Genomic DNA, 144,179 nt, shown 5'->3' with positions numbered 1-144,179 from the left:
GTCTTTTCGGAATGCAAGATTAACGATGCAGCTGGGGCTCGTTAGTGGGGTTTTGGGGAAAAAAGGACGGATGGTGCCACGCCCTAGTTGCAGGAATCAACGTTCCTTGGTTTGTTCAACATTGATTGATGATCCGTTGTGGTTTATGTAAGATACACTTGGATAAGTGCTTTGTTTTCTGTAACCCTGATTCGTAGAGACTTTGGGAGAAGTGCATTGCTTGTAAAAGTTTTGTTTTGTATTCTGTTATCTAGTCAGAGACTGTATTTATTTATTTTTGGGCTCAAAGCCAGTCTGAGCCAAGAACTGATAAAGAAAGTTCCTTTTAAGTTTGTCTGCCTGCCGTCTGTTAACGGGCGGAGAAGGGGGGACAGAACATTAATATATGTATTCTCCTTGTATTCTGTATTACTATCTGTATTTCCCCAACTCCGTGTATGATCATCGAATGGCATGCTATAGAAAATTTGGCTACAGAGTTAGAAACGATGGAAAGGGTTTTCTCAGATTCCATTTTTAGTATCTCTGGGAACTTCAAATCCAGTGTATCTTCTTTAGGATAGCAAAAAGATTTCCTAGATTACTTCCCCAGAAGGGGATCTCAAGCTAAAAAAAGGGGGAAATCTTTGGTGAACATCAAAGTTCAATGCCAGCTATTATGTGTACAGGACACAAATTTGGGTCAGTCTGCAGGAACGTATAAGTCTATTACAAATACTAGAATATAGATTATATTTGGTTCTCTTCCCAATTACTACAGGACATTTTATAGTACAGAGAAGAAAGCAATTATCTTGTTTACTTAATTTTTGGCACTGTTATCAGCCATTAGACCACGAACTGAGAAATGTTATGTACTTGGGAGAAGATAGAATTAAATATCTATGAAGGCAAATTGTTTGCTAGATATAGTTTTGAATAATAATCATATTTTGGTATTAAGTCAGTAAGCAATTTCATCCAATGTAAATAATATAGTTTGTTATAATCAAGTTGTATTCAGTTTGAAACCAATATATTCATGTGAGTCCTTAGAAACAAAAATATTGCACAACACATGATTCAATCTGCAGACGAATAAGAAAGGATGTACTGCACAAATTCTGTAACCAGTGATCCAAGAAATACTTATGACTCATTTATAAAGCTTTTTAAAATAAAATAAAAATGCTTACTATGGGGAAAACTGTATTGTGCGATTCCAAAAGAAGAGAATATATGTACCATCCAAACTCAGAGAGCATCAACATCAACCCTGAGCTATAGATAGTATATTCCCTTCTATGGAACCACATCAGAGGTGGGTTCCTACCAGTTCGCACCTATTCGGTAGAACCAGTTCATCAAATCTACCGAACTGGTTAGAAGAGGTTCCACCAATGGACCTGGAAAGCAGGCCACACCTACAGAAGAGGTTCCAAAATTGTTTGAAACCCACCACTGACTTGCATGCTTCAATGCCAGAGTTTCTGAGCCAACATGACTGGAGGAGGAATTCTGGGAGTTGAAGTCCACAAGTCTTAAAGCTGTCAGGTTTGAAGACCCCTAGTTTTTTTTTCTTAAAGGGTTAGGGGTGCAAGGATCTTGTAACTTGACAGTTTTAAGACCTGCATGCTTCAATGCCAGAGTTTCTGAATAGCTACTTGGACCGACCTAAGTACTAATTCATAATTTCATATCCAGTCACATGGGCGGCAAGCCACTCCCATCCGGTCACATGGGTGGCAAGCCACTCCCACAAAGGAGGCCACACCCACAGAGTAGGTTCGAACAATTTTTGAAACCCAGCACTGAACCACATATGGTTATCAAATACTTCAGAAAACATACAAATGGAGGAAAGATGCATGTAGCCAAACCTACATCAAGGACCAACTATTTTTTTCTGCATAAATGCCTATAATAATATGACATGCCCACCAGTTATTGTGCAGTATCAGATCAGGAGACATGTTCTAAGAACTGGTCACATATGGAGAGTAATTATAGACATCCCATTGTAGCAAGATTCCATTGGAGATCCAGACTTGGTATTTCAACTACAGGTGTCCTCAAATTACAACAGTTCATTCAAAGTTACAATGGCACTAAAAAAAGTGCCTTATGGCTATTCTTCTCACTAATCACATGGTCATGCGATCAAAATTCAGATGATTGGAAACTGGTTCATATTTATGACAGGGTCATGGGATTCCCTTTTGCAACCTTCTGATAAGCAAAGTCAGTGGAGAAGCCAGATTCAATTAACAACCATGTTACTAATTTAACAGGTGCACAACTGTGGCAAGAAATGTTGCAAAATGGGGCAAAATTCACTTAACAATTGTCTCACTTAATAACACAAATTTTGGGCTCAATTCAGAGGTGGGTTCCTACCAGTTCGCACCTATTCGGTAGAACCGGTTCGTCAAATCTACCGAACCGGTTAGAAGAGGTTCCACCAGTGGACCCGGAAAGCAGGCCACACCTACAGAAGAGGTTCCAACATTTTTTGAAACCCACCACTGGTCCTTGGATATGATTATTCTACACTATCATGCTCCTATTTATAAAACTCAGTGCCTCTGTGAAAGGTAAGGATGACTACTGCGTTTGTGGTGCAATCAGAACATTGCATGTGTTGAAGTTGTTTTAACGCAAACCAAAGATGCCTTTTAAAAAGCAAGTTTACATCCTATTCTTATGCATGCCAGTGCTGTGTGTGAGGTAATTTAAGGTGGTTCTGACAAGTGTCGTCGGCATCTTCATATCCGGTCACATGGGCGGCAAGCCACTCCCATCCGGTCACATGGGCGGCAAGCCACTCCCACAAAGGAGGCCACACCCACAGAGTAGGTTTGAACAATTTTTGGAACCCACCACTGGCTCAATTGTAGTTGTAAGTCAAAGACTACATGTACACCTTTGGTAAAATCTTTAAAGTGAGTGAGCCCCTAACCATGCTGTTTACATCAAGGCAAATTTTGGCAACTATTGTCAAAATTTGTTGTCTTTGATCTTTAATAATGCCCTTGGTGAAGATATTCTCTGAGTAAAAGTGTATGAATGCTATGCCATTTGGTAGCCATCTCTGCCTGTTAAACCTGCTCCTATTAACAAATTTGTTGTTGTTGGAACTTCAACCATAGAAAAATGCTATTATGGCTGAAATTCAGTTTTCCTATTATGTCTATTTATTGTAGCTTTTGCCAAATAATATGTTATTCTGGTATGAAATTATGCATTCTCAGAACTGATAATAGTTGAATGTGATTAAACTTGAAAAATAGCCAGTTACGTGTTAAGACTTCCCTGTTCTTACTCCTGTAGGACAGTCACATTATTTGAACTTGCCCTTATGTTTAATTAAAATTCAAGTAATGCCTGAACTTTAGGTTAATCCCCTTAAGATGGCATTAATTAGTAGGAATTTAATTTGCAATCTAGTTTGCAATAAATATTGTCACTGTAGAACCCAAAGCTTGATGTCCAGGTTTTTTTTAAAGAAAGTCCATATTTATAAAATCACTGTTGGAGATTTTTTGTTGTTGTTGCAAAACAGTTACAGAACGAATAATATATTTCAAACACGATAAGACAGCATGCAATCGAATGGGAAGCAAATAATCTGTTTTATATTATCCTTATATTAACTGATATTATCCATTTTATTCAAATTCTTTGTGAGGGAGGATGCTGCCCTCTAGAATCCATCAAGAATACAATATACGAAACTAGATATATTCTTTATAAAACCTCCACCATGAGGTAAAATGCAAGGATGGCTAATCCTACGCATATTTATTTAGTTATTTAGCAGTAATAAGCCTTTTGAATGTCAAGGCTAAATTCTGAGGCTTATGAAGTAATCAGCTATAATAATTGTAATTTTTAGTAATTGCTACAATTTTTCCATATCCTTCATTTGCTTTTAAGCTTTGGTTAAGTATTCATTACAATCATTCATAATGTAATGGAAAGGAATATTTACTTATCATCCATAGTTCACAGTCATATGCCAAAGGAGGAGCATTGCTCCACAACTATTTTTCATTAACACTGATACGTACCTCTGACATTCAATCTGCATTGTAAACCAATCATCATGATTTTTTACATCTAGCTAAATGTATATCTTAATGTATGTTCAGCATAGCAACCTTTTCTTTCCTCTTTGGCGCTAAGCAACATCATAAGTGCTAGGTGATGTTTCTTAGTTTGGTAATGAAACATCTGCAAGAAAACAACTAAGCTCAGAGAGCATCAGTGACCCCACGTTTCATTCCTGAGCCACAAATATTCTCATCTGTCTGTTCTCTCGTCTTTGTCAAATAAGATGAAAAACTCAAGTAATTGCTTCCAGAACTAAGGTACAATCTCTAAAGTAACCTAACCTGTCTTTTTCAGTTCCATTGATTGTTTTGATTGATTGATTGATTTTATTATATTTATATGCCGCCCTTTTCCCCCGAAGGGGACTCAGGGCGCCTCACAAATCAGGGAAGGGAGGGTACAGACAAAAAATAAAAAACGAAACATAACAATACATAATTTAAAAACACACAACAGTCATACCATTCGAGACGGGGGCAACAGCTCTTTAGCCTCAGGCCTGTCGGAACAGCCAGGTTTTAACGGCTTTGCGGAAGGCCTGGAGGGTAGTGAGGGTTCGAATCTCCATGGGGAGTTCGTTCCAAAGGGTCGGAGCAGCCACAGAGAAGGCTCTCTTCCGGGTAGTCGCCAGTCGACACTGGCCGGCGGATGGAATTTGGAGGAGGCCTAATCGGTCTAGTGGAGGTGATTGGCAGCAGGCGGTCTCTCCATGTGATCCTGGAAAATATTCTTAACCTTCAATGTCAATTTTAAACTTCTATTTACATTCTGTAATTCAGACACTTTAAAGTTCTAATTTTAAATCCTTGATTTATTCTTCCTAATAGGGGCAATAGACAATGTACTGCTTTCTTTACATCAGTAGTACTACAATTCTTTCCTTTTTTCCCCGTGGCATCAAGAAATCTTGGGCAACTTGCGAGGAAGGAAGACTTACCATAAATTCTACAACGTCAAAAGTCTTATCAAAAGAAATATTAATTACAAGTGGCAGATAATTGAACACGTTAATAGCAGTTAGACTTATATACCGCTTCATAGGGCTTTCAGCCCTCTCTAAGCGGTTTAGAGAGTCAGCATATCGCCCCCACAGTCTGGGTCCTCATTTCACCCACCTCGGAAGGATGGAAGGCTGAGTCAACCTTGAGCCGGTGAGATTTGAACCACTGAACTGCAGATAACAGTCAGCTGAAATGGCCTGCAGTACTGCCCTCTAACCACTGCGCCAGCTCGGTTCTTAATGTCTAAATGAGGAACAAATGAGGCAATACAAATACCTGGGCATACTATTTCAGGACATAAGCTCACAGATCAGGCTATAGAAAATGGCCAGAGGTCATTTTAAGCTTTTTCTATTAAATGGAAAGCCGAACTATACCCTTGGTCTCTCGGGCTTTTCAATGAAAAACAATTTACAGTTTTCATATGCAGGTTTCTACCTGTAAAGATTTCTATCATTTTGAGAGGGTTTTCTGGGAAGGACCTTGCTGTGTACCAGATATTGTTCTATGTAATGAATCTGGTCTGATTTCCATAGAAGACCCGTTTTGGTAAAGTAGACCTGTACATTGATTAAATCTGTTATAGTGCTCTTGTTTCAGCCCTTAACCTTGTTGATAAGCTCTCTGGAAACAAAACTAATGGGACATTGATTCTCACTGTCTCACTGGCATCTAAACATCAAATAAGGTATATAATTGTGTTTGGGTCTTTGATAAATGTTGTGGCCCGGCAGGAGCCGTTGGAGCTGCCACCAGACTCTGACAGCGAGGGGTCTTATGAGTCGGCCCTGGAGGAGGTGGAGGACCCTGGACAGGGTTCCGACTCCGAGCAGGGCGAGGAGAGACTGGATGGCCAGGTGGCACCTGAGCCTTGGATCAGTGGGGAGGAGACAAGAATGAGTGATCCAGAAAACACCTATGAGTTGTTCCAGGATGCACGCTGTCGAAGGGCTACTTAGCGTCAAGAACAACGGCGTAATTACAAGAGGTGATTACGCTCAGCTGATGCTCATTAAGATCCTCTCCTGATTATGAAAGAGACTCCTTGGGCCACGCCCTTCTGTAGAAGTCAATGTTAAGGATTAACAAGAAACAAACTTGGCAGGCTGGATTGCTGCCAGAGTTTGTTTGCATTGCTGCCAAGTTTTGTAGGACTTGCTGCCAGAGTGCTTATCTCCTTGTTTATGTGGCTTGCAGCCAACGAGAGTCTGGACTGATTAAAAGAAACATTCTCATTTATGTTGGTTTCGGCTTTCGTTCCTGGACGGAGGAGGGGGGTCAGAACAGATAAATAAAACAATTTTAGCAAAATAGCCTAGTTCCATGTGGTGGGAAAGTTATCAAAATTTCTGCTCTGGTTTTTTATCTTTTCAAAGACTTCCCTCCAATATACCAATGTGTAGTTTTACTAGCCAAGCTAAATGTTGTATTTTCTGCAATTATGTTAAAGAAGAGTTTTAAATATCACCTCTTCAGAAGGGCTATACTCTTGTCTCCCAAGATCTGTTGAATCAGCGATGCACATTTTATGAGTTTGCTCCTTCTGTAAAGATTCCCAACATCTAGTAATAACATCTCTTTTAAGTAACTTCCCAGGCAGATCTAATCCATTTTATGTCTGTTTTAAAAAACAAACAAAACGTTAAATCCAAACATTATTTACAAAGTAGCAAAATTGGTTTCTGGAGCTATGCTTACTATGAACCAGATGGTATCACAGATGAAGAAGATTGATCCATAAATTTGAGTCAAAACATACTGTGTTTTAAATTGCACCATTTTCTTCCATAGCCGATCTCCAGAATTGGGACCCATTAATGTTGTTTTCTCTCAACAGGGGGTGTCAGCCATTTCTCAACCTCCAACAACAACTCAGGACCCCAAAACTAGGGTCACCCACCCACCCTGAATTCACTCCAACACATTCTAATAAAATTTAGTACTCAGATCTTTCCAAATAAAACCGCTGAGCCACAGCATGCCAAAACACTCTTTTGCAAAATGCCTCTTCCTCATTCATGATTTAATGTTGTAGGAAGGAGTAGACCTCGCATGTATTTCTGAGGCAAAAATGAGAGGGGAGAATAGCATTCCCCTCTTGGAAATTTGCCCAACTAGATTTTGAGTTTAGTTCCAGCTATGCTTTCTGGATAGAGGAGAGGGGATGTCATCATCTGCCGGCATTCAGAAGGGCTACCCTCTAAGTAGCAAGATATATTATTTATACATTTGGACTTGATTGTTGGATTGTGGTGGGCCTTCCCTGAATGATGTACTGGGGGACTTCATCCTGCTTTCGCTTGAGCAGAAGATATTAAAGATCCTCATGACAACTGTGGACCTGTTCCAATTTTTGGAGGGGCCAACTCAATTGAAAAGTGATGCAGTAGATTTGTTCTCAGTTTGAGAACAGATGGAACATCATCCAAAAGCAGTGGGCATTGAATTTCACCCTTTGTCAGGTCTTGTCATACCACTCTCTGATTGCGATGGAATTTGGCTGAGTGAAGCTTTCACTGAATCCAGCAATCTTATACAATTTTGGAACTGTCTCTCGCCATCTGTTTTTAGGAAAGACTGTGGAGAAACTGAATCAGAGAGCTCTAGAGGAAGTAGATTATTTGAACTGTTGGGAATCAGGGTTCAAGCCAGAAAATTGCATTTGCTGTGCTTGTTGATGATCTGTGGAGAATGGGGGAGTGGATCCGTCCGAATCCTCCTTGATCTCTTTGTGGCTTTTGATACTATTAAATATAATATCCTTCTGGATTGCCTCTGAGGGATTGAGTGGAGAGCACTGATAGATTTGTTGGAATGGAAGTTAATTTGCATGAGACTAAAACTCTGATATTAGGAATGTATGTCTCAAATAAAGATAAAGTACTGATATATAAAAGACTTGTTGCGAGAATAATGGCTTTTTCATATGAACATTGGTATTTGATTGGGGATTGAAATGAAGTGATCGTCTGGAAAAACATTAAAACATTTTAAAATATTGAACTTGATACAGTTAATCCACTTAAACAGTAATCTTTCCACAATATTTTCTGAGAAAAATATTACAATATGAAAAGTTTTCTTTGATTTGATGGACAATTTATGGCTTCTTGATAAGTGGAGACAGAAAAAAAAATTGCAGTTCAAGAGATTTCCTGTATTTTTCTCAAAGACATATATTCTTTTCAAGAATAGATTTGATTTCAAATAATTTAGCTACTAAGTTTTCTAAAGTAGACTTTATTACCAAAGACTTTTTTCAATCATGATCCTGTGAGTTTCACTTATAAAAGGAAATGAAATATTTGTTGAAAAAAAGAAGCAGTAGTGGATGATTGTAAAAAGAAATTAAATTTTTTTTTTGAAAATAATGTAAATAAAGATCCTGTTTTAAGAATAGTTTGGAACACAAGTAAAGCTTTTATTAGAGGTTATTTCATGCAAAACAATAGTGAATTTAAAAAAGAAGAATCAAGAGAAAATACAAACTACTGTGGATAAGATAAAAGAGAAAGAAAGAAAAGTTTTTAGAGAAGTATTTCTCAACAAATTAAGCTTCTACAACGGCAGTTATCTATGTTAAGAGTAAAAAGAAAGGAAATAAAAATGAACTATGTAAAGTAAAAACCTTTGAATTTGCAAACAAGCCAGGGAAGTGCTTGGCATATAATATTATGAAAAGGAAAATAAAATAAAATGATATTGAAATTGCAAGAGGCAGGTAGTCTGTTAACAGTGTGGCTATGCAAAAAGCATTTTATCAACATTATTCCAATTTGTATAAAGGAAGTGACATCTCTCTAGAGAAAATAGATGAATACCTAAGGAAATAAAACTTACCAAGGATTACAGAGGAACAGAAAAAGATTATAAATAAACCTAAACCAATAAGGGAAGCTATAAAAAAAAAATTAAACTTGGAAAAGTGCCTGGACCAGGTGGATTATCAGGTTTCTATTATAAATGTTATAAGGATGAATTTTTCTAACCTTTATAAAATATAATGAACTTTATTTTACAGGGAAGATGCCAGAGTTGGAAAAAGGCCAATATAGCACTAATATGTAAAGAGGGACAAGATTTGACTTTAACAAGACTACAGATCAATATCATTATTGAATACTGCAAGTTGTTTACAACAATTCTAGAAGATAGGCTAAAAATAATTTTGCAAGAATTTATTCATAATAATCTGTTCTTCCCCCCTCCCCCTTCACGGCTCATTAACAAACGCAGGCAGGCAACTTAAAAGGAAGTCTTTCTTTATCAGTTCTCAGTTCAAACTGGCTTTGAGCCCAAAAATAACATAAATACAAGTCTCCGACAAGAATGCAAAACAAAAACTCTTACAAGCACTGTACTTCGTCCACCATCTCCACAGATCAGGTTTACATGAAACACCAAAGCACTTATCCAAGTGTTACAAGCATAAATCACGATTAATACTCAAGCAATGTTGTGCCAAACAAGGCACGCACGAAGGAACGTTGACTCCAGCGACTAGGGCATGGCCGCATCCGTCCTTTTATCTCCAAACTTGCCTCTAACCAGCCCCAGCTGCATAATGAATCTTGATCCCGAAAAGACTCACAGCAGACATCTGCTGAGTCACAACAATAATCTATGTGGGTTTTTACCTAAAGGGCAGTTAAGAACAATATTAGAAATGTTTTGGACATTTTGGAATATTTTGAGCAACATAATGAAAAGCAAGCGGCATTGATTTTCTCAAATGCAGAAACCTTTGACAATTTGAACTGGACTTTTTTGTTCAAAGTTTTGGATGAATTTTGAAGAGAATTTTATAAAATGAAGTTGATTTATACACAGAAAGTACAAATAATAGTTAATCGAGAAAAGCCCTTTGAGGTACAACAAGGAATGCTCATTGTCTACTTTATTGCTTATTTTGGTTCCTGAAATACTGAATAAACCTATAAGGGAAGATAACAGGATTGTAGGAATATTTTTTAAAAAAACAAAGTCATAGGTTAAGTGCTCTTGTGGATGACTTCATGTTGGTTTTGGAGTTACTTAGCAGCAGCAAATTAGCAGAAGAAAAAGATGTTAACATAACATAAAAATAGAGGATCAGACAGAACTACTAAATAAAATGGGTTTTAAGATTGAAAAGAATGTTGTAAAATGGATGGCCAATAAATTTTAAAAATAAATAAACTTTATACAAATAAATAAATAAACCAAGTATCACTCTGATAAATATGAATTATATGTTGTTTCAAAAGGACTATGTTAAGACATAGGATGAAGTAAAAATGACATGATAAGATGGGAGAAACTATAGTTGTCACTGCTGGGAAGAATTTCTGTGACAAAATAAAATGCCTTGCCTCAAATGATGGTTTTGTTTCAGATAATACCTGTTTTGTCAAGTGATGTACCATTTAAACAGTGGCAAAAGAATATTCTAAGTTCGCGTGGCAGGGAAGAAAAACTACAAGTTAAATATAAGGTGTTACAAGAGGAAAGGAAAGATGAGGATTGTGTTTACCTAATTTGATCCTTTATATAGAATTTAGGTTTTAAAAATTATCTGTTGTTAGCTGCCTAGATCTCGGGAACTGTGTGGCATAGAACTAGAGGAAGCCTTTATTTATGATGCAATTATGTAAGGTCATTCATCAAATGATTCTGAGTAGCAAACAAGTAGAAAAAAGTAATATCTACATAAAAACAATATAAAAACAAAGATGCTGACTAAAAAAACTGTTAACTAAGACAAGACACAAACTAAACCCCATTAACATCCTGACCTTAAGGCATTTGAGGAAAGCTAGATTTTTAGACTTTCAGGAAAACCAGCATTGGCAGATCATCTGAATTTTAAAGAGAAGGTTGTTCCACAGGATAGGCATTGTGGCAGGAAAAATAAATAAATCATCTTATACTCATGCTTAATATAGTTCATTAAATTTCTGAGAAATTTGGAATTAATTTGAAAATAATTGTCTTCATCCTTAATAACCTGTTGTGACTCAGCAGAAGTTTGCTGTGAGTTGAGTTGGGATGCAGGATTAACAATGCAGCTGGGGCTCGTTAGTGTGGTCTTCTGGAGATAAAAGGACGGATGCCCTGGTTGCAGACGTCAACGTTCATTGATCATCGGTCGTGGTTTGTTTGTGAGAGACACTTGGAGAAGTGATTTGCTTTCTGTAACCCTGATTCGAAGAGACACTTGGAGAAGTGCTTTGCTTTCTTTTTGTACACCTGGTTTTGCCGTAAGAGATCTTTGTTTTGCATTCTGTTATCTTCTTGCCAGAGACTTTATTTATGTTCATTTTGGGCCCCCAGCCAGTCTGAGCCAAGGACTGATAAAGTTATTTCCTTTTAAGTCTGTCTGCCTGTCTTCTTTGAATGAGTGAAGAAGGGGGGGGACAGAACAATAACCCATGTGGTTTTTAAGATCATCTTCAGATGCTCTCTTCAGTTATCAAGTATCAGGATCAGGAATTTTTCAGTGATGGCCCCATACTTTCTATGAATATTGCCTAATCCAAGAACTCCTCTTAGTCACTTTTGTTTTTCAAATGAAACAGAAGACTTCTGCTTTTTTCCTCTTTGTTCCTTTGCCTTCTTTTATCTATTCCAGTTTTCTTAACTAGTGATTAAGCAACCATTGGACTTCTGGCAATAAAAAATTGAATAAATTAATTATGACTTTTGCTTTCCTGGAAAATGTGAAATGATAATATTTTGTCATTTCCATTTCATTAAAAATACAAGTTCTGAGATTTCTTCCAAATGCAAGGGTAGAAAGCAATAAGCAATAATGAATATGTAAAAAAATGTAAATTCATAGCTTTTTAAACATGTAAAAGAAAGGAAAATTCTTAACCATTCTGTTACTATAATAGTACTTGCTTATTACTTGACACAATAAAAATATTATGAGATACGGACAATTGAAAATAATGATTCCAGGTAATTCTAAGAAAGATCTGCAATAAAAATAGTTATGCCTTCCAACCTAAATTTGTTATAAAGTATTGGAGTTCTTCCCAAGATTAGAATTTTGAAGTGTTAGCAAACATTAATGAGATACTAGTATTTTTGGCATATTTAAAATTGTCTTTTAGTAGTAAATTTATGTAAAGTTAGGTTCCATTTACATTAGCAAAAAATAAAAGCAGAAGCAAAAGAAATGAGTAAAGACTCAAATGACATTAAAATATCCATAGTTGGATACTGGTAGTCTTTAGTAAATCATTTTGAAAATGTTAGCTTGTGTAGAAAGCTACAATAGATCTGTAATTCATGACAAATCACTCACTTTACTAGATTTATCAGTGCTCAAAGAGTATACAATAGGAATGTGATGTTATTAAATTAAAAAGATATATTCATCTTCAATTTTATTTTATGTGCATACATAAAATTATGGAGAGCCGAGGTGGCGCAGTGGTTAGGGTGCAGTACTGCAGGCCACTTCAGCTGACTGTTATCTGCAGTTCAACGGTTCATATCTCACCGGCTCAAGGTTGACTCAGCCTTCCATCCTTCCGAGGTGGATAAAATGAGGACCCGGATTGTTGTTGGGGGCAATATGCTGACTCTGTAAACCGCTTAGAGAGGGCTGAAAGCCCTATGAAGCGCTATATAAGTTTAACTGCTATTGCTATTGCTATACCTTCGAATGATTCCTTATTCCTGGACTAAAGGACTAGGGGAGACATGATAGCAGTCTTCCAATATCTCAGGGGCTGCCACAAAGAAGAGGGAGTCAAACTATTCTCCAAGGCACCTGAGGGTAGAACAAGAAGCAATGGGTGGAAACTAATCAAGCAGAGAAGCAACTTAGAACTGAGGAGAAATTTCCTGACAGTGAGAACAATTAATCAGTGGAACAGCTTGCCTCCAGAAGTTGTGAATGCCCCAACACTGGAAGCCTTTAAGAAGATGTTGGACAGCCATTTGTCTGAAACTGTATAGGGTTTCCTGCCTAGGCAGGAGGTTGGACTTGAAGACCTCCAAGGTCCCTTCTAACTCTACTATTGTATGTATGTATGTAGTCCATGCATTTATTTTTCTTGGCAATGTATTCGAAAGTGGTTTGACCTTGTCTTCGTAAGGCTAAGAAAAAATGACTGGTTAGAATCATCCAGTGCTCTTCAAATCTAAGGTAGTTGTAGAGCTTTTGAGTCTCCTGGTTTCAAGACTGGAATTTTTAACCATTACACCAGGCTAGTTGCCTTTACTTGTAATTATCAAATGTGTTATCATAAAATCATTGCAGGGAGACATTAACTGCCCATTGCAAACCCACTATTATTTCTCAAGGGCTAATTTTGTTACTTTCTGTCCATAAAACTTGATGTGTCTTGAGTGGTATCCCAACAATTAAAATGCAGGCAATAAATGAAGTAGTTTATAGTCCGCCAACAATTATAGCATAATTAATTTGTTAATTGCTAATGCGCCACAAGACTCTTTACTATTTGAGTGATTACAATACTCTTAATGGAGATAGACATTGTGGTTGGACACCATTTTGAAAATGGTTGCGAACTGGTCCGCCCCCATCTTAAGCCAGAATTTCTTAGACTTTCAATTATGGAGTAGTGAATAAATATTTGGAAAAAGTAACCAATAAAACATGTGAACTTGAAGAACCTGAAAATTCACTTTTTGGGTGTGTGTGTGTATGTGTGCATGTGCATGCGTGCATCGGCCTTCAAATCAGTTGAGGGGGAAATGCCTATAAAATGCAGAATAATGAAGAAGATTCTACATTTTACGTTCTGTGTTGGCTCATTCTGTAGGGTCCCACTTTACACAGCATGATACTCCGTCTGTCCCCGTTTCTCAGAAATCTATGAAAGACTAAGAGAGTCTGCACATAGTAAGACACCCCAAAGATCTTAGCAAATTTTTCTTCTGTTCTATTTCTCCCCTTTTCTTTAGACTAGGATGTTGAACTTCATAGTTTATCAATTTATCAATTCTGTAACCTTTTTTCTTTTCTCCCAATTTTTATCTTCCCCTCTTTGGGTTTGTGCGCCGCCCTGAGTCCCCCGGGGAATAGGGCGGCATATAAATAAAATGAACCTTGAACCTTATTCCTTCTTTCTCTCTCTCTTTTCCTCTCTGAGTTTAGTCTGTATTTGCTTTTACTATTCTAGTACATTTTTAAAATAAATATATTTAAAAATAAAGAATGAAGTCAAATCAGTTCAAAGTGCTGCGAATATTAGTCAAAACTGATATTCATCCATCTATACACTTACTGTATGATGAATGTTAATTTACTGGTAGATATCCCAACATCTTTTCATAAAGCTTTTAACTCTAAACATTGAAATTCAGTTGATATTTCACTGAAAAATGTAGATATAATTAGTCCTACTCCATGATAGAATGCCTGTCATTTAAATTAAAATATAGAAGTTAGTAACAAATCCATAAATCTGTGGGCACTTGGCTAAAAATTAGAAGCCAAATGGTTCTTTTATTGTTTGGTTATCTGCATTCTGTATCCTGAAGGTGAATTTGAGGACAAAGTTAAAAACTTGTAATCCAAATACATCTTAGTATCGGGCAACAATGGTATCATTTCAAAAATATTTTGCTAGAGAAACTAAAACTGTCAGCTCAGCCACAAGGACATTTAGAAGGTTAAGGAATGCTGATAAACTGGGAACATATACTGGGAAGAGAAACAAAGGATTTCCCTAGAAATAAACAACATTCTTTATCTCATAGTTACATCTAATGGCCTGGGTAGCTAACAAGCAGAAAAACAGTAATATCCATATAAAAATAATAGAAAAAATGTGCCAAATACAAAATCTCAGTCTAGGCTCATAAAGTACAATAGAGGCGCCATGGCTCAGTGGCTTAATGAAGCTGGAGATGATCTCTGCCCCAACGGTTCAAGTTCTCACACTACTTGTCACTCACCTCAATTTCTGTCCACCTAACCCTTCGAAAGCATGTTCTTTGCAAGTAGATAAATAGCTACCACTAATGTGGGGAGCAGAGGAAAAAGAGCTACTGTATCTATTTTATATATATCGTATTTTTGGGAGTATAAGATGCACTCCGCCCCCCCCCCCCCCGAGGTGGGTTCCTACCAGTTCGCACCAGTTCGGTAGAACCGGTTTGTCAAATCTACCTAACCGGTTAGAAGAGGTTCGACCAGTGGACCCGGAAAGCAGGCCACACCTACAGAAGAGGTTCCAAATTTTTTTGAAACCCACCACTGACACACACACACACATACAGACAGACAGACTTACACAGAAAGAGAAAGAGAAAGAGAAAGAGAAAGAGAAAGAGAAAGAGAAAGGAAGGAAGAAAGAAAGAAATAAAAAAGAAAAAAGAAAGAAAACATGAGAGATGAAAGAAAAAAAGGAAAATGGGACAGAGAGACAAAAGGAAGGAAAGAGAGAGAGAGAGAAAGAAAGAAAACACATGGCCGCCAAGCCACTCCCACCAGGTCACATGGCTGGCAAACCACTCCCACAAAGGAGGCCACACCCACAGAGTAGGCTCAAAATTTTTTTGAAACCCACCACTGTTGTGGAGGTGATTTGGTGTTCCATGCAGGCAGGCAGATTCCTGCCAGCTCTGAACCGTCCTGGTTGTGGCGCCCATTTATGAAGCGGCTCCGGGGAAGGGAGGATGATGCTTCAGGATGGTGCAAAGCCAGCTTGCCCTTCTGAGGTGCACCTTGAGAAGTGCCCAAGTGTGTCTAACAACAGAACTGGTGAAGTAGCAGCTGACCTACTACTATGCGATAAGCATTGCGGTCTCTTGCCTAATATAACAACGCCATGCGCTAATAACAATAGTAATGTACTATATTCCATGAAATGCCTGGCTGCTCTATTCAAGCACATGAATATTCTAATTTGCATAAATCTATAAAAAGGGGCGGTAACCCTTCCCCGTCTTACGGGAATATGTCTCGGTTTCCAGTTCAAACAAATCTCTTTGACGGAAATATTTTCTATTCCATTTCAATACAAATTAAGTTAATGTGTGTTTGCAGTAAAGAGTGATCTAATGACTAAGAATTAGGTATAGTCAATTTCTAAAGTTTAATTTAATAAATCTGATAAGAGATTTAGGCTTTGAATGTGTTTTTCTATGAAATATTTCACAAGGAAGTCTCAAAAAACTGTGGCACTGTTATATTTAGGGGATGTAAATATAGTCCTGAACATTCATAAATACCTTTTATTTTGCATCTGTTATTGCTCTTGCATCTGATCAGAAAACAGCTGATCCCCTAAACCATGTTTTGAATGTTATTTGTTGTTATATTTCCTTTCCTTTCCATTCCCTTCCCCTCCTGAGTGACTTCAAGAAATTAATTAGGGCATCTTTCGGAAACCTGACAATATCTTTATTCGGATAAATAGAATAAATTTCCAAAAATATGCTCAACAAAGATCTGCAATAATTTAGAGATGATTGAAGAGTTGGTCTGCATTCGACAGTAAATTAACTGGGTTCACACTTGAAAGTGCATTTATATAAGGTCACCAAGCTTCGAATTACGTGATAATCATTCTCAGTACGAGTGTATTATGGTGGGCATTATGAAAAAAATATTTTAAAAATAGAACTTGACATTCTTAAAAAAAAAATAGATTGGCATGAAACTCAATGAAAAGGGTTTATGAATTAATTTCTGTGAAATTGAAAATAAATTGCCCTATACAATCTAATTTAGACTCAGTTGTGTTCTATATGTTAATGGGGTTATAGCTTGGATTGGTCCTTTCTGGATTACTAGCTCCCCAATATTTACACCTCCCTTCTTAAGTTCTGTGTAGAAGAGAAGCTAATTACATTATAAATAGTCCGTGTCTTTATATGATGGTAGCTACTGACTTCATCAGCTTTGTGTGTGTGTGTTTGTGTGTCTGTGTGCATTTGTGCTTGCATATGAGAGAGAATACACAATTGTGAGGGTTTTTTGTTGCTAAGCAACAGGTTTCTGGCTTCTTGAATAAAATAGCGTGGCTGCCTAGCCTACTCTGTCCATAGACAGACTACATAAACATTTTCACTACTTTTATTTATTTTGATTATATTTGCAGATAATGTACCAGATATGATTTTGTATTTGCTGCTTCCATTATTATTTTATGAATCTGGTCTCCTGTATTGTGTTTTGTGTCTACATATAAATACATATACAAAAGTGATGACTTTTTTTCACCAAGAGAATGAAAATACAATTTGCTATTTAAGCTTTAAGGCTAAATTTTTCTGCCCTCTTTAAATCTAAATGTAAAATTCAATTTATTAAAAAAAAAGTTACAAGTCATCTGCTGAAATTAATGATAGGCACAACACCTGCTTACTATATATTTTCCTACCACACAACTGTGGTTTGTTTATATTTATAAAATCAATTTATAATTGTGTGTTGCATGTTGAACGCGAAATTCAGAGTGTTGTTGTGAGGAACATAGCAGGAGCAAGGAGTATTAGGTATATTCATCATCTTGAGTTACTTGTAAAAATTGCATAAATAAATACAAGTAAGTAGCTTGCAAAGAAAAAAATCACATAACAGTTCTGTCGTGTGAATAAGGTTCACCGTCAAATGCACGCTGGACAAAAGCACGCCAATGAAACCGCGGGGAAAAAAATGCGAGTTCAAAATCGCGCTGACGAATGAGCGCAGAAGCGCGCCGACAGAAGTGCACTCTAAACCTAACCCTAAAGGTAACCCTAAACCTAACCCTGAACCTAATCCTAACCCTAACCCTAAACCTAACCCTAAACCTAACCCTAAACCTAACCCTGAACCTAACCCTAACCCTTATCTTTACCCTAACCCTTACCTTAACCGTAATCGTGCTTCTGTCACCGCTCTTTTGTCAGCATGCCTTTGTGGGCGCGCTGTCGACGTCGTGGTTTTATTGCCGCGGTTTTGTCAGCGCGTTGTTGTCGGGCGCGCATTTGTCAGGTCACGGTGAATAATTATATGTTATATATTTAATAACTCACTCCATCATTCATTCATTTGCTTGGATTTGAGACCTAAGCACTGCGCAGTAAGGTGAGCTCCCATTCCTACCCCAGCTCCTGACTACCAGTTCGAAAGCATGCAAATGCGAGTAGATTAAAAGGTACCATTTCAGTGGGAAGGTAACAGCATTCTGTGCACCTTTGAAATATAATGATGCTGGCCACATGACCATGGAAAATGTCTTCAGACAACACTGTCTGCCTCAACCAAGAAACGGAGATGAGCACTGCCCCCCGCCCCCCAGAGTCAGAAACTATTGGACCTTTACATGCAGTGGTGGGTTTCAAAAAAATTTCGAATCTACTCTGTGGGTGTGGCCTCCTTTGTGGGAGTGGCTTGCCGGCCATGTGACCTGGTGGGAGTGGCTTGCCGGCCATGTGTTTTCTTTCTTTCTTTCTTTCTTTCTTTCTTTCTTTCTTTCTTTCTTTCTTTCTTTCTTTCTTCTCTCTCTCTCTCTCTTTCCTTCCTTTTGTCTCTCTGTCCCTTTTTTCTTTTTTTCTTTCATCTCTCTCTCACTCTTTTTCTTTCTTTTTTATTTATTTCTTCCTTTCTTCCTTTCTTTCTCTTTCTCTATCTCTCTGTGTCTGTGTGTGTGTGTGTGTGTGTTTGTGGCAGTGGTGGGTTTCAAAAAATGTTGGAACCTCTTCTGTAGGTGTGGCCTGCTTTCCGGGTCCACTGGTGGAACCTCTTCTAACTGGTTCAGTAGATTTGATGTACTGGTTCTACTGAATAGCTGCGAACTGGTAGGAAACCCACATCTGTTTACATGGCAGCACTCAGTACTGTCTTAATATTTGCAGTAGTGGCGAATATCTGTAGCTCAGGTGTAGGATGAGGGAGAAGGTTCGTTCTCTGAGCTTCTGGGTTGGTTTCTGTACATTTCGTTACCAAGCTAGATAGCATCTTCAGAAAATGTTACCTAGCCTGATAATAAAACATTTGGAAACTAGTCCACAAACTCAGAGAAAAAACCTTCACCTTCCTTGTCTTAATATGTTTGTGTGGGATAGCAGTCTGTAATAGATCACCATAATGTATCCTATTCTGCATGTCTTTGGGCCCAAACTCGTCTCTGCAGCTGTATTCACTTTTACTTAAAAAATATTTTTGGAATCTAAAATGGATATAAATCAGTGCAGAAGGCAATCTTTGTTTGCATTGCCCTTTATTTCAAAGTAGCCTAAGGAATACTTTCCTAGTAGCAAAATCAGAACATAATTACTTTTTTTAATTTTTTAATGTAACACTGAATTTAGCAACGCAGAGCTCTGTACAAGAAACAGGGTAGCAAAAGTGTTGTGGCCCGGCAGGAGCCGTTGGAGCTGCCGCCAGACTCCGACAGCGAGGGGTCTTATGAGTCGGCCTTGGAGGAGAGGGAGGACCCTGGACAGGGTGTCGACTCCGAGCAGGGCGAGGAGAGACTGGTTGGCCACCAGGTGGCGGCAGAGCATTGGATCAAAGGGAATGTTCAGGAAAACATTTGGGAGTTGTATCAGGATGCATGCAGGCACAGGGCTACTCAGCGTAAAGAACAACGGAGTAACTACAGGAGGTGATTACGAACAGCTGATGCTGATCAAGATCCCCTCCTGCTGATAAAAGAGACTGCTGGTGCCATGCCCTGGTGGCAGAAGTCAATGTTCCATTCCTGTTCTAGTGATTGTTCTTGTTCACATTTACAAACCGAGAGAAGCCAACTTGGATAAGTGGTTTGAGATAAGAGAAGCCGGGTTTGCATTTTGTTATGAGTTATAGGACTTTTGCCAGAGATATTATCTTTGTTTATTTGGGCTTGCAGCCAACAAGAGCTTGGACTGATTAAAAGAAACCTTTTTAGTTACGTGGCTTTTGGCTTTCGTTCCTGGACGGAGAAGGGGGCGGGTCAGAACACAAAAGTATGTTAGGAAAATGTCTGTGCACACAAAACCATATCTCATGGAAGCATTTTTTTTTCCAAAAACAGTAGAGAATATGGTTGGAAAACTGCATTCTTGAACAAATATTAATTTTATGTCAGTTTCTTCAAAAGACATATATAAACTCATGTGCAAATGGGAAGCTTTTGTCTGAAAAGAATGTATTTTATAGTAAACTAAACAGACTTATTCAACCTTAAAATCTTTTTCCTCATATACATTTTCTTCTTTTAAAAGGTGCTTCCAGAATGACAGAAATAGGAGAAACAACTGGTGACAAAAGGAATAAGCATTGTTCCTTGTTTCCCTTGTTTATTGCATTCTGTTCCTGAAATAAACAAAAGGCAACAAAGCTTATATATATATATATATATATATATATATATATATATATATATATATATATATATATATATATATATATATAAAATCTATCTATCTATCTATCTATCTATCTATCTATCTATCTATCTATCTATCTATCTAATTTGTAATTTGACTTCTTCATCCCTATTTGCTATGCTAGAGAATTACTAAATTTTGCCACTGAACAAGCAAGCTATTTCTTCCTTGAAAACCAATATGCTCCAAGTTAGATTTAATTTTTAGGTTAATCCAGATTACACTATTTTCTGAATAATTTAAGGAATGAGTAAAAAAGGAGCAGTAGCAACATTAAGAATTACAACCATGAAAAATAAATGCTTATTTTGACTAGGTACTTTAGAATTTATAATAAATTGCTCATTGTTAAACTATATATTATAGGGTTTCTAAAGAAGCATTCATCTTAGTAAATAAAGAGGATTGCTTTATGTGCAAAACTGTGCTAAAAGTTGTGTCATATTCTAGTGAGTTCTAGAATGAAACAAAATTTGAGCCAGATATTTCCGTATTTAAAGCTCATGTTTCATTGCTTCTTTCTTATTTCAAAAATAGTAAGAGAGAAAAATGCATTGAAGAGGAATACCAATCCCAACTTTGAGAAAGAGTTGCACCCCTAATTCTAGATGGCAAAACGGAGGCAAGAAATCCCCTTTTCAGGTTTTTGTTAACCACTACCTTGTTTAGAGATTTAGAGATTTAGAGATTTTATTAATATTTGTAGGCCGCCCTTTTCCCTGAGGGGACTCAGGGCGGCTCACATAAAATCAGGGAGGGGGAATACAGACATTGACATAGAGACATATAATAAAATAGTAAGCAACATACATTCATCATTCGGGAGGGGCGGCTATCCTTATCCCCAGGCCTGACAGGCTAGCCAGTTCTTAAGGGCTGTGCGGAAGGCCTGGACAGTGGAGAGGGTACGAATCTCCACGGGGAGCTCGTTCCAAAGGGTCGGGGCTACTACTGAGAAGGCCCTCCTCCTTGTAGTTGCCAGCCGGCATTGGCTGGCCGATGGAATACGGAGGAGGCCTAATCTATGTGATCTTATTGGTCGCAGGGAGGTAATTGGCAGAAGGCGGTCTCTCAAGTATCCAGATCCACTACCATGTAGGGCTTTATGGGTGACTAGTAACACCTTGAAGCGCATCCGGAGATCAACAGGTAGCCAGCGCAGCTCGCGGAGGATAGGTGTTATGTGGGTGAACCGAGGTGCACCCACAATCACTCGCGCGCCCGCGTTCTGTACTAGCTGAAGTCGCCGGATGCTCTTCAAGGGCAGCCCCATGTTTAGCGGATTCGCAGCTGAAATTGGAGCATCATCAGTCGGCTGTGACCAGGGGGGCTTTTGCCCAAGTTCATCTGGTGCACCAATTGCAGCCCTATTTGGATCGGGATGCGCTTCTAACAGTCACTCATGCCCTTGTCACCTCGAGGCTGGATTATTGTAATGCACTCTACATGGGGCTACCCTTGAAAAGCGTTTGGAGACTGCAGTTAGTTCAGAATGCGGCTGTGTGGGTGATAGTGGGTGTGCCGAGGTACACCCACGTTACACCTATCCTCCGTGAGCTGCACTGGCTACCTATTGGTCTCCAGACTCAATTCAAGGTGTTGGTTATCACCTTTAAAGCCCTACATGGCTTAGGGCCAAGATACCTTCGAGACCGCCTGCTGACACATACCTCCCAGCGACCAGTAAGATCCCATAGATTGGGCCTCCTTCGGGTGCCATCGGCCAAACAATGTCGGCTGGCGGGCCCTTGGAGGAGAGCCTTCTCGGTGGCTGCTCCGACTCTTTGGAACCAGCTCCCCCCAGAAATCCAGATCATATCCACTCTGATGGCCTTCAGGAAAGCCGTAAAAACTTGGCTGTTCCAGCAGGCCTGGGGCTGTTGACCTCACTGTTGAGGTCCGGCCCTGACTAGAATGAATTTATGAGGGATGACTGTTGTTTTAAATTGTATTGTTGTTATGCTTTTTATATTTTCTTTGTAAGCCGCCCAGAGTCCTTTGGGATTGGGCGGCATATAAAAGCTTTAAATAAATAAATAAATAATAAAATAGTGATGAAACAGTAACTGTGCAACCAGTCTTCAAATTTATGATCTTTGCAGATCTGTTAAGCAAAGGATATCTGAAATAGGTTCCATTTTCTTAGCCAACTAGCAAATGATCTTCATTAATGCATACTGAAACCTGTTCATAGGGCTATTTACATAATCAGTGTGGGACTTTGTGCTATCTACAACCAACAAGTCTGTAGTATTATTCACTATTTGAAGCTTTAGAATACTTTTCAAAGGCAAGTCTATGTGGAAACACCTTAAGGGAGCTTAAATGGAAAGTAAAGCACTGATCACTATCATTACTTACTGTCAGGGCAGCCTCCCTCAGTAACCAAGAAAGAAACCACTCAACTCCATTTTGCAGAATTAAGAGTACTTTTGCTGGCCATGAGTAGATAGCAGCTAAGCAAAGCAAGATCTGGGGCAAAAGACTGGACTACTGCAATGCGCTCTACATGGGGCAGCCCTTGAAGAGTATTCGGAGACTTCAGCTCATCCAGAATGCAGCCACACGAGCGATCGTGGGTGCACCTCGGTACACCCACGTTACACCTATCCTCCGCGAGCTGCACTGGTTACCGATTGGTCTCCGGATACGCTTCAAGGTGCTAGTTGTCACTTGTAAAGCCCTTCATGGTATTGGACCTGGGTACTTGAGAGACCGCCTGCTGCCAATTACCTCCCAAAGACCCATTAGATCACACAGGTCAGGCCTCCTCCGGGTTCCGTCTACCAGCCAATGTCATCTGGCTACTACCCGGGGGAGGGCCTTCTCTGTGGCAGCTCCGGCCCTTTGGAACGAGCTCCCCGCAGAGATTCGGACCCTCACCTCTCTCCAGGCCTTCCGAAAAGCCGTTAAAACCTGGCTGTGTCGGGAGGCCTGGGGTTGATGAGTTCCCTTCCCCTCTCGATTGGTGTGTCTGTTGGTTATTTTAAAATACTTGTATTTGTAGTTTTTGTGTTTCCCTTCCCCCCCCCTGGGTTTGTGCGCCGCCCTGAGTCCCGCAGGGAATAGGGCGGCATATAAATAAAATGAAACTTAACCTAACCTAAAACCTAAACCTAAAGCGCGCGTAATCATAGATATCAATATGTGACCCAACTCCATCCCCCTGGTAACCCCATCCCATAGTCCAATCCGCACATCCTTCAGGTGTCATGTGGGAGACGTCTCCAAAAAGCATCATCAAGTTGGTATGCCGGACAGTTGGCCTCGGTGGCAAATCCACTATCTGCAGCACGCGTAGTAGATGGTGAGAACAACTCCCTTTTTACAATCACTCCTGCACTGAACACTTCCCCACCCAAATACTATGCCCCCCCCTCCCTGTTTCAATGGCAGCTGAAAGAAGTAGCCAAGCAGAGGCTGCCATGCAATTTTTTATATAATTATTTGGAAATAATGGCATTTAATCCTAAATATTGATAAAATTATACGGCATTACATTAATTTATGAGATAACCTTAATCTACTAATTAATTCAACTAATACGTTAATCTACTGAATGTTTTGGTCCTGACCTGAAGGAAAAGATAAGTCAGATATTGGATCCGTTTCAATTTTATTTCCATACTCGCAGGATCATCTGCTTTAAAAGTTTCCTGACATAAATCAACACAAAATGGTTGTTCCTTGTTGTTCAGGGTCGAATGGTATCACAAGTGTCATGGTAACATGTAAACATTCCATCTTCTGTTAGGCTTTGAGGACAATTTCTGGCATTGTAGTAGAAGAGTAAAAAATAATTTTGCCTGCTTAGAAAGATTAAGGTTTTTAACAGTGAACTCAGCTTCCTTTGAGCGCACAATTTATTTTGTTTGGCACCTAAATCTTTACTGAAATCTGATCCATGACATTTGTTTATGGTAAGACTTTTTGTTTATGTTGTTTTCTTGTTTATCTTATGTAGAAGACATATGATGAGCCGAGGTGGCGCAGTGGTTAGGGTGCAGCACTGCAGGCCACTTCAGCTGACACCTAATCTGCAGTTCAGCGGTTCAAATCTCACCGGCTCAAGGTCGACTCAGCCTTCCATCCTTCCGAGGTGGGTGAAATGAGGACCCAGACTGTGGGGGCAAGTTGCTGACTCAATTTGCTAAAAATTTGTAAATCACTTAGAGAGGGCTGAAAGCCCTATGAAGCGGTATATAAGTCTAAATAATAAATAAATAAATATAAACCAGTAATGTCCATGGAGGATAGGGTCAAAAAATATTGGTCAGATCACACAGAAACATACACATATGTACATGCCTGCAACCTTGTTGCTGACACAAACTGTTTAAAATTACATTACAGTCCCAAAAATAAATGTTATATCTCGGAGTGTTGGCCACTATCCTTAAATACTTGCAGTTTCAAGACAGTAAATAACCTGGTTTGGGAGAATGATGACAAAAAAAAGAGGTGAATTGTGTTTAGCTTTTTGTACTTTGGAGAAAATGTAAGAAGTGTTATAAACATGTGTAGCATCACTTTCCATGGTAATTTTCTTATACTTTTAATTTAATTTATTTTTAAATGTAATCCATATCTCATTTTTAAAAGGAATGTATTTATTTAATAAGAGAAGTAATTTTATTTTACACAAACAAAGTCTTGCGAACTGGTCGGATAGCTGATAAGTATATAGAAGATGCTATTGAGGACAGCTGAATAAGATAGCCCACCTCAACTGAAAAAGGTGGATCCCTCTGCTGCTTGAAGACTATGTGAATTTTGACCCTTTCTGTAATGCTTAAGCACAGCTTCTCCCCTTCCTTTTATTATGCCTATTGACATGGTGTGATGATTGCCACTTTTGACTTTAATATCTGGGATGGGTAAGATTTAAAATCTGAAAGCTGCAACTGATTATCCTGACCTTACAAAAGGCTGCAGGAGGCCATTGGTTATGCTATCAGAGACTGGTTGTTGCTGAATTTCTTTCACTTAAGTTTTAACAGGTTTTAAAGATAGGAATGTGAGTTGAAGGTTTCCCAAGGTTAAAGTGCTCTCATTTATCCCAGGAAACTCAGAATAATTTGATAGAAGCACATTTGCTTTTATTTCTAATTATTGTATAAGTAAACAAAGATAATATTTAATGTTTTAGGCCCTGGCATCTTTAATAGTGGTTCTTTGATGTATATAAGCGAACTTTATTTTACTGCATGATCATCTGATTGAAAGTAACCTTTTATTTATTACCTTTTCCTCTAGAGATAAGAGAAAATTGCTATGGTGTTAAAAATGGGAGAAAATGCAAAGCTATTCAATTTAGTAAAGCAACGAATAAAGAATCAACTTTGACCCAGGTACAAAACGCTGTTTCAATTCAATCTTCTAATCAGTAAATGGTATAGAAAAATATTTTGAAAATGGATATTTACATGTCTTTAGCATGTTGCTCTTTGCTTTGTGCTTATTCAAAATTCACTTAATTAGCAGAAAAGTCATATAAAGTGATGGCTAAGATATTGCTATTGTTTGCAATGTATCTGTTAATACATACACTTGGAAAAGTCTTATGCATCTTTAAAGAAAAATGCCTTTGTGAAAAGCATTCTTGGTCCAAGGTTAGATGTTTCCCCCACCCCCCCAGAATATGGATTACATGTCATAAAACGTAAGTCCATTGGGCTTACCATATTTCATAGAAGTTGCTATAGTTCACCTGATAAATGCCAAATATTTTATTTGACCTTAGAATGTTACTAACTTCTCAAGGCTTTTTGGGATGTAATTTTAAAGCGGAGTCCCATGGCCAAGAATCTCTATTATGCAGGATAAAACACTATGTCATTATACACTATAGTGGCCTATAGGATACTATATAATGTAATAAAACTCCTATAACAGTATAATAAAAAGTGCATAAAATCCACCTGGTGGAATTAGGCCTCTCCTCTCCCCACAGAGTAATAAGAACCAACAGAATCAGTGAAACAACAGAGAAGGAACAAACTGCTTCTTCATGTGTAGATGGTTTTTTTCCTCCTTTCATAGAGGAACCCCAAAGGTGCTTTTTCAGGGAGCAACTCAGGGGTGGGTTTCAACCGGTTCGCGGAGGTCCCTGCGAACCAGTTGGTCGCCGAACCCGGAAGTAAGTAACTTCTGGGAACGGCGAAGCCCCCCCCTGTGCCCGCGCACGCCCATGCGCCCGCACCCGCTCCTTACCCGGTTTTGACGAATTCTGCGCTTCCACGCATGCGCAGGACGCATACAGGAGCAGCTGGAGCATCGCACAGACGCTAGTACACATGCGTGCGCTGCACGCATGCGCAAGGACGCCGCCGGCCTCGTTCCAACCAAACCGGTTGGAATGGGGTGAGAAACCCACCCCTGGAGCAACTGGACTTTCTTGTTTTTTCTTTTGAAGATGTTTTGCTTCTCATCCAAGAAGCTTCTTCAGCTCTGACAGGATGGTGGAGAATGGAAGGATTTATATTCCTTGCAGACAGCTGGTCATTTGCATCCTTTTAAAGGATCATTGAAGCACTTGGAGGTTTATCTGTGTCCTTAGGGTCCCCTGAGTTGTGTTCCTAATTCCTGTAGTTTGCAATTTTTTCTTTCCTACCCCCCCCCCCATCATTCCAAGGGTGTTCATCCCAAATTATATAGCTAAAGGTCTGTAGAGATTCTCAGTCATCCAGGTCATGGTTGTCTGAAAGCTGCTAATGCATACTGAAACCTGTTCATAGGGCTATTTCAGAGGTGGGTTTCAAAAGTTGTTCGAACCTACTCTGTGGGTGTGGCCTCCTTTGTGGGAGTGGCTTGCCACCCATGTGACTGGATGGGAGTGGCTTGCCACCCATCTGACCAGATATGAAGATGCCGACGACACTTGTCAGAACCACCTTAAATTACCTCACACACAGCACTGGCATGCAAAAGAATATGATGTAAACTTGTTTCTTAAAAGGCATCTTTGGTTTGCGTTAAAACAACTTCAACACACGCAATGTTCTGATTGCACCACAAACGCAGTAGTCATCCTTACCTTTCACAGAGGCACCGAGTTTTATAAATATGAGCATGATAGTGTAGGATAATCATATCCAAGGACCAATGGTGGGTTTCAAAACATTTTGGAACCTCTTCTGTAGGTGTGGCCTGCTTTCCGGGTCCACTGGTGGAACCTCTTCTAACCGGTTCGGTAGATTTGATGAACCAGTTCTACCGAATAGGTGCAAACTGGTAGGAACCCACCTCTGCTACAGACTATTATAAAGAGAGGAAGAAGATTAAAGGTGCTATTACCATTAGTTTACGGATTTTTTTTTCCTCACCCACCATCTTACTCCTATTACCGCTCACATGGAAGCTGCTAGGATGAGCTTATTCCCTAAAAGCTGGGAGTAGTGGCTTTAAAACATTATTCCGGTGAAATAATTTGTAGTAGGGGCAACTACAACACTTTTTTTTAAAGCTACCAAGCAGTGAGGGATTATCCTATCACGAATTTGTTGTTCTCTTTTTTGTCTCAAAGCCTTTCAGGATGGGAATCTTTATGGCCCCTCTCTTAACCTAATGGCCCAAACAACTATTGTTTATTGTAAAAACCGCTGACAGACAGCAGGCAGTATAAATAGTTTGACAAAATAAAGTAACTAAACATGCAGTGACAAGATATCAGCTTTTTACTCTTGTGTTCTTCAAGTAATAATTTCTAGGAAGCCTAGCTTTGTTTTATTTACTTGTTTTCTTACCTTGTGCTGAGTGGGTGAGTTTTGAAGCAGTGATTTGCTGGCAATCTCAGAGGAGGTATTGATGAGACAGTAAAACACCCGCACAATTTTCTTGGCAAAAGTACCAATGGGGTTGCCACTGCCTTCTTCCAGGAATTGGAGAGAAAGAGAGTGAAAAAAAAATACTTTCCAATCTAGCCCGTGGTCCTGGAATTCCCTTTTATGTTTTAAGTAGGTTTTTGTTTTTGAGCCAGGATGAAGTTAGTTCTGTGTTGCTACTTGCTGAGGTCATTGCTAATAAGACTGCACTCTGAGTAAGATAGAGAAGATGATAGCGATGGGCCATGACCCATCAAAACCGCGGTCCACTAAAGCGCGCCCGATTAAAGCGCGTACGTGACGTCATCAGCAGCGCGACAAATACGACCGCGGAGAAAAAAAGGGCGCTTTAAAAAGCGCTTTTAAAGTAAGCCAATTCACGTAAAGGTAAGGGTTAGGTTTAGGGTTAGGTTAAGGGTTAGCGTTAGGTTTAGCGTTAGGTTAAGGGTTAGGTTTAGGGTTAGGTTTAGGGTTAGGTTAAGGTTTAGGTTTAGGGTTAGGTTTAGGGTTAGGTTTGGGGGGGTTAGGGTAAGGTTTTCGCGTTAATTTTAAGTTTACCGCTCACAGCGTGCTGTTTTCGTCGCGCTGTGATTATGTCACGTATGCGCTTTCGTCGAGCGCGCTTTAGTCTACCGCGGTTTTGTGGTGGAACCGCGATGGGCATGATGTTGATTCAACTGCATAGTAGAGACTGAAACTATTCTCTTTTACTGCTACTTTATAGTCTATAAGTCTATTGTCATCCTGCAGCATTTTAGTACTGGATCTTACTCTGGCCCACATAGATGGCACATCAATCCCCTAAAATGAGCAACGCATGACAATTAGCAATAGCAATAGCAGTTAGACTTATATACCGCTTCAAAGGGCTTTCAGCCCTCTCTAAGCAGTTTACAGAGTCAGCATATCGCCCCCACAGTCTGGGTCCTCATTTCACCCACCTCGGAAGGATGGAAGGCTGAGTCAACCTTGAGCCAGTGAGATTAGAACCGCTGAACTGCAGATAACAGTCAGCTGAAGTGGCCTGCAGTACTGCACCCTAACCACTGCGCCACCTCGGCTCTTGAGTTCAAAGTTTTTCCACTGCCACTCTGGATTATCTTACTGTGTTGGGAATGCTTTACCTCCATCATTAGATCTCGAAATGAATTGTACATCTATGGGTACATAAAAACATTTTGTGATGTGGGTTAATCACTAAAACTTCTTGTAAGTAATGCATTATTTGTATATGTGCCTTTTGGGCTTATATGCCATTCCAATTATTCCTCCTTCTGACCATTTACATATTTGATTTGATAACTAAAATTTTAAAATACCTAAGCATGTTATCCTATGCCCAACCACCTCGGTGACAATTAAAAAACTGAAGCAAAATTCTAAACTAGAAGAAGGGGGAAATTTATGACATGCCTTCATGGTCTGTTGGGAATTAAACTTTTAATTGCCTTCCTAAAATCTAGCAGGGTTGGGCTGTATACAGGTAGTCCTCAAATTATGATCATAATAGAGCCTGCCCATTATGGTTACATGATATTTATTAAGTGAGGCACCTGCGTGGCAGAGGTGGGTTCCTACCGGTTCGCACCTATTCGGTAGAACCAGTTCGTCAAATCTACTGGACCGGTTAGAAGAGGTTCCACCAGTGGACCCGGAAAGCAGGCCACACCTACAGAAGAGGTTCCAACATTTTTTGAAACCCACCACTGACTTCCATGCTTCGATGCCAGAGTTTCTGAGCCAACATGACTGGAGGAGGAATTCTGGGAGTTGAAGTCCACAAGTCTTAAAGCTGTCAGGTTTGAAGACCCCTAGTTTTTTTTCTAAAGGGTTAGGGGTGCAAGATCTTGTAACTTGACAGCTTTAAGACCTGCATGCTTCAATGCCAGAGTTTCTGAATAGCTACTTGGACCAATCTAAGTACTAATTCATAATTTCATATCCGGTCACATGGGCGGCAAGCCACTCCCATCCGGTCACATGGGTGGCAAGCCACTCCCACAAAGGAGGCCACACCCACAGGGTAGGTTCGAACAATTTTTGAAACCCACCATTGCTGCGTGGTCACCTCACTTAATGTCTCCAATCTCCACTCTCCCTGATGCAGACATTAAGTGACTGTATTAATCATTAAGCAAAACACGGGCTATCTCAGGGGTAAGACAGACCCTGGGAGGCCTAGAATAGATCCAGGATTCCCTGCCACTGACTTCCCAAGTACTCCCCTACCCACTGAGGCACCTATGCTGTTTCCCACTCCTTGAAATCCCCACAGGTCTTGGGCCTGCTTCAGCCCCCCCCCCCCCCGCTCCCCCCACATAAGCTTTGGGCTTGCTTCCAACTCAGCCACTCTGTTACAGAAAATCAGGAGATTCGGACTGCGAGATCAAGGAAAAGCTTTATTTTGGCCAAAAGGTTCAGACAGTGTAAACCCACATTTTTGTCTGAACGAGGTTCTTAGGGAGAAGCGTGTTCTTATAACTTCCTCAAAACAGCTAACCCGGAAATGTGCTAAATCGTTTCTATTGGCTAGGCTCCTTATTGCTAGGCAGAAAAGCATGCAGGAAGCGCTAGTTTCATACTGGCTTTTGTGGTTAAACTCTATGTCTGATTCGCAAGCGAGACTTGGCCTACTTACAGCAGGCGTTGCGGTTCGACATTTGAATTTCCTGAGTTCAAACTTCCTGTTTTTCTTCAAGACTAGAAAATGTATAATGAGCTAGAAGGTATAAACGTGCCCCCCCCAAGAGATTGTCTAGTCTGATGCCGTATCATGTCCACTCTTATGTCCAAATCTCACTTTATGTCCTGCCTTAACTCAGCCACCTCAGGAGCCTCAAGCTAGTTACAAAAGCTACCGCCACACACAAGACTGTTGTAGCTGGCAGGCTTCGTGACCCGACAAATGTGCGCACGACAAAAGCGCGCCAACAAAACCGCGCCCACAAAAGCGCAATTTAAGTTAAGGTAAGAGTTAGGGTTAGGGTTAGGGTTAGGGTTAGGGTTAGGGTTATTAGGTTGTTATTAGTTGTTTGTTGAAGGCACGCTTTTGTTGGCGCGCTTTTGTTGGTGCCTTCTCCACGCATTCATCAGCGCAATTTCAACCTCACGGTTTTCTCACTGTGGTTTCGGCGGTGCGCTTTTGTCAAGCGCGCATTTGTTGGTGAACCGGCAGGCTTCGCTTACTTCGCACTCAGCCACTCAACCACACTGACACTTGTGGGACTCAGCCTGTTACTCAGCCTGTTCCTTAAGGCCCCAGTAGCACCCAGCTTAACCTCTCTGATTTTTAAGCTTGAAAGACAGGTATCTGGTCGATGTGACGCAAAATTCAGCTTTTTTTTTACAGAGATAGCTTTGTGACAACCTTGTGCTGTTCTGCAAGCAGGTGGTAAACCTGTACAGGGGGTCTATTTTTAAGAGGCTACATGTTTCTGTTCTTAAATGGGGGAAATGTTAGAAGCTACCTGTACAGTGGCACATACATGTCCTGGGTATAGAATATAAAATAATTCCTCTGTACATGAAAATCACAAGTATATCCAAATAAAATTGACTTTGTTATTGCTAAAAGGAGATGGAGAAACTGAATTCAAAGCCATGGGTAGGTGACAGTGGTGGGTTTCAAAAATTGTTCGAACTTACTCTGTGGGTGTGGCCTCCTTTGTGGGAGTGGCTTGCCACCCATGTGACCGGATATGAAGATGCCAACAACACTTGTCAGAACCACCTTAAATTACCTCACACACAGCACTGGCATGCATAAGAATAGGATGTCAACTTGTTTTTTTAAAAGGCATCTTTGGTTTGCGTTAAAACAACTTCAACACACGCGATGTTCTGATTGCACCACAAACGCAGTAGTCATCCTTACCTTTCACAGAGGCACTGAGTTTTATAAATATGAGCATGATAGTGTAGAATAATCATATCGAGGACCAGTGGTGGGTTTCAAAAAACTTTGGAACCTCTTCTGTAGGTGTGGCCTGCTTTCCGGGTCCACTGGTGGAACCTCTTCTAATCGGTTCGGTAGATTTGGTGAACCGGTTCTACCGAATAGGTGCGGAACCCACCTCTCATAGGTGATTACTTGGAAACAGATCAGTAAGCTGCTCATGTGCCAAGTCCAAGTTAAGGTAAATAATCAGACTAGGAAGAATATTGGTGCCTTTGAACTTTGATGTTGGTGGAGATTCCTTAGAATACAGTGCACAGCAGTGGTGGGTTGCTTATCCCGTTCCAACCGGTTCGGTTGGAACGGGGCCAATGGCATCCTCGTGCACGTGCGCAGCTCACGCATGGGTCTTAGCGCTTGCGCGATGGTCCAGCTGCTGGCGGAGAATCGCGCAGGAGCTGTATGTGCCATGCGCCCATGTGGAAGCGCATAAGCCTTCAAAGACCAGTAAGGAGCACGGGCAGGTGGGTGGGCCCTTCGCCGTTCCCAGAAGTTACTTACTTCGCCGACCAACCGGTTCGCGGGACTGCTGCGAACCGGTTGAAACCCACCCCTGGTGCACAGGCAAGAAAACTGATGGATCATTGAATAAATCAATTCACCTGAAGCACAAATGACCAAGCTCAAATTAGCCTATTTCAGACAGGCGATTAACAATGGTTAACAGTGAACAAATGGGAAATAATTTGTCAACCTGAAGTATTACACTTTTATTGCAGGTCAGTCCGATTAAGCAATCTGCCTTCCATGTTGGTTAACTTTGCAGAAAAACAGTTCTATTTTTTTTTCATAAGGAATCCTGCTTTCTTTGGAAAGTGGTGTTGTTCTTACTTTTAAAAGTTTGTTGTGCCATAATGACATTTCTTGTCCATATGGGTAACAGAAAAAAAATCACAATGAACTCATAATCAATGAGCCTTCTTATTATTGCATGCTGGTTTCTTTGAACAGGCAAGTTTAGAAGAATCTTTACAATTTGCTAAGGAAAAGGTGGTAATATTCATGAAGGAGAAAAAATCCCCCCCCCCCATTGAATATGTTTTTTCTCACTGTAGTTCTCTAGGGATCATAGCCTCTGGGCATAACCCACTGAGGAATTCTCAAGAACAAGTCCTAACAGAGTAAATTGGGGTGACCTCGTTTTTTCCACTGGATTGTACTATAAGGGAGAAAACTGGAGCTGTATAATTTAACATGAGAATTATTCCACTTTGCCTCACTTTATTTGGCTGTTACATAGAACAAAAGTGTATTCTCATTCTAAGATTTCTTATTCAAAAAAATTCTTTGCAACCAATTTTGATGTTGATTATTCTCCAGCAAATTTCTGACTAACACAACCATCAAGATTTTATGATCTGTACTTGGCATACGGTGATCTTTCATTTGATTTGGCCTTTTTCTTATAACTTTATGTAATTCTATGGTTTTCATACGTTTACGCTTAATGGTGGTGCTGTGGTCCTCTGTCGATGTACAGGGTGGGGCATAACCTTTTCCTAGGGGGTCACAGCAACACTTGTAATAACAACACAAATAATTCATACACCATTCGAAAGCCCATCAAAAACTGAGTTTATTGACACGATTTAATAGTCAGTATGACCACCATTAGCCCTTCGAACAGCATTCAAACGAGGTGGATAAGAACACAACAAATCTTCAAACAGTTCCGTTCGATTTTCCAGATTTTCCAACACAGTTTCCAAATTCATTCTCAAAGTTTCAACCGAAAGAAATTTAACATTTAATAGCTCATTCAATTCAGTTTTTTTATGGGCTTTAAAATGAGGTGTCGCGGAAGTTGTAAACTGCTGTCGATCTTGCTGTGACCCCCTAGGAAAAGGTTATGCCCCGCCCTCTGGAAAATCTGGAAAATCGAACGGAACTGTTTGAAGATTTGTTGTGTTCTTATCCACCTCGTTTGAATGCTGTTCGAAGGGCTAATGGTGGTCATACTGACTATTAAATCATGTCAATAAACTCAGTTTTTGATGGGCTTTCGAATGGTGTATGAATTATTTGTGTTGTTATTACAAGTGTTGCTGTGACCCCCTAGGAAAAGGTTATGCCCCACCCTGTATTAGCTAAGTTATTTACTGAATCCAAAATTTATTTTGCTTAGCAAGACAGTTAAGTGTATTTTGCCCCATTTTGCAACGTTCTTGCCATGGTTGTTAAGTGAATCAAAACAGTTGTTCATAACATAGCTGTTAAGTGAATCTCGCTGCTTGTTCCATAGGGCCGGAGCAGCAACAGAGAAGGCCCTACTCCGAGGCGTCGCCAGCCGGCATTGTCCAGCTGATGGCACCCGGAGAAGGCCCATCCTGTGCGATCTAATCCTAGTTAGATGAAATTTTATGTTCTACCCAGTTAGCTTTATTTTCCATTGTAGGACAAATGTGTGTGGCATATGAAAATATAGAAAAATACAGAAAATATTTTAAAGTAATTTGCTTTGTTTAGATCAGTGTTTCTCAACCTTGGCCACTTGAAGATGTCTGGACTTCAACTCCCAGAATTCCCCAGCCAGCATTTGCTGGCTGGGGAATTCTGGGAGTTGAAGTCCAGACATCTTCAAGTGGCCAAGGTTGAGAAACACTGGTTTAGATCAAACACTGTGATTGTCATAGTTAGAAAACTGATTTTAAATCATGTTGAAAGAGTCGGGACAAATATCCCCCTGCTCATCCTTTGTGTCACCAAGATGTGATAAACAGTAAACAATCTATATATATTTTACAAGCACAATGGAAGAATCGTATATCTTTCTTCCTCTGCAAGTCATTTTTGATGCTTTTATGCAACTTCATTGGACCAGCTTCCCCAAAAATGCTGCATAGAATGTAGCAGGCCACCTATGTAACGTAATTCATTTTGCAAGGCACTTGAAGCTTAAGTGCTTAAAGTGCTTTAATATTTCAGGACATCGGCATGAAAACACAGGGTGGCATAGATTATAATCTGCAATTGACAGTTACATTGTTGGCATTTACATTGTTAACCAAACCCAGGGCTGCATATCCAACTGAATGGATCAATTAATCATTCAAAATAACAGTTCTACGAAACGTGTAATTTGCACGTAAAATTGTATTTTCCTTCCTCCTTTCACAGGCCTCTGTAAGTGAATTTTGCACATTTCTGTTTTAGAAATCACATAAAATGAACTGGGGGAAGAAATATAACGAGGCACAATGTAAAACTAGTGTAGATTTCATCATAATTTTTTTCTTTTTTTGGGGGGGGGGTTCAAAAGTTTTATTTCTTTTAAAACAAACATTTCATCATTCCTCACTCAGTAAGACATTGGAGTACAATTTTTTGTGTGTCAAAATAGTTCTAGTTTACCACCAAATTCTTTTTTTTTAAACAGAACTTTTTTATTTTTCTTTAAAAAAAACACAAATATGTCATCATTTGTCAATCATTAAGACATTGAAGTACAATTTTTTTGTGTGTGTGTGCCCCTCCCTCCCTCCCCCCACCCCCCCTCCTCCTTCCCCCCCCCCCGACTTCCCAGAACCCGTACACGGTATGGATTTTTAACTAACACAGTCTAAAATCTATTGAGAAAAAAGAAATAAAGAAATTAATGACATTCTAGATTGACCTTAGCTTCTTCTTACTGAACTAACTTTTAACAGTTTAAATCATTTCTGATCTTAAGCATAGGCTAACTGGAATTTCTTAGTCCCGTATTTATTTTGTATATAGTCAATCCATTTTTTCCAGTCTCGTTTATATATCTCATTTGAATGATCTTTGAGATATGCCGATATTTTAGCCATCTCGGCTAAGTTTGTTACTTTCAATGTCCATTCTTGGATTGTAGGCAAATCTTCCTTCTTCCAATATTGCGCCACCAACAGTCTTGCTGCAGTTATCAGGTGCAGAATCAAATTAGTCTCTACCACTGTAAAGTCAGTACATATACCTAGTAAAAATAACTGAGGAATAAACTTTATCCTTCTTTTAAAAACATTTTGCATGACCCACCCACATGCAAAATGTTTACCACCAAATTCTTGTCTAGCCTAATGTATACCGCTCCCTCCCTCCACCCTCCCCCCCAACCCCCTCCTCCTTCCCCTCCGACTTCCCAGAACCCGTACACGGTATGGATTTTTAACAAACACAGTCTAAAATCTATTGAGAAAAAAGAAATAAAGAAATTAATGACATCTCTACATTGATCTTAGCTTCTTCTTGCTGAGCTAACTTTAAACAATTTAAATCATTTCTGATCTTAAGCATAATTTTTTTCGATGTAATTTTTTTTCCCTATGTACATTTTCCCCTCTATGTTTCCGGTTTACAGCACGTTACTTATTTGCATTCTTTTCCTCTGCAGGACTCCCTTCCATTGCAAAATGCAAAAATGATTTCATCTATTCTCATTTCACAGACGATTGATGAAAATAAATCAAGAGCAAATAAGACTGCTTTCCCTGTGCGGTCTGTAATCACCCAATCTGATGTGTATCACATGAACCAATCTTTGGCTAATCATAACTCAGTCAACATTAATAGAGCATTCGTATTTCTTCCAAGAAAATTAGGATTTCAGGCAACTTCGGAGGACAATGTATTTAACAGCAAAGAAGAGAAACCATGGCATAACCAGAGGAAAGGGTTTGCTTCCATCACAATCACTGCTAAGCGAGTTGTTCCACCTTCAAACAATACAATTCAGGCAAATACTTTTGAGTATTGCTTGGAATGCCAGGAAAAAAAGCAGCTAATAACAACGGTTCCCACTTCAGATGTAACTGGCTTACGCAAACTCTCCGAATCTTTGCATTCTCAAGTTAATGACCAAAATCGAAGTGTTCGTGAAATAACGGATTCTGAGTCTTGTCTGCAGAGCTACAAGAGGCAATCTGAATGGATTTCTAGCCCCCCAAAGAGAATGATCCTCCCGGATAACACTCTTTCTTTCACGTCAAGTGTTCACCTCACTATTTCCCAACAGTGTCCAAAAACAATATATTATGTAGACAAGTCTCTTTTGGTACCAGTTGATCAACTTCTGACTGATACTCAAGAAATGCATTGGTCAGTCGTGTCTTTTCGTATAAATTGCAGTTCTCAAAAGACAACACCAGATGGAGTGGATAGTTTAGCTAATGGGAAGTTAATCACAAAAGTACTTAAGTTCCCAGAGGTTCGGGAGACATCATTCAAAGCAATTTGGAATGCAGATCTCCAAGATATTTACTCGGATAAAAACCAGAGACTGGAAATTGAATCTTTAGGAACCGAAGATTTCTGGAAAAATCCCCCTCCATCTGGGTCAGTTCTGACCAGCCCTCAGGAAGTTGATAATTTAAGACAATTAAGGAACAATGATATATCTTCAAGTGATAATCCCATGACATTACCTGGTTACATCCCTCATTGGACCTACTATAAAGGTAAGTAGGTTAAAAGGATCTTAACATAACATATGAGATATCAAAGGCTGTCCAAATATTTATTTATTATGGGTTTATCGTGGCAGAGGCTCATTTTTTCTAGTTTCTTCCAAGAAACTAGAGGGTTATGAAAGTTACAGGATAAGAGCCGAGGTGGTGCAGTGGTTAAATGCAGCACTGCAGGCTACTTCAGCTGACTGTAGTTCTACAGTTCGGCTGTTCAAATCTCACCGGCTCAGGGTTGACTCAGCCTTCCATCCTTCCAAGGTGGGTAAAATGAGGACCTGGATTGTTGTTGGGGGCAATATGCTGACTCTGTAAACCGCTTAGAGAGGGCTGAAAGCCCTATGAAGCGGTATATAAGTCTAACTGCTATTGCTATTGCTATTTTTTGGCATCTTGTTCATCCTTCTGTTCCATGCAGAAATAAACATCTCTGACAGGTGGTTCTCCCTTATCCAATAACCTCCAGGAAAAGGGAATTCCCAATTGTTCGAGGCACTTTAAAAGGCACCTGGAAATTCTTTCTAATGTTCGTCTTGAATCTCCTTTCTTTTAATTTCAACTTGATTGATTCCCCTTTGGAATCTAGATTTCTTATCACCCTGGAAGCTCTCTTTTGAACTCTCTCTAGCTTCTCATTGTTCTTTTTAAAATGCAGTGCCCAGAATTGGAAATGCTACTCTACATGGGGTATAATACTTGCAGAGTACAAAGAACCGATTGCTTTTATTAATGCAGCCCTCTGGTTTTATTCGCTTGGATATTATGAATCTGAGAACCATTCAGGAAATCTTACGTTTGCTATTTAATTATTGATTCATTAGTATTTCAACATTACCTTTATTTGAGCATTTCTTTTCTATCTACAAATACCGGGGTGTCCAAGTGTACAGGAAGTCCTTGACTTACAACCACAATTGAGCCAAAACTTTCTGTTGCTGTGAAACATTTGTTAAGTGAGTCCTATTTTATGACCTTTCTTGCCACAGATGTTAGGTGAATCACTGCAGTTGTTAATAATATGGATGTTAATTGATTCTAGTTTCCCCATTGGCTTTGCTGGTCAGAAGCTCACAAACGCTGATCACATGGCCCCAGGACACTGCAACCATCGTAAATATGAATCATCCAAGCATCCAAATGTTGATCATGTAACCATAGCAGTGGTGGGTTTCAAAAATTGTTCGAACCTACTCTGTGGGTGTGGCCTCCTTTGTGGGAGTGGCTTGCCGCCCATGTGACTGGATGGGAGTGGCTTGCCGCCCATGTGACCGGATATGAAGATGCCGACGACACTTGTCAGAACCACCTTAAATTACCTCACACACAGCACTGGCATGCATAAGAATAGGATGTAAACTTGTTTTTTAAAAGGCATCTTTGGTTTGCGTTAAAACAACTTCAACACACGCAATGTTCTGATTGCACCACAAACGCAGTAGTCATCCTTACCTTTCACAGAGGCACTGAGTTTTATAAATAGGAGCATGATAGTGTAGAATAATCATATCCAAGGACCAGTGGTGGGTTTCAAAAAAATTTGGAACCTCTTCTGTAGGTGTGGCCTGCTTTCTGGGTCCACTGGTGGAACCTCTTCTAACCGGTTCGGTAGATTTGACGAACCGGTTCTACCGAATAGGTGCAAACTGGTAGGAACCCACTTCTGAACCATAGGGATGCTGCAACAGTTGTAAGTGTTTTAAAAAATCCTTTTTTTCAGTGCTGTTGTAACTTCGAACAGACACCAAATGAACTCTTGTAAGTCGGAGACTACCTGTACAAGAGAGTAGGTTCTCAGAATCAAAGCGCTAAAATATAAAGTGGTCCTAATGTTATTATGCAAGGTCTATTGATCCAAATACAAGTTATATAGCCACAGCTGCTAAAGCAGCAACTAGAAAGGAATAATCATCTTAAAATTTAAAGATAGCGAATATTCCCATGCCCGGAGAAAGTTTTGTATAATTATATGTGGAAATGATATTGGGAGACAGGAAGAAGAGCTGCAGATTAGACAATCACCCTGCAAAAGTTATCCCAATCCATAGAAGCAGAGGGAAATATTTTCTGAAGAGTAAGAGTAAAGGAGAGAGGCTTGCAAGATGGATATTAGCTCTTTGAGATAGTCCAGAAAAGAAGAGCACCAATGAATATTAGCTCTATTTTTATTATAAGTATACATTAACAGAATCTTTAAATTCCTCTCCTTTTATACCTTCCATTCCCCAGAAAACTAGAAAGGGTCCCTTCTGACACACTTCCCATGCCCCCCCTCTTCTTCTGTGGACTGGGATACCACTTGCACAATGGTTTTCTAGTCTGTGATCGTTTTTCCCTCCAAGGTCATTCCCACATATTACTACACTTGGCAGACCAATGACCTCTTGCATTCTCCCTGCCCAGTCAGAATAGGCTCTAAAAAGTTGGGGAATTCATCAGAAATGCATAATAACATAGAAAAATAAATGAACATTTCATACTGTTTAACAAAATGTCTAATGGAACATGAGAGGCCCATATTTAGTGTAGAAATGGGGATTCGAATACTCTGGGTACTCTAGTTAATGTCACAATCCAGGCTGAAGCACTCTATTATGTATTTACATTTTACATCAACTCATGCTCCCTTTAGCTATTTTACCCATCTGAAAGCCAAAATTATCCAAATTTGCTTGGATTTCCTGTGGCTGTGGTACAGAGGTGGGCTCCTACCAGTTCGCACCTATTCGGTAGAACCGGTTCGTCAAATCTACCGAACCGGTTAGAAGAGGTTCCACCAGTGGACCCGGAAAGCAGGCCACACCTACAGAAGAGGTTCCAAACATTTTTTGAAACCCACCACTGGTCCTTGGATATGATTATTCTACACTATCATGCTCATATTTATAAGACTCAGTGCCTCTGTGAAAGGTAAGGATGACTACTGCGTTTGTGGTGCAATCAGAACATTGCGTGTGTTGAAGTTGTTTTAACGCAAACCAAAGATGCCTTTTGAAAAACAAGTTTACATCCTATTCTTATGCATGCCAGTGCTGTGTGTGAGGTAATTTAAGGTGGTTCTGACAAGTGTCGTCGGCATCTTCATATCTGGTCACATGGGCGGCAAGCCACTCCCATCCTGTCACATGGGTGGCAAGCCACTCCCACAAAGGAGGCCACGCCCACAGAGTAGGTTCCAACAATTTTGGAAACCCACCACTGCTGTGGTACTTCTTTCTATGTACCATTAAAACACTTGTGTCCGTAACCTTTACTATGCAAAATGGTGCACTTGTAAGACAAAGTCAAGGAACCTCACATGGGCTCATTTACATAATGCATCCAAAATCCGTGACTCCGACCTCCCATGGATTGAAATTTGGCAAATGTTGCAAACCATTTTATAACACAAAAAAAATGATCTTAACGCATTTTATGACGTAATACAAAATGTCATAAAACATATCCTGTGATCAGCTCCTGATGTTGGGCTAAGCTATATAATTCAACATGGGCTGAGTATCTTCCTGAATTTTAAGATCTTTCCAAGTACACTTGGGAGCCCTGTAATTGGTGAAGGCATTGAGCAATCTGGTAAGGAAAGTCTCTCTGAAACAATGACCCGACATTGTTTGTCTATTATGTTTAAAAATGAAAGTCAAAGTATTGCTCTTAGCACAATACTTACTTGGGAATGTGTGCATAGGGACTAACCCACAACGTGCCGATGAAACAAGCCAGAAAGGATCACATCTAGTAGCCATTACTTCAGTGGTGGGTTTCAAAAATTGTTGGAACCTACTCTGCGGGTGTGGCCTCCTTTGTGGGAGTGGCTTGCCACCCATATGACCAGATGGGAGTGGCTTGCCGCCCATGTGACCGGATATGAAATTATGAATTAGTACTTAGGTTGGTCCAAGTAGCTATTGAGAAACTCTGGCATTGCAAGTCTTAAAGCTGTCAAGTTACAAGATCCTTGCACCCCTAACCCTTTAGGAAAAAAAACTAGGGGTCTTCAAACCTGACAGCTTTAAGACTTGTGGACTTCAACTCCCAGAATTCCTCCTCCAGTCACGTTGGCTCAGGAACTCTGGCATTGAAGCATGCAAGTCTTAAAGCTGTCAAGTTACAAGATCCTTGCACCTCTAACCCTTCAGCAGTGGTGGGTTTCAAAAAAAATTGGAGCCTCTTCTGTAGGTGTGGCCTGCTTTCCGGGTCCACTGGTGGAACCTCCGGTAGATTTGACGAACCGGTTCTACCGAATAGGTGCGAACTGGTAGGAACCCACCTCTGCATTACTTTCAGTTGTCTTTGTGTTACTTACAAACAGTTCAACCAGCTTTTGAAAAATGAGGCATGAAGCAAAACTATAAAGAACAGTTTGCTGGAAAAACAGAAAACATGCAGAGTGAATTTAGGTAGGTAATACAGTATTGACTTTCACAGGAAGTAAAAAAAAATGTGCTAGGGAAATCAAAAGGCAAGTCATGTTCTTTCTTTCTTGAGTTAGAAACAGTCTGAATAGAATGATTGGTCAGCTGTATTATTTATAGGTTCCCTACAGTGATCAGTATCATACCCTGTAATTCTTTTGTTTGTAGCTGGGTTTGAAAGAACCATATGTTTATTATTTGTTTTAACAATGTTGACACAATGTTTGCAACTATAAATCCTTGCTGCAGCCCATCATATAATTGCTGAACTTGTTATCTCAGTGGTGGTTCTGTTTGACCCCAAATGTTAAACATTGTTAAAAGAAATCTTGTGAGTGCAGAACTATTTCTTACCCATAAGCATAGTTTTGGAAGTTTTAAAAAGATTTTCCTTTTTCTTTTCAAATCTTACTTTATTTGGGAGGTTGCCATTAAAAAAAAACAAGCAGGAAAGGAAACAATAATTAAAGACAGGAGTTTTAATTCTGCAAGAAATGTTTGCTGCTTAAAAAGCTAATTCCATAATGGAACGGATTAAAAGATAGTTCTACTAAGCTTTATTCACAATAAAATTTATTAAAAGAAGCTGTTATGGTCTTTTAGAGAATTGAATTATATAGTTAATCTGGGGCTGCATTTGTCTCCAAATTTGTAAGTTCTGAAAATTCAAAATAGCCAAATAAAAATCATTTCTGCGGTGCCGACACCATTTTTCTTTTTCAGACAAAATAAGGAGATATCCAGAGGCATCATATTGCCATTATGCAAACGATGTAAATTATGCAATAGACATGAGTCATGCCATGTGTTAAGAAATAGGCATGGAGGGTCTAGGAATGTTTTTTATTGTTATAGGGTAGAATAAAGCCTGCACCATTTTTTATCTGCACTATATGATACCAAACAGAATCAAGATAGGTTTATCTTTAGTTTCTTTCTCATGCTTTTTTCTTTCTCGGGATGGAGTAATTTTTTTCTACCAGTCCTTTTTTAAAGGGTTCACTCATCCCTTTCTCATTTCCAAAGCCATTCTTTCATATCAACTCTGTTACCATAGTCACATCCCCCGGCTGCACGTGAAGATACATCCCGAAATTCATCGTGAAGTGATCCCTGTCCTGTTTTTGTTGGGCAACTACCACTGGACAGTCCAATGTGCAGGAAGCAAATAATCTTTTGCATCCTGGAGTTTATTGTAGGTCAATATTATTTGTGGGAGTGGCTTGCCACCCATGTGACCGGATGGGGGTGGTTTGCCGCTCATGTGACCGGATATGAAGATGCCAACGACACTTGTCAGAACCACCTTAAATTACCTCACACACAGCACTGGCATGCATAAGAATAGGATGCAAACTTGTTTTTTAAAAGGCATCTTTGGTTTGCATTAAAACAACTTCAACACACGCAATGTTCCGATTGCGCCACAAACGCAGTAGTCATCCTTACCTTTCACGGAGGCACTGAGTTTTATAAATAGGAGCATGATAGTGTAGAATAATCATATCCAAGGACCAGTGGTGGGTTTCAAAAAATGGAACCTCTTCTGTAGGTGTGGCCTGCTTTCCGGGTCCACTGGTGGAACCTCTTCTAACCGGTTCAGTAGATTTGACGAACCGGTTCTACCGAATAGGTGCAAGCTGGTAGGAACCCACCTCTGAACTTGTCCCTGGTTATCTTCAGGTGTATTGATCCCTAATATATTTTGTTATATGGGTAGACTTGACTTACCGTTCAAAGTTACAATGGCACTGAAAAAAGTGAAACACCGTTTTTCATCGTTACAACCTTTGCAGCATCCCCATGATCATGTGATGCAAAGGTCAGCTGCAATTGGCTCATGTTTATGAGGGTTGCAGTGTCCCAGGGTCATGTGATCACCTTTTGCAACTTCCTGACAAGCAAAGTCAATGGGGAAGCCAGATTCACTTAACAAGTGGGTTACTAACTTAATTAGCTGCACTGTTTCACTTAACTGTGAATCAGTAGCTGTGGCAAGAAAGATCGTAAAATGGGGCAACAATCACTTAACAAACGTCTCGCTTAACAGCAAAAGTTTTGGTTGTAAGTCAAGGACAAGCTGTAGTTTGAAAAAGTATTTATCAGTAAGGAATATAAATGGACTGGGGGGAGCTGAGAAGCATCTGCCTCCACGGAAATTGTGAATGTTGGTTTTGTTTTTAATATGTTGTCTTTGTCTCTTTTCCCCCCTTTCCCTTGTCTTTTGTGAGCCGCCCGGAGTCCTCCGGGAGTGGGCGGCATACAAGACAGACAGACAAACAAACAAACAAACAAACAAATAAATAAATTAAGTAAGGGCATTTCTTCACGAACTAGCATATGATACAGGATTTCTCATTTTTTCCAACAAACCCACATTTCATTGGAAGTTTGGAGCCAATCTATGTTACAGAGTATACCTATTCTCACATGTCTATCTGGGTAACTCAGTATCCTTAAGGGAATAGATGGGTACCAAGGGGCCGGCAGGCTGCGACTGCTCCTGGCCATGACCACCCCCAAGGGCTGATGATCTTCACTGGGGTTTATATTTGGGGTAGGGCTTATATTATGAGCATCCTGAAAAATCATACCAGTGTTTATTCTCTGGTTGGGTCTTATTTTCAGGGAAACACAGTCCCTTGCATGTTACTATTGCATAGAGCAAGATATTTAATGAGGTATTGGGAGCCGAGGTGGCGCAGTGGTTAGGGTGCAGTACTGCAGGGCGCTTCAGCTGACTGTTATCTGCAGTTCAGTGGTTCTAATCTCACCGGCTCAAGGTTGACTCAGCCTTCCATCCTTCCGAGGTGGGTAAAATGAGGACCTGGATTGTTGTTGGGGACAATATGCTGACTCTGTAAACCGCTTAGAGAGGGCTGAAAGCTCTATGAAGCGGTATATAAGTCTAACTGCTATTGCTATTGTTTTTTGGCTTATTTGTGGAGTAGTGTTTTGTTTGTTTATTAAATTTATATGCCACCCATCTTGCTGCCTACTGTAAGGCATATATTTCTTTAATTTCTACATTGCATTCTGTGCAGAGACTGTTTTTTATTATTTAGTATTATAGACAAAATTAAAATAAAAAGTTAACAAATTGATTTGTTAACCATTGCGTCCTATATAAACCTGTCCCGATCTAACTTATTTATTCTTTCTATAATCACTGTTACATAAAACAAACCTATTTTGTGCAAATTTTGATAAATCCATTTAAGTCAGTGTCTCTTCCAATTTTCATATTCTAGCCCAAGCTGTGGAATTCCTCTGATCTGCAAACAAACAGCTGTTAATGCCTTTAAAATCACTTCAAGTGTATTATAGCCGTCATGACATTTCATTTGTATTTTCTCAATTGCTGTCTTTTTCTTTCAGTAGGCTAAGCTGGGAGACTGATAGGATTGTTTACCCTTTTGTTTGAATAGATCTATCTGACCCTGTTTTTGAAATTATTTAGCTGAAGTATAAGGATCAAATCTGCTTTTTGGGATACCAATGTCATAAGTATGCAACTATTTATTTCTGTGTATGTTTATTGTTATTTTGTTATAAAGGTATAAATCAGGGGTGGGTTCCAGCTTCTGTTACTGCCAGTTTGCTCAGGGATGTACTTGCATGCGCAATAGTAAAAAAAAAATGCTTCTGCACATGCGCAGAAGCAAAAATACAAGATGCCAGCACTTATGGTGCCGCCGATAAACTGGTTCAGGGACGTAGCAGGCCGAATTACTACCTACCCAGCTGAACTGGTAGGAACTCACCCAGTTGTGGGTTTCAAAAATTTTTGGAACCTCTTCTGTAGGTGTGGCCTGCTTTCTGGGTCCACTGGTGTAACCTCTTCTAACCGGTTCGGTAGATTTGACAAACCGGTTCTACCAAATAGGTGCGAACTGGTAGGAGCCCTCCTCTGGACTCATCCCTGGTGTAAATATAGTATTTAAACGAAAACTTTCAATGTTTTAAGACACAATAAATTAAACTGAATGTCAGTCTTCCCTACTGATATCACAGTATCACTATCCATGATAATTGACATTGTTCTTCCTGTCTGAAATTATCCTTGAGAACCAATAAATCAAATTTCTTTTCACCTGCTTATGATTATTCCAGAGGTGGGTTCCTACCAGTTCGCACCTATTCAGTAGAACCGGTTCGTCAAATCTACCGAACCGGTTAGAAGAGGTTCCACCAGTGGACCCGGAAAGCAGGCCACACCTACAGAAGAGGTTCCGACATTTTTTAAAACCCACCGCTGGTCCTTGGATATGATTACTCTACACTATCATGCTCATATTTATAAAACTCAGTGCCTCTGTGAAAGGTAAGGATGACTACTGCGTTTGTGGTGCAATCAGAACATTGCGTGTGTTGAAGTTGTTTTAACGCAAACCAAAGATGCCTTTTAAAAAACAAGTTTACATCCTATTCTTATGCATGCCAGTGCTGTGTGTGGGGTAATTTAAGGTGGTTCTGACAAGTGTCGTTGGCATCTTCATATCCGGTCACATGGGCAGCAAGCCACTCCCATCCGGTCACATGAGCAGCAAACCACTCCCACAAAGGCGGCCACACCCACAGAGTAGGTTCAAACAATTTTTGAAACCCACCACTGGATTATTCATATGGATAAGTCATATGGATAACCTACTTAATCTAAAATCTGACATCTTTTCTTCTTTAAATGTTTTTTTATAGCATGATATTTCACTTTCCCCCCCTCTATGTCCTTAAGACCGGCATTATCTTGCCCCAACTATAATTTAGGTGACTTTATTCTGCCATTTTCCAAACTGCAACATACTTGATAGCTGCAAAACATTTAAGAGAGCCAACAGAGTCATTATAAGATATCATTATGCTGGCAGCTCTTTCTATTGCCACAGCAAGAACTGAATTTCACTAAATATTGTTGCAGCATTTTTGTTGCTGATTCAGGAGATCCCAGTTTGTTAGCAACTAAATATCTAAAACTTCAGTATCCCTCAGGGCTTGGCTGTTTCTGTAATAATAACAGTAATCAAGATTCCCTAGATATTGCACCAACTGGTAACTCAAAAGCAATTAGATTTCTAGAAACTGAGTCAACTATTGATCATGACACTGAAAGGATGCTTAAAAAATAAACGCCCCGAAATGAGTAATTCTTGATTTTATTTCCTCAAATTAAAAAGTTCATTTTTAACAATAGAAGTTTAGCAACATTTTTAATGCTTCGGTTGAGTAATACTGGATCAAAATGTTTCCTTAGGAAGTGTTGAAGAACGGTCAGTTACTGAAATAAAATTGCTTTAGTTTTAGAAAATCTTTAAAGAAAATCTGGAATAGATATCAGAGGGCATGGAACTGTGGGCAAACAGGAGTATCCCCACCATTGCTCGTTATTGGTTGCGATGGGAAAAAGGAATATTAGGGGTTAGAGTTCTACAACATCTGGAAGGCCACAGTACCCTATATCGGTGACCCAACAAATGTGTGCTCGACAACAGCGCGCTGACGAAACCGCGACATCATCAACACGCCCACAACAGCGTGCCGACAACAGTGCACCGACAGAAGCGCGGTTTAAGTTAAGGTAAGGGTTAGGTTCAGGGTTAGTTTCAGGGTTGGGTTTAGGGTTAGGTTTAGGGTTAGGTTCAGGGTTAGGTTGAGGGTTAGTTTCAGGGTTAGGTTTAGGGTTAGGTTTAGGGTTAGGTTTAGGATTAGGTTCAGGGTTAGGTTCAGGATTAGGTTTAGGGTTAGGTTTAGGGTTAGGTTCAGGGTTAGGTTCAGGGTTAGGTTTAGGGTTAGGTTTAGGGTTAGGTTTAGGGTTAGGTTTAGGGTTAGGTTTAGGGTTAGGTTTAGGGTTAGGTTTAGGGTTAGGTTTAGGATTAGGTTCAGGGTTAGGTTTAGGGTTAGGTTTAGGGTTAGGTTTAGGGTTAGGTTTAGGGTTAGGTTTAGGATTAGGTTCAGGGTTAGGTTCAGGATTAGGTTTAGGGTTAGGTTTAGGGTTAGGTTCAGGGTTAGGTTCAGGGTTAGGTTTAGGGTTAGGTTTAGGATTAGGTTCAGGGTTAGGTTCAGGATTAGGTTCAGGGTTAGGTTCAGGGTTAGGTTTAGGGTTAGGTTTAGGATTAGGTTCAGGGTTAGGTTCAGGATTAGGTTTAGGGTTAGGTTTAGGGTTAGGTTTAGGGTTAGGTTTAGAGCACGCTTGTGTCGGGCGCTGTTGTTCGGCGCGCTTCTGCACGCATTCGTCGGTGCGATTTCGACCTTGCGGTTTTCTCACCGTGGTTTCGCCGGCGCGCTTTTGTCGAGTGCGTATTTGTCAGTGAACCATTGAGAACCTCTTTGCCCAGATACAACAGATATAGTGTATCATATCTCTAAGGGCTTTTCTGCCTTGCTCTATCCCCCCTCCCAGACCGCTTTTAAAAGGCAGTAGTAAATGATACCACTTTATACTCAGTTCCTTCCCCCTTTGTAAATGCCCCTCTGACATTTGAGCACATTTCCTTGCTGCAATTTTGAAGTACGCTTTCCCCTCTTACGTTGCCTCGAGCAGTCTTGTCTGTTTTGACAAGTGCACTTTTTACGTCGCTCCAGGCTATCCTTAGCACTTTATTGGCTGCTCTGCAGAGGCAGAAATGGGCCTTCAACTTGAGCCATGGCGACCAAAGTCTTTAATCTCTTGCAGAGCTACATTTACCAGGAATGTTATGGTAGCTCAATGGTTATATTTGCTTCGTAAAGAGAAGGTGTTTGTTTGAATTTCAATGCCACAGTCATGGATCCCTAATTTTGGACACCTTCTGTGAGTTCATTTGAGGTAGCCTGCTTCAAAATGTTTTGATCTATGGCGCATTATTTCATCCAATTAAAGTTTACCGAATCAATAGCAATAGCAATAGCAGTTAGACTTATATACCGCTTCATAGGCCTTTCAGCCCTCTCTAAGCAGTTTACAGAGTCAGCATATTGCCCCCAACAACAATCTGGGTCCTCATTTCACCCACCTCGGAAGGATGGAAGGCTGAGTCAACCTTGAGCCGGTGAGATTAGAACCGCTGAAGAGCCAAGGTGGCGCAGTGGTTAAATGCAGCACTGCAGGCTACTGCTAGATCAGCAGGTCAGCGGTTCAAATCTCACCGGCTCAGGGTTGACTCAGCCTTCCATCCTTCCGAGGTGGGTAAAATGAGGACCCAGATTGTTGGGGGCAATATGCTGACTCTCTGTAAACCGCTTAGAGAGGCCTGAAAGGCCTATGAAGCAGTATATAAGTCTACTGCTATTGCTATTGCTATTGCTATTGCTATTGAACTGCAGATAACAGTCAGCTGAAGTGGCCTGCAGTACTGCACCCTAACCACTGTGCCACCTCGGCTCATGAATCAGAGTATTAATAGTATGTAGATCAATGTTCTTTGCCATTGATGAAAATATTTGGAAATAATATTATTTCCTTTCTATCCGTTTTTAAACCAACTTTGCTTCAAGTAAACAAAGGTAATGTAGTAAACATGCTTATCCATTAAGAATGCTAATTATTTTAAACACTGTGCCTTAGTTGTATGTGCCTGGATTCCAACTTGAAAGTCTCTCATCAAATACTTTATTTTCCTTCAGTACTTATTATGGTTTTAAAATTAGAATTCAGGCACACATAAAATGTAACCTTAAACGAAATCTCATGCGATACACGAATTCTGTAATAAACACATAGGCCCTACTGGAAATTCCATAAAGCAGCAGGTCCTAGATCCTGGAGAGCAGAAATTTGCCCCCATGTCACCTTTACGATTCTGTCAGCCAAATACACACACACACACACACACACACACACACACACACACACACACACTTTTCATCTGGGTGACCAGAGATTTTATCTCCTGTAGTAACCTTAGCTAGATAGCAGTATAAAAACGTACGCTGTAAGAATATGCACTCTAGCATTTCAACCTCCCTAGATTTGCACAGCAAAGTCTCTTGGTGCTTAAAGGACAGAGGTGGGTTCCTACCAGTTCGCACCTATTCGGTAGAACCGGTTCGTCAAATCTACCGAACCGGTTAGAAGAGGTTCAACCAGTGGACTTGGAAAGCAGGCCACACCTACAGAAGAGGTTCCAAAAATTTTTTGAAACCCACCACTGGTCCTTGGATATGATTATTCTACACTATCATGCTCCTATTTATAAAACTCAGTGCCTCTGTGAAAGGTAAGGATGACTACTGCGTTTGTGGTGCAATCAGAACATTGCGTGTGTTGAAGTTGTTTTAACGCAAACCAAAGATGCCTTTTAAAAAACAAGTTTACATCCTATTCTTATGCATGCCAGTGCTGTGTGTGAGGTAATTTAAGGTGGTTCTGACAAGTGTCGTCGGCATCTTCATATCCGGTCACATGGGCGGCAAGCCACTCCCATCCGGTCACATGGGCAGCAAGCCACTCCCATCCGGTCACATGGGCGGAAAGCCACTCCCACAAAGGAGGCCACACCCACAGAGTAGGTTCGAACAATTTTTGAAACCCACCACTGCTAAAGGACTGTAAAATCTGCCTTCTAAAACAGTTGAAGGAAAAGCATGAAGACAGGTTCTGGAGAAAGCCGAGGGATAGTGGTTTCAGATAATCCCCGGACTGCTTCAGACTCGCTGCAATAGCCTGACTGAATTCATGTTCTACCCAGTGTTTCCAATCTACTTAATCACCTTCTTAACCCTGTCACAACTGGATCTTAAAAAGGAAGTCTGCATTCTTGCATACGTAGGGTGGGAAAGGGCTCTCTGATTGCAGCCCACCAGGGATGAGTAACTGTTTTTGCAGAAAATAACTAAATTGAAGCAGGAATATGTTTACATTCCCAGCAGATTATTAAAACTTCTGGTGTACTCTTTTGGGCTAGAAGGGAAGCATTTTTCAATTTAGAGCAGTGGTAGTCAACCTTTTTCTATCTACTACCCACTAATGGATCTTTCTTGATGGAAAAATTTCCTTACCGCCCACCAGTTTTTGCGCAAGTGCGGAACATGAGCATATTTCTTTTTTTCAGACATGGGTTCTAAATTTGTTTCACAATTTAACAACTCCTTTTACTCTTACGTTTTGATCTGCACTCCACACTTTTTCCCCTCCTCTTTTCCCTTTTATTACAAACACCAAAAACAATGCTGTATTAGGTGCCAATTTTTATTAAGTGTCACCATCAAAACAAAATTCCTTTTCCTGCCTTCTTCTTCTTTACCTTTCTTATTGTATTTCACTATATCAAGGATCTCTTTTTCCCTTTTTTATTTTCTCTTTCTTCTTCCTTTACTTATTTTTTTCTTTTATTTTATAAGATAAACAAAACTTAATTTATGAGCCAGACTAAACACTGCTTACTCTCCTCCTTTATTTTATCACCCTTTCTCTATTTTTCTTCCCCTTTTTGTTAATTTTTTTTGTTTAATTTTTTTAACACTGACACACAGAGAGAGAGAGAGAAAGTGAGAGAGAGAGAGAGAAAGAAAGAAAGAGAAAGAAAGGAAGAAAGAAAAAAGAAAAAAGAAAGAAAAAGTGAGAGAGAGATGAAAGAAAAAAAGGAAAAAGGGACAGAGAGACAAAAGGAAGGAAAGAGAGAGAGAGAGAGAGAGAAAAGAAAGAAAGAAAGAAAGAAAGAAAGAAAGAAAGAAAGAAAGAAAGAAAGAAAGAAAGAAAACACATGGCTGGCAAGCCCCTCCCACCAGGTCACATGGCCGGCAGGCACACCCACAGAGTAGATTTGAAATTTTTTTGAAGCCCACCACTGATTACTTCCCAGGTTTGTTGGACTTGCTGTTTGTGAATTAAGATACCAGTAGATTCCCTATCTTTTTTTTAGTTGTTTGTTTTTCTTCTGTTATTTCTGAACCATCATATGTCTCTCAGGCTGGCTATCCTCTACTGCATGCATAGTAGACTCCAAAGAGATATAGTATCTGTCTTGTTATTTGCTAATGAACTAGAGGAAATTCCAGAGTGAGCAGAAAGTCTAGTAGAAAATGCAATATCTGGCCTTGGTTTCTTGGATACACAATGCTCTACTGCTTACAGTAATAGATTTCAAAGGTAGCATGAGGACTGGTTTGGTATTGTCTTCCAAGTTATTCACTACCATACTACAGAGGGAGATTCCAGAGATTCCGACGTAGAATCTATTAGAAAATGCAGTGCCTTTGTTATATGGTAGTTACTTTTGAATTGAATTTGCACACAGAGAAACACACACAAAAAATTCTCTTCACAAGGCTTAGCCAGTTGTCTCAAAAGGGTCAACACCTTTAAAAAAAATTGAAATGTGCATTTTGTAATTTAAAAGAGCTGTAGTTATCCTTTAGATGGAAATAGGATAGGATCAAAAACAAACGCATACTAATTGTGTTTTAGATCCTGAAAGCAATAATAGCAATAGCAGTTAGACTTATATACCGCTTCATAGGGCTTTCAGCCCTCTCTAAGCGGTTTACAGAGTCAGCATATCGCCCCCACAGTCTGGGTCCTCATTTCACCCACCTCGGAAGGATGGAAGGCTGAGTCAACCTTGAGCCGGTGAGATTAGAACCGCTGAACTGCAGATAACAGTCAGCTGAAGTGGCCTGCAGTACTGCACTCTAACCACTGCGCCACCTCGGCGAGAGTTCAGATTAAGGTCAGCCTCCTGAGTAGCAAATAACCGTAAACTTCTAAGCACGAAAACAGTAAACATTAAAAGTTGAAAAAACACTTAAGCTTTAATATTTTTCGTTAAATATTCGACAACATAGCTATCTAAAACGTATTTGTAATGGCCTTTTAGAAATTCCTCAATTTTTAAAATTCTGTTAAATGTTATGCTGCTGTCTGAGAAAGGTAATTTTGAAGTGTGAATGTGGCTATGTTTGTATGAACTACATAATTTAGAAAATAACTATGAAATAACATAATTTAGAGTAGTTTGAGATTACATTTAGAGCTAGTACACGCTCCTGCCTCATTATTTTATTTTTTTCCCCAATCCCATTGGAAAAAGTGTTGTATATTTATTAACTAATGCTAGATAGTGTGGTGAAGTCTTTTTATGTAATCCTTATCTATTATCAGTTTATTCACAGTTTATCCTGGGTGAATTACTGTTATAGATATAGTCTTCGCAGGTTTTGGGTGAGCGAGGTGGTGCAGTGGTTAAATGCAGCACTGCAGGCTACTTCAGCTGACTGCAGTTCTGCAGTTCGGCTGTTCAAATCTCACTGGCTCAGGGTTGACTCAGCCTTCCATCCTTCCGAGGTAGGTAAAATGAGGACCCAGACTGTGGGGGAGATATGCTGACTTTGTAAACCGCTTAGAGAGGGCTGAAAGCCCTATGGAGCGGTATATAAGTCTAACTGCTATTGCTATTGCTATTAGTGCGTTGTGTGCTGTATATAGCAGAAGACTGTGACTAAATTGAATGATGTCCAAATGATTTCTATGTTCATTCTTGTCTTATTTTATAAATGTGATTTTAGTGAGGATAGTCTATCAGTAATAGAAAGAAATGTGTTTTCTACCACTTATTAGTGTATCACCTTTGTATTACTCTAATCCTGAATACAGAGCAAAGAGAGCATTTTTCAGTTATTAAAATATATTTATATTTAAGTGACTTAATCTAGTTTAAAACTGAGTGTACATTATAAATATATAACAATTTGCCTATCTTTTTTAATATCTCGACTATAACAATAATATTGTAAAGAGCCTTGACTTGACTAATATTATTTCTGCCAAATGTTTACAGGACTTTGGTCTTTAATTTTTAAGATGAATTTTGTGCATGACATCACAAACTCTTTCAGGCCCATTCTGATGGATATTGACATCATTATCCTTTATGCCATAATCTTGCTCCAAATGGGTAATACTCAGTTTTTAAAAATGTATCAGTGTCTTTCATTAACCTACCTTCAGTTAGCAGTGTGATGTTTGCCACTTGTGTGATTATATTTATCAGATGCCTTGGAAATATTGGGTAAGCTGCATCGTCTCTAAAAGTTTCCCCACACAATTGTGTTAATGATATTTTTAGTTTAGTTAGTTTAGTTTAGTTTATTAGTTTTGTATGCCGCCCCCTCCCGAAGGACTCCGGGCGGCTTACAATAAAAAGGGGAAGGGGATAAATAAGACAATACAACAATTTAAAATACAACAGCATTCGTAGTTTACAGTGGGGCTGGATACTTCAACAGCCCCCGGCCTGCCAGAACAGCCAGGACTTAGAGGCTTTACGGAAGGCCGGGAGGGTAGTAAGGGTCCGGATTTCCACGGGGAGGTCGTTCCAGAGGGCCGGAGCTGCAACAGAGAAGGCTGTCCCCCGGGGGGTCGCCAGCCGACATTGGCTGGCAGATGGAATCCAGAGGAGACCTAACCTGTGAGATCTAATCGGTCTATGGGAGGTGATCGGCAGGAGGCGGTCTCTCAGGTACCCAGGTCCGATGCCATGTAGGGCTTTATAAGTAACGACTAGCACCTTGAAGCGTGTCCGGAGCCCAATGGGCAGCCAGTGCAGCTCGCGGAGGATAGGTGTAACGTGGGTGTACCTAGGTGCACCCACAATCACTCGCACGGCTGCGTTCTGGACAAACTGAAGTCTTCGAACACTCTTCAAGGGCTGCCCCATGTAGAGCGCATTGCAGTAATCCAGTCTTGAGGTCACGAGGGTGTGAGTGACTATCTGAAGGGCCTCCCGGTCCAGTTAGAATTATTTTGTTTAAATCATGATAGGTTATTGATATATTATACTCTATTTATATTAAATACTATCAGCAAAAGAATCATAAGTCAGAATATTTTGTTTATGTATCTTTTAATCAACTAGCAAAGATTTCTTCCTAAAAATGTAATTGCCAGGTATAGCTAAAGTTTTAAAATCTTGGAGCCTTTAAAATAATGTTTATTTAGTTCTGCTGACACACAATATTATTGAAGACTAATAGGGAATTTAATTTGGCATTTTTTGCAAAAAGGATGTGAATATTACATTGTAGCTTTATCACTTTTGAGGTCAACTCTTATCTTGTACGGATGGACTGGTCCTTGTTATAATTGGAGATATAATTTTATTGCAAACATATTTCAGAACTATAATAGAAACAATCCTATGAAACAGCTTTCCTTTCAGAAATTATTTTGAATATTACAAATAGAACCGAAATATAATTATTATTTAAAACATATGTGGGATCTCAGCTTACACTGTCACCAAATTAATTGTCTGAATCTATCATAACATTAGGGTTGTTTTTAAGTTTCAAGCAAATTTGGGGCAGATAATTGTAGCTTTCATGGAAAGCTCTGTTTGTGTGATATAAATATATATTTCCTCTGCTCTTGGTGCTATTTTTTTCTAGTTCAGATTTTTAGTGGTAGAAGAACAGAATTATCAGAACTGTTCTCTAAACATGGGCAATTAGAGAAAATAACAACCATGGGATTTGCTCATTCACAAAATTACTGCAACATTAAGTGTGACCAGTAACAAAACAGAAGTAATAAAACACAAATTATCAGAAGACTGACTTGATAATCGGTTCCATATCATCCTCAATAAATTCAAGTTAAACCCGTTGTTTTCCAGTAACATATATCCTACAATTATTTTAAAGTGTATGTGTTAGCGTATAACACTTCATAAAATAATACAATTTTGTAGTGAACACTTTTCCCTTTGCAGTATGCTAATACTCTGTTACTTAATATTAAAATAATCATTAAAAATGTTGAAACTATAGAGAGGCTCGGGGCTCAGCAGACACCAAGTGAGTTTCCCCTTACAGGCTAATGTCCATGAGTGTAATGTAGATATTTCAGAATTAACATAATTCAGCATGCAAGGAAAACAGAAATATTGTCCTTTAAAGAATGTGAACCAATCTGCTTTTATAGCAATAGCAATAGCAGTTAGACATATATACCGCTTCATAGGGCTTTCCGCCCTCTCTAAGCGGTTTACAGAGTCAGCATATCGCCCCCACAGTCTGGGTCCTCATTTCACCCACCTCGGAAGGATGGAAGGCTGAGTCAACCTTGAGCCAGTGAGATTTGAACCGCTGAACTGCAGATAGCAGTCAGCTGAAGTGGCCTGCAGTGCTGCACTCTAACCACTGCGCCACCTCGGCTCTTTTAAGGTTGGCAGATACTGGCAGTGATGGAAATGTTGGCAGGCATAAAAAGTACGAAGGGATGCAAGCAGAATTCATATAAAAGAAAATATTGTTTACTGTGAAATTTATTTATTTATTTAGTTACCACAGTTATTTATATACGGCCTGATTCACACATTCTAAGAAATATAAACATTTTGCAACGAGCACTTTGGCAAAACCAAACAGGTTCTGGGATTCCCCCGTCTACAGCTACCATAATATCATTACTGGCACTACAATTAATTCAAAAGATAGAAATTGAAGAGAATATAGATATTTGATCCATAATTACGGTATGCTAGTAGAATATTCAGTGATCCAGATATCAGAGTTGAATCTTAAATCATCTATTCTTGATTTCAATCTTTTCTTGCACTTTTCTTTCGTTCTCAAGATTTGCCTTCATGGTTCTGCTGCTATTGGTAATCTCAATATCTAAAAGGCGCTCTCTGTGTATAAACATATATATTTTAAATCTTAAAAAGATAGCATCCCAGGGCCAAATAGAAGTCAGAAACTAATAATGGAGATAATCCCCCTAAGGAGAGAAGAACTTTTGACTAATATGGCAAAGATCTTAATAGTTTGAGACCAAAACTGTACAGTACTAGAAATAACTGTTGTGAAAAGAGTAGGTATCTGTATAATCAAACTTCAGTTTTCCTGCAACTTACAAAATGGTTGAATTATGTGAATAGCATGTGTAGTACAACACTCTGTTCTTGCAGTAGCCAGACAAATGGAAGCAGAGCATAAATGTAATAATATACTCCTCCTTATTTGAAGATACATATACCTGAATACATATTCCCCAATATAAACCTAAATAAAAAAATACCATGCAATTCTCTAACATGAGTTTGTTCTGGAAATTCCTCAAATTACGTATGCTAATATACCGTAAAGTTGAACTAAGTGGAAATTCTTCAGTGGTGGGTTTCAAAAATTGTTCAAACCTACTCTGTGGGTGTGGCCTCCTTTGTGGGAGTGGCTTGCCGCCCATGTAACTGGATAGGAGTGGCTTGCTGCCCATGTGACCAGATATGAAGATGCCGACGACACTTGTCAGAACCACCTTAAATTACTTCACACACAGCACTGGCATGCATAAGAATAGGATGTAAACTTGTTTTTTAAAAGGCATCTTTGGTTTGCGTTAAAACAACTTCAACACATGCAATGTTCTGATTGCACCACAAACGCAGTAGTCATCCTTACCTTTCACAGAGGCACCAAGTTTTATAAATATGAGCATGATAGTGTAGAATAATCATATCCAAGGACCAGTGGTGGGTTTCAAAAATGTTTGGAACCTCTTCTGTAGGTGTGGCCTGCTTTCCGGGTCCACTGGTGGAACCTCTTCTAACCGATTCGGTAGATTTGACGAACCGGTTCTACCGAATAGGTGCAAACTGGTAGGAACCCACCTCTGCAATCTCTTTCCTGGAAGTCCTATAGATCTTCACATTCAGAACCAACCTCTGGCGTTGAGGTAAAGGCTTAGCAATTTCCCTTGTTACCACCAGTCTTCCATTGTACCCATTAACTTTTCATCCCCTTGTCAGCCTGATATGTGAGAGACAGAACTTTCATAATCCATGTGGCCTTTCTGGTGATTAAAATTCCAAAAGAGAAGAATGAAAGGGAGGGAGAAAGCGGGGAGGGAGGGAAAAAGAAAGAAAGAAAAAGATGGAAAGAAGGAAATTTCTATAAGGGAGGGAGAGAAGGGGGAGGAAGGGAAAAAGAAAGAAAGAAAAAGATGGAAGGAAGGAAGGAAATTTCTATAACAACATTTCCTGGATAAAAGTATGCAGTTGTTTCTCCCTGTATTCCCCAAATCCTCCCTTTCACAGCTTTGGAGATAGACCAATATATCAAAAGAGATAAATAAAAGTAAATGTCATTTAAAAAAAGAAAAAGAAAATCATGGAAATCAATTACATAACTGTTCAGATGGTTAAAAAAGAAAATTTAGAAATGTAATAATCACCCAGATTCCAAGATTCCACTGTCCTATTACAAAACCATCTCAAAGCCGTCATAAAAAAGACTCATGATAGAATTCCAGATTAATATTATACATCACAGAAGATCTGAAGCAGAAAATATCCTCATAGGCGCACTGAGATATGTTATAAGGCTGTCGTAAAAAAAACAACTTCCTAATTTCTACAATGAAATAAAACCCAGAGAAATAAAATCCAGGTATCTCACATACAGGTAGTCCTTGACTTACGACCAAAATTGAGCCAAAAATGTATGTTGCTAAGTGAGAAATTTATTCCCACCCACCCACCCATTTTATGATTTTTCTTGCCACGTTTGTTAAGTGAATCACTGTAGTAATTCAATTAATAACAGAGTTGATAGGCAAATCTGTCTTCCCCAATTACACTGCTTATCAATAGATCGCAAAAAGGGATCACATGACCCCAGGGCACTGTAACAGTCATAAATATGAGTCAGTTGCAAGCATTCAAATCTTGATCATGTGATCATGGGGATGCTGCAATGGTCACAAGTGTGAAAAATGGTCATAAATCATTTTTTTCAGTGCCTTCAAACAGTTCACTAAATGAACTGTTGTAAATTGTATAACATAATAAACCTGGAATTAAATCAACTGCAGATTTCTGGGTAAATTGTTTCCTTCTTGTCATGGAATAGCAATTTTCTGAATCAAATATTTTCCTTGGCTTCAAATTTCCAGGATTTCTTCTAATTTTCTGAAATTTCAGCTGTTTTTCAGAGAGACGCTAAACCCTATTATTTCAGCCTGAATTCAACCATTTCTACTGTTTTTTTAAAGCCTCCTCTTTTTCCCCCCTAACTAAGGGAGAAATTAAAGTAACTTATCTACGTATGTGACAGAAGTGGGGTTTAGGCATGGCTCAGTGGTGGGTTTCAAAAATGTTTAGAACCTACTCTGTGGGTGTGGCCTCCTTTGTGGGAGTGGCTTGCTAGCCATGTGACCTGGTGGGAGTGGCTTGCCAGCCATATGTTCTCTCTCTCTCTCTCTCTCTCTCTCTCTCTCTCTCTCTCTCTCTCTCCTTCTTTTTGTCTCTCTGTCCCTTTTTTCTTTCTTTCTTTCTTTATTTCTTCCTCTCTCTCTCTCTCTCTCTCTCTCTCTCTCTCTCTCTCTCTCTCTCTCCTTCCTTTTGCCTCTGTCCCTTTTTTCTTTTTTTTTATTTATTTCTTCCTTTCTCTTTCTCTCTCTCTCTCTCCTTCCTTTTGCCTCTCTGTCCCTTTTTTCTTTTTTTCTTTCATCTCTCACTCTTTTTCATTCTTTATTTATTTATTTATTTATTTATTTATTTATTTATTCCTTTCTTTCTCTTTCTCTGTCTGTCTGTCTGTCTGTCTGTCTGTGGGGGGGGCAGTGGTGGGTTTCAAAAAATTTTGGAACCTCTTCTGTAGGTGTGGCCTGCTTTCCGGGTCCACTGGTGGAACCTCTTCTAACCGGTTCGGTAGATTTGACGAACCGGTTCTACCGAATAGGTGCGAACTGGTAGGAACCCACCTCTGGCATGGCTGTAGGATTGGATTTGCCTGGGTTTACAGACTGCATATCCACAACTCCATACTTCATCCATTTCAGCTAATCAAGACACATAAAAAACATACACAAGCAACAAAGGCTGCCTTTTGATTTTTTAAAAAAATTCTTGCTAGAGACCTGCAAATGTTTTTAGAACCAGGGGTGATTCTAAATGTCCAACCTTGACAACTTTAAGACTTGTGGACTTTAGCTCCCAGAATTCCCCAAACTAGCCATGTTGGCTGGGGAATTTTGGGACTTGAAGTTCTCAAGTCAAAGTTGCCAAGGTTGGACACCTGCTTAGGAACAAACAAAGAAGAGCCGAGGTGGCGCAGTGGTTAGGGTGCAGTACTGCAGGCCACTTCAGCTGACTGTTATCTGCAGTTCAGCGGTTCTAATCTCACCGGCTCAAGGTTGACTCAGCCTTCCATCCTTCCGAGGTGAGTGAAATGAGGACCCAGACTGTGGGGGTGATATGCTGACTCTGTAAACCGCTTAGAGAGGACTGAAAGCCCTATGAAGCGGTATATAAGTCTAACTGCTATTGCTATTGCTAAATACTACCTCTTAGCTAAAGTTGTTACGAAGACAGGGGATGAAAAGATTTTGATGCCTAGATGTCTTCATAATTATATATGAAAAGTGGATAAAGCAAACCTTAGAACCATGATCTATGGCATGCATGGAGGAAGTGGCACGAAGAGCCATCTCTCCGGGCACACCAGCCATTGCCCATTGCGCACCGGCCAGCTGGTGTCCGCGTGCTCATGTGTGACAGATATCGGAAGACCCGGTGATCACTGTGCATGCACATGCCGGAAACTGGAAGCTCAGATTTCCGACACGAACATGAATGCCGGAGAGCTGCTCTTCCGGTTTCCGTTGCTTTCACGGGAGCGCACCGGGAAGCTGTTCTGGTAGTTTCCGTTGCTCCCGTCCCATGCGCTCCTGTTTCAGGGCACTGTGCCAAAAAGGTTCACCAACACAGCCTTAGAAGGAACAATAGTATATGGAGAGCAGAAGAGCTAATAATGGGTTTTTATCTTTCTGGGCGTTGATGGCAAGAGGAACTGATGTAATTACTACTTAATACAATAGGATACTGGCTATGTAATAGTATACATGTGATTGTATGTTATGAAAATGGAAAATAAAAAAAGTATATTTCAAAAAAAGAAGAAGAGATGTAGCTTACAAATTAAGACTGTAAATATAATAATAAGTGTATTGCCCATAATTGTATGTTGCTGTCATTTAGATTACTGCTATAACTATCAAAGTGAAGCCAAGTGTTTCTAGTTTTTGATTATTATTTTTTGCAGCTTGGTTTATTTGAAAATAAGTTTGATTTTGAATTATTTACATGACTTTTTAAAATAGTTCAGGTATGATGATCACATGAAAGAATAACACTATATATTATCTGTATTAACTATGTACATGGGGCAGCCTTTGAAGAGTATTCGGAGACTTCAACTCGTCCAGAATGCAGCCGCGCGAGCGATCGTGGGTGCACCTCGGTACACCCACGTTACACCTATCCTCCGCGAGCTGCACTGGCTACCGATTGGTCTCCGGATACGCTTCAAAGTGCTAGTCATAACTTATAAAGCCCTTCATGGTATTGGACCTGGGTACTTGAGAGACCGCCTGCTGCCAATTACCTCCCAAAGACCCATTAGATTTCACAGGGTCGGCCTCCTCCGGGTTCCGTCCACCAGCCAATGCCATCTGGCTACTACCCGGGTGAGGGCCTTCTCTGTAGCAGCTCCGGCCCTTTGGAATGAACTCCCCGCGGAGATCCGGACCCTCACCTCTCTCCAGGCCTTCCGGAAAGCCGTCAAAATCTGGCTGTGCCGGCAGGCCTGGGGTTGATGAGTTCCCCTCCCCTCTCGACTGGTATGGCTGTGTGATTTTCATGTATTTTAATTATGTGTACTGTTGTTTATGTTCCCTTTCCCCTTTGAGTTGTTCACCGCCCTGAGTCCCTTCTGAAGAAGGGCGGCATACAAATAAACCAAATACAATACAATACAATACAATACAATACATTTAATTTTTAAATTAAAGTTTTTCAGAGAGAGAGAGAAAAAAGAAGGAACAATAGTAAAAGGCAAATATAAATGCAATTTTTGAGATTTTTCAAATCGGTAACATATAGTAACATTATTTGTGCAACTATACATGTGCAATGTTCCTCTATTTGGGAATGAGTTGTATCGTGAGATATATCTGACTAAGCAGGCTTTTCTGCACAAGTAGTTAACAAATGTCAAATAAAGGGCATACAGAGAGTACAGAACCTTCAAAGAGATTCAACTATTTCTTCTACAAATTACTCTCTGTAAGCCGCCCGGAGTCCTACGGGATTAGGCGGCATATTAATTTATTAAATTACAATTACAATTACTCGTAAAATGCACTGGCTTATAGAAGCAGGATGAATAGATTGGCCTTCAGTATAATAGGACTACAGTAAATGAAATAATGTGTATTATTACTCCCCATCTAATCTCCCCCTTTTAAATTTAGGGTGCAAATAGAATTACATAGTTGCAGCTAACTTTTTAATTAAGATCTGCCATAAATAAGAAGCTTATTAATATTTGTAACATCCATATTGTTGCTGAATAGCATCTGGTTAACTGCTTCACTGTCTTTAGTTATTTGCTACCCAAAGATATCAGGCATATAATGCAGCCCATTGAATGGAAACAGTGAGAAATGCAAAGCAAATTCTGGTGTGTATCAAGCGGCAGAATTTGTAAATAGGTAATTTGAAACAAGAGGTTATAGAGACACCTTGAAACTTAAAAGGATGGAAGTTGCAAAAAGAGGATGGAAGTTGTTCCAATCTTGGAGATTGCAACTTATAAACAAGGATATCCCTCAACAAAATATATAGCATGGAATACTGAGGTTCAAGATTTGAACAAGTCATTAAGATAACTTTAATTTGCTGCTCCTCTTTGTACTAAAGATTAATGAAGATACCTAGTCATGTGACTTGCTGTGTCAGTGGTGGGATCCAATTTTTTTTAACTACCGGTTCTGTGGGCATGCGGCTTGGTAGGTGTGGCATGGCTTTGTGGGTGTGGCTTTGTGGGTGTGGCAGGGGAAGGATACTGTAACGGTGCACCGACAAAGCCCTTATCCGCGACGACATAACCGCAGAGGGCAAATCCGCGCCTTCCGAAGCACTCAGCACCCTAACCCTAACCCTAACCTTAAACCTAACCCTAAACCTAACCCTAAACCTAACCCTAACCCTAACCCTAACCCTTACCTTAATTTAAATTGGCTTTCTGTCGCCACGCTGTTGTCGCCACGGTGATGACGTCGCGGTGATGACGTCGTGGCTTTAGCGACACGGTTTTGTCGCTGCTATTTTGACTAGTGCGGTTTTGTTGGGCCACATACTGTAACATCTCCATTCCCACCCCACTCCAGGGGAAAGTTACTGCAAAATTCCTATTTCCTCCCCAGCTGGGACTTGGGAAGCAGAGAATAGATGCAGGCGGGGCCAATCAGAGGTGGTATTTACTGGTTCTCTGAATTACTCAAAATTTCTGCTATTAGTTTTCCAAAACTGGTCAGAATCTGCTGAATACCACCTGTGCGCTGTGTATATTTGGTGTGTGGGAGCGTATTTTCATTTTTAAACGGTTTTTTTCCATTATGCCAGACCTAGAGATGCTTTTTCAAAAGGCATCTGGACTTTGAATTGAATTGAATTTATTGCATTTATATGCCTCCCTTTTCCCCCGAAGGGGACTCAGGGCGGCTCACAATCCAAGTCAAGGGAAGGGGGTACAAATAAAGAATAAAAAAGACGAACAGAACAATACACAATTTAAAAGCACACAACAACCATACCATTCGGGGGGGGGGGGCAAAAGCTCTTTAGCCCCAGGCCTGTCGGAACAGCCAGGTTTTAAGGGCTTTGCAGAAGGCCTGGAGGGTGGTGAGGGTTCGAATCTCCATGGGGAGCTCGTTTCAGAGGGTCGGAGCAGCCACAGAGAAGGCTCTCCTCCGGGTAGTCGCCAGTCGGCATTGGCCGGCGGATGGAATTCGGAGGAGGCCTAATCTGTGGGATCTAATCAGTCTATTGGAGGTAATTGTTTTTCATTGGAGATGTTTCACTTCTCATCCAAGAAGCTTCTTCAAGTTTCTTCTTAGCTGAGAAGAGAAATGTCTCCAAGGAAAACCAGCCCAGTTGCCTTTCGAAAAAGCATCTTTGGGACAACCATGACCCGTATGAATGAGAATCTCAATAGACATTTTTTTTGCATTAGTTTTTATTTGGTTCTAGTTCTCCAAATGTTGTTCTCTAATGTTTGAGCCTTCTGTTACTAATGGGGCGACACTCAGAATCAATATATAGAATTCTTAACCCAGCAGGAAGATCCTTTTATTGTGGTCTGCCATCAATGCAATGCATAATATAAGGTTGAAATGTTCTGTTTCATGCTAACGTTTTCTTAGGCATGGGTATCAGTTTTAGTAAACATATTTTGAGAAACTGATTTGTTTTTTTCTGTCTGATAAAACAAAATCAGTACACTTTTTTTTAACCATTTAAATGTGTTTTTATTTTCCATTTTCATTTTCGTACAGTCACATATATACTGTGCATAACCGGGGCCATATAACATTAAACAATAAACACAGCAATTCCTCTTGTCAACAATACCCCCAAAAATAGAAACCCAATATACCTCTTCCACTCTCCGTACACCTCTTTCTTCCACCCCCCTCCAACTTTCTATCTTTCCTCCATCATCCCCCTCTACCCTACCTCCCCTCCCCCTCTACCACTCCTCTAGCCCGATCCACTCCCTCCCTTCCTTCTCACCCTCCCTCCCATCCTCTCTCCCGCCCTCTCTACCCATCTTTCTTCTATCCCGCTCCTCCTCCCCTTGGTGTATTTCCACTATATGTCAATGTACTTAACTTATCCTATTTTTACAGACCTTCGACCCTCCATACACCCTTTCTTTCGCCCCCCTCCAACTTTCCATCTTCCCTCCATCATTCCCCTCTACCCTACTTCCCCTCCCCCTCTACCACTCCTAATCAGTACACTTTCTTGTTCTCCATAAACTTCTTAGCCACAGAATCATCCATATTAAATCTTAAAAAAAATACGTTTTACCCCAAGGTAAAGACATCCAGGGAGAATCAGTATATAATATCTCCATATTTTCCGACATATGTAATGTCTTTATTTGGCGCAAGATGTACACAAGTATTTTAAGTTGTATAAAACTGCTCACTTGAGTGGATAGCATGATAACAGTTGTAATCATAGTGAGTGAAATATTTCTGATACGGAATTATTGTATCAGCTCTAAAATCTAACGTATATTTTAATAATTTCTGACCTCACTCACAATAGCTTAGGATATTCAGTTCCAGGATGAATTAATTTAGACAAGATTACAAAAGTAGAGAGTTTTATTTTTCCAGATGTTTCAGCATGCAGAATCAACCCGCGTTTGTAAACAAAATATTACTTTAGGATCAGCATTAAGTACTGTCATGCTAACTATGATGTTTAACTTCCTTGCTGCCCTGGCTTTATTGAGAGTGGACTCAGAACAAAATGAAGCAATGCAGTAATATTCTTCACTTACTCTATGGTTTTCTTTTGGACAGTTGCATACATTGGAAAGGCACTACCCCTTACATACAGCTGTAGATTGGATGGTCTGAAAAGAGCTTATGGGCATTGGGAGTTGAGTTCTTCCTACATACAGGATAAGACATTATATAAAGAGAGTGCATATAGCTACTGCCCAGTGGCGGGTTTCAAAAAATTTTGGAACCTACTCTGTGGGTGTGGCCTTCTTTGTGGGAGTGGCTTGCTGGCCATGTGACCTGGTGGGAGTGGCTTGCCGGCCATGTGTCATCTATCTATCTATCTATCTATCTATCTATCTATCTATCTATCTATCTATCATCTATCTCTTTCCTTCCTTTTGTCTCTCTGTCCCTTTTTTCTTTTTTCTTTCATCTCACTCTTTTTCTTTTTTCTTTTTTTCTTTATTTATTTCTTCCTTTATTTCTCTTTCTCTCTGTGTGTGTGTCAGTCTGTCTGTCTCTCTCTGTGTGTGGGGGGGCAGTGGTGGGTTTCAAAAAATGTTGGAACCTACACTGTGGGTGTAGCCTCCTTTGTGGGAGGGGCTTGCCAGCCATGTGACCTGGTGGGAGTGGCTTGCCAGCCATGTGTTTTCTTTCTTTCTCCCCCCCTCTCTCTCACACACACACTCTTTTTCTTTCCTTTCTTTCTTTCTTTCTTTCTTTCTTTCTTTCTTTCTTTCTTTTCTTTCTTTCTTTCTTCCTTCCTTCCTTCCTTCCTCCCTCCCTTTCTTTCTCTTTCTCTCTCTCTCTGTGTCAGTCAGTCTGTCTCTGAGTGTGGGGGGCAGTGGTGGGTTTCAAAAATTTTTGGAACCTCTTCTGTAGGTGTGGCCTGCTTTCTGGGTCCACTGGTGGAACCTCTTCTAACTGGTTCGGTAGATTTGACGAACCGGTTCTACCAAATAGGTGCGAACTGGTAGGAGCCCACCTCTGCTACTGCTACATTACCATGGACCTCATCCCATTTCTAAGAGGTCTGCAAAGGGGGCGTGCATAAGAGCCGAGGTGGCGCAGTGGTTAAATGCAGCACTGCAGGCTACTTCAGCTGACTGCAGTTCTGCAGTTCGGCTGTTCAAATCTCACCGGCTCAGGGTTGACTCAGCCTTCCATCCTTCCGAGGTGGGTGAAATGAGGACCAGGATTGTTGTTGGGGGCAATATGCTGACTCTGTAAACCGCTTAGAGAGGGTTGAAAGCCCTATGAAGCGGTATATAAGTCTGCTATTGCTATAAGCGCACCAGCGAGCCTCCTGTGCTACTGTCCCTATTTATTTGTATTCATTTCCTTTGTTCATGTCAATGTTCATACTAATATCTGCTATCTTGTACAGATTTGACAAACTAATGAATAAATAAATAAGCACAGCCTCTCCTCTTTATGTACACTTTTATACATGTTCATATCTAAAATTGAGGATGGGGAACTCTGGGGATTTAGACTCATTAGTGATTGGCTCAGTGTATGCTTTGCCCTTAACCAAGTATTTTCCTTCAAAAAATTTAACAGAAATCTATCCAGACTACCCACCAGCTGCATGATACTGTTTGCTATATAAAAGAGATTGCTTTCCCACACAGCATGAACAAAAAGCCATCTAGGGAAACGCAGCAAAGATGGTTCAAGGTACGGCTAGTTTATCTTGGTCCAAGGGGGAAATAACATTTGAATGAAAAGTTAAACAGAAGGAATGTTGCGTTCAAGTTGGGAAACTGCAACTCACTCTATCAACACATCATAAAGGCTATGCTTTGTTTTTTTTATTATTATTATTTTATTTTATTTTATCAATTTTATATATACATTCACAATTATATGATTTCATAACTATTATTAATAATATGTATTTATAACAATTTTTCCTACTGTTGACAATATAGTTGAAGATTGCTTTTTTAACATCCCATAGATCCATCTTATCTTACAACGGTCCTACTTCTTCTTCCCTCCCTCCCTCTTTCCTTCCCTCGTTTCTTCTCTCCTACTCCCCTTCCTTCCCTCCCTCCTTCCCCTACCCTCCTTCTCTCCTTCCCTCCTTCCTTCCCTCCTTCCTTCCTTCCCTCCTTTCTTTTCTCCTTCTCTCCTTCCTTTCCCCCTTCCTTTCCTCCTTCCTTTCCCCCTTCCTTCTCTCCTACATTCCCTCCTTCCTTCCCTCCTTCCTTCCCTCCTTTCTTCTCTCCTTCTCTCCTTCCTTCCCTTCTTCCTTCTTCCTTCTCTCCTTGCTTCCCTCCCTCCTTCCCTCCCTCCTTCCTACCCCCTTTATTCTCTTTCTTCTCTCCTTCCTTCCTTCCTTCCTCCTCTCCTTTCCCTTCTCTCCTTCCCCTTCCTCCCCTTTCCCCTTCCCCTCTTCTTCCCATTCCTCCCCTCTTTCCTACTCTTACCTTCCCTCCCATTCTTCCTCTGCCTTTCCCTTTCTCCTATTCTCATAAAGGCTATGCTTTGTACAGTGCATAATGAGTCTGTGTGAACATTGCTAATGGAAGGAGCCTGCCTGTTTTCTTAGCTATTTGTTCTCTTGTTTTCCCCACTGCTTTAGATTTTCATGTCTTTTTTCATTAGCTTTTAAGTCTTTTTTTTCAACTAGGATAATAGCTAAACTCTATTTCCATCCAATTGCCATTCTAGCTGTTCTCTGTGGGTTGCGTATATTTTGAGTGTGTTGTTTGGAAAGCTAGAAATACTATTCTAGATAGCCTTAATGAGAGAATACATGCCTGAATCTCCAAACAATACTGTTCCCAGAATATGAGAAGTGGCTTGCATTATCTCATCTTTTTAAGTTGCTTTTTTTCTCTTGTTTTGTCTCTTGTCCAGTACTTGCTTCTACATAACTCCGTAAGAAATAATTGACAGCTGTTTGTATTTTATTCTGGCCCATCTACAATTCCTTGTACAAAAACATGAGGCAGCCTTTGGAAAGATTTATTGTGTAACGCTAAAAGAAAATGTTTACCAAATGCAGTTCCAGAGATTATTTAATACTTTCATATATTTGCCAACTCAATGGCACCGAATGCTGATTTTAGATTTTGTTTTCGACACATGTTTAAAATTGCTACGGCTGTATCTAAGTCCACATTTCAATTGATTTTTTTTTAAAGGTAATTCACCAGTTTTCCATTATTACTCAGTGTCTAAACAATCGAAGTATATAAACACTGCTTTGTTGCTAGCCACGACAGGCAGGTGTTTTCCTACCATTTTCTTGCTTATATGAATTTTTATTTCTAGTGTGACTTCTTAACAAATGTGGCAAAAAGGTTTTAAAATTAGATGCAACTCCCTTAACAACCACCTTGCTTATCAATGTAAATTCTGATCTCAATTGTGGTCTCATGTTGAGGTCTACCTGCATACTTTTGATATAATAACATCTTTTTTGTTCATAGAAAAACATAGATGTGTTTACCATTAGGCCACTGTTTTTTTAAAAAAAATAGTGCTTCAATTTAGTTGTGATTTGGATTTAAACCAGAGGTGGGTTCCTACCAGTTCGCACCTATTCGGTAGAACCGGTTCGTCAAATCTACCGAACCGGTTAGAAGAGGTTCCACCAGTGGACCCAGAAAGCAGGCCACACCTACAGAAGAGGTTCCAAAATTGTTTGAAACCCACCACTGGTGGGTGTGTAATATCCCGCAGTTATCTAGGCATTAATAATGATCTAGTAATATCTCCTTATACATTTTAGGGACCTTTCCTTACATAATTGGTGTTTTCTTTCATACTTTTGGATTTCTAATTTCTGTTTCCGTTAGTTGGCAATTGCTAAAACCAATCCCACGTGAAAAAGTATTCAAAGCCTTCTTGATTTTAATTGTCAATTTATTTATTCCTGCACACTGTAATATTTATTCATTTACATCTCTCTGTTTTTCCACTGTTGTGCAAACACAATTCCAGCGGCTGCTAACATGTGTAAAATTAAATATATATTATACTCCCTTTCAAGTAGCCAACAAAATATTTCTGGTTTTAATTCCATATCTTGCTTTACGATTGCTTCTAACTTCTGAATAGCTACTTGGACCGACCTAAGTACTAATTCATAATTTCATATCTGGTCACGTGGGCGGCAAGCCACTCCCATCCGGTCACATGGGTGGCAAGCCACTCCCACAAAGGAGGCCACACCCACAGAGCAGGTTCCAACAATTTTTGAAACCCACCACTGATTTAAACATATTAAAGTCAGTTCCAATTAACTGGACAGCTAGATTTGTCTTATGCTTTTAATGCTGAGGATTATCCATGTATTTGTCTCTGGGTGTAAGCTTCCATAATGAGCCGAGGTGGCGCAGTGGTTAAATGCAGCACTGCAGGCTACTTCAGCTGACTGCAGTTCTGCAGTTCGGCTGTTCAAATCTCACCGGCTCAAGGTTGACTCAGCCTTCCATCCTTCCGAGGTGGGTAAAATGAGGACCCGGATTGTTGTTGGGGGCGATATGCTGACTCTGTAAACCGCTTAGAGAGGGCTGAAAGCCCTATGAAGCGGTATATAAGTCTAACTACTATAATGTGCCAGAGAATCCTATCCTTCGACAGCATGCAGGGGACATCTGCGGGAGATCTTCTGCAAATTCCAAATGTACCCTTAGAATATTAATGCATCGTCATCATCAGAGCCAGCCCAAGAAATTTTTGCACTGCAAGGCAAGAAAGACTTTCCCTATTTCCATAGGCGGCAACTGACCAGATTGATAAATGAAGTTTTCTTCCATACCGCAGAGTGGAAAATGTGCTTCATTTCAGGCGAGGGCAGCAGGTTAGCAGAGGGCGTGCAGAGCATGCTGTGAAGACGCTACAGTTCTGTCCTGCAGCAAAGGAAAAACTCCGGTTCAGTTACTACTGTTCCTCCCAAAAAGCCGACAGCCGAGGCAAACGTCTCATTCGGTTTAGCAGCACGGCAGGCCCTGATCCTCACTCCTTTTAAAACAATTACTTTATTCAGGGCTGCAGCAGCCAGTCAGAACGGGGGGGGGGGTGTTGACTATATTGTTCAGATCTCATGGGGAAAAAGGAAAGCGTGGTTTTGCTCTTCTCCCCTCTTATCTGTAAAATTAGCTTTCCCCTGCTGTGCGGCATAGTGCTAAATTGGTTCCAACCTGCAATCTGAGCTTTTATAGCTTTATGGTGAGAAACTCAAGGAAGAAGGGAAGGATATCACCTCTCCTCTCCTCTCTCTTAAAACATTGTAGAAAGCCGAAAGATTCAAAACACACCAGTGGTGGATTTCAAAAATTGTTCGAACCTACTCTGTGGGTGTGGCCTCCTTTGTGGGAGTGGCTTGATGCCCATGTGACCGGATGGGAGTGGCTTGCCGCCCATGTGACCGGATATGAAGATGTCGACGACACTTGTCAGAACCACCTTAAATTACCTCCCACACAGCACTGGCATGCATAAGAATATGATGTAAACTTGTTTTTTAAAAGGCATCTTTGGTTTGCGTTAAAACAACTTCAACACACGCAATGTTCTGATTGCACCACAAACGCAGTAGTCATCCTTACCTTTCACAGAGGCACTGAGTTTTATAAATAGGAGCATGATAGTGTAGAATAATCATATCCAAGGACCAGTGGTGGGTTTCCAAAAATGTTGGAACCTCTTCTGTAGGTGCGGCCTGCTTTCCGGGTCCACTGGTGGAAACTCTTCTAACCGGTTCGGTAGATTTGACGAACCGGTTCTACCAAATAGGTGCGAACTGGTAGGAACCCACCTCTGAAACACACCCACCCACACTCAAACTCACTACGATACACATTCTTTGTCTGCTAACACTTCTATCCCTAATGGTTTCCTCCAGGATTACCAATTAAAACTTTATAAGTAGTACATCTTTTTTTGTAATATTCATTGTAGTTAGATGCATAGAGTATGTGAAAAAGGCAGTGTATATGATATAATGCGGGATCCTGGATAAGATGCTTTTAAAACCACAATCTGACCTATATACAATCATATTAAGTACTTGTTACTGTGAGGAGTCAGTGGTGCTCTCTGAGTTTAGTTGTTTTAGCAATAGCAATAGCAGTTAGACTTATATACCGCTTCATAGGGCTTTCAGCCCTCTCTAAGCAGTTTACAGAATCAGCATATCGCCCCCACAGTCCGGGTCCTCATTTTACCCACCTCGGAAGGATGGAAGGCTGAGTCAACCTTGAGCTGGTGAGATTTGAACAGCTGAACTGCAGAACTGCAGTCTGCTGAAGTAGCCTGCAGTGCTGCACTCTAACCACTGCGCCACCTCGGCTATTTTCTTGCAGATGTTTCATTACCCAATTAGGTAACAACATCAGTGTTAATCTTAGTGCTAATTTCGGTGATGAAACATTGCAAGAAAACAGCCAAGCTCAGAGACCCACCAAGCCCCCCGCCCATTTCACCCTGAGCTACAAATAGTCTCCTTTATTGGTACTTATATTGTATATCTAAACTGTCCTTCATCCTTGCTTTTACCAGGAATATGTATTAACTTAGGAAAACAAAACTTAATATAGTACAATGGAATAAAAGTAACAAGAAATAGAAAAATATACTACTATACAGTAGAAAAGTATTGGATTTCTATACTTCTCTAATTTATCAGAACTAGCCAAACTGAAAGGATTTTGGGGTAATCTGCAGTGGTGGGATTCAGCCAGTTCGCACCTATTCGGGAGAACCGGTTGGTAACTTTCTAAGTAGTTCAGAGAACTGATTGTTGGAAGAAATCTCCTTTTGTTTTTTTTCCACTTTACAGGGCTAATCCTGTAAGGAAGGCAGGAAGGAAACATTCTAGTGTTGTTTCTAGCCTCATCTTTATTGCCCTGCTTACAGAAACTGCCTCTCCGGTTAACCCTTATTACCATTGTAACAGCTAAGGCGAAGCGCCCATCGACCTGAGTGACCTTGAGTTGGCCACGCCCACCCAGTCACATGACCACCGAGCCCCACCTACCCAGATGGTCATTAGGGCAGAGAACTGGTTGTTAAATTATTTGAATCCCACCACTGGTAGTCTGTATCAACTGGTATTAAAAATCCCCAAAGCTAAAAGTGTTTTTATCCACAGTGGTGAGTGATCATTATATACCTGGTCTGTTCTGCAGAGTATATGTAGGGAGCCACTTGGTTGTGTTAGTGATTAGATTGTTGTTTCTTCGCTGTCTGTATTTCAACTTTTGTAGCATTTGTAATAAGCAGCAGATAGAAGTCATGGGGAATGGATAGTGGAGACAAGGATGAGAATAGCAATAGCAATAGCAGTTAGACTTATATACCGCTTCATAGGGCTTTCAGCCCTCTCTAAGCGGTTTACAGAGTCAGCATATTGCCCCCAACAACAATCCGGGTCCTCATTTTACCCACCTTGGAAGGATGGAAGGCTGAGTCAACCCTGAGCCGGTGAGATTTGAACAGCCGAACTGCAGAACTGCAGTCAGCTGAAGTAGCCTGCAGTGCTGTATTTAACCACTGCGCCACCTTGGCTCAAGAGGATGAAGCCGCAAATTGAAACAAACAAGGTCCTTAAAAGCCAGAGGCTGATTTTTTAGAAGCAGTTATAATTTAGGAAGATCAAAAAACTGAAATTTGACTAAGGTAGAACTAAACATTCTTAATTCTTCTTTATAGATAAGAATCTTTGAATTCTTATCTAAAATGTTATTAATTTTTTTTAAAAAATTGTAGTACTGCAGCTTTTATGCTAGTTCAGTGATTAAACGGTGTCTGAGTTTGAATTCACTCCTAGAATTCCACTTCTTGGGGTCTGATGAGAACACCGCTTAAATTTTCAAACCAAGTTTAATATATCTTTTAGAGGTTTCTTTTAAAAAAAATTAAGCTTGTTTTTGTTCATTTCTTATGAGCTTGTTTTGTTTTCAAAAAGGAGTGAAGAAAAATAGCTAAAAACTCTAGAAAACAGCTCTACGATTCAGAGCCAGATAGTTTCTATGTAACATTTTTAATTTTATTTTATTTTTTCATTTTTTTATCTTTGTATTTGCCAGAATGGCAGTAGATATTTTGGAGACCCTATCATTCTCACAGATGAGATTCACACATTGTAACTTAAATTGCTGTGTTAACATAGAAGATTATCTAAGTATGGTAAACTACCTGTGAATTTTGTTAAGCTAGTAAGAAGAGAAGCAGATATGGGAGTGGCACAAAACTTTGGGTGGAAATGTTCTGAGTGAAATGTAGGGAAGTACATAAAGCCAGATCGTGCCATTCTGTACATCTCTTGTTTCAAAGGATATTTTTTCAATTTGGCACTACAGTATTGATTAGGTTATATTGTTGTTTCCATGACATGTGTCTGTTCCAGTGGTGGGTTTCAAAAATTGTTCGAACCTACTCTGTGGGTGTGGCCTCCTTTGTGGGAGTGGCTTGCCGCCCATGTGACCAGATGGGAGTGGCTTGCCGCCCGTGTGACCGGATATGAAGATGCCGATGACACTTGTCACTTAAGAGCCAAGGTGGCGCAGTGGTTAAATGCAGCACTGCAGGCTACTGCTAGATCAGCAGGTCAGCGGTTCAAATCTCACCGGCTCAGGGTTGACTCAGCCTTCCATCCTTCCAAGGTGGGTAAAATGAGGACCCAGATTGTTGGGGGCAATATGCTGACTCTCTGTAAACTGCTTAGAGAGGCCTGAAAGGCCTATGAAGCGGTATATAAGTCTACTGCTATTGCTATTGCTATTGCTATTGTCAGAACCACCTTAAATTACCTCACACACAGCACTGGCATGCATAAGAATATGATGTAAACTTGTTTTTCAAAAGGCATCTTTGGTTTGCGTTAAAACAACTTCAACACACACAATGTTCTGATTGCACCACAAACGCAGTAGTCATCCTTACCTTTCACAGAGGCACTGAGTTTCATAAACATGAGCATGATAGTGTAGAATAATCCTATCCAAGGACCAGTGGTGGGTTTCAAAAAATGTTGGAACCTCTTCTGTAGGTGTGGCCTGCTTTCCGGGTCCACTGGTGGAACCTCTTCTAACCGGTTCGGTAGATTTGACGAACCGGTTCTACCGAATAGGTGCGAACTGGTAGGAACCCACCTCTGTTCTGCTCATTGCTTTCTGTCCCTCCCTACAGCATATCACTTTCTTTTATTGCCTGTTTATTTCTCAGAAAAAGCCACTCTACAAGGCCTCTATGCATTGGTGTCCGAAATGCATTATCTTTTATAGTTCTACAAACTATATGGATTATGCAGTCTTAATTTTAGACTTGTCTTACATAGGGGACAGGGAAGTGAATGATTATTTAGAATGAGGGTTCCAGCTGAGTGGGCCCAGAAAACCTGAACCCATTCTGATTGTAGAAAGAGTGTGTAGCGAAACCATCAAAGTTTAATAGAAATCACAGCTGGAGAGAAATCTTCTTGCCAAATAGGGTGAGCTTCTTCATTTTTTTTCCCCTTGCAAAAAATTATTTTATTTTAGCTTCACTGCTGTAATTAAGGGGGAGCTTACTCTAATTCCATTACCAAAAAGGTCATTGAACCAGCAGAGCCTCCTTGTAGCTCTCACTGGGAGCGTATGAAAGAGACAATATATATTAAATATGTTTAGGAAATTAAGAGAGACGGGATAGGAAAAAGAGAGAATGTGTGAAGGGGAGAGACTCAATATCTATTTCAGGAACAATACTAGAGCAATTTAAGAAGTACCTTCCTAGTGTCCACTGAGGTAGGATCAGCTTGGTATTTTATATCACAATGAACAGATTGAGATGTGTGATCTACTTCTGTTTTCCAGCAGACTCCTGAGATTCCCTATCAGAAACAAGTGCAAATTAATCATTCTGGGAATAGACAATTAAAATTGTAGAAAAGAACTTGAGCTCAGCCTAAGAATATATTTTCAGTTCCAGAACAGATGTCTGTTTATGTCTTTACACATAAAAACACATGCTAATTTTTTTTTCTCAACCGCCTTCATTTTAGCAACTTGAGTATTGTTATTGGTATGAGAGAAAGCTAATTTGTTATCATAGTGGACCCAAATTTATTTTCTGCCCATTCATCATCGTTATTAATAGCAAATGTTATTTGAGCTCCAATCTTGGTGAAACCAAATTAGCACCATTAGCCCTAAATTTATAGTTTTGGAAAGTTATTCTTTAATTTGTCATATTTTTTATTATCAAATTAGGGAGGAGCGATTATTTTCTCTCATACAATATATTAAAATAACCTGGCTGGCACAATGCCTTTGGGTTGCTTTGGTTGATAGGAAAGATGCCATGTTGATGGATTTTCAGGTCTTTTAGGTTAGCAATTCAGCACATCCAAACAGTATAATCAAATAATTCCTTAATTCCCAGACCTATTCAAAAGTGTACAAGAATAAGCATGCATAAGGGCTAACATAAGGTTAGAGCAGGGCAGTTAAATCTGATTATTCCAATTTACTTTGAAAAGTATTGTACAGGTCAGAGGTGGGTTCCTACCAGTTCGCACCTATTCGGTAGAACCGGTTCGTCAAATCTACCGAACCGGTTAGAAGAGGTTCCACCAGTGGACCCGGAAAGCAGGCCACACCTACAGAAGAGGTTCCAAAAAATTTTGAAACCCACCACTGGTCCTTGGATATGATTATTCTACACTATCATGCTCCTATTTATAAAACTCAGTGCCTCTGTGAAAGGTAAGGATGACTACTGCGTTTGTGGTGCAATCAGAACATTGTGTGTGTTGAAGTTGTTTTAACACAAACCAAAGATGCCTTTTAAAAAACAAATTTACATCATATTCTTATGCATGGCAGTGCTGTGTGTGAGGTAATTTAAGGTGGTTCTGACAAGTGTCGTTGGCATCTTCATATCCGGTCACATGGGCGGCAGGCCACTCCCATCCGGTCACATGGGTGGCAAGCCACTCCCACAAAGGAGGCCACACCCACAGAGTTGGTTCGAACAATTTTTGAAACCCACCACTGGTACAGGTGAACTTCAAAGTTTATTATAGAAAAGGGAAGTCATAAGCCAGACAGTTTTGGGTGGTTGATATTTCTTCATAAAGAATAGCATAAATGTTGGTTGGATAGTTGTTTTTTTTTTAAAATCCTCAAACTTAAGCATATGACTTTGGCGTTTTAATAAAATTACATGTTAAAATGGACTGACATTGACACCAGCATCACCTTCGTTCATCTCCTTGTGTTTCTAAATAGCATAAAGCCAGTTCTGGGCTTCGTTGGGAAATATGATTCTGGCAAAATACATATATCTTTTGACAAGAAGGCCAGCTGCTTTTTCCTGGGTAAACCTATAGAAGAGTCTCAGTTCCAAAGATCTAGGTTTATTCATCCATTTTACATTGGAATCTCAATAATCAGTCATTTGGGCTAATGGCCATTTATTAATTTGTCTTTTATTCCGAATCAGATTACCTTGTTCACTAATCTTCTCACATTTCCACTCCAAGAAGCTTAACAGAAAGCTACATAAATTGCGATAAATTTCTGCCCCCAAAATAGAGAAAGCCTATCTGTAGTCGAATATCTGTGTCAAACAGCGGGCTGCTGCAATATGTTTATGAAATAAATTACACCAATAATGTATCTTTTGTGATGCATACCTTAATTCTTGACAATTATTTCCCCAGTGGCTGTCTTAAAGTTGTAGCATGTACAAAACCTTGTACTGTGGAAATGGAAATGAAATGTCGGTGCTGCTTAAGAAGGCTTTAATTTGTAATCACAGGTAGTCTTGTTAGGAAAAAAAAATAAAATGATTAAAAACAGTTTAGGGAGCTAGCAAGTGAAGAGGCTAATGATCGTACACAGTTTTTTAGTCATGGTGAGACAGCACTACTTCCTTGAAATGTAAAAGTATATTAATGAATTCGATCCTTCAATTTAAAAAAAATTGCTGTTTCGTAAATGACACAAGGAGTGTGAAATGGTATATCATGTATGGTTTGCAATTGGTTTTCCTTTTCTTAATTTTTAATAGATGCACATGGATTCTCAGGAAGCAACAGAAAGCAAAGCAGGAGAGACAAATACCACGAAGTTGCATCTGATTCCTTTCTGGAGCAATCATCTAAAAAGGAATTAATAATAAATGGTAGGATTTCTTTGAAAGACAAACATCTACCCAAAGGTACATCAGAGTCCAAAGAGAGAAATGCTCAAGTTTTGCAAAACCACAAGTTTTCTGATCTTGCACACCACATCAAGGTATCATCAAAATCGTTATTGGATGAAAATGATTGTAACGGGAAAGTTCCATGCTCCAAAGGTAAGCATAGCTTCAATTATAAGGAGTAAAATTTTACATTATAATTAAATGGCATAGTATGGTTTCTCTGTAGCGGTCTGCTTTGAAATGTTTGCATTGGAATGCAATGGATTCCCATGCATTTATATAAAGCCAGGATGATGTCAATGGTCTTTAGCAGAAACTTTCATCAACCCCTTCATAAAGTTTCAGTTTGTTCATCAATCCACAAACATTTATTATATGAAATAATTTAATAAATGCTATTTTCAATAATATTCAACTATTATTACTACTACTACTACTACTACTACTACTACTACTACTACTACTACTACTGCCATTAATGCCATTAAGGCCAAAATCGAAAAGTCCTCTGATGATGCCAAATGCAGACTTTGCAAAGAAGCTGATGAAACTGTTGAATTGAATTGAATTGAATTGAATTGATTTTATTTGTAGGCCGCCCTTTTCCCTGAGGGGACTCAGGGCGGCTCACAGAAAACCAGGGAGGGGGGAATACAACACTAAGACGATAACACATAATAAAATAATACGCAACATGCATACAACATTCGGGCGGGGTAGTGGTCCTTATCCCCAGGCCTGACGGGCGAGCCAGTTCTTCAAGGCTGTGCGGAAGGCCTGGACGGTGGAGAGGGTACGAATCTCTACGGGGAGCTCGTTCCAAAGGGTCGGGGCCGCTGCTGAGAAGGCCCTCCTCCTTGTAGTTGCCAGCCGACACTGGCTGGCCGATGGAATGCGGAGGAGGCCTAACCTATGAGATCTTATAGGTCGTAGGGAGGTAATTGGCAGAAGGCGGTCTCTCAAGTATCCAGATCCACTGCCATGTAGGGCTTTATGGGTGATCAATAGCACCTTGAAGCGCATCCGGAGATCGACAGGTAGCCAGCGCAGCTCGCGGAGGATAGGTGTAATGCGGGTGAATCGGGGTGCACCCGCAATCACTCGCGCGGCTGCGTTCTGCACTAGCTGAAGTCGCCGGATGCTCTTCAAGGGCAGCCCCATGTAGAGCACATTGCAGTATTCCAGCCTAGAAATCACGAGGGCCCGAGTGACTGTTGTGAGGGCCTCCCGGTTCAGGTAGGGTCGCAACTGGCGCACCAGGCGTACCTGGGCGAATGCCCCCCTGGTCACAGCCGCTATATGATGGTCGAATGACAGCTGTGGATCCAGGAGGACTCCCAAGTTGCGAACCCTCTCTGAGGGGTGTAGAATTTGACCCCCCAGCCTGAGTGTTGGATTAGTGGCCGAATTTTTGGGAGGAAAACACAACAGCCACTCGGTCTTTTCTGGGTTGAGCACAAGCTTGTTAATCCTCATCCAGTCCATAACGGCTTCAAGCCCCCGGTCCATTACGTCAACCGCTTCATTGATTTGGCACGGGGCGGACAGATACAATTGAGTATCGTCCGCGTATTGATGGTATCTAATCCCGTGCCTACGGATGATCTCTCCCAGCGGTTTCATGTAAATGTTAAATAGTAGGGGGGATAAGACCGAACCCTGCGGCACCCCATATTTCAGGGGCCTTGGGGACGATCTCTGCCCTCCCACTAACACCGACTGCGACCTGTCCGAGAGGTAGGAGGAGAACCACCGTAGCACGGTGCCTCCCACTCCCACCTCCCGCAGTCTTCGCAGAAGGATACCATGGTCGATGGTATCGAAAGCCGCTGAGAGGTCAAGGAGGACCAGGATGGAGGGATGTCCTTCATCTCTGGCTCTCCAAAGATCATCCATCAATGCGACCAAGGCGGTTTCAGTGCTGTAACCGGGTCTGAAGCCTGACTGGAAGGGGTCTAGGTAGTCTGCTTCCTCCAAGGACCGTTGGAGCTGGAAGGCCACCACCTTCTCAACAACCTTCCCCAGAAAGGGGAGGTTGGAGACCGGGCGGTAGTTGTTAAGGATCACATACTTAGCTGCTGTAAAAAAATCACGCAGACTGATTATAAATTGTGGCACAATTCAGTAGCACAAATGATCCATTGGAATTTGTGCAAAAATTATAATATTAAAACAGCAACAAACTGGTGGGAACAGCAGCCTGAAAAAGTCACCGAAAATCAGATGGTCAAGATCTTGTGGGATTTCCGCATACAAACGGACAAAATACTGGCACATAAATACACCAGACATCACACTGGTTGAGAAAAATAAGGTCACAATCATAGACATCGCAATACCAGGTGATAGCAGGGTCGCCGAGAAGGAACATGAAAAAATCGCAAGATACCAGGACTTAAAAATAGAAATTCAACGACTATGGCACAAACCAGCAGTGGTAATTCCAGTGGTAATTGGCACACTGGGTGCTATTCCAAAAGCACTGGAATTACATTTGAAACAGTTAAAAATTGACAAAATCACCATCAGTCAAATGCAAAAAGCCGCACTGCTTGGATCTGCACGCATATTACGAAAATACGTTATGACGTCCTAGGCCCCTGGGTGGGGCCTGACTAGTAACCAATGCCAAATCCGGCGAAACAACTGGCCGCTGTGATATAATTGTATAATAATAATAATAACAACAACAACATAATACGTCAAGACTCTAGAAAGAGTGCAGAGAAGAGCAGCAAAGAGGATTAGGGGACTGGAGGCTAAAACATATGAAGAACAGCTGCAGGAACTGGGTATGTCTAGTTTAATGGAAAGAAGGTTTAGGAGTGACAGCATAACAATGTTCCAATATCTAAGGGACTGATACAAAGAAGAGAAGGTGGTCAACCTATTCTCAAAGCATCTGAAGGCAGAAAAAAAGCAATGGGTGGAAACTAATCAAGGAGAGAACCAACCTAGAACTAAGAAATTTCCTGACAGTTAGAACAATTCAGAGGTGGGTTCCTACCAGTTCGCACCTATTCGGTAGAACCGGTTCGTCAAATCTACCAAACCGGTTAGAAGAGATTCCACCAGTGGACCCGGAAAGCAGGCCATACCTACAGAAGAGGTTCCAAAATTTTTTGAAACCCACCGCTGGTGGGTGTGTAATGTCCCGCAGTTATCTACACATTAATAATGATCTAGTAATATTTCCTTATACATTTTAGGGAACTTTCCTTACATAATTGGTGATTTCTTTCATACTTTTGGATTTCTAATTTCTGTTTCCGTTAGTTGACAATTGCTAAAACCAATCCCACGTGAAAAAGTATTCAAAGCCTTCTTGATTTTAATTGTCAATTTATTTATTCATGCCCATTGTAATATTTATTCATTTACATATCTCTGTTTTCCACTGTTGTGCAAACACAATTCCAGCAGCTGCTAATATGTGTAAAATTAAATATATATTATACTCCCTTTCAAATAGCCAACAAAATATTTCTGGTTTAAATTCCATATCTTGCTTTACGATGGCTTCTAACCACTAACTTCTGAATAGCTACTTGGACCGACCTAAGTACTAATTCATAATTTCATATCCGGCCACATGGGCGGCAAGCCACTCCCATCCGGTCACATGGGTGGCAAGCCACTCCCACAAAGGAGGCCACAACCACAGAGTAGGTTCCAACGATTTTTGAAACCCACCACTGAAAGACAGCAACAGACAGTAAATGCAGACTCTGCAAAGAAGCTGAAGAAACAGTTGACCATCTAGTTAAGCTCTGCAAGAAGACCGAACAGATTGACTGCAACAGTGGCATGACAAAATACCAAAAGGTGCATTGGAAGAACTGCAAAAAATACCATTTGCCTGCAAGCAATAATTAGTGGGAACCACAAAATAATCCAAGCAACTATCAATAAAATATTTTATACTGTTCCCAAAAAGGTGCAGAACATAGTTTGTTTGTTTGCTGGTCTGAAAAAGTTTCTAGTATGTACAAAATAATTTCTTTCTGCAACTGGCTCTCTGAAACAATGTGCTAGGTTTATTGTCAGTTTGGCAAGAAAGGGACATCAATGATGCTTTATTTGTTATTCTAATTAAACCTGCATTTTTTAGTGAGAGGATCATATAGCATTTTGTAAATGGCTATTTGAATTTCAGATGCAACTTCCTCTCTGAATTAATAAATTAAACGAGAAAATGTTGATCATAAAAGAACACTTAATCAGGATAATAAATAATGAAAACAATTTAAAAATCTGACTAGATTAATTTATAATGAATGGGTATCATGTTTTAATATTTATTTTATTAGTTTCTCATCTATTAGTAATAGCACTTTAGGGGGTATAATTGCCAGAGAAAGAATAATCCAGAATATAAACATATTCTATCCATCATTAGTGAAGCAACTAAAGTTAGATCAAAACATTCCATATATGATGTTATGAGTAGAAATGTGTAATTGGTGTAGAAGTATATTATAAACTCTGTTGAATTCTTTGAGAATGTTCCAGAGGTGGGTTCCTACCAGTTCGCACCTATTTGGTAGAACCGGTTCGTCAAATCTACCAAACCGGTTAGAAGAGGTTCCACCAGTGGACCCAGAAAGCAGGCCACACCTACAGAAGAGGTTCCAAGATTTTTTGAAACCCACCACTGGTCCTTGGATATGATTATTCTACACTATCATGCTCATATCTATAAAACTCAGGGCCTCTGTGAAAGGTAAGGATGACTACTGCGTTTGTGGTGCAATCAGAACGTTGCGTGTGTTGACGTTGTTTTAACACAAACCAAAGATGCCTTTTAAAAAACAAGATTACATCCTATTCTTATGCATGCCAGTGCTGTGTGTGAGGTAATTTAAGGTGGTTCTGACAAGTGTCGTCGGCATCTTCATATCCGGTCACATGGGCGGCAAGCCACTCCCATCCGGTCACATGGGCAGAAAGCCACTCCCACAAAGGGAGCCACACCCACAGAGTAGGTTCAAACAATTTTTGAAACCCACCACTGGAATGTTCCACCCCATTGACCACCTCACCCACATTGTAGTAGATGAACATTAGTATTAAGTACAGTTTCTGAAAGTATGCTGGTGAATGTAACATGGCACTTGCTTTTAAAACGAGCTTCCATCAGAGGAATTCACATTTTAAAAGCTGGATAAAATGCTAAATGTCAAAGGATTAAAGTAAAATTATCTGCATCAAAATAAGTTGTTGCAATTTTCATTAGTTGTTACATAAATTAGAGGTTGGATATAAAGCCTTTAAGTTATAAGAATTTGCAAACGTAAATCATTAGGACAATTTACAGTTCAGAACAATGAGAACTGCCAGTCTAGGATATTGCCTAATTAAAGTGAAATGGGTAGTAAAATAAATAGGATTTTTCAAGGGTGAAGTGCTCTGAAGTCTGCTACTGTTTCGCTTCGCGCGCATGTGTGTGTGAAGCGAACCGGTAGCAGACTTCAGAGAATTTCACCCCTGAAGGTAAGTAGAACAGGGAGGGGGGGAATAGGTTTAGGTTTATTAATTTATATGCCGCCCTTCTCCCAAGGATTCAGGGCAGCGTACAACATTAAAAGAAACACATAATACAAAAGTTTAAAAAAATTAAATAGAATATCCCAAATAAACCCAATTAGAAAGACAATAACATTTTTTTAAAAAAATTCAAATTAAAATTAACAATGATCAACAATTTGTTTTGTTTTGTTCAGGCCATGCTGGCTTGCTGGAAAAGCCAACTTTTTAGGGCGCGTCGGAAGGACCGGAGGTCGGGGATTATACGAAGCTCCGGGGCAGCTCATTCCAGAGGGAAGGCGCTCCCACAGAGAAGGCTCTCCCCCTGGGGGTCGCTAGCTGACACTGTCTGGCCGACGGCACCCTGAGGAGGCCAACTCTGTGGGATCGCACTGGACGGTGGGAGGCTACTGGTGGCAGTAGGTGGTCTCGCAGGTATCCTGGGCCTAAGCCATGGAGTTTAGGAATAACTGTGCATGCAATTTAGATTCGCTAGAAAGCAGGATTTCCTGCTAGTTTGACTTTTTCACAGCTGCTGCATATAGAATTGGCATCTCCTGGGTGCTAGTCCCCATAATACACCATTTTTTTTCCTGGTTAGTTACAGACATCCCGGAAGCTAGAGGCCTTTTGCCCTAATCTCTTTCACTTTAGACTTACTTGAACAGAACAGCATCTGCCATCAGGGTGACTGTTCAACCAGTTTAAAGAGGTCGTTCTACAGCTATTCTGGAGAGACTTAGAGATCAATAAAGTAACATGACAGCATTTGCCTTTAGACTCTTTAGAGTTGAGGAGGAAGAAAACAATAAAGACAAATAAAAATTACACTTCTTATAATGGCTTGATGGAAACAAGTCAAAAGGTCTGAGTGAATGCTTTTAGGGGGTGGGGGGTAGGGAGCAGTGGTGGGTTTCAAAAATTGCTCGAACCTACTCTGTGGGTGTGGCCTCCTTTGTGGGAGTGGCTTGCCACCCATGTGACCGGATGGGAGTGGCTTGCCGCCCATGTGACCGGATGGGAGTGGCTTGCTGCCCATGTGACCGGATATGAAGATGCCGACGACACTTGTCAGAACCACCTTAAACTACCTCACACACAGCACTGGCATGCATAAGAATAGGATGTAAACTTGTTTTTTAAAAGGCATCTTTGGTTTGCGTTAAAACAACTTCAACACACGCAATGTTCTGATTGCACCACAAACGCAGTAGTCATCCTTACCTTTCACAGAGGCACTGAGTTTTATAAATATGAGCTTGATAGTGTAGAATAATCATATCCAAGGACCGGTGGTGGGTTTCAAAAAATTTTGGAACCTCTTCTGCAGGTGTGGCCTGCTTTCCGGGTCCACTGGTGGAACCTCTTCTAACCGGTTCGGTAGATTTGATGAACCGGTTCTACCGAATAGGTGCGAACTGGTAGGAACCCACCTCTGGTAGGGAGACTAGTCGACTCTGGCCTCAGCAAGCAGATGGAAAACTATTTCTTCTATTGCCACCTCTTTCTGTGCTCAGAAAAAACCTGAAAGGATTTTGAAATATACAATATATAGATTCTGTCTTTTCATTTTCTCCTGGTGTATAATTAGTTAAATGCAATAGGCCTGGTATTCACCCAGATTTAGTGGATCTCCAGCTGAAGGAAAACTTTCGCAATACTTTTTGCTTATTTATGAAACTTTGTATGATTTGACTCCCAGGGTTAAACAAGCACAAAACTCTACATTCTCTACTCAACAACTTCAAGTATATATTTCTTTTATAGATGCCTCCTGGGTTTAAAAATATCTAGAAGAATCGAAAAACAAATTGGCTACCATCCCTTAATAAATAAGCCTTTCTGTCTTTCTTAGGTGATTACAAATTATATGGGTCAACCAGCCCTTCCGAAGAACATAAGATAAATGTGAAGAAAGAGATGGTCAATAGGTTAACCACCTCTGCAGCCCATGAACCAGATGTTCCTTGTGAGAAATATGAAGCTTTCCAATATTCAGAGGTCTGCTTAGAGCCTGAGAAAATTCCTCCAAGCCCACTGACTCTCAGGGTAAAATATCCACATTCCCTGCTAACTCTTCATATGATTATTGATATGCTTATTTCCTTGGAAATCCATTAGGTAAAAAGACATTTATTGCTCCTATGTTTTTTTTAAAAGCACCGAAACAATAGTTTTATGAAAGTGCTCTTATTGCTGAGAAGCAGTAAGCAATTTGCTTACATCATACACTGAGAAGTGAATTTGGAAATGACTTATCTAGTATCCTGGTTTACCCATGCTAATATTTGTGTATATATTGTATACTTTTTCTTACCATCTCCCTCCTCATTATTTACAGTTATTATTAATCTGGTAATTCCCCTTAACTGCAGAAGATTAGGTGAATTCATATCCTAGGATTTCTATACAACTAGCTCTGGGAAAAATATCTCTCTTACTCAAATCCAGAATACTGAATATTTTTGATAGAGTGATTATGTAAAGAAGATGGATACACCTGGTTACAGCCATAATCTGCCCCCTCTGAGGTTGGGGGTGGTGGAATCTTTGGCTTTTGAATTATATTAAGTATATTTTAGTGTTTACATTACAATTCCTAGGTTTTTTTTATCCCCAAAATAGCAGAAAACCAACTAATTTTCAGTAATAGGGTTGAAGCAGGCTCAGGGTATTATTTTACATGTGGTCCTTGGAATTTGAGCTGTCCATCCTGATTTTAAATAGCACACGCAAAATATAGTCCATTCAAGTATTAGACTTGCATAAGATATGCAAGATTGAATGAAGGGACCAGGCCCTGTGTTCCTTATTTCTTTATATTTAGTGGGCTCTTAACTGATCTACCATTTTTGGAGTTCTGCAATGAGTTTTTACTTGCATTAACTTCAGGAAAACCACGTTGGTTATACACAGGCTTCTATTCAAATTCCCAATGTAAGTATTATTGGAACATAGGAAATTGAAGACATTTTATGTCCTCTTCAATTCTTTATTATTGTATTCTTATTTTATTGTAAGCCAGCTGGAATTGCTTTGGATGGTGAGATGGGCAGCATAAAACTTTTATAAACAAATAAATAAATATCCTACTAGAACAAAATGAACACATTTGATTAAGGAATATGTACACAGCACCGTGGCACGACAAAACCGCAGTCCACTAAAGCGCGCCCGATTAAAGCACGTCGCTGACGTCATCAGCAGCGCGACAACAGCGACCGCGGAGAAAAAAGGGCGCTTTAAAAAGCGCTTTGAAAGCAAGCCGATTCAAGTTAAGGTAAGGGTTAGGTTTAGGGTTAGGGTTAGGGTTAGGGTTAGGTTAAGGGTTAGGTTTAAGTTTAGGGTTAGGTTAAGGGTTAGGGTTAGGTTTAGCATTAGGTTAAGGGTTAGGTTTAGAATTAGGTTTAGGGTTAGGTTTAGGGTTAGGTTTCGGGGGGTTAGGTTTAGGCTTAGGGGTTAATTTCAGCTTTAGCGCTCACAGCGTGCTTTTTTTGTCGCGCTGTGATGACGTCAGGTACGCGGTTTCGTCAAGCGCGCTTTAGTCGAACGCGGTTTTGTGGTGGAACCCACAGCACTGGTTATCGTCTCTCATACATGTGGCAAAAGCCAGTACCCATTTTTCTATGAGGTTGCACAGTCTACATTGCCAAAAGATGCCCCATTACAGCCACTGTAGCTAGAATTTCAGATGACTGATTTGAAAAGAAAACTTCCTGATCCTTTCCTGGGAAGATAGAAAAATATCACTAAGGGTGACTGAATGATGTCCTTTTTATTTCTGCTTATTTCAGGAGGCCCTGGAAGTTCACAAGCCTCATTTTATTTCCCACTCACAAGAACGATTAAAAAAACTTGAACACATAGTACAACTGAGGAAAGCACAACAAAGTGAGGATTTGGGGAAAAAACAAGGAACTGCTCTATCCAGCAAGCTTTCCCCTACTCCCATTACAAGTAAGAAGAAACAATATACAGTTCCTCATCCACTGAGTGGTAAGTTGAGTTATGTAAGCTCCATTAAGTCTACTGCAAAATTTGTCTTTTGTCTTATGTATGCATGCTACTCTTTGCCACATTTTTGAAACTGTGCATCATTGCTTCCACTGTTGGCGATATGGCTAAATATCACATTCATATTTATTTACTTACTTATTTGTTCTTTTATGTATTGGCAAATTTAAACAGTAGCAGTGTCCAATGTAGTAGATGTACTGTAAAATCCAGTGACGTGCGGTGAGGTTTATGGCTGGTGAGGCAGTCTTCTCCCCCCAACATCCCACTGTCTAAAGCACTTTCTTTCTTTCGACCGCTTGAGTTCTGACAGGCGGGCGAAAGAAAGCGCCAGAAAGCGGAGTTGTCGGTGCTGCTTTCGGTGAACGGAGCATGAGCAGGCGGCACCATGAGCTCCATTCTGGACGTCCGGAACCTCTACCAGAACCTGATCAACCTCTCGATGAACGAAGAGCTGCACGCGCCTGCCTCTGGGCAAAAGAAAGAAAGAACACCAGCCCGCCAGCAGAGGTGGGTAAAACACCCGTCTCTGCTGGCGGGCTGCCCCGACACAGAGAAAGAAAGCTGGCGGGCTGCCCTCCCTGCCTCTCCTTCTCCTACCCCCTTCCCTCTCTTCTCAAACAAACTCTCTCTCAAATTGAGAGTTTGTTTGAGCGAAATAACAAACACATGTACATACACACACACACACACAAACAAATTACTTACAATTACTTACAAATTACATTAATTTTGAATTCCTCTCCCTCCTTCCGACCCACATACCTTTTCCAGCTGTTTCACAATCACAGAGGATTTCAACTCTGCTCTTGCCTGCCATCATGAAAATGTAAAAATGTAAAAGGAAAAAGGCAAGAGCTGCTGAGGTCAGGCTGGGTTAGCTGCTGCCAGAGTCCCCAATGGATGACTCTGCTTAACTGTTTAAAAAAGCCTCTAAAAAACGCCCTCTACAGGAGGAGGCGAGAGAACCACGTGCCTCATCTACATAAGGAATTTTTCGGCTTTTAACCCTTGCTTAACTCTGCTCGAGTGATCATAAAGTCAGACTAAATGAGGCACATGGTTCTCCCGCCTCCTCCTGTAGAGGGCGCTTTTTAGAGGCTTTTTTAAACAGTTAAGCAGAGTCATCCACGGTGACTCTGACAGCAACTACTTCAGCCTTTTTCCTTTTAATTTTTTTTTATTTTCATGATGACAGTGGTGAGGCTCTGTAGGTGTGGCCTGCTTTCCGGGTCCACTGGTGGAACCTCTTCTAACTGGTTCGGTAGATTTGACGAACCGGTTCTACTGAATAGGTGCGAACTGGTAGGAACCCACCTCTGCCAAGAATGCTTGAATATTGAGTATTTGTTTCTTACATTTAGAAGCTCTGATACTTATGGTTTCATCTGGTGAGTCCTGAGCAGTTTCAGATTAATTGATCTTGTTGCTTTAAATTGTTTTTGAAAGCTTTTGTTTTGAAAAGTTATTTAAATGGATAGATTGTTCAGTGGAGAATAAACCCCCTGCTGGCTGGAGGTAATGGACGTCGAAGCCATATCAGGTCAAGCTGTTGATGGATTAGCTAGAAATCACCTTATAAGGGCATCTTGTCTCTGTTCAGCAGCTGAACTAATACATTCTGCCTTAGATGCTGTTCAAGTTGAAATACTCTGAAGGCTCATTTTCATCTGAGACCACTGGAGCTTCGTAATATTAGTGGGCAAGCTGCTTCCCCATAGGAAATAACTCTTAGCTCATTGCTCCTTCCTGTTCCTGAGATTCTGCTTCTCTTGGGTCCTGTAAGATGCATGCTGACTTGTCAATATTCCATTTTTTCTCCTGATGAAAGAAATGTCCTTCTGGGTTCGGCTCCAAGTGGGGGGAAAGACACTGGAGACATGGAGGCTGCTTGGAAAGATGGTTTTAATGGTGGACAGGACCACATGGCTTGAGCCCTGAACAGAAAAAGGTGATCACATGCTTCAATGTTGGTGGAGAAGAAGAGAAGCTGAGATGCTGAAATTCCCTGGTTTTATGTCCTCTCTGGCCTTTGATCTTGAGCTTGTATTCTGATTGGTTGTCAGACTCCCATGGGGCCATGCAGGGGCAACTCTCTAGGTTGTGTTTTGAATCCAGGTTTGGTTGAGTCCTCAGATGCCATTGTGACGAGTTGGGTAAAGGGTTGATTCATCCAGCCCCATCCTAAGTTATATGAATGTTGTGTAATTTTAAATGTCTGTTCTTTTTAATTTTTATATGTCCCCCTTCCCCGCTTTATCTGTAAGCAGCCTTGAGTCTCTCGAGAGTGGGCGGCATACAAATCCTAATAAAACCTAAAACCAATATTATCATGCCTTAATCCTATCCCCCTGGCGCTGAAGGGGAGAACTCTTTATTATGTAAAGGGACTGACTTGGCCTTCTTAACGGCCCATTAACAAAGTGGGTGGGGGCAGGAAGCTACAGGGAGCTATTCTCTCTTTAAAACATGTTTCTTCCTTTTCACATCCAGGGAAATGTAATATTCTGCCTTTTCAATATTTCCTAGGATATTTCGTTTTTCTGGGAGAGGGCTGGGTGATAACTTCCTACACTCCTCAGCAGCCTTAGCAGATCCAGCCCTTGAGAAATTGCCGGTATCCCCTTTCTCTATTGCGTGGGAACAGCTTTATGTAAATCAAGGCTTTTTCTATTATTACGGTTGGTCACATTGTCAGCCAAGTGTTGAGATGGAGTTTGGTACCTTTAACTACCTATCAAGTCTTTCCCAAGGACCTGAGGGAGGCAGATATTGTTTGATGGTGTTGAAAGTAGGATGTAAGCCAGTGTTTTTCAACCTTGGCAACTTGAAGATGTCTGGACTTCAAGTCCCAGAATTCCCCAGCCAGCATTCGCTGGCTGGGGAATTCTGGGACTTGAACTCCAGACATCTTCAAGTTGCCAAGGTTGAGAAACACTGATGCAAGCTGTTCCAACTAAAGGTGCCTTTTGCAATTGACTGATGGTGATTTTGTCAATGCCAGTGGTGTTCAAGCGGTGCTCCAGATGTTTTGAGATTGCACCCAAGGCACTCATTAGTATTGCTACTGTGTTCGATTTCTTTTGCATCCAATATCCATATATTTTTTTTGGGTCTTTCTTATCAACAATTGTTGAATCTGGAGTGTTATGAGGCAGCTGCTGGCCAGTTTGAATTGTATATGTGATTGGCTGGATATGTCCAGTATAGATTTAAATAAAATATATCATTACACGAGCTAAGGAAACCTTCGAGTTCTGTAGAACATTTTGTTTTGTAACAGTGAAGAAACTAGACAATGAAGAGGTGAAGTAGATGCTGGATCCTTCAGAGCAGGTTCCAGCTGGATCAAATCCAGTAAATCTATTCTTTCATAAAAATAATGAACATGTTAATTCAGACAGGCATGTTTACCAAAAATGGACTATTTGAGACTGTCTTCTTCTCTATCATTTGTGTGGAGATTAGGGAGGGGGTTTAATTGTTGCAGAATCTGAAATAACTAAGAGCAGGGCAATTATTTTTGATCCTTGTTTTCAGAACATTATTCTCAAACTGTTTTTTAAGAACAGGGGCGTGGAATTGGCATTATCTTGCTTTAGCATTTTTCTTCTAGTTTCAAGTAGATCGAGTCATCTAAAAGCACCTCTCTCATCTAAACAGAACATCCAAATAATCTGTTTCAGGCTTTATTCCTATATCAGAAAATCATTACTGGGTGTCGCCTAGAGATAAGACAAACTGTTTCCAGGAAATCCGTAATATTTAAATGCCCCTGACATTTAAAGAGTAGATTGGTTATTCTCTGCCATTTATTCTGTGGCTAGAATTATTGTTCTTAGAGAAATAGAAATGTCTTTGCCTAAAATATTAAGTGAGTAAACACTTAAATTGTTCTTTAAAAAGAGAAAGTCTTGCTTGGCCCTATTTTTCTGGATTGCTGGATCTGTTGTGGCTTTCCCAACATTGTAGGATACTACTTCATATATGAATAACATGGGTGATCTCCCTCAGTCATCATGAATTATGATGTTTAGGTTTAGGTTTAATAAAATTTGTATGCCGCCCACTCCCATCGGGACTCTGGGCGGCTCACAGCAAGACAGAAACAGTTTAAATTTAAAAATAGAAAAATACAATATTAAAAAATTCACATCATCCATTCCATCTAAGCGGGGGCTGGATATCAATCAACAGCCCCAGGCCTGCCGGAACAACCAGATCTTAACGGCTTTACGGAAGGCCGGGAGAGTGGTAAGGGTCCGGATCTCTTTGGGTAGGTTGTTCCGTGGCACGACAAAACCGCAGTCCACTAAAGCGTGCCCGATTAAAGCGCGTCGCTGATGTCATCAGCAGCACGACAACAGCGACCGCGGAGAAAAAAGGGCGCTTTAAAAAGTGCTTTGAAAGCAAGCCGATTCACGTTAAGGTAAGGGTTAGGGTTAGGGTTAGGGTTAGGGTTAGGGTTAGGTTAAGGGTTAGGGTTAGGTTTAGGGTTAGGTTAAGCGTTAGGGTTAGGGTTAGGGTTAGGGTTAGGTTAAGGGTTAGCGTTAGGTTTAGCATTAGGTTAAGGGTTAGGTTTAGGGTTATGTTTCGGGGGGTTAGGTTTAGGTTTAGGGGTTAATTTTAGCTTTAGCGCTCACAGCATGCTTTTTTCGTCGCGCTGTGATGACGTCAGGTACGCGGTTTCATCGAGCGCGCTTTAGTCGACCGCGGTTTTGTGGTGGAACCGGTCGTTCCACAGGGCCGGCGCAGGAACAGAGAAGACCCTCCCCCGGGGAGTCGCCAACCGGCATTGTCCGGTTGACGGCACCCGGAGGAGGCCCAGCCTGTGCGATCTTGTTGGTCATTGGGAGGTGAGTGGCAGGATATGTCACAATATAGTGATGCAAATTAAACTATGTGATGATGTCCTGCAGGCAGATAAAAAAAAATTCAAAAAAATGAGCAGTTTTGTAAGAAGCCTAAAACATAACCAAAAAATTTGAAGACTGCTGCATACTGAAGTAAGTGAATACTTTAATTAAGATTTCCTCTGTAACTTCATTGTATGTGCAGGTTTGCATTCAACTGCTACATGTCTCAGGTACATCAGTTCTGCTAAGTAAAATTCATGTTTATGCTAAGAATTTTAAACATACATTTTTTTAGTTTGGCTCACAAACGTTTTTAATGGAGCTAATGTTGTAATGGGAATATCTAAACTAGATATCCAAATGTTTCTCCCTTAAGAATTAAGTTCCTGAAAATACTGGGAAGTAGCAACATGTTTTAAATAATTGATGATGACAAGCAAACACTTTTAAATTAAAAATGATTCTGCATAGTGCTAGACCAGTGGTTCCCAAACTTGGCAACTTTAAGACTTGTGGACTTCAACTCCCAGAATTCTCCAGCCAGAATTCTGGGAGTTGAAGTCCACAAGTCTTAAAGTTGCCAAGTTTGGGAACCACTGTGCTAGACTATATCATAAAGGAAATATTTAAATCATGGTACCATCTTCCATATAGTTTAAAAAGCATCAACAAACTATTTCTTGCTTCACTAATAATATCTGTCAGAAGAAATCTGTTCGGGAAGGAAAGGGCAGCATTAATATATGAATTAATCTCTCAGATTTATTTGTGTAAAATTAATCTTGTCAGATTAATTAGTTTAGAAACCAATCATGTCAGTTGATTGACCCCTCCAGTCCATTCATAAATGCAGTGTGGGATTCAGCTGCATGGAAGCAAGGCCATGTAATTTAGGTTTAAGCATAAGATGAGACGGAACACATTTTTGGGGTTCATGTTGTCTTTGGATTATGGTTGTAGGCTAAAAGATGACTTTCTGTAACTCAAATAATAGCAATTTAACAAATCGTGCTACATTCCTAGAAGAATTGGGAGTCATATCTGTGATTTTCGAACCAATATGGAATGGAATCCCAAGACTTGTAGAAAAATTCAATAGGATATTTGTTCCTTTTGTAACAGGGCAGTGGTGGGTTTCAAAAATCGTTGGAACCTACTCTGTGGGTGTGGCCCCCTTTGTGGGAGTGGCTTGCCACCCATGTGACCAGATGGGAGTGGCTTGCCGCCCATGTGACCGGATATGAAATTATGAATTAGTACTTAGGTCGGTCCAAGTAGCTATTCAGAAACTCTGGCATTGAAGCATGCAAGTCTTAAAGCTGTCAAGTTACAAGATCCTTGCCAGTGGTAGGTTTCAAAAAATTTTGGAACCTCTTCTGTAGGTGTGGCCTGCTTTCCGGGTCCACTGGTGGAACCTCTTCTAACCGGTTCGGTAGATTTGACGAACCGGTTCTACCGAATAGGTGCGAACTGGTAGGAACCCACCCTCTGTAACAGGGGTGTTAAACTTGCATCACACACTGGTTTGACACCCCTGTTCTATAATGACAATATTATTCCATAGAATTCTCATATTCTCTCTCTCTCATTTTCCTAAGAACATTTTGACAGCATCACATGTCAACTAAATCAAAGGCCTTTCAATAATCAATAAGCACATGTTGCTTTTTTAAATTCATCGGGGAAATGGGTCTTCTTCTTTATTGATTCTTTGTGCATTCTTTAACAGCTGCTTCAATTTCAATCCACAGTTCCTCTGCTTCTCTTTCTCTGAAGTTTAGAACTTGAAAGAAATTCCTGATATTCTCATTTTAAATGGTGGGTGTATGCTCAGAATCATAATCTATTTTATATTGATTTAGAACCTGCACATGAACAGTTTGAAATCTGTTAGACAATCAGCCCCTGGTCCAGTGGTGGGTTTCAAAAAAATTTGGAACCTACTCTGTGGGTGTGGCCTCCTTTGTGGGAGTGGCTTGCCGGCCATGTGTTCCCTCCCTCCCTCCCTCCCTCCCTCCCTCCCTCCCTCCCTCCCTCCCTCCCTCTCTCTCTCTCTCTCTCTGTGTTATGGGTATTTGCATTAAAGGAAATATCTTTTGCAAAATACATCTTCTGGCTTATATATTTGGTTAGATTCAAATTGCCTTATGAAGGATTGGTGTATGTTTGGTTGAATTATCTTTGTATTTATATATTTCGTTGGATTGTCTTTGTGCCTTTTAGTCTGTTTACAGAGCTCTTGATTTCTGAAGCTAACGTTTAAACAAAGTAAGAAATAAAACTCATTAAGGAGTATTACCCTACATCTAAACCTAACAAAAGAAACCTTTGTGGCAATTTCTGGGTTTGCACAGTGTGATGCGGAGGTTAAAACACAGATTTGTTTGACTGCATGGGAGACAGGATGTCTAAAGGAAGAAATGAACAGAAGATGATTCAGAATCTCTTGAATTTCCAATCATTCTAAGAGTAGCAACAGTGTTTTAACTTTTCCCACTGAATGAGGCTGCTGAAATGGAAGGAAAATAGGAGTTGAATTTGCTTTCTGCGTAATGAGGTCAGTTCAATTCGATGTACTTCGACACTACATAGTTTTCACCAAGCAGTTCTTCATAAAGCAATTTAAATCTAATTTTCACTTCTTCTGACTGCAAAACACAGAATGTTCAGGGAACAACATAAACCAGCCAATGATCACACCCAGCTAGCCAGTAACAGAATACTCCAAAATCTAATTCAGTCAGTGCCACACTCCATGAGATATTTCAGGTTCTGGAGCCACGGACATCTCTGTCACATTTCATAGAAAATGAATATAAATACATTAGAAGCATTTAATTAATTAATTAATTAATTAAGGGGCATTCATAAGCTCACCATCGTTCCTACCATCCCTGTCCTAATATTTCTTTGTATTCGTATTCATCTCATGTTTATACTTATATCTGTTATCTAATTCACGATTGACAAAATAAATAAATAAATAATAAATAAATAAAATCTTCCACATACAGCCTTCCCCCATATTTTCATCTCTTGTTTAGTGTGCTTGTCTAATTATTTGGAAATAAATTCTGAATAGTTGTTCTGAAGGGCTGTTCTGTTACATTTAAAAGCCTCTTGCCAACTATGGTCTTGAAATGATAGCAAGCTGGCATATTTATAAAGAATAAGGAATCAAGAGGTAAAGTCTCCGTTTATTTACACATAACTCTGATGACTACCTGCACATATCTTTGTAGTATACTTGGCAGCAATATGTTATTGACTTGCCATTGGGTCTCTTTCTCACTGCAGTTTAGGCCTCTGATATTTGATGTACTTCTCATATAAGTACTGACAAAGTTTGATATGGGCCGAGGTGGCGCAGTGGCTAGAGTGCAGCACTGCAGGCTACTTCAGCTGACTGCAGTTCTGCAGTTCGGCTGTTCAAATCTCACCGGCTCAAGGTTGACTCAGCCTTCCATCCTTCCGAGGTGGGTAAAATGAGAACCCGGATTGTTGGGGGCAATATGCTGGCTCTGTAAACCGCTTAGAGAGGGCTGAAAGCCCTATGAAGCGGTATATAAGTCTAACTGCTATTGCTATTACTATTGCTTAGTTTTTCAATCATCCAAGCTCAACTCAAAGCTACTAAATAAGCAATCAAGTTATTTATTTATACTCAACATGTATGAGCTGTTCTAACTGCTACATACAATTCCCTTAATCAAATATTTATTTTTAATCAAATATTTTAATAAAACATTTTAATAAAATGTTGGAAAATATATTTCCATTTATAAAATTCCATATATATACATATACATATACATATACATATACATATACATATACATATACATATACATATACATATACATATACATATACATATACATATACATATACATATACATATACATATACATATACATATACATATACATATACATATACATATACATATACATATACATATACATATACATATACATATACATATACATATACATATACATATACATATACATATACACACACACATATATGTGTGTGTGTGTGTGTGTGCGCGCACGCGTGCACATACACACACACACACACATCTTAATGTATTAATTGTAAGACCCAATGAGCAAGTCTAAGACCTTTTCTATATTCATATTTAAGCTTTAGTTTGTTTAATGCAATTCTGCCTGAAAAGCAAGACAGAGCATCCAGCACTCCAGCTTCAACAACCAAAGGGGGGCATGCTGGACTGAAGAATCATGACTGGATTAAAATGTTCATGCAGTTTCATATACCAGAGAGGGAAATTCGGAGGTCTCCCTAATTCAATCCAATTCAGCTGCTCCATTGTGATTCTTGATGGCCTGGACACAGTACAAGTGCAGGTTTAAATACAAGTGCAGACTATTTTCATAGAATCATAGAGTTGAAAGGGACCATAATAGTCATCTAGTTCAAACCTCTTTTCAGTGCATGATTAACATTTCTCTGCCAGCTGACCAACCTCTGTTTGAAGATCTTTAATGAATAACTCACTATATCATGTGGCAGCTTGTTCCACTGGCTGGCAGTTGTTGTGGCCCGGTAGGAGCCGTTGGGGCTGTTGCCAGACTCCGACAGCGAGGGGTCTTATGAGTCGGCCTTGGAGGAGGTGGAGGACTCTGGACAGGGTATCAACTCCGAGCAGGGCAAGGAGAGACTGGTTGACAACCAGGTGGCAGCGGAGCCTTGGATCAGAGGGAGTGTTCAGGGAAACACTTGGGAGTTGTTGCAGGATGCACCCCGTCGAAGGGCTACTCGACGGAAGGAACAACTGAGTACTTACAGGAGATGATTGCGAGCAGCTGTTGCACATTGGGATCCTCTCCTGAGTATAAAGGGAACTGTTTGTGCCACGCCCTGGTTGCAGGAGTCAACGTTCTCGTTCTCGTTCATGATTCAGAGAAACCAACTTGGAGAAGTGGTTTGCTGTGAGAGTTTGTTTTTGCATTTGTTGCCAGAGCGATTATCTTTGTTTCTTTTGGGCTCGCAGCCAGCAAGAGCCGGGACTGATTAAAACATTCTTTTGTACGTCTGTTTGGCTTTCGTTCCTGAACGGAGAAGGAGGGGTCAGAACAGCAGTGCATACAAGCTAGACCAAGGGTGTCCAACTCAGGTTGTCACAATGGTGTCACATGACGTATTGGGACTTCTTTCCCCTTCGCTAAACCAGTCATAGGCGTGGCCAGCGCATGACACATCTGGCCTGTGAACCGAGAGTTTGACAGCCCTGATCTAGACCAGTGTTTCTCAACCTTGGCAACTTGAAGATGTCTGGACTTCAACTCCCAGAATTCCCCAGCCAGCAAATGATGGCTGGGGAATTCTGGGAGTTGAAGTCCGGACATCTTCAAGTTGCCTAGGTTGAGAAACACTGATCTAGACATTCCACTAACCTGTAGTTATTTACCTGCTTCCTGATAGTTTTAACACATTGGCTCTGATTGTGCCTTCTGGAGAACAGAGAATACGTCTATTTCTTCCTCTGCGACAGTCCTTAAGATATTTGAAACCTGCTTGCTATAATTTTTCTCCAGAAGGAGAATGTCATTGAAAAAATGACTTTACTTTTGAGGAGTAAATGACACAATTTGGAAATATCTTTAATGCAAAAAACTCATAGCTTACATTAAAAGGAAAGAAAATCTGTTTGGCTGTGCTTGACTTTGTAACTTCAGTAAATCCTTGTTCATTTGTAATTCAGCAGAAAAGAGAGGAGTAGTCACTGAATCTTTATTTCTCCGCTGATGGAATGTGGCAGGAGAAATCCCTACAGGAAAAGAGTTTCAAGGTGCCCCTGCTAGAGTTACAAATTGACAGAATTCTGGAGATGATTCTCCTTCTGTTTCAAAGAGTCTATTGCTAACTTTTTGATTAAGCAAAGGCAGCTACAGAACTGGGAAAAGTCACTTCTTTGTCCCCTTTATTCCAGCAGTCGACTAATCCTCAAAATATTGAGAGCTTAATTGGGGAAAGTGTTATTGTTTATCCTGCTACCATTGTAAGCAGAGCGTAAAGAAAATGATGCGAGGAATAATAGGCTTTGCCTTTCTCCCTAAAAGTTCTCTAGATAAAGTGTAAATATATTTTAGGATTCAGTCTCTCTTGGTTGGTTGATCGATTGATGAATTATGTGCCACCAAGTTGTGTCCAACCTTTTTTTTTAAATTGAAATTTTTAAAAAAGCTTTTACAAATATTTACCTCCCCTCCACCACCCTCCCCACCTGAACCCAACCTACCCCAACCTTCCTCCCCCCCCCCCCCGACTTCCCAGAGCAAATACAGGGTATAAATCTTTAACAAACATATTCTAAAATAAACTTAAAAGAATATAGCAATAGCAATAGCAGTTAGACTTATATACCGCTTCATAGGGCTTTCAGCCCTCTCTAAGCAGTTTACAGAGTCAGCATATCGCCCCCACAGTCTGGGTCCTCATTTCACCCACCTCGGAAGGATGGAAGGCTGAGTCAACCTTGAGCCAGTGAGATTAGAACCGCTGAACTGCAGATAACAGTCAGCTGAAGTGGTTGCAGTACTGCACCCTAACCACTGCACCACCTCGGCTCTTCAGAAAGTTAGTATCATCTTTCATTTGTGCTTTAACTCCTCTTTTGTTAGGCTAACTCTAAACAGGTTATATCATTCCTCGCTTTTTCAGTCATAAGCTATCTGGAATTTCTTAGTCCCGTATTTATTTTGAATATAGTCAATCCATCTTCTCCACTCCAGTTTATATCTCTCATTTGAGTGATCCTTAAGATATGCTGATATTTTAGCCATCTCTGCTAAGTTTGTTACTTTTAATGTCCATTCTTGAATAGTAGGCAATTCTTCCTTCTTCCAGTATTGCGCCACCAACAGTCTTGCTGCCGTTATTAAGTACAAAATCAAGTTTAGTCTCTATAACAGCACAATCAGTAGTTATACCTAACAGGAATAACTGAGGGGTAAAATTTATCCTCTTTTTAAAAATATTTTGCATAATCCGCCATATTTTTATCCAGAATGCTTTGATCTTTTTACAAGTCCACCATATATGGTAATATGTAGCATCAACACAATCGCATCTCCAGCATTTAGGTTGTAAATTTGGATACATGCAAGCCAGTTTTTTAGGATCTATAAAATATCTTATAAAAATTCTCTCTCAGATTTTGGGCTTGCGTGAATTTTACATTTCTTACCCATATCTCTTCCCATGTATCCAGCATTATTGGTTCTTCAAAATTTTGTGCCCACTTTATCATACAGTCTTTAACTAGTTCTGTTTCAGAATCCATTTCTATTAATGCATTATATAACCTTTTTTATATGCATTGGACTTTGATTCCCACCAGTTTGTTGCTGTTTTAATATTATAATTTTTGCACAAATTCCAATGGATCATTTGCACTACTGAATTGTGCCGCAATTTATAATCAGTTTGCGCGATTTTTTTACAGCAGCTGAGTATGTGATCAACAGTTTCATCAGCTTCTTTGCAAAGTCTGCATTTGGCATCATCAGAGGATTTTTCGATTTTGGCCTTAATGGCATTTGTGCGGATAGCTTGTTCTTGCGCAGCCAGGATTAGTGACTCTGTTTCTTTCTTTAATGTACCTGTTGTTAACCATAACCAAGTTTGTTCACTGTCCACTTTATCTTTTATTTTTTCCAGAAATTGGCCATGCAGTGCTTTGTTCTGCCAACTCTCCATTCTTGATTTTATCACATGTTTTCTGTATTCTTGTTTCTTCTGTTGGGCCTTCAGTAGATTTTTGTTCTTTACTTCGATTAATAGATGTTCTTGACTTTCTTTTAAATAATCAGCCAGTGCATGTTTTTCTTCTTCAACTGTTTGCTTCACTTGTAATACTCCTCTGCCACCTGATTTTCGGGGCAGATATAGTCTATCAGTATCACCACGTGGATGTAAACTGTAGTGCATTGTCATTAGTTTTCTGGTTTTTCGGTCCAAAAGGTCCAAATCAGCTTGTGTCCAGTTAACTATGCCAGCTGTGTATCTTATAACTGGTATTGCCCAGGTATTTATGGCCTTGATTGTATTTCCACCATTCAATTTAGATTTCAAAATTTTCCTAACTCTGTTGGTGTACTCTCGCCTGACAATAGTTTTTACTTCTCCATGCTTGATGTTATCCAACTGCAGAATGCCTAAGTATTTGTAGGCTTCATTTTCGTTGCATTTAATTAGTTGGCCATTGGGCATTTCAATTCCCTCACATGCAGTGATTTTGCCCCTTTTTATGGATACAGTGGGGCATTTTTCCATGCCAAACTGCATTGAAATATCGGTGCTGAATACTCGGGCTGTGTTTGTCAATGATTGGATTTCTATTTCTGACTTTCCATAGAGTTTCAAATCATCCATATATAGTAAATGCGAAATTTTTTCAGCTTGTTTGGCTGTTTGGTAGCCTAATTTCATTTTTTTTTTTTTTAAGATTAATGATAGTGGGATCATTGCGATGATGAAGAGAAGAGGTGAAAGTGAATCACCCTGGAAAATTCCTCGCTTGATATTAACCATTCCGTAGATCTCATTCCCTACTGCCAACTCAGTTCTCCATTGTTTCATCGCCTTTTCAGTAAAGGATGTAATATTTTTGCTAATGCCAGTTGTTTCTAAGCATTTATTATTATTATTATTATTATTATTATTATTATTATTATTATTATTATTATTATTATTATTGTTGTTGTTGTTGTTATACAATTGTATCACAGCGGCCAGTTGTTTCGCCGGATTTGGCATTGGTTACTAGTCGGGCCCCACCCAGGGGCCTAGGACGTCGTAACATATTTTCGTAATATGCGTGCAGATCCAAGCAGTGCGGCTTTTTGCATTTGACTGATGGTGATTTTGTCAATTTTTAACTGTTTTAAATGTAATTCCAGTGCTTTTGGAATAGCACCCAGTGTGCCAATTACCACTGGAATTACCACTGCTGGTTTGTGCCATAGTCGTTGAATTTCGATTTTTAAGTCCTGGTATCTTGCGATTTTTTCATGTTCCTTCTCGGCGACCCTGCTATCATCTGGTATTGCGATGTCTATGATTGTGACCTTATTTTTCTCAACCAGTGTGATGTCTGGTGTATTATGCGCCAGTATTTTGTCAGTTTGTATACGGAAATCCCACAAGATCTTGACCATCTGATTTTCTGTGACTTTTTCAGGCTGATGTTCCCACCAGTTTGTTGCTGTTTTAATATTATAATTTTTGCACAAATTCCAATGGATCATTTGTGCTACTGAATTGTGCCGCAATTTATAATCAGTCTGCGCGATTTTTTTACAGAAGCTGAGTATGTGATCAACAGTTTCATCAGCTTCTTTGCAAAGTCTGCATTTGGCATCATCAGAGGATTTTTCGATTTTGGCCTTAATGGCATTTGTGCGGATAGCTTGTTCTTGCGCAGCCAGGATTAGTGACTCTGTTTCTTTCTTTAATGTACCTGTTTTTAACCATAACCAAGTTTGTTCCCTGTCCACTTTATCTTTTATTTTTTCCAGAAATTGACCATGCAGTGCTTTGTTCTGCCAACTCTCCATTCTTGATTTTATCACATCTTTTCTGTATTCTTGTTTTGTCTGTTGGGCCTTCAGTAGATTTTTGTTCTTTACTTCAATTAATAGATGTTCTTGACTTTCTTTTAAATAATCAGCCAGTGCATGTTTTTCTTCTTCAACTGTTTGCTTCACTTGTAATAATCCTCTGCCACCTGATTTTCGGGGCAGGTAGAGTCTATCAGTATCACCACGTGGATGTAAACTGTAGTGCATTGTCATTAGTTTCCTGGTTTTTTTATTATTATTATTATTATTATTATTATTATTATTATTATTATTATTATTATTAATTGTATTCATTAAACATGAAACTCAGCCAATTGAACATTCAAAAATGCATGACAAATACCAGTGACTGGTGCTAATGGTTGATACGGTTCGCTGCCAGCATCCTAGGTATCAACCCAGTACCGATATTGTTGTTAAGTGAATCTGGCTTCCCCACTGACTCCCCCTTGTCAGAAGGTCACTAAAGGGGATCATGTGACCCTGGGACAGCTTTACGTTAACTTTTGCCCATACTTCAATGGTTGTCATCTTATTTGTGTGGATTTAAAATATTTTAAAGAGCATAGAATCTATCAGAATTTATAATGCTTGAAGTTCACTCAGAAACAATTCTGCTTGTGCAAATAATATTAAGCTATAGCTTAATATTATCCAATTTTCTCATCTAGCTAAAGAGACATATTCATAACGGTTTGAACGCTTTCAGATGAAACTTAATGAATTTAATTTCTTATTTCATTATTGTGTTTTCCATTTTTCTGTTTTCAATCTTTTAAAGGCCAAATCATGTCCTAAATACAATGGGGATTTTGAGTGATTTTTTTTAAAGAACATACACATATTTGTCCTTGTTGTTTTTTCTTTCTTTCCAAAGCCTCCTTTACCTTGTTCTTTTTTTATATTCAGTTTGACTGCTCAGCTGGGAGATGAGAACCAATGGTTTTATGATTTGACTTTTTCTATGCCTGCTGAGCAGGAAAAAAATCTAACCTTGAAAGGACCTCTTCTCTCAGAGTTATCTTGGAAACAAACCTACTGCTGCAGAAATTTTAAACCTTAGTAGCAAAGTTTTAGTTTTAAAAATGTGGATCACGAAGGTGAAGGCACTCAAACACTGTGAGACTCAATCATGGGTGAGATCAACCATTTAGGAAATAGAGATAACGTGAATTCTCTAACTATTCCTTTCCTCGTATCAATTTTGATAACAACTTAGAAAAACTATAAGAGGGCCCAAAAAATGACTTGCCTGCAAGTTTCTTGATCAATGGGGAGTTTATATGTTTATTTCAACATGTGAAAAACAGAAAATCTTAGAGGATATAATGATGTGATACAAATTGCCTCACTGCATATACTGAACATATGATTAGCAAAATGAAAACAAACCTATAGAGTTTCAGCATTGAACCTTTGGCACTATATACATCAATTTATATCTGATAAAATAAATATAATAATAGTTTAAAGAGGCCATTTTAGACAAACTGAATCTAGTTCCCTTACTTAGTATAGGAATCTATATTTCTGATTCCAAGTTGTTATCGCAACCTTTGTTAGGGATGTAATCTTAATCTTGGGTTGGATATATCTATCTATCTATCTATCTATCTATCTATCTATCTATCTGTCTGTCTGTCTGTCTGTCTGTCTGTCTGTCTGTCTGTCTGTGTGTGTGTGTGTGTGTGTGTACACAGACACAGACACAGAAACACAGACACACAGACACACAGACACACACAGAGACACAGTCACACAGAGACACAGAGTCATACAGACACACACACACACACACACACACATACTATATATATATATATATATATATATATATATATATATATATATATATATATATATATATATATATATATATATATATATATATATATATATATATATATATATATATATATATATATATATATATATATATATATATATATATATATATATATATAGTATTTGTGTGTTTGTTTTACTATTTGGCAACAGTAAAAATATTGGGTTTCTGTCTGGATGGTCTCTTGTGACGAGCCAAAAGACAGAGAATGGAAGTAGTGATCTTCCTCCCATATTTGGGCATACCGGGGGTTGTAACTCTATATATATGCTCAAGTGAGATGTGATTGGATGCTGTTGCTTTAATCAGCCATAAGAGGGAGTAGGAACTACTACTGTTTTTTTCCTGGTTGTTCCTGTATGTTCTCCATGCTCGTTATTGGAGTTGAATACTGTATATTCGATGGTGGCTACTTTGTATGTTAGTTACCTGTCTACATGGTGAATCGTGAGTTGAGCATCTGTAAACCAACGTGTTGTATCATAGACTGTGTATATAATTCAAGACTGCTTATCGCTTGTTTTGGAGAATGTTTATCCTACTTTATTTTTGTTAACGCAAGTAAAGTTATCCTTGTTTTAACTTCGGTGGCTGTGATTGATAGTGTGACTATTCAGCGGCACATTCCTTGCTACCTTCTGCTACTCAACTCTAGTCTCCAAAAGGAGATATACCTAACAGCCTTTGCTTGAAAATATCCAATAAAGGAAGAACCCAAGAGCTCCTTACACAATTGGTTCAAGGTCAAAAAACTCTTACAATTAGGAATTTAATTTTTGTTATGTTCCTTTGGAATCTGCTTCCCTGTAATGTTATTAACAAAATTGTTTTTAACATTAAAAACAGAGTTAAATTGGGAGACCATTATATCTGGAAAGACAGAATAGGCCAGAGTCTTTAATCTGATACCATTTCTGAATTTTCTCCATGACGATCCATCTCTAACCTTTTTCAACAGTGCACCCATCATTACTGTAACTGAGTCCATCAGCTTGGTTGATTGTTGTCCTCCTTTTCTCTTATTTCTTTCCACTGTTCCCAGCATTAGAGCTTTCTCTAGAAACCTAGGTATTTGCATAATCTGTCCATAGGATAATTGGATCCTTGTAATCAAGTGAGAACTCTGGAGGTTTTTTTTTTGTTCACTGATTTGTTGATTCATTGATTTGTTTTCTTGGCTGACAATTGTTTTCTCAAGAGTCTTCTTTAATACCAAAAAACACAAGCCTCATTGCTCTTCCTATCTTGCTTCTTCAAAGTCTAACTTTCAGGAGCCGAGGTGGCGCAGTGGTTAGGGTGCAGTACTGCAGCCACTTCAGCTGACTGTTATCTGCAGTTCAGCGGTTCTAATCTCACCGGTTCAAGGTTGACTCAGCCTTCCATACTTCCGAGGTGGGTGAAATGAGGACCCAGACTATGGGGGCGATATGCTGACTCTGTAAACCACTTAGAGAGGGCTGAAAGCCCTATGAAGCAGTATATAAGTCTAACTGCTATTGCTATTGCTATTGCTATTTCCATAACGTGTCCCTGAGAATATTGTTACTCGTCCTGTTATGATTCTTTGAAAATATAGACACAGAGCACCTGAACTGTGAGCCATCCAGTGCTGAGATGGACAGCTATAGAAATCAAATAAATCTGAATATCTTCATAGCTGCTCTACCATGTGCTAATCTGCACCATATTTCTTGTTCCTTTATTGTTGATGGTTGATTCTAAAAGGCAGAAGTTATCTACAGCATCTGCACTACATCATCAATTTTAAACTGGTTGTTGTACCTATTCTCATGAGGTTGAGCTTCTTTATATTCATTTTTAGTCCCATTTTTTCACTATGTTCCTTAATTATGTGTAGTATAAGATTCAATTCCTTCTTAACTTCCATTGAACGAATCTAATCTTTCTTAGACAAATGTTTATACCCTTTGATGAAGTAGTGTTATATAGCTAGTCCTTGACTTACAATAATTTGCTCAAAGTTATGATGGCATTGAAGAAAAAAGATTTATGACTGGTCCCTGAAGTTACAGCCATTGCAGTGCCCTGCTGGTCATGTAATCAAAATGTGGGTGCTTGGCACTTGACCATGCTTATGACCTTGAGGGCATACCTATCTCCTCTCCATTTATGCACTTTTGGTTGCCCAACTCTTGTGCCTCGGCCGGAGCCTTTGGAGCTGCTATCAGACTCTGACACCGAGGGGCCCTATGAGTCAGGCCTGGGGGAGGCGGAGGGCCCTGGACAGGGTTCTGACTCCGAGCAGGGCTCAGGGAGACTAGTTGGCTCCCAGGTAATGACTGAGCCTTGGATCAGTGAGAGAGGCTGACACAGAAACCTCCTGTGAGTTGTTTCGGGATGCACGCAGGAGAAGGGCTGACCGACGTAAGGGACAATTGAGGACTCACAGGAGATGATAACGAGCAACTGTTGCTCGTTAGGATCTCCTCCTGTGGATAAAAGACTGATGGTGCCACGCCCTGGTTGCAGAAGTCAATGTTCCGTTTCTGTTCCAGTCAACGTTCTCCGTTCATGTGCAACCATTGAGAAAAGCACTTGGATAAGTGACTTGATTGATATACTCCTGTTTCCCATCGAGAAAAGCACTTGGATAAGTGACTTGATTGATATAATCCTGTTTTGTAGCAGTTTATGAGTTAGGACTTTTGCCAGAGCATTTATCAGTGTTTATTTTGGGCTCGCAGCCAGCAAGAGCCGGCACTGATAAAAATATTCCTTTCAATGTTCTGTTTGGCTTTCGTTTTTGAACGGACAAGGTGGGGGTCAGAACACCCAAGCCAATATCATTCCTTGGTGGTAGGGTTGGGACTGAGGTAGATGCCTGAGGCATTCAGCACTCCCAGCCAGCGGCCACTGACCCCAGACCTCTCGCCTCAGTGATACCACTGCCACTGCCAAATGCTGCCACAAGCCCTACATCACAGCCAGCGACCCCAGCACAAAGCCCCATTTGGCCCAGCTGCCCTGCAAAACCATAAGCCCTGCCAAGCCCAGCTGACCTTCACTGTCTCCTTCCTCCTCCTCCTGCTGAGGTGCATCTGGCCTGACTCTATAGCAATAGCAGTTAGACTTATATACCGCTTCATAGGGCTTTCAGCCCTCTCTAAGCGGTTTACAGAGTCAGCATATCGCCCCCACAGTCTGGGTCCTCATTTCACCCACCTCGGAAGGATGGAAGGCTGAGTCAACCTTGAGCCGGTGAGATTTGAACCGCCGAACTTCAGATAGCAGTCAGCTGAAGTGGCCTGCAGTACTGCACCCTAACCACTGCGCCACCTCGGCTCTCTGTGCGAGGCAGTTGCTGACTTCTCCAGGGCTTCTCCCTTAAGCCACTCGTGCTATTCTCCAATTGTGTGCACTATTCTGCAAACAGTCCCAAAGGTGCTTTTTTTCAAGAGACAACTGGACTTTCTGGTTTTTCTTTGAAGATGTTTCGCTTCTCATCAAAGAAGCTTCTTCGGCTCTCACTGGATGGTGGGGAATGGACCGTTTGCCTTTTCTCACATCATTTTTTAATTTTTCCTGGTCTCCTTGAGCTTGTGCCACAGGTGGCGCAGTGGCTAGAGTGCAGTACTGCAGCCACTTCAGCTGACTGCTAGCTGCAGTTCGGCGGTTCAAATCTCACTGGCTCAAGGTTGACTCATCCTTCCATCCTTCCGAGGTGGGTAAAATGAGGACCCAGACTGTGGGGGCGATATGCTGACTCTGTAAACCGCTTAGAGAGGGCTAAAAGCCCTATGAAGCGGTATATAAGTCTAACTGCTATTGCTATATTGCTATAGTAGTGGTGGAGCCGAGGTGGAGCCAAGGTGGCGCAGTGGTTAGGGTGCAGTACTGCAGGCCACTTCAGCTGACTGCTAGCTGCAGTTCAGCTGTTCAAGTCTCACCGGCTCAGGGTTGACTCAGCCTTCCATCCTTCCGAGGTGGGTGAAATGAGGACCCAGACTGTGGGGGCAATATGCTGACTCTGTAAACCGCTTAGAGAGGGCCGAAAGCCCTATGAAGCGGTATATAAGTCTAACTGCTATTGCTATTGCTAGTGCAGCACCGCAATGTCCTCCCTCTCCTCACACACGCATCTCCAGTTTAACAATCCGTGCATCTGGAATTACAACAGAGATGGGGAGTGCTAGGGATTCCTGTTGCTAAGCAATACGATAACATGACACTATACTTTATAACCACATCACGTAATGATGGAAATTCCGGTCCCATTTGTAGTCGTAAATCGAGGACTATCTTGTTTTATAAACCATAGGGGACAGGGCAAAAATTAAATTTAATGTGGTTTTAAATCTAATTATGGTTACATTAGTGAAAGAATTACTTTGATCACACCTCATGTATTTAATAATTTTCTCTTCTGTCATATTAAAAGTGACAGTTCGGTGGCATTTCATTCATTTTCATTTTTTCATTTTCCTTTATTTGTATGCCGCTCTTTTCCCTGGGGGGACTCAGGGCGGCTCACAATTCAAAAAGGGAGGGGGGGAAGACAAACAGTATTCAAATATGGAAACAATACAACATATTAAAAGAGAGCACAACAGTCACACAATTCGGGTGGGGTTGGAATCTTAACCCCAGGCCAGCTGGGACAGCCAGATCTTCAAAGCGGCGCAGAAGGATTGGAGGGTGGTGAGGGTCCGAATCTCCACGGGGAGTTCGTTCCAAAGGGACGGAGCAGCCACCGAGAAGGCCCTCCTCTGGGTAGTTGCCAGTTTGCACTGGCTAGTAGATGGAATTCGGAGGAGGCCTAATCGATGCGATCGTATCGGTCTAGTGGAGGTAATTGGCAGTAGGCGGTCTCTCAAATACCCAGGCCCACTGGCAACTTGGAAGTGGTTACATAGATAAATGGTGCATCTCAATTCGACTGCAACCTGTTCCCCTTGACAAAGCAATTTTCACGCATCCCCTCCTTTGGTTCCGGGTTGGCTGAGTTCTTCAATTGTCAGGACCGACAGCTTAAGGCATTCCGCTGCCTGAGGTGAAGGGGGAAATGCCCCCTTTTACTCTTCGGCAGTGGTGAAGAGACACAGCGTACTTGATCAACTCTGAAGATTCAGGTCAGCTGAGAGTGCAGGTTAAACTATATACCATGCAGCCCCCTCTACAGAATCCTTTCCCTACGCAGCTGCTAGTCTGACTCCATGCAAAGGCTTGGTCAACCATGTTAATTGTCCTCTGGAAACCAAAAGGAGCTAGAAATGCGAGACGGGCTTAGATTTCCAGCACTTTGACTAGCTCCGTTATCTTATTGCATGTTTCCTGGTTTTAATCCTCATCCGCGGTCTCCTTATTAATTATGCTAAATTGATGCACATCGTCAGCCTTCCGGGACTTCTTGGCAAGTGACCCTTGCGCTGGATATACTGAAGTGTTCTTGATGCTGCAGTAAAGGTGATGGCTGCTTTTTCTAAGCATGAATAAACTGGATTCAGATGAGCGTTTTTCATGGTAATGCTGTCCAAGCTGCAGCTCCAGAGTTGCTGTGATACCAAAACAAAGAACCGTGGAGATTATTCCCTATCTGTTTCACATGTGAAATAGGATCTTGACTGAGAATAGAAGAGCATTAGACCCATCGTGAATTATTGGTGGAGTTTCCTATTTACATATTCCACCCCTGAGATTGTAGTTGTATTATATGCAAGAGATGCCAATTTTTTTTCCAGAAAGGAATGTTATATAGCTGATGCTATCATCAAACTACCTTTATGCCAAACAACATAAAACGCCTTTTTTATTAACCTTCGTGTTGTATAATTTTAATGTTTCATTTCACTGTGATGAACTGAATAAAGATGATGTTGAAATAACGATTTGAATCTTAAGAATTATGATGTATTTATTTTAGTGACAAGGATACCAGCTATTTCGAACACTTTAAAACTACAAAATGAACAGTCCTGGAGTCTCAATGTAAAAAAGATATATCTATGAGTGATTGTGTAATGTGCAAACATATATGTCTTTGTTATTTTATATGTTAATACAATACAATAGCAGAGTTGGAAGGGATCTTGGAGGTCTTCTAGTCCAACCCCCTGCCTAGGCAGGAAACCCTATACCGATCCAGACAAATGGCTATCCAACATCTTCTTAAAGACTTCCAGTGTTGGGGCATCAGAGGTAGGTTCCTACCAGTTCGCACCAGTTCGGTAGAACCGGTTTGTCAAATCTACCGTACCGGTTAGAAGAGGTTCCACCAGTGGACCCGGAAAGCAGGCCACACCTACAGAAGAGGTTCCAAAATTTTTTGAAACCCACCACTGACAGACAGACAGACAGACAGACAGACACACACACACACACACACAGACTCACACAGAGAGAGAAAGAGAAAGAGAAAGAAAGGAAGAAAGAAATAAAAAAGAAAAAAAGAAAAAGAAAAAGTGAGAGAGATGAAAGAAAAAAAGGAAAAAGGGACAGAGAGACAAAAGGAAGGAAAGAGAGAGAGAGAGAGAGAGAGAGAAAACACATGGCTGGCAAGCCACTCCCACCAGGTCACATGGCTGGCAAGCCACTCCCACAAAGGAGGCCACACCCACAGAGTAGGTTCGAAAAAATATTGAAACCCACCACTGTGGGGCATTCACAATTTCTGGAGACAAGCTGTTCCACTGATTAATTGTTCTAACTGTCAGGAAATTTCTCATCAGTTCTAAGTTGCTTCTCTCCTTGATTAATGTAAGTTCCCTCTCCCTTCCAAAGTTATTTTTCCCCAAAAATCACAGCTAAGAGAATTGTAAAGCTGATGTCCATCTCTGCATCTAATTCTTGTTTGTTTCTGTTGGCATTTTATAGATTTATGTTACAGAGGGCTTCTGAAATCCATATTTTCACAAGTACTTAGAAATAAGAAAATTGACAGTCTCCCTTAGTGTTTTCAAGTAATTACTTCTGTGCTGGTTTGGAAGACATTCAGAGACACCCTTCAGTGGACTAATAATTGTTTTGAGCTTACAAATACATTCTTTTTAGCAGAAGGAGCCAATTTTCTGTCTCTTCCCAATTTTTTAATGCTTTAGGAAGATTGTAAATGCTAACATCAAGTTCTGGGATTTGGGGCTTTGAACAAAGACTTTAGACGTTTATTTCATCTGCAGTACTGTTTCATGTTTTGCTTCGTGGTTTATGAATTCTCTTTTCTTCTAAGAGTGTTTATATTTTGCTATTGTATGGAGAATGCTCCATTTACACAAAATATAATAATTATCCTGATGATACCAATATTCTTCGGTATAAAGCTGAGTATTTGTATTGCAAAAAGCTTTCCTCTGTCCCGAAAACTGTCCTATTCATGTTGTTATTCAGGCATCTGAATGCATCATAAAACATCTTCATTGCTGAAAAGCAAAAGAATAGTATGAGGAAACCCATCCCACTCCCATAGGATTGCACAAAAATGCAAATATTTAAGAATTCACAATTCAATACAATTCAAATGCATCAGACAGAGGCAAGGACATTTTAAAAAATCCAGGAAATATGATCCAGAAAAGACTGGGGTGCCTTTTGGAAGAGCTTCATCTTTCACTTCTTTTGGAAGGTGGCTAAAATTAAGCATAATTCCATTTCCCTGCCAGTGGAAGGCATTTCCAGGGGGCTAACATTACTATAGAGAAGCAGGATCTCTGGGCCTTGGCTCATTGTATTTTCCCAAAGCAGGGGAATCACCAGCTGCTTTTCCTGCCAAAATTAACCCATTGGCACCCTATAAAGGAGAACCAACCAAACTAATTATGGAGTCACTGTAAAATAGTGCCTCCCACCCATTTCCCAAGGTTTGCTCAGAAGGATACCATGATCAATGGGATTAAAAGCTGCCCAAAAAAGACCATCCAGATTCTAAGATCATCCACTGGTATAACTAAAAGGATCTCCACAATAAAACAAGGGATGATGGAGGAGGATCCAACGTCGCGGCGTTACATCATGCGGACTCGACAGTCCAAGTCTGCCGATGACACTTTTGCCCCTGGATGGTCCAGCAGGACCTAAACCATCCTGAAGAGACAGTGACTGGGAAGACAAGACCTTGCTGGTCGCAGGGACACCACAAAGTCCCTGATCGACCCAAGGGAAGCGCTTCTAACTGGCAGCAAACAGGCAGCCCCCAGGCTGACATTGTTGTTGTTTTATTGTTGTTGTTTTATTTATTTATAGGCCGCCCTTTTCCCTGAGGGGACTCAGGGCGGCTTACAATCAAAAAGGAAGGGGAGTGTAGGACAATACGAAAAAAGAAATGTGCACAAAGTAAATTAGACAATAAAAAATTAGACATAGTCGGAGACGGCTCCGAAAGAAAGAAGTAAAAGTGTTCCATCTGGTGAGGTTCCTTTTTTCTTTTATTTTTAGAAGATTGCCGTAAGAAACTTTTTTTTAAGCTAAATTAGTCCTCTAAGTTAGAACAAAGCGGCGAATTTAATTCCTATTGGACTGTTTTAAAAAGTTTTTTGCTCTTGCTTGTAACAATGTTTTGTGGATTGAAGTGATTGCAACGTTTCCTGTTTCTCTACTTGAGGTGAATGGACTGATCTTTTTTCCTCTATTTCTTTTTATTACTTTAATTTTTTTGGCTTAAACTAATTTTTTTTAACAAACTTCTCCTTCTACTTGTTATAATATTATATTAAAGATACTTAAGAAAAAAGTTTTAAAAAATAGTTGAATCTGCCACTTGGAAGCCTAAGTCTGAAGTATTTTTGTTGTAACAATGTATCCTTTGTCTATTCCTACTTGACTACACTGACTTTGCAACAGAAGGGTTTGGAATTTGTTTTTAAAACCTGATAAAGACTCAAGGTCACAAACAGTATACTGCTGGTGCTTGTGAAAAATATTTTGGCAAGAGTTGGAAAAGGAAAGAAAAAAAACAAGAACCCTTCTATTTTGAAAACCACAATAAGAACTAGAGCTTAAGATTTAAAATAAAAATAGATATATTCTTTAAAAAAATTTGATAGGCTAGAGTGGCAGAAATTATCAAATTCCTCCTTTTCTTTTTCCTTATATTTCTTTTTACTCTAAAAAAATGGATCAATACTCAGATGAAGAAAACTTGATAATCCAAAACATTTTGGCTGCACTTCAAAACATCTCAGAAGGATTTGAGAGATTTGATAAGGAAATGGTCAGGCTGTGGAGTATCACAGAAAAAGATGATGGGGTTGGAGCCCCAGAAATTAAAGAAGCGAATGAAAATACAGAAAACAAAGATAAGATGTCAGATGAACTTATTAATGGAGTAAATGTGAGTGAAGGCGGAAAGAAGGGAAGCTTGAAAAGTGACTTTGATAATTTGGTGCTTCATCCCAATCTCCAAGATGCAGGAGAAAAAGAAAGAGCGAAAAAGATGGAGTTAATAAGACAAATCTATCCAGAAATAAACTTGACAACCAAAGTTAAGCTTACATTAATAACAACCCAAGGGCAACAAAAATACATGAGAGATCTTTTAAGCTACAATGTGCGGAGAGAAGCCTTAAACCCTGGAAGGGTCCTGAAAAGAGAATCGACACAACAGCTGGCGAGAGAGAAAAGGCCATTTTGTTACTGGAAAGGCACTGGTTAATAATGCTAGTTGATGTTGAAGAAAAAAACGCTAATTAATTACTGCTGATTAATAAGTAGAGATTTTAGTATTTTATAGACTGTTCTAGATTATCATTGAATGTTTATTCGTTAACATATAATTTACTATGATACCAATAGTGAAATGATAACCTCAATTATGATAAATAACCGGGCCATAAATTGTAATCTGGGATTTGGTGAAAAAAATATATAAATCTTACAAATTTCTGTTTAGATCTTGTTATGAAGATATAAATAATTTGAGTCAGAAGAGAGGAGATGTGATATAAATAAGGAAATGCTAATGTATACTTTTGGTGATTATTAAGTAGAAATGGTAACATCTTAGATTGTTTTAGATGTTTAATGTTTATTTTGTTAACACGTAATTAACTAATTTGGGATTGAGGGAAAAGACTCATAAATCTTATTAACAAAATATTATTTAAAGAGGGTTATAAAGGTATAATATTGTGTGGGCCTGTGGAGAGGAGAGGTGAGACAAACAGTAAATAATTTTTACTCAACTACAATAATAACAAAGACATATTAATGGATAATATTTAATTATATATACAGGTATGTTGGGGGGGGAATGCTTAGATATCTTACTTAACTGAATTTGCTTCAGAATATGTCATAAAGGTGTAATGTTATTGGAGCTTTATTGAAATTGCAAATGAATGCCAGTAGGTGGTTGTGTCTTTAAATACAAATGATTCTAGATAAAAACATATTTAAATAATGGTAATTAAATGAACATTGTGGTACAGGGATAGTAAAATACATAATTTTTCATTTTTGATTTAAAATGTACAACTCGATTATATGTAAGGATTATGGAAGAAACACACGGAATGTATTTGTAACCAATCGATACGCTTTCTACAAGATGTAATGAAAGATGAATTTTTTTGTGTGTTTTTGTTTAATTAAAACAATAAAAAAATTCAAAAAAAAGAGAAAGAAACAAGGGATGAATCCTGATCGCAAAATTAGACACAATTCCATTCCTTAGGGTAATTGGTAAGATGTACTTCACCATCTTCTCAACAATCTTCACTAAAAAGATTGGAGTCTGTGCAACAGTTATCCAATATCTCTGGATACAGTGAGGATATCTTAAGATGGGGAGTGTACCATTTCCTCCTGCCTTTAGAAATGTGATTGTTTATGAGAGGAAGACACTTCTCCAAAAAAATCTGAAACGTGTGCATTGTAGCAAAGTGGTACTGTCCTAAATTTCTTCAGTGGAACTTAAATAGGTGAACACAGGATGCTACCCCGATTATTAGGCAGAACTCTTATGGATATATACACACATATTCTGTGCAAGTTGAAAAATGAAGAAGGTGGGAGTGACCACAGTTGCTCTTGCAGAATTAAAAATATTTACAATACAATAGCAGAGTTGGAAGGGACTTTGCAGGTCTTCTAGTCCAACCCTCAGCCTAGGCAGGAAACTCTATACCGTTCCATACAAATGGCTATCCAACATCTTCTTAAAGACTTCCAGTGTTGGGGCATTCACAACTTCTGGAGGCAACTTCTGTTCCACTGATTAATTGTTCTAACTGTCAGGAAATTTCTCCTCAGTTCTAAGTTGCTTCTCTCCTTTAATAGTTTCCACCCATTGCTTCTTCTTCTACCTCAGGTGCCTTGGAGAATAGTTTGACTCCCTCTTCTTTGTGGCAGCCCCTGAGATATTGGAACACTGCTATCATGTCTCCCCTAGTCCTTCTTTTAATTAAACTAGACCAGTGGTTTCCAAACTTGGCAACTTTAAGACTTGTGGACTTCAACTCCCAGAATTCTCCAGCCAGCTCTTCTGGATCTAGAAAAACTAAACTTCAATTAGGAAAAATGGAAAGCAAATCAAGAGTAAGTAGGAAGGAGTATTGTCTATAACTCCCCACTCCCCTTTTCAAAGAAGCAGCTGGAATTTGAGTGATACTGAATCAGATAAATTGCCATTGTGGCTCTTGCAGTCTTGATGTATTCTAAAAGAAAAGGCGAAACAGCTGTTTGTCTCATTGAAGTTTGCTAATATTGCTAGTACAATGTTTCATTGTTTCTCATTATTAGATAACCTGTTCAAACCGAAGGAACGGTACATTTCAGAAAAGGAGATGCATATGCGATCAAAAAGGTAGGAGCCTTCTAAAGGGCATTGACATTTTTACATCATGAACCTGATTCTTTCCCCTTCTTCTTCTCCTTTCCCCATAAGCAATCAGGAATCCCCAGGTTTGGTTTGGTTTACTTTATAGCTTGAGGTGATATGTATGTATGCCATATTGAATGTAATCATGGGACAGCGCAATAATCAATATTAATTTCTTGGGATACAGTTTGTATTTTCTTAGTTTCATTTGAATGTGTATCACAACTATTTTTGTTGGGCAGCTGATGGGGATCAGAATGTTCTTGGCTGTGTTCTTAACAGTGGTGGGTTTCAAAAATTGTTCGAACCTACTCCGTGGGTGTGGCCTCCTTTGTGGGAGTGGCTTGCCACCCATGTGACCGGATGGGAGTGGCTTGCCGCCCATGTGACCGGATATGAAGATGCTGATGACACTTGTCAGAACCACCTTAAATTACCTCACACACAGCACTGGCATGCATAAGAATAGGATGTCAACTTGTTTTTTAAAAGGCATCTTTGGTTTGCGTTAAAACAACTTCAACACACGCAATGTTCTGATTGCACCACAAACGCAGTAGTCTTCCTTACCTTTCACAGAGGCACTGAGTTTTATAAATAGGAGCATGATAGTGTAGAATAATCATATCCAAAGACCAGTGGTGGGTTTCAAAAAATTTTGGAACCTCTTCTGTAGGTGTGGCCTGCTTTCCGGGTCCGCTGGTGGAACCTCTTCTAACCGGTTCGGTAGATTTGACGAACCGGTTCTACCGAATAAGTGCGAACTGGTAGGAACTCACTTCTGGTTCTTAAACTGCCTGGGAGATCATGTTAGCCACTGGCTGAGATGATTCCTTTAAGTACCTTCTACCAAAGTGCAAACAGCAGCTAGCATACGCAGAGCAAAAATATGATTTGATAATAGCCAATTTCTAAATACTTTCATAGGCAAGTATGTGTTTCTGGCAGGTGTATTTCTCTACATTTTGTATCTCAAGGTAGACAGAAAGGAGAGATGTGTACAAGAGATTCTTCTCAGATAAGACAAGCACGAGGATTATCTTTCACAAAAAATAAAATGAGAATTTATATATCATTATTATATTAATATTTGGTTCTCCCCAAAAATCATTTAAAAGGCACAATTCAGAGTCAGTGTAACAGTCTGTAAGTGTTGACATATCCACAATAGATACCATAACATAAACCATAATAGAGGGCATTGTAGTTATAGTAGGATGTAAATAACTGAAATGATACCGGTATAATGAATATTTTTAAAACATGTAGATTTACTTATTTGTCTTATTGTTTGGAAAAGTTTTTACCTGCCATGCTGTCTTAATATGCAGCATATTAGATATATTTTTAAAAAATTAAAGCATATTTTGAAATGCATCGTCCCAATTGAGAGCTGCATTATAGAATGATAAAAGGTATCTCCACTATGTTTAATTGTTGCAGAATTTATAACAATCTTCCTGAAGTGAAGAAGAAACAAGAAGAAAAACAGAAACGGATAATAATACAGAGCAATAGAAAGCGGGCTGAAATATTTAAAAAGGTAAAAGATTAGTCATCAATTGTTACAATACAACTCCCCCTCCCTTATTATACAGAAAAAAGGAAGCTATACTCAATATTTTCATTCTATTTTTTTTCTCATAGCTGACCTAGAGCTTTAGCATACTAAAGCAGAAATTTCATATCCCCCCATTCCTCCATTTGTGCTTTGAACATCAATGGGGAATGTTAAATATATTATGAAATTATACTGATATTTTTCCTATAAGTCCGAAATCTTATTTCCCATAAGGAGCACGCTCATATTTAATAATGGGCTCAAAAACTATATGTAACAGAATTGTATTAGATCCACTTGTGAGATTTGTGAGATGGATAATTATAAAGTTCATTTCTGAGGAAGTACTGAACAAAATAAATCTGTGTATCTTTAAAGAAAGTAAATTGTTGCCACAGTGGAAAAAATGTTTGTAATAAGAATACATGGTTTCTGTTGTTGTAAATACTATCTATTACACTGTAATTATATCATGCATCATTATTTTTACATTGTACATGTAATTGCTTATATTATGATTCTAAGATGTTCATCCTTTGTCCTTAAAATGTTTAGTGTTACAGCGTTTATGTTTGCCTTTATTTTTGTTTTCCTTCAGCAATTATTGGACCAACTTCTTCAAAGAAATACAGAATGAATAAAAGGTTCCTGGATACAACACATCATTCTTCTTGGACTCCAAGGCCTTTGAAAATTAAAAAGCCATATCAATCTATAATGACCTTTAATTACAAAGCAACCTTATTTGTTTATAGGCAAAGAAAATACCTTGTTTTTTTAAAAAAAAGTAATTCTGGAAAGTTACTGGATTAGATCCCAGTGAGACAGCTTTAAAATTGTTTTATGCAATTGTTAAGGAAAAGATATTTATTTTCTGTCTTTTAAACCACAAAGACAACTTTTAAATTATGACTGCAGGATATTAAGCTTACCTACAATAAACATTAATATATGCATTCCATTTATACACTGCATCAAGTTTATAACTTTTAAATAAAAGAGAAAATGAATGTAGCTGTTACTATGGTTAGAAACAAACCTATGGTAGCAACGATGACTATGTGAACTTCAAATTTAAATTAATAGCTAATACAACAGGCAAATATTTTAATCTACAAAGAACTGCATTTGTGCTTCATATAATGAATAGGATACCAGTTTAAAATAATATTTAATTATAATCAAACGTTATTTACCAAGCCATGTAATTTTTCCTTGTTCTATATTTATTAGAAGTGATATATTTAAAAATGTGGTTATTTCGATCAGTCATCATGAAAGATTATACAATTCCAAAACAACAAATGTATGCTCCACAAATGTTTCAATTATTTGTATATTTCCATAATAAAGCAAGCTAAACTTCGTTCAAATAAAACAGACCGAGCGCTATCAATTTTATTAACCTCAAAACTATTATTAAAATTCAAAATAACCTTCATACATTTCTCTCAGTATAATATCAGTTCTGAAGTCAGAACTGAAGAAGCTTCTTGGGTGAGAAGCGAAACATCTTCAACGAAAAACCAGAAAGTCGAGTTACCTATTGAAATAGCACTTTGGGGGCATCATTCTTAATAGCTTACACTTTCCAACAATGTTAGATAACCCACACATAATAGGTTTTTCCGATTTAAAGATATTCTCCATACCTGATTGCTACTAAAAAAGGAAGGAAGGAAGGAAGGAAGGAAGGAAGGAAGGAAGGAAGGAAGGAAGGAAGGAAGGAAGGAAGGAAGTTTTGTGGTTTGGAGGCGGATGAAAGACACAAGAGCCAGGAGTCAAACAGACAAGAGATTTATTGTAGAACAAGAACAGATGACAGCGATTCAAACGCACAGGAACCACGCCAAGGTATTTATATGGAATTTGTAACTGTTAGAACCAATCAGGAGCCAAGTACTGTCCAGCAACTGCTGACGCAGTACCTCGGCCAATCAGGGAGCGTTAGCTGGCTAGCAACAGGCTATGCTGCGTCCCAGCCAATCAGGGCGCAGCATAGGCTGTTGCTGGCCCTTTAGAATATTCTACAGGAAGGAAGGAAGGAAGGAAGGAAGGAAGGAAGGAAGGAAGGAAGGAAGGAAGGAAGGAAAACCTTTGCTACACAAATGGACAAACAACTCATCCTCACCCATCCCCATGTGCTTTCTGGTGGTGGGTGAAGGAACGTTGTTGATATTGGTATTAGTAATTGTTTAGTTGTCTAATGAAACATCTGCAAAAAAACCACTGAGTATGGAGAGCTGTTCTGACCCTCCCCTTCTCCGTCCAGGAATGAAAGCCGAGACAAACGTAAATGAGAAGGTTTCTTTTAATCAGTCAAGACTCTCGTTGGCTGCAAGCCATATAAACAAAGAGATAAGCACTCTGGCAGCAAGTCCTACAAAACTTGGCAGCAATGCAAACAGACTCTGGCAGCAATCCAGCCTGCCAAGTTTGTTTCTTGTTAATCATTAACGTGAACATTGACTTCTGCAAAAGGGCATGGCACAAGCAGTCTCTTTTATAATCAGGAGAGAATCTTAATGAGCATCAGCTAAGCATAATCATCTCCTACAATTACGCAGTTCTTGCCGCCGAGTAGCCCTTCGACGGCGTGCATCCCGAAACAACTCACAAGTGTTTTCCGGAGCACTCCCTCTGATCCTAGGCTCTGGCGCCACCTGTTGGCCAACCAGTCTCTCCTCGCCCTGCTTTCAGCCCTAATGAGGCACTAATGAGTGAAGCGATCTTCCATGTTTTGCCTGCATTTCTCATTGCTGCTCCTTCCATCGATCAGCTGTGCTTTAGAAGAGGTTTTTTTTGTCCCCAAATGGGATAAAAAGTGTGCGCATGGGCATTCAAAACCAGCAAACGTATGTGCAGAAGCTGACCAGACTAAGGACACTTGAATACCTGGTAGGCAGAATTTTTTTCCCCTATTTTCCTCTCCCAAAACTAAGGTGCGTCTTATACTCGGTGCATCTTAGCACTCCGAAAAATGCTGTGTGTGTGTGTGTGTGTGTGTGTGTGTGTGTGTGTATGTGTGTGTGTGTGTACATTTAACTCAACTCTTATTCTATTGCTTCATACTGTTGTGGGTGGAAGATAAACAATCTTTGGGAAAAACCTGGATGTTTATGAAGTCTTTGAATTCTTCTGCGTTTTTTATTTTTTTGAAATTAATCTTTGTTTTGGGAAAACAAAGTTTAGACAGTAAGTAATTAAAATATTGTTTCAGTTGCAATTCTGGAATACTTGTTCACATGATATTATTTTAAAGTTCCAAGTTTCATAACCTTAGTACTATATTGTGGTATTAATAACATTTTTCCAAGATCAACAAAACGTAAAATGTAATTGCTTTCTTATTCGGTGTGAGATGAGAAACGGATTTGTAATTGCAACTCTTGCAATATTGTATTTTTGTAGTGTTTCCTTTATAGATATTATATGTATAGAATGGCTTGTTAATAAAAATGTTTATTCATAACAGTTGGAGACAAGACCCATATGATTTAAAAATATTGTATGTTCTTATTACGAGACTTTATTTCGCTTTTGATTAAATGATTTGAATACTATCCAAGATTTTCCTAGAATTATTTGGAGGCCCTTGATTAGAAGCAGGCTCCCAAACAAATTTGTAATTCAGAATCTGAATTTTACATTAAATGTTTTGGACGTCAACAAAGCGGGATTGCACTTTTTCCTCCTATTTGTTGTAACTGGATTGGCACAAACAACTAACTGTAGAAACAGCATACATACCCTTAGCAGTAAGTGGAAGTTGAGGCTTAAGAAGATTGCTGTCCATAAACTGGGAAATTAGATATCTATTTGTGTTTTATTTTTTCCCCTCTGCCTTTTTTATGTTGCTTCCACAGATGACAGTCTATTGCTAATACTATTGACTCGGTCTCTCTCCCATTATATTTCTCATTTAAAATGGGTCTCTTGGCACTCAGTGATTTCTAGCTGCACCTGACTACATTTTGAAAAACGTGCTTCCAATTTTTTAAAGTAAGACATAAAGGAAAGCTTCAGTCCCCAGTATCATCTTTTTTGCCATAATTCTAGGACCCAGCTGGACCCCTTAAGCTTTGATAGAAAAATTAAAATAATTGACAACCAATGGTTTAGTCTGGAACTACCCAGAATAAGAGAAGCAATTGGGAATAATTGGGGTCATATTTGTAGAAGTGGGGGAAGAGTGTATGACATTAATGTTTTATGACTTGTTTTCCTTGTTTCTATGGCAGTCCTAAATATCTGGCTTGTATTGGGGACAATCACCTGTTAATACATTTGAGGACTCTGGAATATTATATAAGACTCACAACCTATACAAAACCAAAAAGTATTCTCTCTTGCTAATAGTAGCTAATCTCAAAATTCATATTGATATTGTTGTGACTTGTTGATCATTGAGTCTTCTTTTCCAGTAAGATATTTTAGGCAAGCATTTTTAGGCATCTGGTGCACCTCCTGCAGCAGGTACGTGCAGTCAAGGGAGACAGGGAAGGCGGGGCCTCACCAGTGTCATGAGGAAAAGAAAAGAAAAATTAAAAGGAAAAAGGCTAAGGTAGCTGCTGCCAGACTCCAGAGTCACATTGGATGACTCTGAGTCTGCTTAGTGCTAACTGCAGGGGGAGGCGAGAGAACTACGGGCCTCCTTTGCATAAGGAATTTTTCGCCTTTTAACCCTTGCTCAGAGTTAAGCAAGGGTTAAAAGGCGAAAAATTCCTTATGCAAAGGAGGCACGTGGTTCTCTGCCTCCTGATCTGGCAGCAGCAAATCTTGCCTAAGGTGCCTTTTTATTTTTACAATTTTTGCATTTTCATCATGGCGGGCGGACAAGAGGAGAGTTGAAATCCATAGCTGGAAAAGGTATATGGATCGGACAGAGGGAGGGGGGGGGAATTCAAAATTATTGTAATTTAATTTGTAATTTTTTATGGTGAGTAATTTGTGTGTGTGTGTTTCTTCACTTCACTCAAACAAACTCTCAATTTGAGAGAGAGTTTGTTTGAGAAGAGAGCGGCAGCCCTCTCCCCCCAACTGGGAGCCCCATCCTGCTCCCCTCTCCCTTTCCTCCTCCTCCTCTCACCTTTCTTTGCCAGCTGCCACCTTGCTCCCTCGCTTCCTCCTCAAGTTTCTGTCCGCCATAAATGTGAGATGCCTGGCCTGTCGGACACAGCGGTGGGGTCGGAGGAGGCGGGGGTGAGGCGGCGGAGCATGGCAGTGGCAGGGACGTCCCCGCCGCTGTGTCTGACAGGCCAGGCATCTCACATTTATATCCGCCATAAACACGAGAAGCCTGGCCTGTTGGACACAGCGGTGGGGTCGAAGGAGGTGGGGGGTGAAGCGGCAGAGCGCAGCAGTGGCAGGGATGTTCTTGCTGGTGTGTCCGACAGGCGTCCCACATTTATGTCCACCATAAACGTGAGATGCCTGGCCTGTTGGACACAGCGGCTGGGACGTTGCTTCTTGCCGCTGCCGCGCTCTTGCCTCACCAACCATAATCCTCACCGCACGTCACTGTCCTGCAGCATGGTCATCTTCAGTGGATTTGAATAGCATTTTAAAAGAAAAAAAAACTTTACATTCCTTTTTTTATTGGAACAAATTTGAACTGCCCATTTACTTCCTGAAAGTAAACATCTGCCCTCTATTTTCTTAATCGATTCAGGCTTTGAAATCAATCATAATGCATCCCTTTAACTTATATTTAATATAATTTTGAGATTAATTACCAGGCCTCCCTCCGATCATACTACTTATTAAAAAAAATCCAGTGCTTGGAAGTTCTCTTTTAAAATAACTATACTTTTGTAAGATGAACACATTTAGCAAGTATTAAATAATCTAGATTTTTTTTTAAAGCTTGCATAACAAATTGAAGCATTTCTTCTTTCTTAACTGGGTTTGGCATTTTACCAAAACTGTAGGAGGGAAAAATGGTTCAATAACTATCTTCAGTGACTTATGAAGTTGGATAGCAAAGAATACCATCTGTCTACCAGATGCAAAAGTGGCATGAAGGGAAAAAAATGTTCCTACAATGATAGCATAAGCAATTATATAGAGAAGAGGTCCAGGGTTAAGAAGTAGGGAAGTGTTATCAATAACTGAGAAAAATAGCTCTATTTCCTTAATAGAAGCCAATAATGCTGACGGATTAATATCTCAAAATGGATTTATTGCTCTATTATTAAGAGGACTTAATAATGTTTAGTTTTTTGTAACATGCTTATTTAGAACATTTTACAGCAGCTACATATTCATTATTGGATCTAATATTTTACTAAGTATAATAAACAACAAGATTATTTCATGTAGTGTAAAGTCTCAAATAAAGAACAGTAAAGTAAGAAACTTTAGTATCAAGAAACACAGGCAGAGTAATAAAATTTTTACATTGATTCAGAAATATTTATTCAGAAATAAATATTTAAGGTTGTCTGAAACGGTTCTCTAGATGTATTTAATTTTTTATTTATTAATTAAATTTATATGCTGCCCATCTCGTTATCCAGAATTTTATTTTTTGCCTTTCAGAGCTGAAAATTTAATTGAAATGTATAACTGATATTTTAAAATACTGAATTGTTACTGTTAATTTTGGACACGAGTTATCTTTTTTTTTTAATCTGGTTTCCATTTACCATAGCAGTAAAAGGTTAACGCTGCAATTTCTAAAACTAATTTTGAACAATAAACCAATTATTTAAAATTATTTCTTTGTTTCTTATATTTTCTTTTTAAAAGAAATATCAGATAATTAGTAATATATACAATCAAATCATGTTTATTCTTTGTAGCCAACGGTGGGTTCCTACCAGTTTGGACCAGTTTGGCCAAACCGATAGTAGTTTGGCAGCCTGGGTCGCTGGAACCGGCAGTGACCCAGGCCTGCCACGCCCCCAAACCAGTTCCCTGGCTGGTGGCGGCTGTGCCATCTTGTTTTTTGGTTCTGCGCATGCACAGAACAATTTTAATTGTATTGTGCATGCGCTCACAGCTCGCATCAAGCACACGCACAAGGTGTGTACACAAGTAAAATTTTCCCTATCTAAAAACATCATCTTAGCAAAATTCACGTACGCTGCTTTCTTCTGCAGACTTTTATTTTATTTTTTTATAGGAATTGTACAGTGTTTTAGATTTAATTCCCCCAAAAAGTGATTTACAGGACATGGAAATTTAGGTAAGCAACTCATTAAAGCATCTATATGCAGGTAGTCCTCGAGTTATGACCACAATTGAGCCCAGAATTTATGTTGCTAAGTGAAACATTCCTTAAGCGAGTTTGCTCCATTTTTACAAGTTTTCTGGTCACAGTCGTTAAGTGAATCATTGCATTTGTTAAGTAGCATGGTCGTTAAGTGAATCTGGAATTCCCATCGATTTTGTTTGTGAGAAGGTGCTCACATGACCATGGGAAACTGCACCCATCATAGATATGAACCAGTTGCCAAACATCTGAATTTTGATCATGTGACCATGGGGATGTTGCAACAGTTGAAAGTATGAAAAACGGTCTAAATCATTTTTTACAGTGCTGTTGTAACTTTGAGAGCCGAGGTGGTGCAGTGGTTAGGGTGCAGTACTGCAGGCCACTTCAGCTGACTGTTATCTGCAGTTCAGCGGTTCTAATCTCACCGGTTCAAGGTTGACTCAGCCTTCCATCCTTCCCAGGTGGGTGAAATGAGGACCTAGACTGTGGGGGCGATATGCTGACTCTGTAAACCGTTTAGAGAGGGCTGAAAGCCCTATGAAGCGGTATATAAGTCTAACTGCTATTGCTATTGCTATTGCTATTTGAGTGGTCACTAAATGCATTGTTCTAAGTCAAGGACTACCTGTATGTTTGTGAGGAGCCAAGGTGACGCAGTGGTTAAATGCAGCACTGCAGGCTACTGCTAGATCAGCAGGTCAGCGGTTCAAATCTCACCGGCTCAGGGTTGACTCAGCCTTCCATCCTTCCGAGGTGGGTAAAATGAGGACCCAGATTGTTGGGGGCAATATGCTGACTCTCTGTAAACCGCTTAGAGAGGCCTGAAAGGCCTATGAAGCGGTATATAAGTCTACTGCTATTGCTATTGCTATTAAACATGTTAATGTTATGCTGAGCAACACTTGAAAATGACACAGCTCCTTTAATGAGTTGTCTTGCTCTAAAACAGCTTTTTTTAATTGAATCTGAAGCACTCCACAGCCATGTTGTTTATACATTATTGATATTGAACATTCTAAGGCCAACTCTAGCATTAAATTTAAAAAATTCAAAATTTCCTGAAAAATATGGCCAATTATATGTTACAGCAAATGTTTAAATGGCGTCAGCTGTATGGTGATGTTTTCAAATTTTCTTCCCAATTACAAAGCACAGATAGAGGTTTTTTTTTTTTTTTTACAATCCTAATGCTAATTTATTTTTCTAACATTCATATCTTTACAAAAGCAGCTGGAATTGCAAAATGCAAACACACAGTAATTGGCAACATCATTTTTGATAAGAAACAGCACAGGAAACAGTCCTTTAAAAGGATATAAATTAAGGCAATTAAAGATCTCAAAACATATTTGAGAATAAATGCACAGATGTGTCCAAAAATGCTAAACCATAACATGCTTCAAATGATAAAACAATGTTTTCCAGTAAAAGATAGTCTGAGAAAGGGAACTCTCATTTTATTTCTTGCACCTATTTGAAGGAAGTCTTTGGAATTAAACATCAAAGCACCATTGATTAATTATATACCATCAAGCTGGTATTGATTCTCTGTTACCACTATTCCAGAATAATCTTTCCTCTATATATGCCCTTTAAGTTTTCCAATAGTGAACCCATCAATACTATAATTGAATTTTTCTGCCTTGTGTAGAATGTCACAGTAAAAGCAACTACCTGCACAGTGGTGGGTTTCAAAAATTGTTCGAACCTACTCTGTGGGTGTGGCCTCCTTTGTGGGAGTGGCTTGCCCCCCATGTGACCGGATGGGAGTGGCTTGCCGCCCATGTGACCGGATATGAAATTATCAATTAGTACTTAGGTCGGTCCAAGTAGCTATTCAGAAACTCTGGCATTGAAGCATGCAAGTCTTAAAGCTGTCAAGTTACAAGACCCTTGCACCCCTAAACCTTTAGAAAAAAAACTAGAAGTCTTCAAACCTGACAGCTTTAAGACTTGTGGACTTCAACTCCCAGAATTCCTCCTCCAGTCACGTTGGCTCAGGAACTCTGGCATTGAAGCATGCAAGTCTTAAAGCTGTCAAGTTACAAGATCCTTGCACCCCTAACCCTTTAGCAGTGGCGGATTTCAAAAAATTTTGGAACCTCTTCTGTAGGTGTGGCCTGCTTTCCGGGTCCACTGGTGGAACCTCTTCTAACCGGTCCGGTAGATTTGACGAACCGGTTCTACCGAATAGGTGCGAACTGGTAGGAACCCACCTCTGGTTGTATATTTAAATACATATCTTTTTCAAGGCCTTAATTACACATATTGCTGTTCTGTAGTGTATGGTTTTATGGTTTTATTATTTATAGGCCGCCCTTTTCCCTGAGGGGACTCAGGGCGGCTTACAATATATAGGGAGGGGAGTACAAGACAGTAAGACATAAAACAATACATAAGTAAAAATAGTACACAACATTCATCATTCGGGTGGGGACGGATTACGATCTTTATCCCTAGGCCTGACGGGATAGCCAGGTCTTGAGGGCTGTGCGGAAGGTCTGGACGGTGATGAGGGTACGAATCTCCATGGGGAGATCGTTCCAAAGGGTCGGAGCTACTACTGAAAAGGCTCTCCTCCGTGTAGTTGCCAGTCGACACTGACTGGCGGATGGAACTCGGAGGAGGCCTAATCTGTGCGATCTAATAGGTCGCAAGGAGGTAATTGGCAGGAGGCGGTCTCTCAAGTGTATTTCTTGATTGCTGGTTCTTTAACTATTGAAAGCCCATCGAAAATAATGGAAGCTGTCCACTGCTTCAATTTCTTCATTGTCAATTCTAAGGCTTGTTTTCTATATCAGTTGTCATTAGTTAGGTATACTTTATATTCATAGTCTCTTTTGTATTATACCTCTTGACTTTCATTATTAAAGCTTGCAGATCATTTGCATTTTCAGATTTTAGAATAGAGGCATGGCATAGTTTATTATGTTTCTTTCTTCAATTTCTCCCCTCCAAAAATGCTCATTTTCTTCCAATCTAATTTTGTCCAACACATATTCAGCATAAATAAATATGGAGACAGTAAAGAGCTTTCTCTCAGTTGTTGCCATTTTTTTCCAGTATGTTCTTTCTGGACTGTAACTTCCTGTCCTACGGATAGATTTTGCCTTAAGGTGCATACAGATTTTACACTGAGATGTTCTGGGTCCCCATTTTCCTAAGAACATTTTGACAGCATCACATCCCAACTAAATCAAAGGCCTTTCAATAATCAATAAGCACATGTTGCTTTTCTTATTCATTGGGGAAATGGGTCTTCTTCTTTATTGATTCTTTATGCATTCTTTAACAGCTGCTTCAATTTCAATCCACAGTTCCTCTGCTTCTCTTTCTCTGAAGTTTAGAACTTGAAAGAAATTCCTGATATTCTCATTTTAAATGGTGGATGTATGCTCAGAATCATAATCTATTTTATATTGATTTAGAAGCTGCACATGAACAGTTTGAAATCTGTTAGACAATCAGCCCCTGGTCCAGTGGTGGGTTTCAAAAAAAATTGGAACCTACTCTGTGGGTGTGGCCTCCTTTGTGGGAGTGGCTTGCCGGCCATGTGACCTGGTGGGATTGGCTTGCCAGCCATGTGTTTTCTCTCTCTCTCTCTCTCTCTCTCTCTCTCTCTCCTTCCTTTTGTCTCTCTGTCCTTTTTTTCATTTTTTCTTTCATCTCTCTCTCACTCTTTTTCTTTCTTTTTTATTTATTTATTTCTTCCTTTCTTTCTCTTTTTCTCTCTCTCTGTGTCAGTCTGTCTGTCTGTCTGTGTGGGGGGGGGCAGTGGTGGGTTTCAAAAAATTTTGGAACCTCTTCTGTAGGTATAGCCTACTTTCCGGGTCCACCGGTGGAACCTTTTCTAACCGATTCTACCGAATAGGTGCGAACTGGTAGGAACCCACCTCTGCCCTGGTCATATGTTCAGCCCCACTAAGTAGGCCAGACCAAGCATTCAACACCACAGGATGTTTCAAACTACTTTTATTGAGATTGACTTTAATAAGAATGTCTTCTACTGTACACTTCCCCTCCCCCCTTCTTACAATTGTGAATTAGAAAAGTGTGTGCCTAAGCCACTTCTGAATATTATCTTTTTTTTCTGAACTTAAAAAAAAAATGTTTCCGCCCCTTTGGCTTAGTAATGTCAGGTGCAAGTAACCAGGAATAGGAGTTGAATTCAAAACACTTCAAGTTTATTACATGCTACATCTACACAAAAATCTGACCTACTAATTGTCTCTAGATAAGAGTCAACAGAATGAATAGAGGCTGGACTTTTTGTGGGGGGGCACAGCAACTCTAGACTGATGATGCATCTGACCCTGCCTTAGGGCTCCACCAGAGGTGGGTTCGAATAGGTGCGAACTGGTAGGAACCCACCTCTGTCCTTCTCCCACCACCATGAGTAGCATAACAGAACTTGATGGGATTATATAGCCAAAAAAAAAAAAATAGCCATGAAAGTCCATTGCAACAAAACTGCAATTTTAGTACATTTTGCCCAGAGACTCAACATAAACCAGCAAACCTTCCTGCTGTGAAATCCAATTAGACAAAACAAAAAAATGATACCACCTTAATGCATGGCAGAATCTTTTATAACTGTAACAGAGAATCAACTAGAATATTCCTTATGACCACTTTTCTAAGGAGATTTCTGATTTGGAAATCTTCACTGAATTCTATTGCTATTTACTAACAGTGTTTTATGCGTTTCATACAGAGGTGGGTTGGTCCCGGTTTGGTTCTGTTTGGCTGAAACGGTTGTGGAATTCAGGCCTGGGTCACAGAGCAGGCAGCGACCCATGCCCCCGAACCGGTTCCCTCGCCACCGCTGGGCTGCTGCCATTTTGGTTTTTAGTGAATGTGTGTGCACAGTTCACTGTAAATTGTTCTGCGCATGCACGAAGAACAATTTACATTAAACAGCACGTGCGCGGGTTGCGCACGGGTTGCGAACCGGTAGTAAAACCAGCAGCAACCCACCCCTGGTTTCATAGTAAGTTAAGTCGGCATGGTTACTGCAGCCTCTGTATCGCAATCCCTTATTGAAGTACGTGCTCTCTTCTCTGATTAGAAAGTGTAGTTATTCAAATTGTGACCTCAAGACTGGACTACTGCAATGCGCTCTACATGGGGCAGCCCTTGAAGAGCATTCAGAGACTTCAGCTTGTCCAGAATGCAGCCGCGCGAGCGATTGTGGGTGCACCCCGGCACACCCACGTCACACCTATCCTCCGCGAGCTGCACTGGCTGCCTATTGGTCTTCGGATACGCTTCAAGGTGCTAGTCGTCACTTATAAAGCCCTTCATGGTATTGGACCTGGGTACTTGAGAGACCGCCTGCTGCCAATTACCTCCAACAGACCTATGAAATCCCACAGATTAGGCCTCCTCCGAATTCCATCTACTGGCCAATGCCGATTGGCCACCACCCGGAGGAGAGCCTTCTCTGTGGCTGCTCCGGCCCTCTGGAATGAGCTCCCCATGGAGATTCGGACCCTCACCACCCTTCAGGCTTTCCGCAAAGCCCTTAAAACCTGGTTGTTCCGACAGGCCTGGGGCTGATGGATTCCCCGCCCGAATTGTGTGGTTGTTGAGTGTTTTTAAATTGTTTGTAGTTGTTTGTCCGTTGTTTCTCTTGTTTGTATTCCCCCCCCCCCCTATTTTGGTTTGTGAGCCGCCCTGAGTCCCTCTTGGAATAGGGCGGCATAGAAATCCAATAAATCAAATCAAATCAAATCAAATCAAATTGTATTTCATACCATAGAAGTATAATGACTTGCCTAGAAATATTTGTTAATATAACTGTTTTCTGGTTATTAGTTTATTATAGGACTTTCCCATCCCAACCGATGGATTCGATGAGAGATAATCTTTCTTTTGGCCATTGAGCCTACCAGGGAATAAAGAAATGATAAGATATGAGCTGTGTGCCTATAATCTTCAAAACATATGCTGAGGTTGTCAAGAAAAGAATTAAATATGCTAAAAATGGATATAAGGGAACCCAGACTTTTAAACCATGATGATTGTTGAAGGTAAACAGATGTGGATCAGTAAACTACCTGTACTGAAATTTTTTTGGGGGGGAAGGGAGTAACTATTGAAGAAAACATTTAAATTATCTGTTCTCATGGGTATCCTCCAGATGTTTTGGATATCATATCTCATCAGTTCCAACTTGCATGGCCAATGGCAATGAATTGTGGAAGCTGTAATCCATAACATCTGGAGGTCATCAAGTGGTCCATCCCTACATATACAGAAATAAAAATATTCCCTAAAATATTAATAAAAATATTAATTTGGGCAAACTCCATTATAATCTAATCTGAAGTAATGTAGAAAAAAGTCAACAACAAAAATCTGTACCTAAAATACAGATTCTCAATGAAACAGGTTGCTCAACAGTAGAGGTGTTGAAAATGACATTTTCACAATGTACATGATATTATCTTTCTTAACTGAATAATTTAAATTATGCTTGGTGGCATTCTAGAAGTTCTACTTAATGATTTTCAACATTCATTTCAAATGCGATTTTATTTTTGGAAAGACTTACAAAAGATTATAAATGCATTGTCTTTTTTATGATAATGTTTCATGGCGGAGCTGTTACATTTATATATTTATACAAAACTTTACACTGCTTTATCATTTTAATATGAAACAATGGTTTGACAAAATATAGCAATAGCAGTTAGACTTATATACCGCTTCATAGGGCTTTCAGCCCTCTCTAAGCGGTTTACAGAGTCAGCATATTGCCCCCACAGTCTGGGTCCTCATTTCACCCACCTCGGAAGGATGGAAGGCTGAGTCAACCTTGAGCCGGTGAGATTAGAACCGCTGAACTGCAGATAACAGTCAGCTGAAGTGGCCTGCAGTACTGCACCCTAACCACTGCGCCACCTCGGCTCTTAATATCCCTACAAAGCCTCCAAACCTCTGTCATTCCAGAGCATGAATCATCCTTTCTGAGATATAGAACAATTCCTTTTATTATAATAAATAATTATTGATAATGGAATCTTTTAGTTGTCTATGAAGAAGTCAGATCTCATCAATACTATTGATGCTAGCTGAATGTAGGATTGCAGCCAATTTATATTGCTATCTTTATAGCAGGCACAATCTAGAGTTATCTAGGCACAGCTCCACTCGTCTACAGAACAAATGGAACAGTTTAATAAACATGCAGGCAGAGTCAAATAAATCTTATAGGAATAGGAATAGGAATAGGAATAGAATAGGAATAGGAATAGGAATAGGAATAGGAATAGGAATAGGAATAGGAATAGGAATAGGAATAGGAATAGGAATAGAAGAGAACAGAACAGAACAGAACAGAATTCTTTTTATGTAAAATGTGTTTTTATTTTCCATTTTTCATTTTCATACAGTCACATATATACTGTGCATAACCGGGGTCATACAACATTAAACAATAAACACAGCAATTCCTCTTGTCAACAATACCCCCCAAAATAGAAACCCAATATACCTCTTCGACCCTCCATACACCTCTTTCTTTCGCCTCCCTCCAACTTTCCATCTTCCCTCCATCATACCCTACTTCCCCTCCCCCTCTACCACTCCTCTCTCCCGATCCACTCCCTCCCTTCCTTCTCCCCCTCCCTCCAATCCTCTCTCCCGCCCTCTCTACCCCTCTTTCTTCTATCCCGCTACTCCTCCCTTTGGTGTATTTCTACTATATGTCAATATATTCAGCTTGTCCTATTTTTTCAGTGAAATTAAAGAGAAACAGTATACTTGTGAAATCGCATTGCATTGAAATCTAACACATACTATATATCCCCCCTCACCCCCTCACCCCTAACACCCCACCTCCCTTCCCCCCCCCAACTTCCCAGAGCCTGTACATGGTATAGATTTTTAACAAACACAGTCTAAAATATGTTAAGACAAAAGAAATACATATAAAAAAGAAGTTAATAACATCTCTACATTGAACTCAGCTTCTTCCTGTTGCACTAACTTTGAACAGTTTAGATTATTCCTGATCTTAAGCATAAGCTATCTGGAATTTCTTAGTCCCGTATTTGTTTTGTATATAGTCAATCCATTTTTTCCAGTCTCGTTTATATCTCTTAATTGGCCAAATGTGACTGGACACACAAGGAATTTGTCTTCGGTGCCTAAGCTTTCATCGAACATAAAAGCTAAAGTATCATGATCATAGTCATCATAACAATACATTCATCATAAATCATAAGATATAACACTTAGTAATAGTCACAGGATACTAAAAAAGCAATCAATATAAATCGTACTAGGAAACCAAATGCAACAATATAAATTGTAAAGATACAAGTAAAGATTAGTCTAAAAAAAATTAATTTCTGGCGTGATAGGAATCTTCCAGAAATTTTCTATGCTCAAAGACTGATATAATACAATGGTGTGGATCAGACCTAAAAATACTGGATTAAGATCTGGGGTTTATTAGACTGAGAACAAACCTTTGTCCAAATATTTTTTTTCCCATTCATGTTTCCTTTAGCTTTTCCAGTCGAATGAGGACTTCCAAGGGGAAGTATTAAACCATAATTTGAATTGTAAAATAATACATTAACTTTATAGACTGCAATATATAAGTATCTGCAAACAGCATGATTCTTTTACCTTCTATTCCCCCTTGAAACAGTTTTCAGTAAATTAGGGAAGGACTTTTTTTTAGCCTTAGGCATGGATATAATTCAAACTTTTCCCTCTGCAATACTTACTTAGCTTACTAAAATCACATGTACTATAACCTTAGAATGCATAACTTCTTTATCTTCTGGGATCTGCTTGGCCATCTCATTTCATCTATCTATCTATGAAACACAGAAAGTTATTTAAAAGAGTAAACAGAATAAAATAAATATAAAAAGGAACACAAACAAGCAGGAAATATATTAACAAATTCATGTATACATAAAAAGATTTGGGTAAGCATTTCAGTGAATAGCCATAATCAGCTGCAAGAGCAATGGATACGATGGATAGCCATATTTCATTATGATCATAGCTAATCTATATTAATAAGTGAATTGCTTAAAGTTGCTAAAACATCAATTTTGCAAACCAGAGAGTAGTTGGGGCCATATATTTTTTATCTTTCCAGTGCTGAATAAGCCTATCATCTCTGAGTAAGTCACTGAAAATCAATTCTCATTTGTTCAGGTATCATTTTTCATCAATAGCAATACATTTCCAAATAATGTATGCATCTGAAAATATTAAATCTTATCACAAAGTTCAAACTTCATTTTTTTTAAAAAAATTAATAGATGGAAATTATTCTGTCAGGTGAATCCATTTTAGATACTCTTGATTGACGTTCATTTTATTTTGCATATGAAAGTATCACTGGAAAAATAAGTATGAATTATGATACTAGAGGATTGAGTGACAATGAGATTATTCTAGTTAAATTGGTGAGGAAGAAAAGGAAACCCATTATAGAAAAGAATAAAAGAAATCAACCTCTACACAGACTTGACTTATCAGATTTGGCATCCATGCTGGTCAAAGGCAGAAAAAAAATATATTCTATATTTATTGATTTGGTATTTCAACTTACCAAATGAAATGATTCACAGAGACGTTAAGACACTTCTGGTAACTTGTAATTATTTCAGAAATATATGATAATGTTATTGATAGCATCAAGTGAGATTAATTAAAAGAAATGATGTGATTGATATATTAAAACCTACTTGAATTTGCGCACATGTTGCTCGATTAATCCAAACGAACTGAAAAAAAAAGTTGTATGGCTTCCTAAATGAAATGGCTTTAAGAAGCTAAATTACATGAGGAATGACAGAGAGAACAATCCATCTTTATATTATTATTATTATTATTATTATTATTATTATTATTATTTCATTATTTTACTTTTACACCACCCATCTCTAAGGTGACTCTGGAATCTTTAACCTTTAACCATGAGATCAGTCAGCTATTTTGGTCCATGGGAAAACACTGTAGTACATTTCCCATTGCTTACTTTTATAGTACAGGTAGTCCTCAACCTACGACCACAATTGACCCCAAAATTTCGGTTGTTCTGTGAGACATTTGTTAAGTGGATTTTGCCCCATTTTACTATCTTTCTTGCCTCAGTTGTTAAGTGAATCACTTAACAGTTGATAACCCGGTTGCAGTGGTGGGTTTCAAAAATTGTTGGAACCTACTCTGTGGGTGTGGCCTCCTTTGTAGGAGTGGCTTGCTACCCATGTGACCGGATGGGAGTAGCTTGCCGCCCATGTGACCGGATATGAGATTATAAATTAGTACTTAGGTCGGTCCAAGTAGCTAGTCAGAAACTCTGGCATTGAAGCATGCAAGTCTTAAAGCTGTCAAGTTACAAGATCCTTGCCAGTGGTGGGTTTCAAAAGTTTTTTGAACCTCTTCTGTAGGTGTGGCCTGCTTTCCGGGTCCACTGGTGGAACCTCTTCTAACTGGTTCGGTAGATTTGACGAACCGGTTCTACCGAATAGGTGCGAACTGGTAGGAACCCACCTCTGCCTGGTTGTTAAGTGAATCTGGCTTTCCCATTTACTTTGCTTGTCGTAAGGTTGCAAAACAAGATCACATGACTCTGGGACACTGCAACTGACATAAATATGAACCAGTTGCCAACGGTCTGAATTTTGATCATGTGACCCTGGGGATGCTGCAATGGTCGTAAGTGGGAAAAATGGTCAGAAATCACCTTTTTTCAGTGCTGTTATAACTTTGAATGGTTACTAAACAAACTGTTGTAAGTCCAGGACTACCTCGACCTCTTAAACCATATTTCAGATTTCAAAATAGATGTGGGATTACACACAGAAAATTTTCCTCTGTTTTTGTCCTAGACGTTTTTAGGGTCAGAGGCAGTGGTGGGTTTCAAAATTTTTTGGAACCTCTTCTGTAGGTGTGTCCTGCTTTCCGGGTCCACTGGTGGAACCTCTTCTAACCGGTTCAGTAGATTTGACGAACCGGTTCTACCGAACTGGTGCGAACCGGTAGGAACCCACCTCTGGTCAGAGGAAAGCAAAGTCAAGTCTTCTTCTAATATAAATCTGCACATCTATTTCTTATGACTCAAGTGGTATCCTCCAATGGAGGAAAATATGAAGAAATTACTATGTTCAGATTCTATATGAATCTTGAAGCTTTTCATCTATTGTATCATTAATTTTCAGCTCCTTTTATATCATTACACAAGCTGCATGACTTGATAAGAATAAAAATTGGGAAAGCTAATACCTATATTTTAATTTGACAACCTTGGCTTGACAAAGACTGAAAGCAAAAGAAACATTTCCTAAGGCAACCCTAACTCTACAGGAAAAGAAATTGTAACATTGCCCCAGAGATTCTAATCAATTCAAGGATCAGTTTTTGTTTTGTTAGAAACTAAAAGATTAAATAATGGAGACTTGGCAGCAAAAAAAAATATTTTTTCTAGTGAATTATTGTTGGTGCAAATAAGCATTTTTCTAAGCTAGTTCTACCAATAGAATGCGATAAGCATTTCTTTACAAATTAGATACCAGTGTAGTATTAAGATTTTGGATTAAAATCAGACATAGAAGATCACTGGATTACACTGATCCGTCCTACTTCACTGAGTTGCTGACATGGGGAACATATCATGGGGGGAAATTAGGTTTTGCATTGTGCTTACATATACTGCAAGTGCATCAGTGGTGGGTTTCAAAAATTGTTCGAACCTACTCTGTGGGTGTGGCCTCCTTTGTGGGAGTGGCTTGCCGCCCATGTGACCGGATGGGAGTGGCTTGCTGCCCATGTGACCGGATATGAAGATGCCGATGACACTTGTCAGAACCACCTTAAATTACCTCACACACAGCCCTGGCATGCATAAGAATAGGATGTAAACCTGTTTTTTAAAAGGCATCTTTGGTTTGCATTAAAACAACTTCAACACACACAATGTTCTGATTGCACCACAAACGCAGTAGTCATCCTTACCTTTCACAGAGGCACTGAGTTTTACAAATATGAGCGTGATAGTGTAGAATAATCATATCCAAGGACCAGTGGTGGGTTTCAAAAAATCTTTGGAACCTCTTCTGTAGGTGTGGCCTGCTTTCCGGGTCCACTGGTAGAACCTCTTCTAACCGGTTCGGTAGATTTGACGAACCGGTTCTACCGAATAGGTGCGAACTGGTAGGAACCCACCTCTGAAGTGCATACAAAACAAAAACACTGAATGCTAATATCCAATTGCTGTCAATATCATTTAAGGAGATAAAGGAGTTTATTTTACAACTTAGAGGAGGCAAGGCCCTGGATCAGGGTTCTTATCCCAGTGGAATGTTAAAAATCTATCTTAGCGTGGTTGGCTTCTTTATTTCCCTATCTAGATAGTACAATATGAGACCCAAGAGACTGGGTAATTGTAATTATCATCCCTGTGTTCATGAAAAGCAGCCAAATTGACCAAAATAACTGTTGCCCTTTTAGCCTTTTGAATACTTTTAGTAAGCTGTATGAAGCTGCCATCTGTTGTAGAATAGAAACCGGTTTAAGGAGCATTAAATGTTCCTGCACAATGGAACACTGATAATGAGATGGAGATTAATTATCAACAATCTAAATAACACTCATTTTTGTGAAGAGACTTAAAAAACCATCATGGTTGACAGATCCAAAATTTCAAACATCTATGATTGGTTTTTGACATCTTGGAAATCACCCCACCCCCAAATATGCTGTATCTAAAAATGCCTAAGGGAATACAAGTGTTTTGTTTTAACTACCCAAAAGATAAAGCTCAATTACTGTATGGAGCCTGTCTTCATTATAATCTAGTCTTCCTATTCTGGATATAATTGAATATAAAATGGTAAAGATCTAATGTCCAAGTTCTCAAATGTATTCCAAATGTTTTTAATACTTAAGGCTGGGCTACTGCTGTTTGAAATCAGGATATTAGACTAATATTTGATTAAATAGCCACGAGTAATATTTGATTAAAGTTTAGTCTAACTTCTTCAGGACTTGCCTGTTTAGTATTGAATTATTTCTAGCAATCTTCAAGGTGATGCCTTTTAGCAATAGCAATAGCAATAGCAGTTAGACTTATATACCGCTTCATAGGGCTTTCAGCCCTCTCTAAGCGGTTTACAGCGGTTTATCACCCCCACAGTCTGGGTCCTCATTTCACCCATCTCGGAAGGATGGAAGGCTGAGTCAACCTTGAGCCGGTGAGATTAGAACCACTGAACTGCAGATAACAGTCAGCTGAAGTGGTCTGCAGTATTGTATCCTAACCACTGCGCCACCTCGGCTCTTAGAGGTTACATTTGGCTTATATAGCTTTTCAACGGGATCACTCTTGACTTTAAAGCCTGATCATGCAAAATCAGAAATTAAAGTAAGAGTCAGCGATATGGAACACTAAAAAAATATGTCTGGTTCCAAGCTATTACATCCTTGATAGCATAAATTGCTCCCTCAAATCAGCTAAATAGTATTTAGTATTTATTAACATTTGTATGCCGCCCTTTTCCCCAAGGGGACTCAGGGCGGCTCACAGTTCAAGGGGAGGGGGAGACAAACCGAGTTACATATAGGACAATACATAATTAAAAGCACAACATTCATACAATTCGGGTACGGTGAAGGTCTTTAGCCCCAGGCCTGTCGGGACAGCCAGCTTTTAAGTGCTATGTGGAAGGTCTGGAGGGTGGTGAGGGTACGAATCTCCACGGGGAGTTCATTCCATAGGGTCGGAGCTGCCACAGAGAAGGCTCTCCTCCGCGTAGTTGCCAGTCGACATTGACTGGCTGATGAAACTCGGAGGAGGCCTAATCTGTGGGATCTAATTGGTCGGGTGGAGGTAATTGGCAGTAGGCGGTCTCTCAAGTACCCAGATCCACTACCATGAAGGGCTTTGAAGGTGACAACTAGCACCTTGAAGCATATCCAGAGATCAACAGGTAGCCAGTGCAGCTCGCGGAGGATAGGTGTTATGTGGGTGAAACGAGGTGCACCCACAATCGCTCGCGCGGCCGCATTCTGGACTAGCTGAAGTCGCCGAATACTCTTCAAGGGCAGCCCCATGTAGAGCACAAAGTTATAAATAGCTTTATAACTGGACGATTACAAAATAAGCCTTCGTGGCACAGTGGTTAGAGTGCAGTACTGTAGGCTACTTCTGCGGATCACCTGCTGCAACAGTTTGGCAGTTCAAATCTTACCAGGCTCAAGGTTGGCTCAGCCTTCTATCCTTCCGAGGTTGGTAAAATGAGGACCCAGATTGTTGGGGGCAATACGCTGACTCTCTAAATTACTTAGAGAGGGCTTTAAAGCACTGTGAAGCTGTATATAAAGTGTAAGTACTATTGCTAAATATCCAAATTTTTAACTCCGTCCAAATGTAGCTTAATTTTGTGAAGTAGATCGCAATATCAAAAAGAGAAGACTTAACACAGATCTGCACACTTGAACTGTCAACATTTTGAGGCAGGTTTTTCATTTATTGTTATGATTTTTATTTATATATACTGTGTATATGTGTGCTTATTTATTTTGCTTTTCTGTGTTCTGGTCTACGACTAAGAATTCCAGAAATATATTGCAATTATATTTTGAGGGCAAGGTTTTTGGAGCGAGGCAAGATTGAAGTGATAAAATGTTCGTTTTTCTTTTTGCTTTAATGAGCATTCGTAGACAAAAACAAAGTCATTATCACTCCTGCAGCTTATTTTTACATCATTTCTGAAAAAATACAAGGCCTCCACTTGTTTAATGTAATAATGGTGGCTTGAAATTAACTCTGCATCTTCTCACAGTTCACCAAAAGTTACATATTTCTTGGAACAATTAAGTCTTGAACAGGAGAGGAAATATGGATCTCTAAGTGACCCTTTCAGCAATTCAAAGACAGCAATTCACAGGGAGATTTTAACTTGGTTCAACATGAGATGGAGACAGAGTAGTTTGCATTTGTGCTCTACATGGGGCTGCCCTTGGATATGATTATTCTACACTATCATGCTCATATTTATAAAACTCAGTGCCTCTGTGAAAGGTAAGGATGACAGAAAGGTAAGGTTTACAGAGTCAGCATATTGCCCCCAACAACAATCCGGGTCCTCATTTCACCCACCTCCGAAGGATGGAAGGCTGAGTCAACCTTGAACCGGTGAGATTTGAACAGCTGAACTGCAGAACTGCAGTCAGCTGAAGTAGCCTGCAGTGCTGCATTTAACCACTGCGCCACCTCGGCTCCTGCTTCCACAGTCCTTGCTGCTCCCGTGATTTGTAGTCCACTTTGGAGGAAAACAAACTTTCCATTGCTTCTTCCAATTTGAATAAAATCTGCCTACATGTTACTGGAAAAAGATATAGATATGATACAAATCTAGTCCCCCATTAGCTATAACTGCCCATCTACACTGCAATAGCATATTAACCTACATGAAAGGACAAGAATGCACAATGTTGCAGGACCAGAACTAAAACTAAAATTGATTAATTAAAATGGAATTAACATTACATTAATTGCAACTGTTATGACTGCTTCTCAGACATTTAATGTTTCCCACCGTCTGCTACCTTCAGTTACAATGTGATAGCAACAGATGGGCCATAAAGGTTGCACCCAATATTTATTTTTTCTGACTGAATTTGGACATTTGTGTTTTAGGGGAGAGGCATCTCTAAGACCATTTTTCTTGTATAAGATTTGCGTTGCAATTAATGATATGTGATTACATATTTTTTTCATAGAGATTGAGTTTATTTTAGAAAGCATGAAACAAGTTTTTATGGACATTTTACTTCAAGGGGGTCAAACTCACAGCGTCCCATTGCTGTCACATGAGATTAGATTTAGATTAGATTTTAGATTTGTTTTATTTATATGCCGCCCTTTTCCGGGAGGGACTCGGGGCGGCGAACAACTCAAAAGGGGAAACATAGAACACAATACAAATAGTTAAAATAGCCAAGAATCACACAACCACACAGGTCGAGAGGGGAGGGGAACTCATCAACCCCAGGCCTGCCGACACAGCCAGGTTTTGACGGCTTTTCGGAAGGCCTGGAGAGAGGTGAAGGGTCCGAATCTCCGCGGGGAATTCGTTCCAGAGGGCCGGAGCTGCCACAGAGAAGGCCCTCCCCCGGGTAGTAGCCAGATGGCATTGGCTGGTAGACGGAACCCGGAGGAGGCTGACCCTGTGTGATCTAATGGGTCTTTGGGAGGTAATTGGCAGCAGGCGGTCTCTCAAGTACCCAGGTCCAATACCATGAAGGGCTTTATAAGTTACGACTAGCACATGACATATTGTGATGATTTTCCCCTTCACGGAGCTGGGATGGGCGTGACCTGTATGTAATATATCCATCCTGCGGGCAGCCAGACAACTTTATCTTTGAAGAGAGAGGGTTAATGCTGAAGAATCCCCATTTGTTTGGCAGGACAAGATATGCCACCATTGTTATATCGTCAGAAGCGCTTTGCTAGAAAGTGAAACTAGAACAAGCTGTATTAAATGACACAATAAGTCGGCAAAAATAAAACTCTCAGAGTCCTCTAAAATGGGTCCAGAATTAAACTAGATTAGGAGATGGTGGAGTAAATTCTCTTTCCCCAGAATCAATAGGATGGGATGAGAAAGACTAAAATAAACCGGAGAAATTCTAAACCCCACAGAGGCTTTGGATGCAAAAAGCCAGGTTCACCGATTCATCTGACCTCCATAAGCTATAAAGATCTGTTAGATATTGAGGTCCCTGGGTTAAATGTTTCGGTGGTATTTTTTTTTTCCACAGACATTTGAGCAAAACTTTCTCAGTCACAGCATTTCATAAATAAAAGAAATCAATCAGGGATAGCCAAGTTCTGTCATTTTAAATTTAGTGAACCACAGTCTCTCCCCCCACCTTCTTCTCTTCATAATAGTAGCAGTTGTATCTGTGTGGTCTCTACACCAGTAAATCCCTCTGCCTTCAGGATTTATTTCAAATGTATCTACCAGGTGGTTCACTATTCGAATTATAAAGGTAGGTTTGCAACATTCCTCAGCTGGGCCCAAAAGGAATGGGATCATAACCAACGTTTTAAAGCAAATTAAAATAAGAACCCATCCGCTTTCATGCTAATCATTTTGCAGACATGCAAACTCAACTATTTTGAGACTTGAGATGGAGCGACTTTTCCGAGACAAAACAAGATCATTTATCATCCTTGGAGGAGAAAAGGGGCTTTACAGCCAACTTTAAAAATCAATTCCAGAAGATGGAAAGTTGGAGGGGGGGGGCAAAAGAAAGGGTGTATGGAGGGTCGAAGAGGTACATTGGGTTTCTATTTTGGGGGGTATTATTGACAAGAGGAATGGCTGTGTTTATTGTTTAATGTTATATGGCCCCGGTTGTGCACAGTATATATGTGACTGTACAAAAATGAAAATGGAAAATAAAAACACATTTAATATTTAAAAAAAATGTTGGTGGGAGAGGAAATACTATCATCTTTTCCCTTGTTGAAAGAAATGTCCTTCTGGGTTCAGCTCCAAGTGGAGAAAAAGACACTGGAGACATGGAGGCTGCTTGGAAAGATGGTTTATTGTTGGACAGGGCCACATGGCTTGAGCCCTGAACAGAAAAGGTGATCACATGCTTCAATGTAGGTGAAGAAGAAGAGAAGGGCTGAGGAAGGGGCTTGCTAGGCTTTTTATACCCTGTTTAGTCCCACCTCTCTGTTTCCTGTTCCTGTGTAAGAAATGTATTCTGACTGGTTATCAAACTCCCATGGTGCCATGCAGGGGGCTACTCTCTAGGCTGTGATGAGTTCTCAGATGCCTTGTGGTCAGTTGAGTAATATCCCTTCCCCCTACAGCTGCAGTGAGGAGAAGTCTTTATTATGTAAAGTGGGCTAGCCGGGCCATCTTAATGGCCCATTAGCTGGGGATGGGCAGAAAGCTACAGGCAACTATTCTGTCTTTTAAAACATGTTTCTTTTCACATCCAGAGAAATATTCTGCCTTTTCAATATTTCCTAGGATATTTCATTTTTCTGGGAGAGGGCTGGATGATAACTTCCCACACCCTCTTGTATTTGGTTGGGAGAAGGGGATTTTTGTAGACGTTAAGGACAAGACTTGCAGTATCCTCAATTGTGGAAAACATTTTGAAGTAGATTTTCTGTCTTATGAAATTTCAAACTGCAGAAAAATTAAATTTTCTGATGCAATACTTGGATTAAAAGCATGCTAAAAATCCTTTAAAAAAAGAAATCAGTTCCAAATGAACAGTGTTTCCTTCCAAAACAGATTGAAAACTGGGAGGCAGGGTCTCAACCTCTCTGTGTTGAAAACTTCTCTACCGAAGCTGGAAGGGCTCTAGGACCCGGCTCAGGAGCAGCAGGAGGAAAGCAAAGAAGAAGAAGACAACAATTAGTTCCATTATCATGACAACTGTAAAAGTTGGCAAGGGCCCTTCTTCGCCTTCTTTCACTCAAAAAAGATTTTTAGTGCCTCCTGTTGCCAGCTTGGATGAGTTGCTCAGTTGTTGCAAAGGGTCAACAGATCTGTTCTTGCCAAGGGGGAGGGAGAGGAGGGCAAAAAGCCAACCCACCAACAGTTTAAAATTTAAAAAAAAATTGAAACCAAAGCCCAGCTCATCATCAGCCTATGCAGGGAGCGGGAGGGGTTTCGGAGTGAACTGCATGCAGGAAACATCTCACATCCTGAGTTTCAGGAGTCCTCTCGCTCTCGCTCCGCAACTGTGTGCATTCATGGGGCTGGGAGCAGCTGATCCAAGTTTGTCTTCCAGCCTGGATTAAGAATGTCAGAGCGTTTCCAGGCAGGGCGACAGCGCAGCCTTCCTTTCCCTCGAGCCCCGAGCCAGGTCCTCTGCCTGCTGCTCAGCCTCTTCGTCACACCGGCACCCGGGTCCCGAGGTAAGTTGGCAACCCCTCAAGGCTCGAGGGGGAAGACCCACGCAGCCCCCCAAACGGCTCCCCCCCCAAAAAAAAAGTTTGGCCAGGGAGCGCTATCGACGGAGCCAGCCTGTCCCGAGTGCCCACCCGTTGCACGGCGGTTGTGGGTTTTTTTTCTCCCCCTTTTGCCCTGCCAGACAAAGAAGCGTGGCTCTCTTCTTCCTTCCTCTTGGCTAACGTTGACTTTGGATTTCTCACTTTCGGGGAATGGAGCAAGTTCGGGGCGCTGCTCCTGCTCCCAGGATGGGAGGTGGAGGAGGGACGCGGCTGCCACCTTTCCACGCTCACCCGGCGCGAAGGACCTTCCCGCTGGCTCGCCTTGGCCCTCCCACGCCCCCCTCCCGCCTTCCTAGGGCGAAATGCCCTTCAGCTGCCCATCCCGTAACTCTTCTTTAGCTGGGGGGTAGTGGGTGCGGATGGGGGTGGGCTTCTTCCTTACCACTTATCTCTTCTTCTTCTTCTTCTTCTTCTTCTTCTTCTTCTTCTTCTTCTTCTTCTTCTTCTTCTTCTTCTTCTTCTTCTTCTTCTTCTCCTTCTCCTTCTCCTTCTCCTTCTCCTTCTCCTTCTCCTTCTCCTCCTCCTCCTCCTCCGTAACTCTTCTTTAGCTGGGGGAGAGTAGATGCGGATGGGGGTGGGCTTCTTCCTTACCACTTATCCCCCTTTCTTCTTCTTCTTCTTCTTCTTCTTCTTCTTCTTCTTCTTCTTCTTCTTCTTCTTCTTCTTCTTCTTCTTCTTCTTCTTCTTCTTCTTCTTCTTCTTCTTCTTCTTCTTCTTCTTCTTCTTCCTCCTCTTCTTCTTCTTCTTCTTTCCTCCTCCTCCTCCTCCTCCTCCTCCTCCTCCTCCTCCTCCTCCTCCTCCTCCTCCGTAACTCTTCTTTAGCTGGGGGATAGTAGGTGCGGATGGGGGTGGGCTTCTTCCTTACCACTTATCCCCCCTTCCCCTTCTTCTTCTTCCTCTTCCTCTTCTTCTTCTTCTTCTTCTTCTTCTTCTTCTTCTTCTTCTTCTTCTTCTTCTTCCTCCTCCTCCTCCTCCTCCTCCTCCTCCTCCTCCTCCTCCTCCTCCTCCTCCTCCTCCAGCACAACCATCCTCAGCCCAACCCTCCTGTCCAGGATAACAGCCGTCAAGTGGAAATGAGTAATAGCAGGTGAAGGCTTGCGCCAAGTGTGAGAAATCTATCCAGCTGAATCTCTTCCTGCTGTGGTAGATAGAGATAGTCCTCAACAGTTCATATCGGGACTGTTCAAACTCAACACAGCACTGGAAAAAGTGATCCAGGACCGTTTCCCCCCCCCCCCAAATAACGACCTTTGCAACGTTCCCATGCTCCTATGTTCAAAGTTCAGGTGCTTGGCAACTG

General features: G+C 40.0%; 2 protein-coding genes across 2 annotated transcripts in view; both read left to right on the top strand.

Moving 5' to 3' along the window:
- The first annotated feature begins 25,689 nt into the window (after positions 1 to 25,689).
- On the top strand, positions 25,690 to 117,927 carry CUNH10orf90 (chromosome unknown C10orf90 homolog). The gene is made up of 8 exons (XM_087725974.1): positions 25,690 to 25,771; positions 36,553 to 37,615; positions 77,321 to 77,608; positions 84,837 to 85,030; positions 86,776 to 86,977; positions 114,997 to 115,060; positions 116,519 to 116,618; positions 117,235 to 117,927. Exons 2-8 carry the CDS (start codon positions 36,580 to 36,582, stop codon positions 117,271 to 117,273), a joined length of 1,923 nt encoding a protein of 640 aa, XP_087582100.1. The 5' UTR covers positions 25,690 to 25,771; positions 36,553 to 36,579; the 3' UTR covers positions 117,274 to 117,927.
- A 24,649-nt stretch (positions 117,928 to 142,576) lies between these two features.
- ADAM12 (ADAM metallopeptidase domain 12) overlaps positions 142,577 to 144,179 on the top strand; it is a 319,094-nt gene continuing 317,491 nt past the window's right edge. Inside the window, exon 1 of the mRNA XM_087725973.1 lies at positions 142,577 to 142,783. Coding sequence (XP_087582099.1) covers positions 142,669 to 142,783 — 115 coding nt within the window. The 5' untranslated portion in view covers positions 142,577 to 142,668. The remainder of the gene's footprint in view (positions 142,784 to 144,179) is intronic.

Source organism: Thamnophis sirtalis, unplaced genomic scaffold (genome assembly GCF_051295495.1).
Source record: "Thamnophis sirtalis isolate CommonGarterSnake01/CBP01778 unplaced genomic scaffold, rThaSir2_p1.2 scaffold_11, whole genome shotgun sequence".
Lineage (NCBI taxonomy): Eukaryota > Metazoa > Chordata > Lepidosauria > Squamata > Natricidae > Thamnophis > Thamnophis sirtalis.
Note: the sequence above shows the minus strand (reverse complement) of the source record. Positions and strands in the feature narration are given on the sequence as shown.

Coding starts and splice junctions, on each gene's coding strand:
- CUNH10orf90 (XM_087725974.1), top strand. CDS start 36,580: ATGATTTCATCTATTCTCATTTCACAGACGATTGATGAAAATAAATCA. Junction 85,031..86,775: donor CAAGCCCACTGACTCTCAGG/GTAAAATATCCA, acceptor TGCTTATTTCAG/GAGGCCCTGGAAGTTCACAA. Junction 115,061..116,518: donor ATGCATATGCGATCAAAAAG/GTAGGAGCCTTC, acceptor TAATTGTTGCAG/AATTTATAACAATCTTCCTG.